Source organism: Dermacentor andersoni, chromosome 9 (assembly GCF_023375885.2).
Source record: "Dermacentor andersoni chromosome 9, qqDerAnde1_hic_scaffold, whole genome shotgun sequence".
Lineage (NCBI taxonomy): Eukaryota > Metazoa > Arthropoda > Arachnida > Ixodida > Ixodidae > Dermacentor > Dermacentor andersoni.
The window spans coordinates 57,912,940-58,057,118 of record NC_092822.1 but is presented as its reverse complement, the minus strand read 5'-3'; the positions used below and the strand labels follow the sequence as shown (position 1 = coordinate 58,057,118).

Here is a 144,179-nt window from a genome sequence, read left to right as displayed (position 1 = left end):
ATGTGTGGAAGCAAAAGTGTTTCCTCCTGCTATCTCTTTTTTTTAGTCGCTTCACTCGTTGCGTCTACGGGCGGCTCTTTCATTCCTATCACTTCAGCTACAATTCTGTTCGTCTGTCCCTGGCGCTCTCTGCACGTATGCACGCCTTTGCCGTCTCTTGTGCGCTGCAATATCTTGTTTCTCTATCGATTAGTGTTGCAGTAGTGGAAGGAAAAGAGAAGAAAAAGCACAAGGCGTACTGAGCTGCTTTATGGTGAGCCAACCCGGGGAGGGACAGCACGCCCACATTTTCTTTTGCCTGATTCTGGAGGAATGAAAGGTAAGCACGCCTTTTATGCAGCCTGGTAGTCGTTAACGTTATTGAAAAGACTATGGATCGAATGAAAGGGTCTTCCGTACGCGGCAAATTTGTTTCTCCTGTGTAAAGACATTGTAGCTAATATGTGCTGACGGAAATGGCGCATCGTTATATCTCGGCGATTGCTGGCCGTTTCCTTGCGGAATATAAAGCACATAATTTATCTTTTCTGTACACGTTTGAATGCATACTGCACGGATGAAGTCTTTAGGTTAGAGAACACTGTGCTTGCCTCTTGCTCTGCGTTACATAGAGAGCCACCTGTAGCTTCACGAGGTGCGGAAACTGATGGAAGGAGCGTTGCGCAGGCGCTAAAAGAACCGGAAGCACTGTTTCCGTCGCGTTGGCTGCTATGGCACCGGGCACCTTTTACGTTACGAAGCCAAGATGTCTGTGTGTCGCCAAAAACAGCCTGCTTCTCTGCGCCTCTTTATCGGATATTCTTCTGCGATGTGCGATGTTAACTGAGCACCCATGCCGATTTTGCTCAAAGTGAGCAAGTCATTTAGCGTTTAGCGAGCAAGTCGCGGGCGAGTAAGGAGCAAGTCGTGCTGCGGCGCAGTTCGTGCAAAAGTGCTCACGTCGGCGCTCAGTCTTGCGTGTCAAAAACAATGATCTGATTATGAGGCGCGACGTAGTGAGGGACTCCGGACTAATCTTGACCATGTGGGGACCTTTAATGTGCCGCCAATGCACGGGACACATATGTTCTTGCATTTCGAGGGTTGCAATGTTGGCTGGTTGGTAAAGCATCTTCAAGGAGTGTACGGTAGCGCGAATGAAAGACGGGACAAAAGAAGACACACAGCGACACAGGATGTCGAAGTTTCAATTATGACGATGGAATGATCAGAATGAGATCCCGATGGGGGTATTACAACAAATACATGGCGATGATGCAGAGATAACGAATAGCGTGACAACGGAATGGGGACAAAGGAATGATGAGTGCATAGTGACAATGGCGTAACAATGACTGTATTATAAGATCTGCATACTGAAGATGGCATGACGATGATGGCATGATGAGAATCGGATGACGAAGCGTCGGTGACGATGATGGCACGACCGCAATAGCATTAAATCGAGAGCCGACAGCGGAGGGATGATAGCGAGTGTCTGACAATGGCAACATGAGAAGAGTGGCATAATCACGATTGAATCACGACAGCATGATTTACAATGAAACAACGAAGATTGACGTCGATGTAGCGACAAAGGCAGTATGAAGGTGGCTGCGTGAAAATTGGATGGCGTTATTGAAGTGATGACAATGACAAAACCACAGCGTGACGAATACTGCATTAGCACAACTGCGTGACGGCCAATTACCCGACGACGGCGGCAGAACGAGAGTCAGATGCCAAAGCTGGAATAACGACGATTTATAGACAATGGTGGCATCACGATCCCAACACATACCTAGTGGCTTAAGGTATTAGGAAACTTGGACTGCGGGGTCGGAGTCCAAGGAATGACAATAACAGCATGTCAACAGTCAGATCACGAATCTGGAATTGCGATCATTGAACGACCACGACGCCATTACTATAGCGGTGTGACAACGAATGCATGAAGACTGTATGACGATGATGGCGTGACCAGTGTCGGATGACAAAGCGGAAATGACGGCGTTGCAACGGCTATTACGTCATCAAGAGGACGAGGCCATACCCTGGGGCCGTGGCTATTAAACAACTTCGTCCTGTGGGTCGGGCTAGAAGGCGTCACAATGACGGCATGACGAGAGAAAGATATCACGAAGATGTAATGACGACAATGTAACGACTACGAAGGCATCTTGACCAGCAGCACATACCTTGTGGCTCGTGCATGCAAATAACCTGTGCCACTATGTCAGCGTAGACGATGGATGGATGGATGGATGGAGAGTTCTTGATGGGTCCACGAAAAGTACAAAGCAGGAATCGGTTGAAATAACTTCAAAATTGGTGAAGCCCTATGATATACACTCACACAGTGTTTTCCTAGGTCAAGCCGGACATTTCAGGTCCTTCGTCAAAGACTATGCCATTAAGACGAGATGTCTCACACGTTTGACGCAGAAAGGTATACCTTATCAGTGGCACGAGTGTGAGACTGCGTACGGTGAACTTGTGAGAATGATATCGTCGGACCCTATCTTACGGATACCAGACTTCTCCTTGTCGTTAGTGCTGAATAAGATGCGTCATATTATATGATCGGTGCCGTTCTTTATCACAAATCATCTGAGTCTAACCACCAAAAGAATTATGTAGTCGGGTACTACAGCTATACACTGAAGAAACTACTCTACAACGGAAAAAGAAGCACTGGCTGTCTTGAAAGCTGTGAAGCATTTTCGAACTTACCTAGAAGGCGCGAAATTCACCCTTTCCACGGATCACCAAGCAGTGACTCACCTTCCTGGCATGACACAACCAAGAGGACGCCTCGCTAGATAGGTAAATTATCTCCAACAGTTTGATTTCGTCATTTCCCATCGCCCCGGTCTTCTCCTCACTGACGCTGATGCACTGTCCAGGTTGCTGGTACCGAACACATTTGACTACCCTCAAGAAATTAATCACATAAAGCTTTGGGAGGGCACCGAAGAAGGGAAGTTTATCAATGGCAAATATCATGGTTCAGCTACAATGGTTCCCAAAATACTGCATCTCTACCATGACACCCCAGAATCCGGCGGGCAAGATGGCTTCTACCGCACGTACAATAAGCTGCTCAAAAGATTTACGTGGCCAGGTGTGAAGGATAATACCAGAACCTACATCCGAACGTGCCGTCTGCGCCAGACAAATAAAGTCAAGTTCAGGCACCCCACAGCTATAATGATAACCACAGAGCACTCAAGTACATGATTTGAAGTCGTTCATTTGGATTTAGCGGAGCTCAGAAAGAAAGGGGAAGGCGTCAAAAAAACATAAGCTTTCTCGCTGGCTATTGATGAAGGTACAAGGATAGTTATGGCCAGGGCCGGAAAAGAAGACGCCAACAGTGTCATTGCTCTTCTTAAGGCTGGGTGTTTTCGAGAGAAAAGATCTTAGTGTGGGATAATGAACCTGCTTTTCGGAGCGAATGCTTGCAACGTGAGCGGGAGATAAAGGAATGACAATCATGTTTTGTTCACCATATCCCCCAGCTGCTAATGGCCTCGCCGAACGTGCTATACGAGACACGAAACAGTACATAAAAATGTACCCGCACTTTTCAGGTGGTTCGAAGTGCTTCCTCGAAGCCGCTGTGAGGCATCACATCCGTTCTTGCACGAGTCGTCGCGAATGTAGCCCTCTTTTTGCTGCCTCAGGGACTGTGTCCATATTTCCGGCGTATCGCGACCTGGGTCTTCTTAATAACCTAAAGCTTTCTGAGAGCAATAAAAGTGCGAAACAACAAAAGGAACATAAAGTTTGAATGAAAAGAAATTTTGACAGAAGACGCAGCAGCGACATACCGGACATACAACCCGGCGACCGCGTTCTAGTACGGAGAGGCAGTGGAATTTCCAATGACAAGTTTTATGGACCCTTTCAAGTAATCAAGCATGTCTCGCAGCGCGATATCCTGAAGACCATCTGGTACTTGGGAGATTCTGGGCAAACGGAGTACGCCTCCATCAACAATGTCTTCAAATATTACACCGGGAAGTGTGAACAATGAAGTCCAGAGGAGTGAAGCTGTCTGCTCCAGCAGAGTCATAGAAGACGAGGAAGGGGGAGGAAAGTAGGAAGAAGAAATTTCTAGGGCGGAAGAGATTAAAATAGGGACGACACACGTGTCTTTCACATACGTGTCTAAGTGAATCACTTTAGGAACGTTGCATTTACTACGCTAAATACTCCTCGATTAAATAGCATTTTGTAAAGCTTTTTTTATGGCTGTACTTCTCGTCGTAAGATATAAAGTTAATCATGTTCTTCTAATTTTCTCTGACGAAGAATAATATTTGGAATTAGTGGGGTTAAAGGAGGGCTACAGTTGGCCAGAAGCGTAGGTTACCCGCATTATTCCATTTTTTCTGATTATTCACCCTATACTAGCATTTCAGCACTAAAAGCTCGCGCTCAGCTTGATGACTTATCTCATCGGTGCAGAATTGCCCGCCTCTCGCTGCTGCACAAACTTTATCATCATCCGCACCTTCAGCGTATCTTCGAACCAGCAACAGCCTTCTTTCCACGCACAGACCATATATTCAAGATAAAGCGCATCAGTTGTCGCTCAGCTAACTATGCTAAGTCCTTCGTTCCCCGAACAATTGTTGCATGGAGTAACCTACCATCACACATTGCTACTCAAACCGATTTCGCAACCTTTCAGGAACTTTTACGCAATAGTTACGTGTAAATAGCCATCATGTACTGTTTCTTCATACGTTGTTCAGTGTATATATTGTTTTGATCATTTGTCTTACCCTTCTGCGTGCACATTGTACAAGTGTATTCACGTCTCATCAATTTGTTAAGGTGACAACTGACGCAGTTTCGAGCAACACCTCGTTTTACTTCTTTTACATTGTGCTTATTTAATTCCCTTAATTTGTTTTCTCAGACAGTTTTGTATTTTCTATCTGAGTTTCACTTGACTAATGTATTTTTTATATTGTTTTACTTGTATATTTTGCTAGACATTGTACTTTTGTATAACTTTCGTGTTATTTTGTAAACATTTTGTATAACGTTTGTGTAATTTAGTGGTTTTTTTCCATAACGCGCAAAGCGCGCATTTTTTCATGTATCGGTTCCCCCTATGCAATACCCCTTCGGGGGCCCTGTAGGCTTATTATGAAATAAATAAATAAAAAAAAGTATCCCCAGGAATGCATGACACACAACCTCTCCATCGAATTCTGGAGTTTGTCGTGCCAAAATCACAATCTGGTTACGAGGCACGCCGTAATGGAGGACGGAGGATTACCTTTTACTATTTGGGCTTCTCTAACAAGCACATAAACCTAAGTACACAGGTGATTTTTTTTGCATTTCATCCCTATTGAAAAGTGGCTGCCACGCCCGGGCTAGAACCCGGCACCTCTAGCTTAATTACGTATGCCATTGCCAGTGGGCTTCCATGGAGGGTCGCTCATCCTCCAACGTCTGATATATACTCAAGTATTGAAGCGAAGATTTCTTTGCCTGTTTCTTCAACTTTTCCTTGCCGCTGCCTCTTGCTTGCTTAGCTTGCTTTGCTTGCTTTGCCTGCTTTGCCTGCTTTGCCTGCTTTGCCTGCTTTGCTTGCTTTGCCTGCTTTGCTTGCTTGCTTTGCTCGCTTGCTCGCTTGCTGGCTCGCTGGCTGGTTTGCTTGCTTGCTTGCTTGCTTGCCTGCTTCTGCGTATGCTGCTGCTGTTGCTGCTAGGTTTCGGTGCTCGTCAGAATTGAACCGTAGCCTGCCACTAAGGCGTGCCTCATAATATTATCGTGGTTTTGGCACGTACACTCCCATAATTCAAGCGAAGTTTAACGCTTCTGCCCCGATGCGATGTGCCGTGTGAGGCAATGACAATACTAAACTTCTCGGAGCTTACGAAGAATGGCGCACAACAACGACTCTACCAAACACGTCTCGCTGTGTGTTCTGTGCACTACGAAGACAAACAGCAGTGGTGCGCACGAGGTAACAATTACCTTCAAATCACCACTCCCATATTGCACTAAACGTTGAGGAAATGATATATTCGCTGTCAACATCACTGCTAATTATCGCCAATTAAAGCAAAGAGCACAGAAAATTTCGCTTACCACGGTTCCCAGAGTGCCTGGGAGGCGCTTATTTTTTTTCTTTGTTATGCTATTACAGGCGGTGCGAAAGCTCTCTTCGCATTCATTTGCTGCAAGTCACACGAATACTCATTCCATGCAGTAACCTGCTATCCCATGCAGCACCATTACTTACCGCTACCTGATGTCCTTACTGGAATTGCCAGAGCATCAGCTCCCAACATTTTAGTGGAAAATTTGCACTAGGACAAATGTTTCGTAGCACGCGAGCGATTTACTGCTTTTCGAGAAAAAAAAAAGCCTAAAGGAGGCGAGCCCTCACAGGCGAGTGCCGAGCAACAGCCAGCGTTTTCGTAACACAAGTATCTTCGGGCACTGAAGCGGTATTAGCGTAAAACAGAAATACCTGCCCATCTGCAGCATACAAAACAGAAGAGATAGTATATGCAAATTAGGCGCTATTTAGTGCTTTTGCGTAGCTTGCAAGCAGCTCAGGAAACAAAGTGAACGAGCCATTGTCCCGATTTCCACAGTGGGGAGAAAAAAAATTAGCGAGTTACGGAAGAATGCTAGAGCCAGCGTATTAGCATTGCGGTGAAATAAAGGCCCCGGTGATGCAGGAGGTGCACTTGGCGCTACTCAGAAATGAAAAAGACAGAAACGGGAATGAGACCAGGTGGCGCGCAGCGCTGAAGCAAAAACAATCCGTGAAAGGTCCAGGTTTATTGCGCATTCACGTGGGGCTTCGTATTGTTTTTCCAGAATGCCACTACCCGGTCCCAGACGGAAAACAGTTATAGATAATGGTATAAAGTGACATATACCGAGTGTCCCAGATAACTTGGACCAAGATAAAAAAAGAAGAAACGAAACCCAAGAGCTCTAGAGAAATCGTATCGACTGCATAGTAGCCGTAGTCGTATGTACTTACAGCCAGTATTTTAATAATCACGAAGTATTAATTAATTGCTGTCAATTAGCGAACTTTCTAAATTATCCCTTGAATTGTAAACATCAATTACAAAGATGTAGGGCACCTCAAATAACCCCCGAATGAGCATTTGTTTCATGCTCAGGTTCGCCACGTTGGTTTTTCCGAGTAAAAACAGAAACCCACGAAACATCCAAAATACGAAAGAGATATACGCTCATGCGCCGCTACTCAAGCGCTCCCAAGCGAATAGCCACGGATACAAGGCTTTACTAGCTGCGGCAGCTCGATACAGGGCTGATAAGCGTAGCGGAGCCGTAAAGGAGGAGGGAGGGGGGATCTCGAAGTCTGGAAACCGTGACGGCACACTTGGAACTGTTTTTCTGCGCACTCATATTGTTCTGTAGATAGGCACGCCCGGAACGTACGTTTTTTCTTTGTTCCCTTTAGCAATAGAAACAAACCTTGCGCAGGCTATGTCCATCTAATGCGTTTGGCGGATCTGTACGGCCAGCATATGCTGTTGTCGAATACGTAAATCATTTTTGCTGGACTAGTTATTGCGTAGATAATAATGGGAGATCTCAATGGTACCGCGCCAGTGACCTGCTCTTCAAGAAGACAGCCGTACTGTTCTCGAATGATCACAAGGCTAAAATGATCCTGGCTGTGGGCGCAGCGCACGACGACAAGGGGAAGACAGCCAAACTATTGCGAATGTGGCATTGTGGCGGACGCCCTAGTCGTACGAAGTACGACTAGGGCGTCCGCACGTACGAAGTCCCTTGCGAGACGGGTAGCTTCACAAGAAATCTACACAGGACTGTGATGGTAAGGTATGTTTGGAAAGGTATGTTTTGGCATTCTTTGTTGCTAACCTTCACGCATGCGCGCGACGCGAGTGCGGAGGCCGGAACCTCAAGGTCATCACTGTGGAGGATTTAAAAAAAAAAGAACGTCATATGCACCCGTACCATGTACACCTTCATCAAAAACTTGAAGACCTAGATTTCGAAAACAGACTTGTCTTTACCAATTGTATTTTCACGAAATTTTAAGAATAATCGGACTTTCTCACTCACGTGCTTTTTTCTACAGAAACGCGCAAGTTATTCTTCACAACGTGCACTACTGGAGTGATAGGAATCTCCACCGGCTGGCAGAAACACGACACCAATACCAGTGGTCGCTTAATGTGTGGTGCGGTATTTTTGATGGCAACCTCATTGAATCCATCTTTTTTTACTACACCCTAACGGCGCAACGCTAGCCCAACGACATCCTCGAGGGCTCCGTGAACGACGTCTGTTGCAGCGTTCCACTTGCGCACCTTCGGATAACCGGATTTCAACACGATCGTGCTCCTGCGCATAGTAGTAGTCAGTCTGGAGCGTGGCTTGACAAGCTTTTTTTCTAGACACTGGATTGGCCGGCATGGACCTGTACCCTGGCCTGCAAGGTCACCAGACATGGCACCGCTGGACTTCTTCTTGTGGGGCTACGTGAAAGATTGCGTGTATAGCAGCGAAACTACCACACCAGGTGCCACGCAAAAATAAGCAGTCTGCCGCGAGATTGCACCGTCGTTGGTCAAAGCTGCAACAGCACAAGTGTTGGAAAGAAGCAAGTACTGTATTGCTTCAGACGGTGAACTGTTTGAGCACGTGCTAGATGTGGCGGTGGTAAATAACCTCTAAAAACTGGTGTAAAACTTGATGTCACCCTGTCCCTACGTAAAGAAAGCTTGCGACAAAGATAAAAATAGGCAACATACTGCTTTGTTTTGTCTCTTTCCAGAGTTCAAGAGACATAAAGGGCAAATGGCTAAACCAGTTGCACCTTTGGATGTTTCTTTGTGGGCGGCTGAGACGACGTACGTGCTTTTGGTTTATTTTTTATTGAAATAAGCTCCTGAGTAGCTCTAGTCTGTTCTTCCGAGAGCTGCCTTTCTTTTTCTTTTTTCGTGCTCTTTGGGGCACTGTGTTTTTGTTTTTTTAACATTGGTTGAATTCCCTTTTTAGCTTTGTTTCGTGATACGAGAAGGTTAACGCTATCCCGAGTGCCTCACGATCGATCACAACATTCCTGCTTCAGCAGAAGCTGACGCCTTATCGCACCGCGCTAGTTAGCTCACGAAACCTCTCGAGCCATCCTACATGACGAACCTTCGTACGATACTGCGACAGACGAATGCATCCGTATATCCTTCAAAGGTCGCTTGGAGGCGCTGGAATAGTGGCGTGCGAGCGCGCATCCATTTCTTATTTCACGTATTCCGCGAGCTATTCGTTTTTTCCTGCAAAAACCAACCAGGCCCACTTCAGCACGATATAAATGCTTGATTGGGAGGTTATTTAAGGTGCCCTACAAGTTTGTAATTGACATGTATGCGATTGAGGCAATAATAAGAATGTTCACTAATTAAAAGCAAAAACTAGTTACTACTTCGTGATGAGAAAAATGCTGCCTGTAAGCACACACGACTGCCGCTACTATGCAGTCGATGCGATTTCTCTAAAGCTCTGTCTTTTTTTTTCTCCTTATTTTTCGTGGCTCTGTCGTCGGATTGCAGGCAGGCACATTAAGCGAACTCGTGCCACCTAAACTAGGAGCAAACGCGATAACGGCGGTCGTAGAATTAAATGGCGGCTCATTGTATCTCGATGCTCAGAAAATGCATGATCAAGTCTTCCAGATGCGTTCTTGGCAGTGAGGCAAATTCTGGAATGCGCATGTCACTGGCGCGCCCACAATGTAACGGGACTGGCCCGTCTTTCCGATAGCAGTACTACCACGCCGGGGCATCATGCGTGATCCGTGTTCGTATTTTCGAGCATACTGCTTCTTTTTTTTCATATTTTTCGCCGTTGCCCATTGACTAGGACATGACTCGCACATTTTCACGCCGCCGTTACAGCTGTGATGGCCCAGTGGGCGCGGCGCGTGATAAGTAAATCATAAGGAGCTTTTAGAAGCACGCCTACTCCCTGCTTTATAGAGGCCCACTCTTTGAAATATTACGAGTCGTAGCTTTCTAAATGCAGGCCCAAACTTCCCGCTACCTAAAATAGCGGTGCGCAGAGGAGTCACCTAGGTCACGACCCATACGAGCCACAGTATCGGCGATCGCTTCTACCGCGCTGGTAGCCACATTGCTAGAATGAGCATTCAGAGCCATTCACGAAAAAAAATTGCATGTGGGAGCCATGCACATATTTTTACAGCACAGTTAAAGAGACTAAGATCACATATTCTAATACTGACCATTCTTTTACGCACAAGTGCGATAACAAAACAGCGTTTAACGCATTTAATGTTTTTTTTTTTTTGGGGGGGGGGGGGGGGTGAGATGCTGCTGCCAAATGCGTGACGATATGACGTAGAACTTCTTGTTTTCAGTATTTCCTGTGATATTGGCATACAAAAAATTTATTTGTTTTCAAATAAAAGAAGAAAGGCACCATGTATAATAGTGAAGGCTTATACAGGTGGTCCATGCGCGTCGCATTATATCTGAAACCCGAAAACTTAATTAATGGCGGGCCATCAATGGCAATTGCCAGCGTATAACAGAATAGATAGATATGCGACCTGTGTTCTAGACGCATTGCTAATCACTAGGTGGCCTGGGAAATTTGGTGGCGAATAGCAGTCTCACACTCGCTGATCATCTCCCTGACGCGATGACCGACCACGGAAGGGCTAAAGATGAAGCAAGCCCATTTATGGATTCCTCGTCTGACTTAATTTTATTACTATTTCTCAGAATTGTATTTCATTCTATTTACTTAATTATTAATATATTATTTTATGAATTATGTTTTATTCTGCGCCAACCTTTACTTTTTGGTTTTTGTATCCCCTTTGTGTAATTGTAAGAAAGACGAAAACGTTTTTCGTATTTTGACAGTGACAAGCCTGATGGATGGATGGATGGATGCAAAACTTTAATAAAGGTCCTGAGGTACGCGACTCAGCGCGCTGCGGGCCGCTCCCACGTTGGGACAGTCAGGCCATGCCCGACCGCCGCATCGTGGGCCCTCTGGCCCACGATGCCCACGAAGCCTGAGCGAAATAAATTTTTTGCGCGTTGCAGAAACTTGCGCATGTACTTGCGACACATTTCTCGTCTAACCTGCGTGTTTTTTGACGGACAAAACCAGCGTTGCTAGAAAGCCTACATGATCTGGTCAGTGCCGATACAATATATGGCAAATGCGTATTCTAGGACCAAGGGATTTCTCTGTAGAACGCTGGTTTTCCGCCTCTGTACTTTGTCAAGTTTTTCTTTGGTGTTTGTGGAAGGCGCTGCTCTTGCGACTGCCGAAATGGACGTGGAATCACCGCGGCTATCGCCCATACCTTCCACGTGGACTACAGCCGCTCTAAGCACTCCGGCCGAACCGCGAGGACACGCTGATATATTCTACGGCCAGTGACGAGAGCTTGGATGAAGGGGACTTTGTACCCGTGACTGCTTATCTACTTTGGTTCAGCAAGCAAGGATATCAGGATTACGCGATAGCCACTGGTCCACACTATCTTGTTTGTACCGGTGAATGCTGCTGATAGCCTCAACCGGCTTAATCGTCAAGCCACGTCTCTCTCTCTCTCTTGTGGCCCTCCGCCCGGGACAAATCGCCGATGTCAGGATCAATGGTCGCAAGATTATTCTCGCTATAGACGTTGTGCAACGTAGTGTGCTGGATGTACCGAACAAGGTGAATGTGTTGGGGGACATCAATGTACACTCCTACATACCAGACGGCAAGCACTTTACGGCTGGTGTCGTTTGCGATGTCGACACTTCCATCGGCGAAAATGTCCTTCCGATCCTCATCAAGCCAGCGACGGAAGGTATTCTCACATTGAAAGCCCGTCGTCTTGTCAATTCACGATGTGTAAAGCTTATCTTCAAAGAAGACATCCCTCCATGACAGGTCAAAGTTGGTCACATTCGACATGTGGTCCATCCGCTTGCGCTAAGACCACCTCAGTGCCGGAACTTCCGCAAGATGGGACACGCCAGAGCTGTTTGTACAAATTCCGCCGTGTGCTCGCCGATGGTCAGAGTCGCACAGTACATACTCCGGCCATGCAGAAAATTGCTAGTGCGCCAATTGCCCTGCTCTCATGATGCGTCTGCAAAGGATTGCCCAAACATGGAGAAAGAGATGCAAATGTTGAAGCAAATGGTCAACGATGGTTCCACCCATAGGGAGCCTGCTGCCAAGGTGCCACCTTGGCGCTCTCGTCGCCGGAGACTTTCAAAGAAACATGCTGCCAAAGCTAGAGATGCGTCTCTCCCACGGACTGTCCATCACCACCATAAGTGCCCAGCAATGCCAGTAAAAAGCACCCTGAGAAGGACACAAGAATAATTGGCCCACCTGACGGGTGGCGCGCGCTTCCGTCGATAAACCCGCCAGCAGAGCCGCAGCATCGTTCGTCCAAGGTCATTTCGGAATGAGTCCGGGTCAACAACCAAAATAATGAAGTTATAGCCATAATAAAAACCCTCATGAATGCCCTTCGAGTGCTCTTAGCTAACGTTAGGACTCCGGCTTCTCATGCTGCGCTTAAATATCTGATACTGTAAACCCGGTGATGTCAAGTCTGGAGAGGCACCATGGCTCCTCCTCCGCAATCTTTCCGTAAATAAGTCAAGGAAGCTTCAATTTTCTAATGAAATGCGCAAGGCTTTAAACCCCGAATTTCGGATTTTCGTCTGTTTTAATCAGTTTCCCATTATCATCATTTGGCGAACCACGCCTTCACGATTCGATACGATCATCTGGCTACGAAGCTTTCATGTCTGCTACCTGCAACGACCACAGTAGAGTCATCGTTATATCAAATACGAGCGTACCTATATTGAACATCCAGTAACACTTCATGATGACAACGAATACATGTGCTTTACAGTAAAACGCAATTGCCTCATTTTCACTATACTAGTTGAAATTTCACCTTCAAGCCGATTTGATGCTATAAAATTAAGCGCTCTAATATTAGCAATGACTGTGCCTTGGATTATTACTGGCCAGTTCAACGCTCATCACCCACTATGGGGAAGACAGAATATGGATCGTCGGAATAGACTGGTTTCCTCCTTTGCCTCACATATGAACTGTGTTGTGTAAACCACGGCAGTCCCACATTTTTACGTGGATGGAACTGTAGTAGCTGCATCGACATAACGTGTCTGTCGCGCAACCTAAGTCACAAGGTTCAGTGTTTTGCGTACAATGAAACCTTTAGAAAGGACCATATGCCTACCTATAAGTATCAAAGGCCTAGGCAAGTCACGCATCGCTGTTCACGCCTTGACTGGTCAAAGTACAAGTCACTCACAGGGAAGGGGTATGAAACAAATGAAGAAGGTTCTTTTGAAAACCGAGAAGGCATAGTCAAAGCTGCTACTCAAAACGCTGCCTGTAATTTCACACCTTCATCTCAGGTTTTCGAATATGAAGCAGAATTGGAGCGACTCCGAGCAATCCGTCGTCGTGGTGAACGACGGTATCGGCGCACAAAATCCATCAACAACATAAGGGAGGCGAGACGTCTGCATAAGAAAATTCAGCGTCGAATGAATCCACTCCAGTCTCTAAGATGGAACTCTTTATGCGAATCGCTTGATCCACACAAGCCTCTGTCACAACTATGCGGTCGCGGCAGCCGCATTTCAATGGGGGTGAGAGGAAAACAGCCGTGTATTTAGAATTAGATGAACGTTAAAGAACCCTAGGTGGTCCAAGTTTCCTGAGTGCCCTACTGCGGCGTGCCTAATAATCAGAAATTGGTTTGAGCCCGTAAAACCTCATAATATATCTTTTAATCACAAATATGGAAAATTGTCCGCGACCTAAGAACGTTGCAACAGCAGCATCGTCCCTTCAAGTGCCTTGCTCTCCATCAAGGTAGTCATGAACTTCAAGTAGCAGAAGACTTCTTCGCGAGGGCTGCCGGTAAGAGTTCCGCGTTCACCGCGAGTAATCTAGCAAACACGGTGATGTCGAGAGATTCCCGGATGGACAATCTGTTCTCTAGCTCTCTCCCTGTCATCTTTGTTTTCGCCTTTGCCATTTCCCCGGTGTAGGGTAGCCAACCGGACGTTATTCTGGTTAACCTCGCTGCCTTCTGCTTTTCTGTTTCCTCCTCCTCTAGAGGAGCTTCAAGCAGCTTTCGCAGCACGCAAGCGTTCCTCATCACTTGGACCTGATGGTGTCATTTACATGGCTCTGTGTAACCTCAGTCAAACAGCTCGGCTGGTCCTTCTAACCATCTACAACGACTCGTGGTGCAGCGGATTGTTTCCTTCCTCGTGAAAGTCCAGCCGCCTCATTCCTCTGCTCAAATCAGGTAAATCTCTTCTGGACCTGACCTCCTATTGTCGCATCCCACTTGCCAGCTGTTTTGGAAAGGTGATGGAGAGGACCGTTCTGAATCACCTGGCGTGGTACCTCGAACATAACGAGATATACCCTGAGGTTATGACCGGCTTTCGACGTGAACTGTGCTCGATAGATAACGCGATTGACCTTGTATCGTCTGTACAGCAACAAAAACGCCTAAAGGTATTATCTGCAGCGATCTTCTTGGACGTGAATGGCGCATACGACAATGTATCGCATGAAGCTATTATGGATGCTTTGGGGAATTAGATTGCGGTGCGTGTCTTTCAATATATTTAGAGTTATTTGAAAGGCATAACCTTCTTTGTAAAAACGAAGAAGATGGTCCAATAACCCACCATTGTACTTGTCGCGGAGTGCCTCAAAGTGTAGTCCTGAGCCGCACTCTCTTTAACCTTGCGCTCATCGACCTTGTTAATGTACTTCCGCGGTCCGTGCATCTCTCAATATATGTACGCGACATCTGCATCTGGAAATCAGGGGTGACGGTTCCACATGAACGTGCCAGGCTTGACATTAGCGGCTACACTGACGTCATACTACCTGCAAGGACTTGAACTAGAGCTTTCATCTGAGATGTGCTCGCTGGTTGCCTTAACGCCCAAGGCGATGGGCCCATACGTCATTAAAATAAACGGACAGGCTATTAGTTATGAAAAGACCCACAGCTTTCTGGGAGTAATAATAGATCGAGACCTGCCCTGGAGCCCCCATGTTGCATACATAAAAAAGAAACTCACCATGATCACCCACGTGCTAAGATTTCTTGCAGGATTTCTTGCTTCAGCTTTATACTGTATTTTTCCTTGGGTTCATGCACCACAACTTACCTGTGTTGGACAGAACCAGAAGAACAAAACGCACACGTCCTCCAGTCGATTGAAGCTCAAGCACTGAGAATATGCCTTGGCCTTTCGAAATGTGCGTCTTCAGCAGCAACTGATCACCCAATCAAACATATATTCTCGTCAATGCCTTAAGAATGCACCTCAGGCATTTCGCCCGGATTCCATGACACCACATTGCCTCACTTCCTGCTTTTAGTTCACACTCTGCGTTAAGCGATATTATTGCTTCGCATCGTTCAGTGCTTCCCTCGAACTTCACGCCTGCAGCTAGACCATCATTATAGTTGGGGCACCTACATCCCCTCGAAGCCCTCCTCAACAATCATGGAATGCAAAAGAAAACACACTGGTCATTTTTAGCCCTACTGCAAGTCACAGTACTGCTCCTGCATGAAAAACACTGCGAACGTCTTCACATCTACAAGGGGGGTTCAGTTTCTTCTGCAAGCTCAGCAAAAGCAGTGGTTATTCCCGCGAAGTCCGTCATTGTGAAATTCAAGACATCGCATTTTACATCGATGGCCGCATAACTCGCCGCCCTCCGTTCTGGCCTAGAATTCGTGATTGAAGAACCGTCATAGGCATGGTCAATCTTCTCCGACTCCAAGGCCGCTTTCCAGTGCATTATGTCGCCATGGCCTCGTGGACCGAATGACAAATTAGTCGCTAAGATGTCTTTATCGCCACGCAATAGAGAAAACACGTCATAGTCTATCAGTGCATACCAGGTCATTGCGGTATCTACTGAAACGACCATGCATATGAGACCGCCTGATCTGTTCGTGATGGCCTCCACTGTGTAGTTAGACCGGTATCCACATACAGGGCTTCGTTCACTCGCACGTGAACTGACACAGTGGAACTCGGTGGAATTTACCAACGTTCGTCTCTACAACTTGGATTGGAACCTATGGTTACGTGTTCCGTCAGGACTATCTAGAGCTGAGGAGACACTTCTGTGCCGCCTGTGGCTTGGCGTGGCCTTCTCGAATGCTTACTCATTTGGGATAGGAATGGCCAACAGCCCTACATGCGATACCTATGGGTGCGAGGAATCATCGCTCACCTTCTCTGTGATTGTCCCCGCTTCAGTCCGCCAAGGAAAGAATTTTCAAGAGTTTTGCATAGTCTCGACAAACGCCCTTTGTCGGAGTAAAGGGTCCTGGGACATTGGGCGAGATCATGCTCAGTACAGAAGGCTTCGAAAGCGTTGTTACGCTTCTTGCGGAGAACTGGTCTTAGAGACAGACTTTAAGGAGTGCCGCATTATCCCTTCCTTGTCCTCCTTTATTTTTCAATCTTTCTTCCCTTCTTTTGTAATATCATTTCTTTATCTTTTATTCCTCTTACACCCTTTCCCCAGCACAGGGTAGCCTGTCGGTATGAGAACTGGCTAACCTTCTTGTCTTTCGGTCTGTTCATGCTTCCTTCCTTCTTGCATATTTAAACTATACTGGACACTTTCTTTAGGCTTCACGAAAAAAGAAGATAGTTTGTGAAGATCCCATATGCGCTTTTAGGTTATATTTAAGTGAATCTTTCATTGTAGTTTGTTGAAGACGTTGTTCCTACTTAGCGATCATGTTCCAGAAGAGACTATACCACCCAGTTGGACATATATTCACTGAGAATCACCTGGCTCAACATAAGCTCGCTGCTTTCGGTCATGCCTATGCCACGCACGACCGCGACGGAATGAGCACAACGGCATGAAAATCGCTCTATGACGACGATGGAACGAGAGCAATAAATGTGCGATGATGGCACGGCGACAATGGCATGACGACACTAGAACCAGTACGGCAAAATGAAGACGATAGAACCACCACGACGACATGGAGACGACGCAAAGATCCCAATTGCTTGACGTTGGAAGATTGACGACGGCGATGTGACGACAACGGCATGAGGACCATGGGATGACTCACGCTTCGACGCGGCGGACGACAGCGCGATATCGATCCTAGAATGTCGCTGATGGTATGGCGACTATGACACGATGACAACGGTGTGACAACGAGAATTATGGAGCTGGAATGAAGACCGCGGCATGACACAATGCGAGGACGATGCTAAATAATTACAATTGTATGACGACCACGGTATCACGACAATGGCATAATGATGCTGGAATGTTAAGGACTGTATGACAACTATGTGACGGCGATTGCATGATAGCAGTGATCTTCACTACGGCAAAATCACTATAATGAAACAATGACAATAGCGTCGTGACGATTCTATGAAGACTGCAATTCTGAAAATGCTATGATGGCGACGAAGTTACGAATATGACGCCACGTCTACAATTGTATGACGACGCTAAAGTAACTGCAAAGATGTGATGATAACGCGCTGACGACAGCGTGATGGCCGACGTTGGAATGCGTTCACTGGTGACGACGGTGGCATGAGGCCAACGATGATGTGATGAAGAAAATCATGGAGCCAAAATGACGGCGACGCATGACGACAATAGGATGACGATGTGGAAATTATTACAATGGTATTACAACGACTTCACGGCGACAATGGTGTGAGAATGCTTGAATGGTGACGACTGTATGACGAATACCACGCGTGGACGACGGCAAGACATTGACAATTGGATGACGAAGTTGGAACGGCGACGATAGAATAGCGACGGCGTTGTGACGACAAAAGGATGATGACAATGAGTTGACTACAGCGAAATCTCGACGCCCAAGTGACGATGAAAGAATGACTACGACGGCTTGACCACATCATGACGACAATGGAGTGAAGACAATAGGATTGATGACTATGGATAGATTACGACGGAATGGCGACAACGGCGTGTCGACAACGGCATGTTGGTGTTGAAACTCACCTTTAACTTTACGTGCATCACCTGCTACCGCGGGCCCCCTCGATTTGCGCGATATGTGGTGTTTGCTCTATTTCCTGCACCAGCCTTAGACTAGCCGGAAGCCAACAAGGATGACAATGGGGCGACGAGGACGCCCGGCTGGCGTTACTTTCCTTGTGACTCACGTATTCGGCAAGATGTATCCGGTTCGACATCAACCGGTAACCAACAGCAGCAGCTATCGCGGCAGCGGCAGCAACGGGAAAGTTGAGAAAAGAGGCAAAGAAATGTGGGCTTTAAAACAGCTTTCCAAGCAAAACGCATACGCGCTATTGAGCTATGCATTTGAGACGCTGTTCCATTTTTGTTCTTTTGTACCTGTAACCTCTTTAGAGTTGCGACGCTACCCTCAAACACATTATTTTGGCGAATATATCAGAAATAAAGTAATAGTATACAACTAAAACGAGCACTCATATGACAACGACCGAATGCGCACTGCACCTTCAAATTCTGTGGCGTGCCTAGAATACCGGACCAGCGCTGTTCTTTATGTTGAATAGAATTTCTCCAAGACTGTGCTGCCTGCATACAGAAGCAAGTATTTCCGACTTGGCGAACGTGTTTGAACCAAACCGGTCTGCACGCCCGTTACTTAAAAAAAAAAAAAAACATTGTCACAAGAAAGTTGCCTGCTCGCACAGTCTGAATACATAAAACTCAGGATGTGTTTTCTCATGTTTATAATGTTTTCTTGTTTATTTTAGAGAAAAGCTAGCTTTGCCTTTTCTTACATTTCCGCTGCCGCTGTGATGTGAAAAAAAAAACTTCAGTAATGCCCATCACTAGGAAGATTAAGATAGTGAAGTTCAGGTATGGGTTTCGAGTGGAAGACATACCACCTGTGTTTTATATAAGGGACATCGTAGTTCAATAGGCAACAAGCTGCACTTTGCTCTGCGTGTATGAAGCATAGTTAACATGCCCCCACGATTCCTTGGTGTGGTTTAAAGGTTAACAAAAATATTTTAGTAGATACCAATGTATTCCCGCTTTCGAGTAGTATTGGACTAGCTCGCGCTTGGCTAGCGTTTGCATCCATTCTTTGCAACTGCTGGTCGCCTTCTCACACAGCAGTTTGTTTGAAAGGTTGCAGCGTAAATCTGTGCCCATTGTCTAGGACAGTTACATGGCCGACACGGGTTTTATAGTCAGGAACCGATACTGACACGCGTGGGTCTTTTGACTTTGAGTGAAAGACGGCTTCTTCGTGACAAGATATTTTACACCAAGTAGTGCGAAGTTGCTTTGGCTGCACCACTCTCCTCACACGCTTGTGCTTTCGCATAGCATGTGGGAAAAATGCTAAGTGCTGGCGTACATTTTATCCTGATGTCTGTTTGCCGTGCCCAATGTGTCACGACTGCAGAAAACACATATATTTTTCTGAAGAGTGATCTTTTTCCCTTACTTTGCACAAAAAGTGTCTATGTATTCTTGTGTAGTCTGCTTATTCGTAGTCAGCTTTGTCATCGCTTTTTTATTTGTCTGCTGTACTATTACTGACTTTGCAAATCTTTTTTTTTCCTTTATTATCCGTCCACTGTGCAAGAAAGGCGATGCATATGAAGCAGTGAGCTGTCACCAAGGCAGGAATTAAGTCTGCTGGCGGTCACTGTAGAAATAAATAACTCAAATCAAATCAAACTTAGTTGGGGCAGAGAACATTGCGACAAAAGCAGCCCATGAAATCACAAATATAACAAATAAAAAAACACATTTTCAAAAAGTACAATCTGCAACGAAAGCTAAGAAAACTATACCACGTGCCATTTTTATCCTGTATTATATACTTCAGTGTCCACAGAGTTGATTAAATTCAAACCTTATTCTTGAGTTTTATTGCATGAGATTATTGTTGTGGCCTATGTGGTGCACGAACAATAAATATTATTTCACGCTGCATAAAATAAAAAAAAATATTACAGTTATACGTATAGCTTCCCTTTGCATACCTTTCGCTAGCCCGCTTCACGATAGCTGATATCCACGTAGATTCCAACATCCGTCTTGAATGCGCACAATTTTTTTTCCTCTATGCACATCTTCCTCACGAGCCATTCGTTTCTTTCGCCATCACTATATGTATATGTGTCAGCCAGGAACAACTTCTGCCTTTCTATGAAGGGATCGCTTATCTCTTTGTACGCAAATGACACACACACACACACACAGCGAGAAATGGCGCTAAAAATTGTTGAACAGTTGTCGAACTAGAGATATCGGCGGAGCCAAAGTTCGGGCAAGGAGCATCAGGTCGACACAGATAGGCGTCCTTGTAAACCCGTTGGTTTTAGAGAATTCTGTATTTGCCGCTGTCCATGCCTCTCTCTGTCTCTATTCGTTGGGCCCTATTTATTTTGTCTTAGTATAGCTCTATACTCGAAACAATAATCAGCGTATCGTGCACAATGGTTATTCAGAATCAACGCTTGTAACAGAAACTTGCGATATTTTCAAGTTGAACAACCCTATTCTCTTTAATCTCATTCAACATCCATGATCATCACCTCATTCGTTCGTCTTCTGCTTCTTCTATGTTTTTTTTTTTTTGCTCTTTCATAAATTCTGTATGTGGCTTTCGATGGGCTATAAAAACTTTAGGCTATACTAACTCCTATGCTACTTTTACTTTAGTATAACTTAGAGAGTCTCAATCTGGTATCCGTAAATGCAGCTGCACATATTCTCCGTATCTATATTAGCATAGACGCAAAAGTTCCTTCTAATTACGGTTATTTATTCATAAACTTCATTGTTTATTAAACTTAATGACTCACGCCTAATAGCAGTTCCCCGTCTCTCACAGTAACAGCCCGTGGCACTGGGTCGACTGACCTGTTATCAAATACGAATTATAATCGGGGAAAAAAAAGAAACTGAAATCAGGAAAGTGCGCGACTTTGTCGCGAGCACATCTGCGTTAAGCAGTAATTTTTTTTTACTATGCGTTAGAGCTTTTTTTATATATAATGTATGGTTTCAAATTTTACTGCTCTCATTCCAAGAACGAAAATGTTTTTGACTATTAGCGTACTGAACTTGAGCTATGCTTAAAATTATTTTTTTATTCATAACAGACAATGAACTTCCTGTAGTTGATCACCTACCTTCCTTTAAAAGAATATGTTTAAGAGCAAGGCATTTCACTGAATCACTATGACTGCCGCGTGTTTCATTGAGCAGACGAATTTGTTTCATAACGAGCTTTGGAAGGAAAAGAGGGTGATGAATATTTTATAGAAAAAAGTCAGAGAATCACGGGATACTGTTTCTCACTAATTGCGAGTAAACGTAAAGCAAATAAAGGCAAGAATGCTTAATTACTTGCTAGCTTAGTGCGTTCCCAAAGCGACATCACTAATTAAGTAGCAGTTGTTCACTCAAGCGCAAGAACTGCTCTTCTTGAATGTCGTGTTTAGTAACCCGACAACAAAGGTGGTGCATTTTTAATGTATGTTTTGTTTTCGATATCAGTTCTTATTTAGAAAAAAAGAATACTCTGAGCGGTTATTAATGACTACATCCTTATGAATGTTGCTTTATTCTCAGTCCTGTAGCTTTATATTTCTACTTACTTTCTCAAAACTAAACGTCTAGGCAAAAATATTTTTCAACGTGCTTACTTTCTAGAAACTGGCGAATAATTTATTTTTTTCTTCGACAGTGCGTGGTGCGAAGAAACTAAAATTAACCAATAAATTACACCTTGATGACTACAGTCATGCGCGTCAATCAATCAATCAATCAATCAATCAATCAATCAATCAATCAATCAATCAATCAATCAATCAATCAATCAATCAATCAATCAATCAATCAATCAATCAATCAATCAATCAAAAGGAAACTTATATGGTTAGGAAAAGTTAATGAAGAGATATTGAGACTGAGCGTAAATGACTGGTGTACTAAATCATATACGTGTACCTTAGTGCTGCAGGTTTTCTACAACGTGGGCGTTTCGTTCCTTTTGGTATGTAAAATAGGCACATAAAATAAAGGTATCTTAGTGCTTATCCAAAAAAGCTAGACGTCCACAGGAACATTGAGGCTTCAATTGAATGATACTCTTAAGTAAACTCCTCCGAATAAACCCCTTTATTTTTCGCTGATCAAAAGGAGTTTCGCCGCAGAAACACGGTACGGCGCCGTCTCATTTATATATTTTGGGTAAGTAAACACAGAGCGCTGCTGTTTTAAACTGACACTGACAACACTTAATATGCCTGCTTATTTGGCGAAATTTCCTCACTTCTAAATATAAAATTGTATTTGCAAGCACTGAAATAATGATAAGTCACCATTTTGTTTTGTAAATAGCCAGAGGCAAGTAAGACGAACTTTGAATTACTTCGCTACGGAGCGTTAAGCTCTACAGTATTCGTCACACAGAGCGACGCAATCGCACGAAGTTTGTGCTGAAGGTTGAAGTCAGTTCGCGGGGGTGTTTTACAGATTCGTCCGTCCGTCCGTCCATCCGTCCGTCCGTCTGTCGCCTGTGCGCCGAAAACTCCTCCGGCACAAATGCTGACGCCTGTTAGCCGTCGCGGCCTTTTTGAATGGTTGCGGGCGGCTCGGCCCATTATTGCGATAGCAGTTATATGGCCAGTCCAGGCGCATTTCTGCCGTCGCCGTCGCCTCAACCTTCTGTATAATGGCCTAGGGCGATCACATCGTCGCAGGCCGCCGTATGCTGTGTGTGCGAGTGAAAGCGTACGAGGGTACGCCGACGATGATGGCTCAATATTGGGTGCGCGCTAGGGAGGAAAGCCGAGAGGAAGCGCGCTGTCTTCTGTCGCGCGCAAGGCACCGGGGGGCGGGGATGCAGGGTGCAGGGGGGGGGGGAGCGTTCAACTCCGGCGGCAGCTCAAGCCCTATCTCGAAAGCATTGTGCGATGGGGCGCGGACAGTTGATAGTTTCGTGTGCGCTGTGTTGTCGCCGCTTAGTTTGCGTTGAAACGAGGGGTAGCACGGAGGTCTATTCGCTCGCTGCTGTTGCCGGGCTTCCTCAATCCATCGCAGTGACAGCGTGTTTCCGCTGTCATCGAGAGAGATGTGTTCATGTGTGCTTGTGCGCGTGCGACAGCATGCTTGTCAGTATTGTTAGTGAGCGAATGTTTTAGGTTTACACCGCCAATAAGTTACAGTCCTTACTTCGTATAAGTGTCTACTAATTTTCTATCCCAATCTATGCTTCGCTTTCGGCTGAAACTACAACTTTTTGAAACGTTCGGGCTTTCGCGTGCGTTTGGCGGCGTGACAGAAAGTGTTTCATCGCAGGGTCCAGTCGTAACCGAGTGCTCCGTCGACGCAGGGAGGTCTCGATGGGCAGGAGACTGGTTCCGCTGTCGTGAGGCGCAGCACGCGTGGTCGCAGCCGGGTGTGGTTGTCCCGCACTTTTTTGCGTTTGGTAGACGCTGAGGGAGCTTCTTCCTGTAGGCGTTTCATTGTGCGTCGAGAACACTCCTGGGTGGCTTGTGAGGTCGAACTGCAGTCTCTGGTTCACGGCAGAAGTCAGTTGTAACCACACCGAAAACGCAACCAATCAATCCGTAAGCCCTAGGCGTATTCTCACTAAGCTCCACCAGGCTGATTTCTTCATTTATATGTCACGCTAAATTAGCATAATAACGCAGCAGCAACACCAAAATCACACTTATAGATTAGTGACACTGAAAAGCACTTTTATACTGAGGAGATCAAAAGTCCTACTTCAAGAACCTGTCCCTGGAAGAAAACCAACACGAAGTTGATGTCATTGAGGCTCAATCCTGCATTAGAGGATCCGACTTGAGCCATCGTCGTTGTCTTTGAGAGTTCCCTTTTTGAATTCACGTCGTAATAACTTTTCCACGAGGCAAGGCTCCAACGCCTCAGAGGACATTGTCAGGGGTCGTTGTCAGCAGCTGTTTCAGAACGTTGAGGGCAGTGAACCCTCTAAATAATAGAACTCGAAGCTACAGGGTTGCTTGACAATTCATGAACAGCTGATACAACGCACGAGGACCCTTTCTGTGGCGTTGTTCGCTTGTTCGCGACGACATGGGTCGATTTAAGACTCGCATACGGAACGGTGTGCTCCTCCTCCCCATCTCCTACCTGGCTTACCACAACGGGCCTGCCTCGCTCACAAACGTATCAATTACCTGCATACTCGATGTAATCGTCTTATGTAAGTACTGCCTCACTATCGTTTGATTTCTCTTGGGCACGACAAATCCATTCACTTTTCTCGTCACAGTAAATGACTTTTCCTTGGGCCATCTGGCATATCGCAGCTTTTAATGCCAAGCCTGTTAATCGTACGTGATTTAGCACTGGATTGTCTCTCTCAAAGAGGCACATTCCTGCTGTACATTCGTAGAGCTTAGCCTTGGTCCTTGCCTCAACTGGTCGTTCATGTTCTTCTTGCAATCTTTCCTCTATGAGAAGCGCGCCCTTCCTTTTGGCCAAATCGTCCACACGCCATGGAAAGGCCATTGGAGTGGCTCGTTCTAACTGTGTTGACACTTCCGCTTGGTCCTCTGGCTTGCCTGCTCGTTCACATGCGCCCAATGTCCTGAAAGGTTCCGCTGCATCGTGGAAACACTTTGTTAGTCTAACTCATAGCTGCTCGGCACACGAACTAGGCCACGAGCGCACTATATCATGGCGATATGTTTGAGGCACGGCCAGCTGATCTAACTCCACTTCTTAGCGGTCTCCATGTACTCGCTTCAGTGACTTACCAGTGCTTAAAGTCAGGGAGGGGGGACCGGATCTCCCCTCGGCTGGCGAACTATTTGCACTGCGGCACCCATTTGACAAGAGCTGCAGCTGGAGATGATTTTATTGCCTTCAGTGCCTTGTGCGGTGAAATTGTAACTCCAATTTTTCGTATAATGATTTTATCGGGATTAATTGGTTGTTGTGGCACGAGAAAAAGCGGGAAAGCAGGCATTTTCGTACTGCTGCATGCATTTTCCCCAGGCACATTGTTCCACTAAGATTCTTGGCGGCGCACCATACTGTTTTATGAGCCACTGACCCTGAAGGTACCTGCTCATAAATTATTGAAAGTGTACCTTGTTTTTTTAGGTTGACAATTTATTTTTATTCTTTTAGTTTAGACCACGAGTGCTGTCTTATACGAAAGTCGCATGCATTTTGTCGACGTTTGTAGGTAAGGAGGTGTGAAACCATATAATACATGGTTGTGGTGCCTGCGGTTGTCATTGCAAATGAAGCAAGGTAAATATGGTTCCTTATACATACATACGGGTATTTGGGGGTACCCTAAAAGAAATGAACGGTGTTAGGCGGCTGAGCACGAGGTGGCGGGATCGAATCCCGGCCACGGCGGCCGCATTTCGATGGGGTCGAAATGCGAAAACACCCGTGTACTTAGATTTAGGTGCACGTTAAAGAACTCCAGGTGGTCAAAATTTCCGGAGTCCTACACTACGGCGTGCCTCATAATCAGAAAGTGGTTTTGGCGCGTAAAACCCCATATTTTAAATTTAAAAGAAATGAACTATTTTGAACTTATTTTTTTTTTACATTTCCCGCACGAACCTTCAATCCCCTTCAAAAAACTCTCCACTTGAATGAATACACTTGTCTAGTCTTCCAGTTTTCAGAACATTTTGAGAACAAAATTTCTTTTATGATGCTTGACCGCATCTCTGTCGTTTTCTTCTTGACCTCAGCAATATTTGCAAAACGCTTGCCTTTCATGTCTCTTATATTTCTAGAGAAAAAAAGTCGCACGGGGCAAGGTCGGATGAGTATAGGTAGTGAGGAACAGCTGTCGTACTATTTTTGGCCAAGAATTGTCGTCTACACAAGGCTGTGTGACCAGGGGAATTGTCATGATGGAAAACCAGTCACCCGACTGCCACACATCAGCGGTGATCCCGGGTTCGAGTGCCGGACCAGGACAACCTTTTCTTCAACTGCGAGGCTTTTCTTTCGAGAAACCCGTATGGTTTTTATTGTAGCAATTGTCACGATTGCGTGGATGTCTCATTTTCCTTTTATTAATTACTTCGCTCTACCTTGCGGGTTTCCACAAAACTATTACGTCAAATTCAGCTTAGGCAGCTGCTTTAAATTCATGGCTTAGTTCAGTGCTCCCTTCTCTCCTGCATATACTTCTGTCTTCACGTGCAGATAAACTAGGCGACAATGACATATTTTACACGCTTTGTTCACTGCACTGACAATATTCTGGTAAAACTCAATACAAAATTGCCGCGCACTCAGCAAATCTCGCAGCCAAGAATTGGCTGCAAGGTTGGCGCAGACGAACACGAAGCACTGTTGCTTCTCACGCAGACAAGTGGTGATGTCGGATCTCACCGCCGACACAAGTTCTTAAAAATGAACACCGAGTTAACGTCAATCCCTTTCGCTCTTCTGTGCCTGTGGCGGTTGGCATATCCGTTGAACTTACTTCCAAGTTCTATGTACCACGTGGCGACCGCAAGCAGGAAGAGCGTTGGCTTCCTCCTTGTAATGGGCGAGAGCGTTCCGAAGAGGCCATGAAATACGTCCTCGCTAATGGACTCAGTCTTTCACACAAGCTTAGAGCTACTGTGTTCTCCGCCACGAAGCTTGTAGAGCTGACCGATCCGCAACGATGTAGTTAAATGTTCTTGTTTTTTGTTACGTTGATTCTCTCGCCTGTTCACCTGGGGCCCTCTCTGCCGGTCAAGCTCCAGACCACCATGCCCCCGCTACTTCGACGGTCCTCAGTGGCGGTCCATAACAACTGCGGCCGCAGTGCGATAGGCACTGACGCGCGCGCACACACACAAAGAAACTGCCGGCATCTACTATGTCGAGGGTAGACTGTGCGAATGCACAAACCAAGCTGAACAGTCTCGCTTGCTGAAAGCAGAAAACACTGGGCGTACACGCCGACATCGGGGTGTCGCGCACACCATGGGGAAAAAGGCGAGAATGCGTGCACAAAGGCAAACGTCTTTTAGCAGTTGCGGCCTCCAAGGCGTTTTTGAATGGTTGCGGGTGGCGCAGTGTACTTACAATACCGGCCTTGAGCCATCGCTTTGGCGGCCTCACACAAATTGTTCCATCACAAGGTCCAGTAGTAAGACCTGTCACAATATTGAAAACTTCACCATTTCCTTACCTCTGTCTTACCTTACCTCTTACGTTACCTCTGGCATTTATTGTGCCACGTTACCTCTTAGGTCCCCCTTCTGCGCTCTCACCTTTATCTCTAGTTTTCACTTCTCTCACACAAAAGGCCTTCACTCGTCGTCACTTATTGCACCTTATGAGGAAGCTGTCACTGTTAGCCTTTATTTGTCTGGTATAGAACCTAGCGGAGCAACACACCAATATCACCAGAAACGGCTTCTTAAGCTTCTGTTCTCCAGAAACAGTATCTTTTGGTTGGAAGGATGTTTCATAACCAGCGTCACGGCCGTGTGCAGCGCTGCTTGAAAGGCCCGGGTCTGATCTCACATATGTTCGAACAAATACCCAAGAAGGTTGACAGGGGCTCCTCCGCAGCGGTAGCCTAATGGCTAAACGCCGCATGTGTATTGCGGAGAATGAGAGCTGCTCTACCACCCGCGACAAGTTGTCTTTTCGTGCACTTTAATTACTTTTTAAAGCGAAGCTGTCTTTTCGAGCCCTCCCGAATTTTCCTGACCATGGCTGCTGGGTGTTCCTGCCGTCTTGCCCACTACAACTAACAGGTTATTTCAAGCATTTCCGAATAAAAAGAACTGCTGGCAGCACCATCTTACGCAAGTGTCTACGGCTTAGATTTAGCTTCGTTTACAAGAGTTTTAACACAGACCGGAATAAGTTTTCTACGTGCGGATGCAGCTAGAAAATCCGGCGTTTTCAGAGCGCCAGACCACGGCTGGCGAAGCCGGGGCCGTAAAGCCGGCGAAGCCAGCATCACCGAAGCTGTGGCCCCGGTATAGTTTAGCTCGTTGAACGCGCACCGCGGCAGCGTGGCAGACGTCTACTACCACAGCGCATGCGCACAAGTGCGCGGTGAGCGAGCTCTTTTTCGTTTGGCGAAGTCGCTAAATCGCCACGCTCGCTTGAGTGTACCCGAAATGTAAGGCAGCATGCTGCTGGCCAGCTACGCAGGCTTGCGATAAACTCTGGTCCAGCGGCTCTGGTATAAGAGGACATGCTCTGTTCCCGCGTGAAAGGACTCCAAAGGGCGCCTTTCACGCTCACTGCGCGCGCTGGACATTAGGCTGTAGAGCGCCCAATTTTGCTTGCGCGGCGTAACTGCGCCGCGCGTTGCACTCCTCAGTGTTACGCCACACTACATCCGCCCCGGTAAACGTACATCGTCGCCGAGTGCAGCGACTACAAAATGGAGTTGAATACGTGACGGGTGAAGCAGGTTGCCGACACTTCCTCTGAGCGTAGTGGCTGGTCTGCATTTCTATTATGTTCTGTTATTAGACTGTCTGCTGTCGCTTCTGTCGTATTGACGCTTTTTGGCGAAACAGTTTGCTGTAGACAAACGAGATGGCGCTTTCGGAGGTGCGCCGCACGTAGCCTCAGCGAAAGCACACGATTACGAAACCATTACCTCTTGTGCCCGGCGATCAGCTGTCGGTAATGCAAATGTGTTTTCGCTAACGCACTGTGCTCTATTGATGCTGCAAAATACGAAGCAGTGGCACGAAGACGAGTGCAGCCGTTGGCTGCAAAAGTTGTGACTGGCATGTCAAGGAATAGATTGAATCTCTGCGTCCAAGTTTATGGACCCCTGGCTGCTAAATAAATACTGTCTGTGTTGCCTGCTCTTCGACATGCACGGTTTCCCTCGACGATAACAAATAGATAACTCATCCACCAGCTTTGTAGCGCTAATCTCCAAGGAAACAACTTCAACCTCGGAACGTCTGCACGAGTGAGTACCGTTCTTTATACGTTGACAAAGGTATCAGAACCGCTTCCTGGCATATATTAAGTTTCAAGCGCGTTATCTACACGCATCCCCCGCAATTCCTACGCAAACTTAATCACGCCCTGTGCCTACCGTATCAAAGATAAGTAAATGGGCGTGCACTTGAGTCAACGCTCCAAAGTCTGAGTAATGGCGGCTACGCTGAGAACACATGAATTTTCGGAGCTGAACGTGATAGTCCACAGAGTAAGCGAGTGATTAGCAATGATGCGTTTTTCGCTACAAGCTATTACAAAGTACAGAATGTCTACGTCCCAAGCCCAGCAAGAACAAATCTGCGGTACTCCAGTTCTGTGTAGAAAACTAGACTACAGCTGTTCAAATAGTCTTCAACGTCAGACTTGCTCTGCTGAATGTGGTCTTTCCGGCGTTTCGCTTGAACGACACACATAAACAAGAAGAAAAGACAATTTATTCACAGAGTTTATAACTGAGCATCTATGACCTGAGCGGTCGTGGAGTTATCGCCTTGAGATGAAATGGTCATGTTGGAGAGATTCTGAAAAGAAGCCAGCTTTTGCACGTGCTGATATTCTAGGATGTGCTCGTGCTTTGTGCGTTTTATTTCTAAGTACTACCGACAGTGGCTAGCTCATTTATACTTCGACGAGTAATGAGCATATATATTTCCTTTACTGTAACGCGGAAGAAACATTATCCAAAGTGGTAGCTGCAACGTTAAATAATTTCTCAGCCTCTGTGAGACAGCGAACAATAAAGGCGCAATGTACGCATATACACGCAACACCCACCCTTTCTTAAGCGTTTCTGTATATGAAGTTTGCCACACGAAAAGAGACACTGTATCGCGGCCAGAACTCATAATTTGTTTGATAGCGATGATTGCGATTGTGGGCTGCTATACGTCTTGCCGGCAGTGCAATCATTTTTCGAAAGGCATATATTTCCTTGACAATTCAGAATTTTTTCGAATTGGTTACTGTGCCGAGCGCAAATTTATGCTACAATTCTGGGCTTTATACTTCAGCATAAGTTTCTATGTCATTGAAGATTTACCTACAGAAAACAGTTACAAAGACTTTGGGCTTCAAACAGAGAGAATTTGCAGGCGTGGTACATAATGTGGTGGTTCTGGAAACATAAACTAATATTAGGTACCAATTTTGCCTGACGCCTGGGGATAACTTATACTGTGAACTTCTGTGAGTGAAACAAGTTTGCACGTATACAATTTATTTCAATACCTCTTTTTCTTGTTTCTCTAACGGAGACATCTATGGCATAAAGACGTTTCTTCAGGCAATGGGCGTACGAGATTACGCTTCATCCGGTAATTTTTTTTAGGGACACCAAGAGTGAGCGATATTCGAGGTAACGAGGCGCACGCATCTGCTGCTCTGGTTGTGTGAGTTAGTAAATAATAGTGCCTGGCTTCACGTGCCGCAAAGCAGTATTTATTGCAATAGACCTAGAATACTCAAAATTAATTAGTCTTTTGTCGCCGAATTCGTCTATTAGAAAGGCTTGAACGAGGACATGCTAATCTGCAACACAAATTTCACTTATAATGCTACAAGTATTAACTAGGGAACAGGTCTTGGGATGGAATAGAGTAATTTTTACTTAGGAATTACCTTATTCCGACCAGAAATTTCCCATAGCGTAATTGTGCCCTTTGTGCTTTCTGTAGTGTAAAATATGCCGCTTATGTATGTTTTTTTCATCCGGTTTGCCCTAGAATAGGTGTACAGAAATATCCTCTTATTGCTCCTTTATCGATGGCGGGCAAGGGTTCATTGTATTAGCAACAACGCGCTTGGCGAGTAGCCGTCTAAATAATCATGAAAATATTAGTTCGTAACGCGTCAAAGCGTGCAATAGAAGGGTCGCGTTCTCGTTTAAGCGCTCGAGCTGAGCTTAGTGAAGTCACACAGTAGCTGAAACGAGACAACTTGACTGCTGCGATAGTAGGAGAACGACAAGAGAAACTAGTTTTCTATTAGTACCTGACGGAGTTTAACGTCCTCCCGTAAGTTAAATGTCAGTTTTAAGAGGGAAATGTGAAGTGCTCATCTCCTCGCCAGAAAAGAAGACACATTTTTGCACACATGCCACGTTGTCCATTGTCCTCGTATACACCAACTGTGATTAACCACTCGGCGTTGAGCGCATCACAACCCGTTGCTATGTACATTAACGTACGAGCACAACACTTTCGTTTCAAGAGGCCTTGTCCCTTGAGGCAGTCACGCACTTTCCTTCAGTCGAACTTTTTGCGCTAACCGGGCTCAACGCGCGATCGTCCGCGCTCAATTTGCTATTCGTAATCGTTGTCGTTCTGCCGTGGCCGAACTTCGCTGGTGCTAGACGCTATCGGCCCGCGTACGCACAGCACTTCACTCGGCACACTTCAAATAAATCTAAGCTACGCACACACGGAATAAGGGCTTCTTAATGTCCTCCTTTGACGATATGCCGACAGTGCGTGAAGAATGTTGCTTACAGGTTAAGAGAGACCGTCTGATGCTCAAGGACATCTTTGTTGCTCTCTCTTCTTTTTCTGAGGCAACAGCCGACGTTGGGCGCTTTGCATTTGCTGCCGCAGCAATTGCTCTGCGCCCGCGCGCACAAAGTACACAGACTGCACCACTGGGCTTTGATGAGAGGGATGTAGAGCAATGTTCTTCACAGATCACAGATGAAAGGATGCCGCCCGTCATTTTCACACCGGTCCTTCCCGGGGAAAGTCTGTGAACTCACTTGAGTCGACCGCGAAAATATGCTTGTCCTTGTTGAAGTCGGCTACGCCCTTGAGACTTGTAGCTTATGTGCTATGACTGGTTTGGTGTTAAGCAGGATCTATGCCTTGATGGTGTCGATCCACGATCGATCTCGTTGGCACCTTTATGGAGGTTGCTTGTTTGGAAAGTGCCGCCGATACGCCGAGTGGTGTCGGAGATGCCACCGGAATCTGGCGGCGTCCTAGGACTCTGACTAAACGCACCACAAGGCAACGCAACCGCTCGGCATTATGTCCCGCAGGCAGAAGGAAGTGAATGTCCTCGATGTCCTTGATGTCCTTTGCTGCGTCGCGCGCAAGCTGCGCTTCTCGCTGAAGGTGATCTTGTATGAGGGGCAGTTCTTCCACACGGGGCAGTACCTCAGGGGTAGTCGAGGTAGACGGACCAGTAGACGGTGTTAAGAACGACAAATGACAGGGGGAAGATTACCCTTGAGATCTTGTCCACAAGCAAGGCTCGGTCTCGTCGGCGAGGCAGCCCCGTAGAAGAGGGCGCCGTCTCGATCTTCTGAGTGGGCGCGCCGTTTGACAGCCGCCTTGATTCCTGAAAAAAAGAAAGAAAAGGAAACAGCAGAGAGAAAAACGGGTTAACAAACAGATGAAGGTAGACATACTTCGTGAAATATACGAACTCTCAAATGATTTCGAACTAAACCGACATGTATATGTGTGCGTGTGTGCGCATTTGCCCAATGGTGGGACAGAAATAGCAGTGCAATGAATCCGGTTTTGCAAGGGAGGACAGGGTGTTACTCTGTCACAAACTTTTACCTCTGTGGAAGTAAAACCATCTCGGACGTACATTTTCTTTCGTATACGTGCTCTTCTTTTACTTAATCATTCTGGACATAATGTACAGCTACTATTTCTTTTTGTGAACACACATAACAAACGATACATGTTGAAGCTTACGATTCGGGAGTTGCGCCAGCCCCTAGCGCAAGGCGATGCCTAGACCTCTCTTTTTTTTTCTTATCTTATTCTAAACGAATATTCAAATATAACTACACACATATTTCCACACTTCACACCTGGAATGCGCACCATGAAAGATAATTCATTACTTAGATTATAATATTACTATTATTAAGGTCATCCCTGCCATCATCATTTATTCATATGAAGTACTATAAACCAATGAGCATTTTAGAACATGGGAACATTTTATAGAGTATTTTTCACCAGCCACAGATGAAATAATTGAGCGAAAACCTCGGAAATGAGCGACGACCGTTCTTTGCTATGCGCAAAAGGCCACCTTGGAGCAAATTACAAAAAAAAGGCTCGTGAAATTACGCGGACACGTCCGGCGTTGAGTACCGGTGAACCTCGTGAAAGTGATCGTAGCTCCGACAGCGACGGTACGCTGGCTAGATAGCGACAGCGCCTATTTGGCTAGAACGCCTACTACCACGAGGGCGCGCCAAGCCACGGAGAGCTTGGCAGAAGCGCTGCGCCTCAAGATCTGATTCTCTACGTTGAGAGGCATCACTCACCGTGACCTTAGCAGCCAGGTTGACGGGCCTGGCCTTTCGGTAGACGAGGCTCTCGTCCGTCTCGCCCATGAGGATGTTGACGAGCGCGTACTCCATGAGCGACGCGAACACGAACACGGTGCAGGAGGACATGAAGATGTCGATGGCCTTGATGTAGGACACCGGGGGCAGTGACTTCTGCGACTGCGCGTGCTGCGTGGACAGGGTGAGCAGGCTGGTCACGCAGAGCGTCACCCTGGCCGGCACAGCCTCGGGCTTGATCCAGAAGGATATCCAGGACATGATGACGATCAGGCAGGTCGGGATGTACGTGTGGAACATGTAGTAACCGAGGCGTCGCTTGAGCGTGAAGGTCACTTGGATGCAGGTGAAGTTACCTGCGCGACAGCAAAGCGGAAGGCAATTTTGAAACGAGTCAACCGTTTCCGTCCAACATGAAGTTTACTCTCATCTCCCCAAGGCACAGGACCCTTGAGCGTGGAGGATGGCGAAGGCACATGTTGTGTAAAACCTCGGTATTGCAATTTCTGGCCACCATAAATCCACCCTAAACAAACATGTCAGCTTACGTATTTCGCGACAAATTCTTGTCCGCTGCAAACTTGCACCTTATATGCACAACCGTCACTATTGCTTATTAAACGTCAAACAATATTTTGTGCGTCTCAGTAAAGCGGGGCTTCAACTATGGTGGTGTAAAGCGCAACGAAAGATGCGACGGAAAAATAAAAAAAAAGTCTATAAAAATCCAGTATGATTTCTCTTTTAATATGTGTTTCTTTTTGTCTGCTGTGCTATTTAGAGCCACGAACAGTATCTGCCTTGCTCAGTTGAGTATAATGCCTATCCGCCGTGATGGTTTAGCGGCTATGGTGTTGTGCTGCTACGCACGAGGTCGCGCGGTCGAATCCCGGCCGCGGCGGCCCCATTTAGATGGGGGCGATATGCAAAAACGCCCGTGTCCCATGCATTCATCATCATCATCAGCCTAGTTACGCCCACTGCAGGGCAAAGGCCTCTCCCACACTTCTCCAACTACCCCGGTCATGTACTAATTGTGGCCATGTTGTCCCTGCAAACGTCTTAATGTCATCCGCCCACCTAACTTTCTGCCGCCCCCTGCTACGCCTCCCTTCCCTTGGAATCCAGTCCGTAACCCTTAATGACCATCGGTTATCTTCCCTCCTCATTACATGTCCGGCCCATGCCCATTTCTTTTTCTTGATTTCAACTAAGATGTCATTTACCCGCGTTTGTTCCCTCACCCAATCTGCTCTTTTCTTATCCCTTAACGTTACACCTATCATTCTTCTTTCCATGGCTCGTTGCGTCGTCCTCAATTTCAGCAGAACCCTTTTCGTAAGCCTCCAGGTTTCTGCCCCGTAGGTGAGTACTGGTAAGACACAGCTGTTATACACTTTCCTTTTGAGGGATAGTGGCAACCTGCTGTTCATGACTTGAGAATGCCTGCCAAACGCCCGCCAGCCCATTCTTATTCTTCTGGTTATTTCAGTCTCATGATCCGGATCCGTGGTCACTACCTGCCCTAAGTAGATGTATTCCCTTACCACTTCCAGTGCCTCGCTACCTATCGTAAACTGCTGTTCTCTTCCGAGACTGTTAAACATTACTTTAGTTTTCTGTAGATTAATTTTCAGACCCACCCTTCTGCTTTGCCTCTCCAGGTCAGTGAGCATGCATTGCAATTGGTCTCCTGAGTTACTAAGCAAGGCAATATCATCAGCGAATCGCAAGTTGCTAAGGTATTCTCCATCAACTTTTATCCCCAATTCTTCCCACTCCAGGTCTCTGAATAGCTCCTGTAAACACGCTGTGAATAGCATTGGAGATATCGTATCTCCCTGTCTGACGCCTTTCTTTATTGGGATTTTGTTGCTTTCATTGTGGAGGATTACGGTGGCTGTGGAACCGCTATAGATAGCTTCCAGTATCTTTACATATGGCTCATTTACACCCTGATTCCGTAGTGCCTCCATGACTGCTGAGGTTTCGACTGAATCAAATGCTTTTTCGTAATCAATGAAGGCTATATATAAGGGTTGGTTATATTCCGCACATTTCTCTATCACCTGATTGATAGTGTGAATATGGTCTATTGTTGAGTAGCCTTTACGGAATCCTGCCTGGTCCTTTGATTGACCGAAGTCTAAGGTATTCCTGATTCTATTTGCGATTACCTTAGTAAATACTTTGTAGGCAACGGACAGTAAGCTGATCGGTCTATAATTTTTCAAGTCTTTGGCGTCCCCTTTCTTATGGATTAGGATTATGTTAGCGTTCTTCCAAGATTCCGGTACGTTCGAGGTCATGAGGCATTGTGTATATAGGGCGGCCAACCTTTCTAGGACAGTGTTCCCACCATCCTTCAACAAATCTGCTGTTACCTGATCCTACCCAGCTGCCTTCCCCCTTTGCATAGCTCCCAAGGCGTTCTTTACCTCTTCCGGTGTTACTTGTGGGATTTCAAGTTCCTCTAGACTATTCTCTCTCACCTTATCGTCGTGGGTGTTACTGGTACTGTATAAATCTCTATAAAACTCTTCAGCCACTTGAACTATCTCATCCATATTAGTAACGATATTGCCGGCTTTGTCTCTTAACGCACACATCTGATTCTTGCCTATTCCTAGTTTCTTCTGTACTGCTTTTAGGCTTCCTCCGTTCCTGAGAGCCTGTTCAATTCTATCCATATTATAGTTCCTTATGTCCGCTGTCTTACGCTTGTTGATTAACTTAGAAAGTTTTGCCAGCTCTATTCTAGCTGTAGGGTTAGAGGCTTTCATACATTGGCGTTTCTTGATCAGATCTTTCGTCTCCTGCGATAGCTTACTGGTTTCCTGTTTAACGGCGTTACCACCGACTTCTATTGCGCACTCCTTAATGATGCCCATAAGATTGTCGTTCATTGCTTCAACACTATGGTCCTCTTCCTGGGTTAAAGCCGAATACCTGTTCTGTAGCTTGATCCGGAATTCCTCTAGTTTCCCTCTTACCGCTAACTCATTGATTGGTTTCTTATGTACCAGTTTCCTCCGTTCCCTCCTCAAGTCAAGGCTAATTCGAGTTCTTACCATCCTATGGTCTCTGCAGCGCACCTTGCCGAGCACGTCTACATCTTGTATGATGCCAGGGTTCGCGCAGAGTATAAAGTCGATTTCATTTCTAGTCTCACCATTCGGGCTCCTCCATGTCCACTTTCGGCTAACCCGCTTGCGGAAAAAGGTATTCATTATCCGCATATTATTCTGTTCTGCAAACTCTACTAATAACTCTCCTCTGCTATTCCTAGAGCCTATGCCATATTCCCCCACTGACTTGTCTCCGGCCTGCTTCTTGCCTACCCTGGCATTGAAATCGCCCATCAGTATACTGTATTTTGTTTTGACTTTACCCATCGCCGATTCCACGTCTTCATAGAAGCTTTCGACTTCCTGGTCATCATGACTAGATGTAGGGGCGTAGACCTGTATAACCTTCATTTTGTACCTCTTATTAAGTTTCACAACAAGACATGCCACCCTCTCGTTAATGCTATAGAATTCCTGTATGTTACCAGCTATATTCTTATTAATCAGGAATCCGACTCCTAGTTCTCGTCGCTCTGCTAAGCCCCGGTAGCACAAGACGTGCCCGCTTTTTAGTACTGTATATGCTTCTTTTGGCCTCCTAACTTCACTGAGCCCTATTATATCCCATTTACTGCCCTCTAATTCCTCCAATAGCACTGCTAGACTCGCCTCACTAGATAACGTTCTAGCGTTAAACGTTGCCAGGTTCATATTCCAATGGCGGCCTGTCCGGAGCGTCCAATGGCCTGTCCAATGGCGGCCTGCCTGGCGGCCTGTCCAATGTCCCATGCATTGGGGGCAGGTTAAAGTTATTAGGGAGTCCCACACTACGGCGTACCTCATAAACAAATCGGGGTTTTGGCACGTAAAACTGTAGAACTCAATTAAATTTAGTATCCTGCCGTGGGAGACCTGAGTCCGGGTCGCGTTAAACCTTGCCGGACGTACAATAAAGTTGTATCCATCCATCCTGCCTAAATTTTAGCTTTTGTTTATTTTACTCTAGAAAGACAACCATTGCCATTGCTTGTGAAACGAGAGAAAAATATTTTGCGCCATACTATTGGGCAGGTTTTCAATACCACTAAAGTGACGGAAGAAAAAAAATATAGCACGTAATTTTTTTCTCGACCCGTTCTTTGTATATCGCGCAATTACGCCATCACTAACAGTATTCGACTTCTGCAGCTTAGAATCCTACTTCAATGAGACGTTTTCTTTTTTTCAATAACACTTTCTTTCTCTTTCTCATATAGGAACTGTTTCATTTGATATCCTTTATTGTGCTTGTGTCACGTCCTTGTGACTTATAATTTGGTAAGAATTATAAGTGTTGCAGCACTTACATATAACGCATGATTAAAATTCACAACGTGCGATATCAAAGGCAAACGCGAGCCACGCAACACAAGCGCTGATTATCAACTGAAAATTTACTTCAGAAAATCGTTTAATATGCACATTTTCCTACGCATGTTCGTGCAAGGCAACGAAGCGGACAGAACAACTGAGAGTGGTTAGATTAGTTACCACAGAATGAATATAAGAGCAGGAAATATGTTAGGAACCATATATTAAAATGTGTACTCCCAGAAGGTTGCTGACTTCTCCCATGGCTAAAACGTCTACACTTCAAATGCAAGATTATAGTGTTGAGATCAGACAAAAAATGTTTCCTTCTTTGGTGACTTGTGCAGCAAGTACGCATGGTGATAGCGGCTGCTTCGGGCACATAAACTGCATAAAAATAACAATAATTTCTGTTGTTGTCAGACTAAATAGGTATACATTTCAGTGAGCAAGAGGTGGTCAGAATTATTAGGCAGTCTTCAACCATGGCTTCTCTCATAGCAGATATTGTCTGAAATAGCGGTCGTCCACAACAAATATATATATTTTTTTTACCGCTTTGGGGGCGTGTTAGTATCGGACGCGAGCGCAGACGTATGCGTGCAGAGAGTTTCGCTCTGCGCTCAGAATAGTGCGGCACGCGACAAACCTCCTCAACAAAACTCATATTTGATTATATATGTATTGTCTGTGCATATCTGTGACTCTCTGTGCTATTTCTATTATTATGTGATCTCAGTGTATTATATCATAATCACCCCACACATCCATATCTCACCCAGCATCAAGCGTGCCTGTCAATCCGTCACGCTAACAACTCCGGCCTATCATTAAAAATTGTATTTCCCTGTTTTCTTTTTTTGCCTTGGAACTTAAAGTACCTGTGGAATAAACGGTTGTGCAGTCGCTGAGTGCCGTCTCCACGAGGTTGTGTTGAGGCAGCTCGATGGCTTCATCTACCACCAGGGGCACGTTGTCGTCCCAGATGAACACGAGGTCATCCGTTGTGTACGACACTGCGTCCGTTCAAGCAGCAATATTAGACGTTTTTTTTAGGGCTGTTCGAAAGCATATATGCTTGCCTCCACGCAAAAGCATTGGATTCTACAAAGAGGAAAGAGAGAAGCAGAAGGCAGGGAGGTTAACCAGAATAACGTCTACATAACCCTACCCAGAACCCAGAATAACCCTAGATCGGGGGGAAGGGGAAACAAAGATGACAGGGAGTGAGAGGAGGGATGGAAAGAAGAAAATTAACTGTGAGTTCGCTGACGTGTGTGGTCTAATAGAAATAGCGTTAATAGTATAATAAAAAATCGGACCCCTCGGTTAACCCCCTTTCTTCTCGTTTATTACATAACGAGGGTCTCGAATCCGGCAACATTGATGCCTTCAAGTAGCATGTGTGGGTTCATTGACCGGTTGTCTACACCCAAAAAAGATCACGTTCTCGTGATGCCTGCGGCAGAAAGGATGTTCCACGTCCGCCGCCAAGGTCTGCGAGTGGTGGCGCTGGCTAACACTCCCAGGGTTCTACAAGGAAACATAAAAATACCCAAGAAAGTGGACGGGGAAACGGCGCCGCGGTAGCTCAATTGGTAGGGCATCGCACGCGAAATGCGAAGGTTGCGGGATCGTTCCCCACCTGCGGAAAGTTGTGCTTTTCATCCACTTTCATTTCCATTAATTTACCGCTTATTTATTTAATTTATTAAACACAAGTAATTTCCGCTATGTTGTCCTTGGCGTCAGTGTTTGTTGGCTTCTTATGATATGACTAATAGAATTCGGGCCCCTCGGTTAACCCCCTTTCTTCACGTTTATTAATATTCAGAGACGTTCACACGAGCCCGTCGTCCTCAGGTGCATTATACAGGGAACCAATAATTTACAGCTGAATGAACAGGTTGGGCCGTGTAACGACACGCTCGAGGTTTCGGTGGTAACCCATGGCTACAGAATAAAAAAGTTGACAGTAACTTCAGCGTACGGTAAAGAGGATGAAGCGGAACGCCTGCGTGCTCACGAGACATTCACTAAAATTGTTGCCATTCTCATTCGAATGCGTTGTTACTTCCTATTAATTGTTTTCTCTTTACTTGTTTGTTTTTCTACTTTACTCGTTCTTGTTTTCGAGTGGCCTACACATCGCCATTGGTTCTGCGTGGTTAATGGGACGTTAGAACGGTCTATGAAGACTGTTAAGGCACATACGTAGGTTCACTGAAGGGAGTTTTTTTTTTATTTTAACACTTTCATCGACGAGGGCCGCTGCATGGCGTTGTATATATGGTGCCTTCTACTTTCTTGTAGCGCAGGGACATGGGAAGGCGAATTAGACAAACACGCAGCGCCAACTTTTCGACAGCAGATTTATTTCCAGTTCTCGCAGGCGTACTTATGCTCCTCAAAACGTCATAAGACAGTCTTACATTGCTCGGCAAAGAACAGAACTGAAAAAAAAAAAAAAACATGCTGACGCTTTTGTGGCCACACTGATTATTAAGAAGGGTGTCAGTTCAACGTGAACACAGATAATCGAGGTATCAAGAAATACTGGCGGATGCGCTTGAATTTTGATGCCATACTACCGGACTGTGAACTTCTGGACCAATGAGCCAGCTAACGCTTTCGCCTAAAAAAACATGTTAGAGAAGTTCTCAGAATTGTCTACTAATGCATAAGCATTCTTTGCCTTGTATGATAGTTTGCTTTAGCTTACTTATGTTTCTAGCTTATGCATGTCTACCCATCGCTTTTTCCGGAGCCAAAGAGTATACTTACACATTAGCAGACAATTTTCTGAATTTCTGTAGCATCTCCTTCTTGCTTGTCGTGCCTATCCTGCTTAGACCATATCACAGCGTTCCAAGCGCCATTCCATTCCATGCAATCACAGGGATTATAATCTTGTTTTGCTGCGTTCTGTACATTTGTTTTATTGTTTTATTATGAAGCTGATGCAACCCGACACTCCCACAACATGTGTGACAGCGTCGCTCTAGTGTCCTGACATAATTTGCAAAGAGCAGTCGGGTATTGCGCGGGGAAAATGTGCTGCAATCGCACCGGACTGGGGAATGTTTGTGTTTGCAATTGTCGCCAGATGACTACCTGGCGACGTTTCAGCATGGGGTGAGGTGGGGGCAGCAACCGCCTGCCTAGCTGGTAGTGCTTGGTGATGTCATTGTACCTGACCAGGCGTTCTCGCGTGTTTTGAGCCAGCAGTTCCGAACTCGAAGAGGCGGTCTCCGATTCTGCGCGGCGGGTCAGTTCTCGCGCAGAGCGGTGTGCTACCTCGTTCAAGTTAATGAGGCCCTCATCGGTGGGGGTGGCGACGTGCGCTGGAAACCATATGATGGCGGTGTTATCGAAGTGCTGTCGACCAGCTTTCCTTAGAATCTGGAGAGCTTCGGAGGAAATGCGCCCCCGCGCGTAGTTGCGAACTGCGGATTGCGAGTCGCTAAGAACTACCTCGCAGAGGGGGTCGGTAAGCGCAAGCGCAATCGCTACCTCTTCTGCTGTTTCGGGGTATTCCGTTGCGACACTACACGCGTGCGTAAGCCGGGAGCTAACGTCTACGACTACCGCCGTGAATCGGTGTTCTCGTGTGTATTCTGCGGCGTCTACAAAGCGCGTAGTCCTCTTTCCACCGAAGGAGCGCAGCAGTGCCTTGGCACGGGCCTGGCGTCGGCCCCGATTAAATTCGGGGTGCATGTTTCGAGGTATAGGGACGACAATCAGCGTGTCGCTGAGATCAGGTGGAATGACCTGTTTCTGACCGTGTTGGACGTGGTAGTTGAAGCCGAGTTTCTGCAGGATGTACCGGCCCGTGGCTGTCAGAGACATGCGTTCAAGTTGAGAGGTTCTTTGCGCATCCACGATTTCCTCAAGCGTGTTGTATACCCCCAGCTGTAGCAGACGAGCAGTGCTTGTGGACTCCGGTAGGCCAAGGGCGATCTTGTAAGTCTTACGTATAAGGGTGTTGATTTTCTCCCTATCAGTGACATTCCAGTTGTGGAAGGCAGCCACATAAGTGATGTGACTGATTGCGAAAGAGTGTATGAGGCGCATGACACTGTCCTCCTTCATGCCCGTGTTCTTGTTTGTAATGCGTTTGATCAGGCGGGTAGCCGCTGTAACCTTGCCTTCGATTTTGCGAATAGCTTCTATGTTTGACCCGTTGGCTGTTATATGCATGCCTAGGATGCGTATCTTCGGGACTCGGGGAATGCTACAATGGCAGTAGCTCCGGAGGCTCTTGCGTCGAAGTGGGCCGCCGCTCTGCGCAGCTCCAACCTCAAGACACAAGAGTGGGCTGTCCAGCAAGCCCGAGAGGCGGCGACGAGGCAAGGCCTCGAAGTCCCCTCATGGGAGACCTGAGCCCGGGTCGTCAAATTTGCCGGATTCAGAATAAAGTTGTTTCCATCCCATTATTATGAAGCAGGTAACCTGCATTTCTTCCCTGGAGGCTAGGATTGTGCTTCATTTCATATTAATTTTGTATCATATTATTGCTCTTTATGGCATCAAATGACTATGTGAAGGCGACGTGACCAGTTTTTTATCGATTCTAAAGACAGCAATAATATACAGTTGCACTAGTATAATGATTAAATGTCCAGCTTCAACGAGTCACGCGCTTATTTCCCATTTACAAGCCGTTACGGGACCGACATGGTGTCTCCGTGGTACTCGCCAATGAATGCTTACGTCGGGTTAAAAAAAAACTAGCGTTCACCTATCACGCCACAATTGTTGACGAAACTAATGACTTCAGCATGCGAACAAGGTTACCGAAAGAAGAAAAAAATATAGTTCAAAGATTGAAATGACTTTGAGGCTTGATTTCTAGAACCTAAAAGCTCAAACGCGGCCGGGGAATGCTCTAGTTTTGTTCCTTGGGTTATATGCAAGTCTGAATCGTAGATAGTGCGGAAATATGAAATAAGGAAACTTAATTCCTTCGACTTCTTGCGCTGGCATAGAGTGCTTATGATTTCACAAATTGCTAAATGAACGAATATTTGTGTCCTAAGTGAGGTGATGCCCGTATGTTCATTAAAATTACATATAAAACAAAAAGCTTTCTTATTTTCGTCATGTCTGGCGGAGTTCAGGTCATAGGGAAGAGTCTAATTTTTCTCCTGCTTCCTTTATAGCGCCTATTTTGTCTCCCCTAGAACCCTTTAAGTGCGGAAAGACACCACTATTATGTTGCCATTGAAAAAGCTGACTGGAAACGACATATATTACTGAAGCTTTATTAAATAGTTAATACGGATTACTGTACAAACACTTTGCCTGAGCAGGTAGGATGCGGGTAGCTGTTGCCGTGAAGAGCGCACTGATATTTCTCACACGACGCACCTTTTTGTGTTCTAGCGTAAGCTGTCAAGTTTCACGAAAGCAGTGGCACGCTGACGACATAGCTGGTCTCGCATCTTGTTTAAACGTAGTGGGAACCCATTCTTACCACGCGAAGCGCTTGCTGCCTGCTGAATACACAACAGTTGTTTGCCAAACCATAGGTAATGCACGAGACCCTCCGAACCACGGCTAAGCTCCCCTGAGCAAAGTACGCTAAAAAGTAAGTTGAGACATGAAAATGTTTTTGATGCTGGCGATTGGCACAGCCTAAATATTGTAAGACCGCGGTGACGGCGTAGCAACGACACGCTCAAGAATCGTTGCTTCTACCCAATTTAATCACAGCGTATATGCCTTACTTTTTCCAGCGATCAGCTGCATGATAGAAGTGCTGTAGAAAAGCCAGAGTGCGGGAAGTTAATCTGCATAAAAACTAGAGGGTTTCTTCGCACACAGCGGAACGCTAAGGTCCCGAGCGTAGCACCAATACGAATTGCGTTATATAGACGAAAGAAACGTCCGTATTCGCCAAATTATAGCGCGTATTCGGTAGTTACCCTGTTCTACGCGAACAGATGTAATGTTTTTAAAATGTAAGGGAGGGAAACACTTGGCCTGGAAATACGCACATACATGAACATAAACGCGCACGCACGCGTATGCAATAAACCACACGCAGAGGGGAATGAAACAAAGTGTAAAGAGCGCGTTAGAGTCCACTCACAGCTTTCGATCTTCATCGTGCAGACTTGCGTGTCGTGTGGGTACGTTTCGAACTTCATCGCACAGGATAGGAGGAGAGTGAGCCTGCACGAAAAAGAACCCCTTACTGAACGTACTATTCAACCTTCTACGTACTAAGCAATCTGCATGCGAACGTGCGTTCTTTTTACTTTGTTGCTGACACCGTTGAAGGACACGACCGTTTAAACGTCGCTGAGCCAAATGAACGTACGTTACGCATGAGCGTTGCGGCCTCGCAAAGAAAAAAAAACAAACATGGCCAGTAGTCTGAATCCTACAACCGACGGCACAGTGTGAAGATAGTCGCGCCCGATGCGTTCCAGATTCGCTTGTACTACGTGAAATGAGCATGCGTTATTTGTCCCCAGTTTGGACGGGCTACACTGTCACTGCCAGTAGGCGTCGACAAGAAGTTAGAGAGCGCGAACACGTGACAGCAGTGTAATAACAAGCATCGTGCACTTGATTTATTTGAAAGTCTGCACGGTGAAGCTATTCGACGCACGCTGAGGGCTAATTGCACTCACTTCACCATGTAGAGTATGCTGCCGTCCGAGTAGAGCCATATGTAGTGATTTGGAATGGTCATCTCTTGGAAGGTGACGCGCTTCGCGTTCTTGAAGAACGAGTCGGGTCGCCACATCTGGTGCAGCCAGTTGACGGGCAGGAGGCGGTACTTGGACGTCATGTTGCGTGGCAACCTCAGCCTGTGGTCGTACCAGGACTGTGACATGAAGATGTCCGCCACGTAGGTCTGCGTGAGAAGCCGCAGGAAACGCAGGATGGTGAGGTAAGACAAGCGAGCACGAATATTGTATTTTACGTTGGCGTTGCTAGTGACAGGTACCCGTGTGGTGACAGAAGCCACGTATTAAGCGGGCCAGACCGAACCGAGGTAGATGTTGGAAACATTAAGAATGCATTAGCCTTTTCATCAAGATATTGAAAGCACGAAGCTTACATTGGTGCTGAAATCGACTCTACACACTGCTAAAATTGAATGAGGCACCGAGTTAAAACTGATCTACGCCTCTTAGCGAATTAAACCGACTGTATGTTGCTAAATTCTCAGTCGACATACCTGTCCTTCATTATTTCAAGTAAATAACGTTTATTAGGATTAGTGGAACGATATTTCGGCTAAATATTAATTGGGGGAAGTGATATTTACGATACCTTCCGCGTTTATAATTTGATACTTCGTGCACTTAAACGCCCTTTTATCGACGGCAGACGCAGGCGCATTAGGTTCATAAGAGTTAGATAGAACAGAATGCTGGCACTGTGGGCGTGTGATTTTGATTCAAAGACTACATTCCGAGTTAACATCCGTAATATCTGGGCACTTAGCGCACGGGTGAACTTAGTTCGTTATGTTTTCTTCAGTGAACCAAAAATTTACATTGCTGAATATTAGGGTAAGGTAAACGACAAACAATAGAAAGAGACAACTCACCATGGAACCTTCGTCGATGGAATCTAGGCTGAGGACGGTAACGTGGAATTTGACAGATGTTGCCCTTCCTGGAAAGATAAAAATATTTATGCCCGTAATGAGAACATCTACGTAGGCTACGATTCGAATGACCACAGGTGCATTACTACCATACGCATTCCCAGGAAAACAATTCTGCAAGATAATCGTGTAGATAAAGCGTTAAGGGGCGTTTGTGCACGTTACTTCAAAGATTCGACTGTCCTTGCTGTTTATTTCGTCAGTTTGTTCCCTGGTGGGTTTCAGTTATTATGGCGTTTTGGTGTGGAAGGCGAAGGCCGAGCCTAGATGACTGGTGGCTTCGTGCCCACTATGTTCTCGTACTGTTGGTTGTCACGTAATCTCACGTTTTCGAGACGCGATGGAGGTTGAGACAACAGGAAGCGGTCGCTTTGCGCTGCTCGCGCTCGTATGACATCGAGTGTGCGCGGTCATTGAGTCAGATTCGTTCACATTCGCCAGTGCACACGTGACACTATTAGTGTTAAGTTAATTAGTAAATGAATATATACTACAATTTCTGAAATTGATTAAGGTATGTACCTTGCTTCTTGTAGTTGTTTAATTTGTTTGCAGGCTATATTCTTCTAGACAGTTTATAACGTTATTTCTTGTGGGTGATTTACCCGTGATCGGTTTACACCAAAGCAGTAATATGTGCTGTATGAATACACGCAGAGCTTCATTTCGTGTACAGCGAGTGTTACATAGTAGTCCCGTGCGGACATTGTGACGCAGTTGCTTCCTCGGTCGCTATATTAGAATGCGTGGGCGCCTGAACGGTAAATGAAGCGAATGAAAAGCATTTTGAAACTCTCGAAGATATCCAGAATATGGAAACAAATTCCCAAGCCATTGTCTTCTGACATGAGTGCAGCTCGAGGATATTTCTAGGAGAAGTAGGTTTTCATGCTCGTTCAAATATAGATTATTGTAGGCGTTAGTGATTGTCTGGGCGTTAATATGCAAGATGTCCCAGGCAAATTTACCAAAGAGCTAATAATATGCCGAAGCACTCAAGGAGGACACGACCAAATGAATACTGTTACCTAGTGTGTGGACCAAGTCCCACGTTTCTTTCTGTTTCACTCAATTGACAGTTACTCAAGAATAATAACCAACTTCGACAGTTAACATAAATTTAGCGCAGTACTTCCAATGAGAAAGTATAAAACACATAATTCAGCTGCTTTAAGGTTTCTTCAGGTTGCGTAATCGTCTTTTCGGCCTCCTAAAGGAAGCCCGCTAAATAAAAAAAAAAAGCACGTGACATGCGCCCTTGTGCGCAGCGACTTAAATGCTCGCAAACGTTCCGCGTATCAACGAACAGCGCATTTATTCAACTGCTTAAAGCTTACAGGGCAGCGGCACAGGCGTTGGCCGTTCGATTTAGGCCAGTGACGTGCTTCCTTTCGCCGCCGTAGGAGCCGCAGTTCTCGACAGCGGTCAGCATAGACACCTGCTTCCCTCCTCTGTCACTTTTCAAGCGGCCGCACACGAGCCTAAAATGCGCTCCGCAAAAATTTGCTGCTGGTTTTGAAAACATTTCAGACTGCATGCATCTGCCGTCTTTTTCAACGCGTGCGGTGTTGTTAGTACAGTCAACGTTCGTATTCCTATTGCGAAAGCATTGTGTGTCCCGCGGGGCACAAAGGCCGGCGTTGCAGGCAACGAGTGGTACTAAGAGTCATCATCATCAGTGACGTCATCACCGTTTTGTATGGAATCAGTAGTAACACGGAATTAAAGTTGGAACAAGTTAGAGTAAGGGGCCTTAAGGTGAAGAAAAGTGAACGAAGGCAAACTAAAGTGAATTAAGGCTGGTACAAATTAGGGCAAGGTGGATTAAGGTGCATTGAAGTAGTTAAGGTGGACTACGGGTGCTACAAATCAGAGGAAGGCGGATTAAGGTTAGTAGAGATAAGAACAAGTTGCATTTAGGCGGATTAAAGCAGAGTTTGGAAGGACACGTGACAATGTGTGACGTTACGTATCATGGACGTAAACAATTAATTTGAAAATTCATAATGCTTTCTCATTCAAATCACGTAAGGATACTTAAGTGACCGTAAATTTTTACGAGCGGGTATTGCATGCACTGCAAATGAGTCCGTGAGAGAGAGTCAATTTTTATTGATGCCAGCAATCCGGAAGGCGGATGCAGCATCCCTCCGCCTAGCTGAAGGCCAACATCTCTTAGGTCTCAGCGGCTGCTTCGGCTAGCTCGACGGCCCAGATCTGGTCTCAGTGGTCTGAGCTGAGCAGTAGTGTCTCCCACTGCTGCCGGTTTCGAATTTTGCGGCCCTCGAAAGGGGCCGGCTTCGAGCATGGATGGGTAGGGCGGATCTGCTGCATACTCTATGGGAATGAGTTTGTGAACTAGCTTTCTTCTCAGCCGAGAGAATTCGCCTCTTCCTGGACAATTCCGCTTGTTTTTTCTAGACATTAGCTTACCATGTTCTTTTGGGGGAGCAAGGTTGTCGTAATCCTGTGGGTTTTCCGGCAGTATAGAGGAGATATCCAGGTTTTCGTCGCCCCTCATGTTGTCCCAGTTTGTGTCGCTGAAATGGAACATCAACAACAATTAAAACATTTTCGCTTCCTCGAAGCGCTGGAATACTCGGGGAAGTCACACGTAAACAACAGACCCAATGAACTAGGTACAACGATACTGTGAGATTGCTGTGGACTTCCGGAATTTCTCACCGCGCCCCACGACTGATACTGCGCAGACATACTGAGCACCGGCGGTGGTTTCACAGACATCCGCACTTCTGCCTAGAGCGCTTTCAAAGACTAGTATACTGGCGGCGAGGACTTACGGAGTCGCCATCTGTCGTGACCACCTCTCTTGCGTCGTAGGAGGGATAACGCCGCGCGCTCCTCATAGATTTGGCTGTCTGCGCTCAAGAAAAACACCACGCGCAAGCCTTTCTCCACATTTATGTAAGTACTCTCGAAATGATAGAAGTTGTTTGCTGTCAAAATAATAAACTTGGGCAAAAATAAAGAACAGAATGGCCTACAGACGCCATCTGCTTACCGAATGCGTACAGTGAACGCCCACTTCGCGTGCTCGCAGCGATTTTGTCCCTGGAAAGTTTTCGCGTGAAAGCTTGGCGATCGCTGTGGGCGTACTGTGTGCGGTATGTCATTATAGTAGGCTGTCTGTATAACCAAATGGAGCATAATATTGAAGCCTCAATGCAGCGATAGCACGCGTTGGCAGCGAACTACTGCGCGTCTGCATGCATGTCCGAGCCCAATGTTTGCTTTTCTCTACGAGCGCGTTTTTGCACAGTGCCGTGAACTTTAGGCCGCCTCATATGAGATTTTGAGAGCGCACAAGCAACCATTGTTGCGTGGACGCTACCAGAGCTGTTAAAAAATAATTTCTTTATTGCTAGGGACTTCGACGCTTACGGGGATTTGTGATATGCCGTCGCGAAGATTCAATCCTTCTTTCTTATTCTAAATTTTTGAACGTTTCAATATCATTATGTCTGAAGTTGTGTTGCACTGTATGTCTATCGCTCTTCTCAGTGAGCAATTTCCCGCTACTTATTCTTAATCAAGTGCATTCATTGTTTGGTACGTGCTAACACAAGCATGAGCATATGCCATGCCTTTTTTTTAACGCGCTTCTTACCGTTCCCTTTCTATTCCAGTAAACTTGTCAGCATCTAGCATGAACAAGATTATAGAGAAAGAGAGGCATCTCGCGGCTTCGGTCCTTGAGAGAGGAATGGGGATGTAGCGGTCTTCTTGGTTTGATGTCCGAGCTGCCTTATCGGCGTCATCATTTCCTATGATACCGCAAGGACCTGGTATTCACTGGAAAGAGATATCATGGCCTTTTTCTCTTAAGTCATGGACAAGTTCCACGATTTCGCACGTGAGCTGATCGTGAGCTGCATGTCGGAGAAATGACTGCGCACATTGCAAGGCCGGCCTTGAATCGCAGAAGACTGCCCACTTTCTAGGACTTTCAGCATTTATCACTTGAAGCGCGTCGCGGAGAACCGCGAGCTCTGCAGCTGTAGACGTAGTGACATGGGTAGTCTTGAACCGCTGGGTTATTCTCGTTTTTGGTATAACGACAGCGCCACCGGAACTGGTTGATGTAGTTGATCCATCAGCGTAGACGTGTGTGCAGTCGCTGTATTTCTCATACAAGAGAAGTAAAGTTAGTTGCTTGAGCGCTGATGATGGCAAGTCCGACTTTTTCTGAAGTCCTGGGAGTGTAAAGTTTACTTGAGTACGGCGCATACACTATGGAGGAATGGAAGGCCTTGCCGCAGGTGTAGAACCTGACCTGAGAGCGGCACGGTGTGCGAAGATAGTCGCACTGAATGTCGTGTGGGGCCTATCTACTAGGAGATAGGCCCCATGACATTAGCCGGGGAGCTGGCACGGGCCAGCGTCTCAGTGCGCGCTTTCTGCTACTCGCTGAACAGTTGTGAACATCGCAGCCCTGACGCCGTAGCAGAAATCTTCCTCGCGAAAGTGCCTGCTGCATACTCGAGTTGTAGCCAATGGCTGCTTGTCAGTTCCAAGTTCCGCGATTCAAGCTTCAAGCAGCTTCGTGTCCCGCGGGTACATGTGAAGGCTGACGCCGGGCTCCGTCGAGTTCGTCCGGCACTGCGGTACCGAGCAATGGCCTACCATGTTGGACGCCCTCAAAGGCAGCCACTACCTATTATAGTGCTTTCATGTGTTATCAAGCAGACACCCGCAAGGGGAAAACTTCCCCACTTAATCACAAGCACAGCGCAGGTGGGACTTTAAACTTTCGTTTTCAACTTGCTTTGGCGCTTTCGAAGCAGCCGACGCGGCTGCTGCTGTGTCCCCGTGATCCCACATACCACGTCACGCCGATGGCGGCGCCAGCTGTTCTTGTGTTGGAGCCCGCCCCCAATGCTTGCGAGCCGCTGCAGTCACCTGAACACGTAGATCCCCAGTTTTCGGCGCTCTTTCATAAACGCCGTAGCTGCTTTGACATTGCTCTTTGTTTGCTTGATAGCGCGGTGCTCTAGCGCTGAACACAAGTGTCAACGACGGTACAACGCAGCTTCTGCAAAGGAGCTGGAGCATTCTAACCCTTGAGCGTCGTTCCACCGTTTGTGAGCTTTTTCTGTCGGCAGATCTCAAGCTATTCAGAAGTTGAGGTAGCACCACCTCAGTAAGGTAGATTGTGCGCTAATCAGTGGTCATCATTGAAATACGCTGCATCTGGTTTATGTAACTGTCGAAATACATGGTTCACATATGGGCGAAAAGAATCACGAGTACGGTCGAGCTCCACTTTCAGTACGAGACATTAAGAAGCCAACAGACCGTCAAGGCAAGGCAAACATTTCTTGGCTCCAATGTAGGCCAGCTTCACGTGGTTGCCTACATTCATCGCACAGCAAGAGTCTCAACACTGGCTATCGCGATGCCTCGGGATAGCATGCGACGAGTTTATGGCTAGTAGCTAGTTGCGTGCTTATAATGTCACGTACTAGTGCACGTGATGCCTGCGGTTGTGATGATGTCACACATCCACCGTCAATGAGGGGAATGGCGTTGGCAACTCCATCGCGACAATGTTTCATACACGCCCACTACAAAAGAAACAATAAAGATTGCACGGAGGAACACCACTTTCGTTTCAATTTTTCGTTTTGGGGAATGTGAAGTTTATCAGTAATTAAGCCTCCTAGATTCTACATTTAAACGTCAAAGAATGTCCCCTTCTTTCGGCCTTATCTATTGGCGTCATGTAAGTGTTTTAAATTTGTGTTCAGGCTGATTCGCTCGATAATTGAAGCCGACCAACAGACATTTGTCTCCATTATAGAAATCACTCGTGGGCTTGCTTGCTGTAGGCCGAACGCCGAGCATGCGTCGCAGAAGCAAAAGTTCGGGGAAAGTCGTGGCAGGCTGTGGTCTCCCACTCTCCGAAAAAGTTCGGGCGAGAAACACGAGATACTAAAAAAAAAGAAAGCGACTATACATCCAAATCCATTTTAGTACTGTATCCTCATACTTTTCCTACATCACCGTTTGACACGCGGGACGATCTTTCAAAGGAAAAGGACCTCTTAACGAGGGTATGCGCAAGTCTCGAAGCTTATACAGGTAGTAAATGTTCGGAGCTTAGAGACATTTTGTTTCGACAAAGTTTGCTCATTAGGCTCAATGAAATATGTAGTGCAAAATATACATGAGGCAATTCGTGTCCAGTTCGTGTCTGTGCCTTCGTTTATCTCTGTATATTAATTGCTGCGCATATTTTTTTACACTCAATGTAAGCTCTGCAAGCTTTCTTCGTTAAGCCGCTTTGCCAAAGCTGATGGGTTCATTCTCATTCCCAACAAAGTCGCGGGGCGCAATATTCTGCCGTCGTTTAGTATCACCCTTGGGACAGGCATTTTTGCGAGATTATCGGACGACGTCTTTAAACCGACGTCGTCGAAGCTGATCTTAGATTTCGAGACAGACGCAGTGCTGTCACAGATTTAATGCAAGTGCTCCTGATGTGACATAGTCATGTCAAACTGGCAGAACATGCCAGTTCGAGAAAGAAGTATCATGCATGTCTATTCACTTCATGAACAGACATGATCACGACATTTCTGGTACCATGTTATGCAAATGCGGGCGCTTTCAACCTTAAGCGTGTTAAATTGGTGTTAACACGAGTTAAAAAGTTGAGTTATTTTAGCATACACTAAAGAGGATGAACGCGAATGCCTGCGTGCTCGCGAGACTTTCATTAAATTGCTTTGTCATTCTCATTCGAATGCGTTGTCATTTTCTATTGCTTGTTTTCTCTTGTCTTTCTTTTTACTTGTTCTCTTATTCGGTCGCCTAGACATCGCAACTGGTTCTGAGTGCTTAATGGCACGGTATAACTGTCGGGGCAAGTCTATGAAGACCGTTAAGACACATGAGTAAATTCATTGAATGATCATTTCTTTTATTTTAACACTGTCATCGACGAAAGTGGCTTCGTGGGCTTGTATATGTGGTGCCTTCTACTTTCTTGTAGCGCAGGGACAGGGGACGGCGAATTAGACAAGCGCACAGCACTAACTTTCACAGGTTTAGTTCCAGTTCTCGCAGGCGTAGTTATACTCCTCAATACGTCGTAAGACACGTGTACATTGCTCAAAAAATATGAACGATACCGGGAAGCCACACGTAGACACCTTTATGGCCCCACTGAATATTTAGAATGGTGTCCATTGACCGCGAACAGCATAATCGAACTCTTTTATGGATAAAGAAATTGATGGCCTACTGGCACATGGGCTTGAATTTTGGTGCCATAACGTCAGGCGATCGTCAGAGTTTTCGACCCATGAGCAATCTAAGGCTTTCTTCTTAATAACAAAAAAAGCACTACAGTCCATGAACGCGGCGGACATAATTAAACAAAAAGCGTTCGCAAGCGTATTGTCCTCGCGAGGAATCGTCCACTAATTTGGGCACTACTCAAAACTAAAAAGCTGCAGACAGTAGTTGACATCCACATCACTGCGCACGCAGTCAACCATTATTACCTCCGCGCAGTTCATTTTGCACCTCTTCACCTATTTATGGAGCGTGCGAACACTCATTGAACCCTGCCAACACATGCCTGCTTTACAACCACAACCGCAATAAGAAAATAAAATTCTCCCTAGAGTGGAATATGCAGCGATCGCATAGCACGCTCAATCGTGAGTCTTTATAGCTTGCCGGCGATTATATGCGAACGATCCGGTCCTGTTATCAGTAACGGCTAACCAGCTGCGATCGCCTGGGAGCTCTTACGGCTAGTTGACGGTCAGTCGCGGATTTAGAGGGCTGGATATTAGTCCCAATCGTTCGCTTTGTTTTTTGTTTTGTATTTTCATTTTTGATGACACTTACCTCATCGGAACTCGTCGTGACGCGTTCCGCTACACAGGACAATGTTCATAGTTCCAGTCCCATGCATGACAGCCAAACCTTCGAAGGACTGCATGGATGCCCAGCAATGAGCCACTGCCAGTCTAATAGAAGCAGTATTACGAAACGTGAAGCGCAAATGAAGAACTGGGACGACAGGACGGACACTGGCAAGCGTTGCCGACGTCCGGGCCGTCTTCCCCGTTTCGATGCGAAAGCATCGTATGGCCCGTTGAGCGAAAAAGCCGGCGTCTGTAGCCGGGAAATGGCACTTAAATTCCAATTGGCTGTGATGCCATGTCACGTGCGCGCCTCGACGAATCAAAGTGGGCGAAAGGGAACACCTGCTGCCCCACTGATGTGCCAGGTGTTGCGTGAATAGAGAAGGCATTGCCGCGAAGCCAGGTCACCCTCGCTCTCCCAAGTCTGTGTTATCCGTGTGTTCCTTGTCCGCGCAAGGTCTGGTAGGAGCTGGCGTGAGGAATCGCGGCAGCAGCAGCGAGCGAAGGGACCTGCGCGCTGTCTGTCGCTTCAACGCAATCTGAGCAGCGAGAAGACAGCGCACGGCAAAGCTACGAGCCAACGGCCCACCGAGACTGTGTCGCCAAAGCAGATCGCTTTGAAAATAAAACCCGCGCGACCGCGCACGGCTGAAGTACAGCGTCCCGCTAACTCCCCTCCCCTTGTGCCATCCGCGAGACGGAATACGGCTCCCTTCCTCCCCTTGCGCGCGCGAGATTGAGCCCGCAATCATCGGGTCACCGTCGCACGCTTTCCCTCGCGCACGCAGCGTACGGTGCGCGACGACAATGTTATCACGAGACGAACCCGGTACGCATGCATCGCAAAGGAAACCTCTAGCAACTGCCAGAGGAGGTCAACCCAGCGCGCCTCCACCTACCTTCCTCCTCCGCGACCCTTCGCCTCGTTTTTCCATTCTCAATTCGCTCAGCGTTTCCTATACATTACTCTAGGTGGGGTTACATTGCCGCGCGCTTCTTCGTACTTTCCCTGGTGCGCGATTCTCTTCCCCTGCAGGTGCCTTCCTCGTTCGCTTGCTTCGCGGCTTCGCACAGACGCCGTCAATTTCACGAGCTGGCCAGATACGTTTGCGCATAAAGAAACACAAGCGTGAAGCAGGTGCAAACGCAGAAGAGCCCCTTTCATCGCGCTATCTCGGTCTGCTCGGTGTGCATGCGTGCCATCTCGTTGTTTTTCAAAAGGGTCAGAGCGCGTGCCCAAGCCTTTCGCCCCCGGGAGCAACAGGCCGTGCTTCTCTGCGCTGGCTGCCCGCACCCGATAAGCGGTAACAACGAAAAAATACATATATTTATATATAGAAACTGCCACTTAGCGAGAGGGCGCCCGCAGGTTGAACTATAAGGCGAGTTGGTATAGTCGTGTGTTCTCGTCCTCCCTTTCGCACTTTGCTCTGCGGCGTTCACCGCTCATTCATACAGCAGTCCGCGGCCCGGGGTTCAGCGGAGAACAAAGAAAGCCTCGAAGGCACGGACGCTCTAGGCCCGCACGTTTCGCGTGATAAAGTGGCGAAGCTACTTGCCCGACCAAAAAACGCGATGTGCAAACGCGATAGGCAATAAGAAAAGACAATGTGCCCAAAACGAAACGATTTCGGTTGGATTTCTTTCTGTTTTTTCGCCCGCGATTGGCGTGCGAGGCCAGGAGCGTGTTGTGAGCCGAGAAGATTTGTAGCGCGTACCGCACGATATGTGGACACTAGACACGCTTCGCTCAAGGAAAGGGCTTTGAATTTGGTATCTCTGTAACGAACCTGCGCTCTGCTGGGGTTAGGGAAACTTAATTACTCCTTTACTGATTAATTGTCCTAAAAGCTAATGAGAACAGGCTTCGATCACATGGTGATTCGTTAAACTGTTTCTGGTGCAGTATTTGAAGGTGTTTAAAAATAAAACAAAGCAAACGCGTTCCTCAATTAAGACTTGCGGTAAATTGTGACGCTGTGAAGTGGAAGAGCTGTGGGGCTTTCCGATGTAGGGCGTAAGGAAAGCGGCCGTGGTGTAGGGCTCGTTTTTCTTGCGCAGGAACTCGAGCGACGCACTTTTCAGTAGGTCGCAGATCGTCCACAAATGAGCCTGGGAATGAATGTTACTTCTAATGAGACTCACGTACAGGGATAAAATCTTACGCGTGCCGTTCGGTGAGCTCTGAATGCGTGAAAGTACTTTTTCTATTGTGATTAAGGTTAAACCGTAAACCTGCGCTCCGCGAAAAAAACACGAACAAGAAACAGTTATTGCAACAACAAAGAGAGCCATATCTTTCAGCTGTAGGAACAAAGCGCAAACGTTTAATAACCTCGTTTGTTATGCTACAACATAGCATGCTTTCGTAAATAAACTCATATGACTGTAAGATTGTGGTATTCTTTTTAATCGTCCTTTTTTTTTAATCTAACACAGAACCTGTGATACCTACACATGGGCGGCGACTGTAATGGCTTCAAAGCTCCTGGAATGCTCTGTGAAAACTTGCGCCTTGAAAAAATGATTCACTCCATCCGTGCATTAAGGCACCTAAATGTACCTGTTCGCTATACCTTGGTCGTTACACAGCACTAATGCCATATGTCCAGCGAATAACTGCTAGTTTTACAAGTTCTTGACTAAAATTTTGGCCTAATGCTGCATGGAATTTAGGACTAAGTGTGCAAATACGCACAATATTAGAAGGGTGTACGCTTACGAAGTTGCTTAGACTTATGAAGGTTCTGACGGCGCAAAGTTAAAATCAACGGAAGAAATAAGAGGAGACAAGAAGAGCGCCAAACCTTGCGCCATACGTCCTTCATAAGCTGTGCACCACCTACCTGAACTTAATACTCTGATAGACAAAGGCTTAGTTATTTCAATTTCCACAAGATTTGGTGTTGTTGAAGTTCGAGCGACATTTTGAAATGATATTTTTAAAGATACTGCCAACTGAATTACACTGGCACATTGCGGGGAAGTTTGACATAATGCCGAAGGAGCAATGTTCGAAATTCCTGGTGATAAATGGGCTCTCTTTCATATTACGAATTACACTGAAACATCGTTTACACTGTTCACCTCTCTTCTTGCTTAATTGTCAAGCTTGTAGCGTTTCATGTGATATTGTAATATCGTCTAATTTCGTTACTTCGACGTCGGCATCATCACAACTGCAATGCGACTCTATTTCCTCTGTTTACTTCTATTTTAAAAGAGAGAAAAATGCTCTGACAAAGAGCGAATGCTATAATGAAGGAATGTTCTTAAGATTCAGAGACAGTATAGTAGAACGTCAGAGATACGTACGCCGAGACGTAGCTTGCTGCTGATGCTGCTGTTGCTGCGGCGATGAACAGTGCGACTGTCACGTTCCAAGGGAAGCGACCAGGGCGGCTCATGTCTCCCGACAGGGGGCCGCATGTGGCTTGGCCCGCGCTCTGGAACTTGGCCTCATCCTGGGAGAGATAAATAAATAAATAAATAAATAAATAAATAAATAAATAAATAAATAAATAAATAAATCACTCATACGTTTGATAAATAAATAATTCATAGATTCCAGGAGGGCGAGTACATGTGTGTGTGCGTACGCGCGTGGTACTGCAGGAAATGCGAATGGACGTCACGACAAACGCTTGCATTGCAAATTTTCTTGCATGCTTTGTGGTTTTGTTGACACCCAGGGTAATGCGGCTTCCAGAAAATCCGAAAGCCATTTGGGGAGCATTGTGTGGAAACACTGTTTTCGCTCCGTTTTTGATGGGTGTGTTTCCGAATTTCTAGAATTTGGAGTATTAGTGTGTATTTGTCGCTTCAATGCGGCAGAAAGTGCCCGAGCATTTGTTCGAGCGTATAAGCTTCATGAATTCGAAAGAAGTGCCGGAGGGAATACAAGCTGTCGTTTTAAAAAGAGCCATACTGAGGGCAAGAAAATTTTAATGCCATAAATTCAAAATATTGATGTTTTGCATAACGTTTCAAAAACAAACATCCATCCGATTTGCACAAATTAGGTGTACTGAGGCCGTTCGGCTCGACGTAGGTCACAGGATCAACATAGTCATGCACCAATCCGGAAGCAAAGACTATTGGCCCCACAAGAATGCATGTAGCACTCGCAGCTGTAGAACCCTTAAGTACTATTGTCCTGTCTGGTATTGATGTCCCAGCATAAAAATAAATCGGCCTTACCTGTAGCAAAATTCAATAATTACAAAAAAGTTAGGTTGAAACAAACAGTGTTTCAAGTCCGATATTTGCTACATCTTGTGAACGAAAGAAAAATAAAGCTACACAATGCATCATTTATACAGAATTGATGACATAAAGGAATAGAGGAATATATCACAACAACAATTTTCTCAAGACGGCCTAATTGAATATGTCAGATTATAACATAGCGAAGCCTTAATAAGGAACTACAAGACAAGAATATATAATTCTGCAATCCAGGTGAAAAGGAGACCTGATTCTTCGTTATTAAAGACCGGGTCAGAATAAATGGCCTGCAAGCTATAAATTTCTCCAAGCACTCGCTTCAGTTGCACGGAACAAGACATAATGGAAATACTGGATGTTTAAATCCCGTCTAGCGTGTAAATTGGAATGCGGTGACATGGCGCAGTCTAACGAGGGTTTGAAAGGTGATGCTGTTTTTGTGCTTTGATCTACCAGACAAATATTAGACGTATGAATATCTCTTAACATTCAAAAAAAATGTTATCAGCGTTTATCATTAACTGGTTTTTACAGTTGGGATAGAAGTAGTTCATCGTGCGATGCTTCCAATGTGCCACTTTTCATCCCTATGTACCACCTAGGGATGGAATCCGTCAAAATTTATGAGTGCTCACAAAACTATGAAGCGGTTTGCGCCACTAAATAAGCATCATGTATTTTCTACCTGCATAGGAGTGGTGTGAAGCAAGCAGTGTTTCAGCTGTGAAATGAAACACGAATAAGAAAGTAAGAGGAAGGTATTGGATGTTGCTCAGCACTAAAACGAAATGAAGCAATCAAACAATGGACTCAGTCTAGAAAACACATTGTAAAAACGAGGTGCTGGAGCCTAAGTTACAGTGACTTTAGGAAACATTCAGGATTTGTTCTGGGCCTCCGTTCAGTGTGTGCGAATGTTCCAAGCTGTAGAGAGTTTCACGCGTGGCTCATTCGAACTGTCAGCAATTCTCACTATAGTGTGTCGCTTCATGCAAGGCGAGAAGGCTAGCCTTTGTGCACGTTGTCGAAACGAGGAGTGGGAAACGAAAGAAAAGTGGCTTGTCTCGGAAGCGTCCTGGCTTCTTTCTAAAACATCGCCAATTCTTCCAATCATACCCACTTCAAACGGAATAAGCATTACTCCTCTTTCCTTCAACCTTTCAGAAATTTTGACTGCATACCCTTCCTTTTCAGTTTCGCCCCATCATGCGACACCAGAATTCGGCTTCGTGCAAGCAACAAGTCAAAGAAGAGGCGACTCTAAATGTAAGTCTTGTAAATAAACAAGCAGCGTGGTGGAAGCGGGAAAATGCCACGCCAATGACAAACAGCTACCTCTACAGCTGCGAATATTCCTGCGCACGCATTTGCGCGAGAAAGTGCGCTAACAGAATTTGCGGGTACCGGCTGCTGGAAGCCGGCCGGGGAGTGGACACTCTCTGAGTCAGGATGAATGCGTGAGATATATTGCGTTTCCTCGCGAATCCCGTGACACTGAAGCACTCCGGGCTCTGCTTCCCGTGTCGGCGGATCCACCTGGCTGTCACTTCATGCTCTGGTGGTGGGTATGCTTGTTGTTCCCTCGCGCAGTTTTAAGCTTTGATGTACTAGACTGTCAAGCCTTGTTATCTCACGCGAGCGTTGCGTTTAGGTTCTTGCCATGTTATGGCCCTAGCTTTCTCTTCAATGGCGTTTATGCCGCAGGTAATCTTGCCACAGTACCTTCATGCTTAAAACTATCCGCGCGAAATTTAGCCAAAGGGTTAAAAAAGTGGACTGCCCTGCACGAGTATATATATATATATATATATATAGTTGTGGCGGAGAAAAACGCACACTCGCTGCGTTGGTATAGTACAAATGAATAAACACGTCTGGCCCAACAGCTGAAGCGTTTGACAGTAAAATGTGTGTGACAGTATGATTCAGTGCTTTGCAAAAATATTAAGAAATGAAACTGCCCCAAATTTTTCGTTGAACACCGGCTCGTCAAAACCTGCACATTGTAGTACTAGCGCCCCAGATACATGCCGATATCGGATAAGTTGGAACTTATAACATTTCTTTTTTTGTATCTGGACTTGTTCATGTACAGGTATTGTGAATTCAATGGTGACGAGAAAGGAAGCCCTAACAAACACAACAATGATATGGCAAAACGTGCTTACTGCGTTGACTGTAGGCAAGGCGCAATTCAGGACACACCTCTGCTATTATGCTTTCTGGAAAAAAATATTAATCTTGTGTTTCAAGTTGACCCCCTATCAACCAGCAATTTCACAAGGTCCTTTGCACAAGCAGGGTTAGGCTGTATCGCCACTCAACTTGTATTTAGAACGGGTTTATTCCAGACGTTGACAAATGCCCACAACGGGCGAATGCAATGAAGCCGAAAGTTTTCACATCTGTTCCTTATATTAAGCGCATTATTTAAACACAAGTTGGCTGTACAGAACAAAACAGTATTTCTCTTGATGTGAACGATGCCAGACGGCAGGTTTTGTGGCGCCGCAAATACACTGCAGACGTAGCGCGGATGATAAAGTGTGTACCGATAAATACTCACTTGACTTGCGCGCCGTTGGGCTTCTTTATTCGTTACATTTTTCACAAGCATGACTTTTTCTAGTCAATTTTATCCATAGAGAAATGAACTCTGAATGCCGAGAAATCGTTTTCCGCTTGCTCAGCCTTCTTGATTTGTAGGGAACGTGACTTCCGAGTGAAAACATTTAGCAGAACATGCGTGTGTCTTTTTAACCGCGGTAGCTGATAGAGAAGGTATACGGTTTAACGCCACCTTAACCTGAGCTACAACTGCAACGGGAAAAAAAAATGGCGGTGGGGTTGGTTGCCGTAGTGGATAATAAAAAAGGCGGAGGCCACGGAACGCCGGGGAGACAAATAGCAGACCTGCGACGGTCGTTGAGACGAGAAGTTGAGAGTGCATCTGGTTGGCTTTCCCTGTTTACCTGCTTCACGAAAGATCAATAATCAATCAGGCAGCCCAGACGGTCCCATGAGATGGCGCGTGATCTTTCTGTTTCGGAGTGAGTTTCCATGCACGCCTCTATGCAGCACATGCCGCAACGGACACCGTATTCTTTGTTTTTTTGTTTTTCGGAAGTCTCCGGACGTGCTGTTTTGGCGTTTGTTGAGTTTCTTGCAACGGGACGATCACTGCAAGATAAGCGCATTCTTCGCTCCTTTTTTGCTTAGTTTATGTTTAGTCTGTCATTCGGAAGTCAACTTTTGGAATCGTTGTTTTCTGTTGAAGTTGCCAGCCATTGCGAAACTTGGTGTAGGTACCTTGATCGGTGGATGTCATACCAACACTGTGATTTGAAGTGTTCGTCTGTGAAACGAAGTCAAACAAAAAGACAGTTTATTTCAGTCTCGATCGAAGAAAGCTTTCAGCTTCCTCACAGCGAAATTTCGCAACATCACAACGGAGAATTCTATGATGTTATGGTTCAGGAGAGAAGGAAGAAAAAAACCAAACAACGAAACTTAGCGACTCCTCGGGTGATTAACCAATTTCTGTAATAGCGGAAGACTCTTACAACGGAGATTCGCCGTTATCTGAAGAACGCCGTATCGATATAAAAGCACTCAATGTCGATCCTCATCCTACATTACAGTAGTGCGTGTTGTGGCCACAGAAACGCAGCTGCAGACGCTGCCACAATCGCTCTAGGCGGAGCGGGAAATTCTCCACAGTTTAGCCTGCGTGAGTGTTGGGCCACGAGGCAGCTGATCAATCTACAAAACTTTGGACACTAACAGAAGACACTGACATTACGCCACATTTAGTTCGTTTTATGTCATTCCAAAATGCTCAGCTGACCTGCACAGTCTTTGGCAAAGACGTATGTGTGACCGACATGTAGAGACAGTATAGATCTACAAGGTCATCTTTCCGTGGTAATACCACCCTATAAAGGCGCAAGAGCAGCTAAAAGAGTGAATGTGTTGGATGCATGTTTTTGTTTATCTGACTGCTCAATGACCGTTACTGTAGTGCTTTGCTTATTTCTCCGCAGGATTTTCGAATTTGAAAAAGAACAAGAAAAGTGACGCGGTAAGGCAGTGGCTAGCGCGTCCACCTCTTAGTCGCATATTGCCGCACGAGCATGAGTTCAAATTGTAAAGGTTAAAGTACTAGAGCGTAAATGCTTAGTGTACAATGCAGGTAACATGTCGTTAATAATTGTTTGAGTACGAATAACGCAAATGCACTTGGTGGTCTTAACTTGCGGTCGAAAGACTTTGAGACTTCGATTCAAGATACATTGGGGATTTCGACAAGAAATTAGACAAAATACAAGCAAGAAACAAAGAAAGAAAGAAAGAAGGAACGAAGGAAAGAAAGAAGTTTAAAGGGCACATCCACTCAAAAGAAATTATCACGCTTACACCGGTTCGGAGATATTCACTCCCAAAAATTTGCGACAATAAACATGTGCGTTTCAGTTATCTTTGTGCTTTAGTTTGTATAAAATTGTCTTTTGTTAAGAAACTAAGTTGAACAATCGTGCACTCTTACAGCAACTTTCGCGGCGCATCTCTCGAAACTGGTGTCATCCCCCAATTTGTTCCAGGTGGATAAGCCTATAGTGAACTGACCGGCTGCAATTCATAAATTACGTGAGGTGGCGTAGAGTAATCAGTTAAATACTTAAGAGTAATATTTCGCTAAATGATGTAGTTTTATATATTGTGAAAATAATGTTAAAATTTAAAAATGCGCTATCTGAAGAAGGCAACCTCTTTAAAATGTTTGTGTAACTGAAAAAAAAAAAAAAAAACACCTGACATACGCGTCTTTATAATACAGCACAAAAGCGTGCTCGAACTTTTAAGGAAGTTTTTCTCTCTCTCTCTCTCTGCTTCGGGTATGGCTGCCTAATGAAGGATTGAGTAGCGCAGTACTGCATCTGAGGACTAGGGCATTGACTTCTGCTTATGCACAAATAAAGAAGTGTAGCTTCCATGCACACACCAAAAAGTAATTACCTTAAGCATGACCTCATGGCTAGCCTGTCTGGTGTCAGAGTACACCCTGCAGAGCAAACCTAATAATAGGTACGTGAATCTCGAGAAACATTTCGTTAACCGCAACTGAATGCGAAATAGTAGCCTATTCGGTAACCTTCGCGCCCCTCTGGTTTCACCCGATTCACCGCGTAATACAACTGCAAACGGCGCTAATTGAGAAGCCATGGTCGGATTCGTCGTTCCGTTCGTTGCGCAATTTGTTCTCACGAAAGATATGCTCCTCTCATCTTCGGGTCACCGTGAGGAATAAAAAAAAAAGAAAGGCAACGTGATAAAGCAAAATAACACCAAAGGTCATTATCCTTAACCTGCTTTCGTAATGGGAGGATTGAAATATGGCGTTATTATAATGCGGCTCAGGAACGGGCGCCAGCTGGGTGAATTTTTTGCAAGCTTTTTACTTCAGAATTGCCTCTTTATTTTTCCTACTAAAAACGCGTTTAATTTCTTTTTCTGTTTCTCGCATGAATCATTTCTCCAGGAGCCCATTTTCTGGCATATTTAGACTTCCTTTTTTAATATGCTGTTCGTTATTTTCAGGACGAGATTACTTAACATGCTAATTGGTCGCTCCTGCGCTTAGACAAATGACTCACGAGCGTTCAAGGTTGTTGTTATTTTCACGTGTAGCTGAGTGAAGGGCGCGAGTAACTTTGCGAAACTGCCCATTAAGCCGAAGTCGCTGCGCTTGTATGCGTCGCCCACGTGCGAAATGAATCTTCCCGAAGCTTCCCCCGGTTTAGCTCACGCTTGTAGACCGAGACAAGCAGCGTGCGGCGGCAGCCGCTCGCCTTCCCGATGATCCGCAATTTAACAATGACGAGATCAAGTAGCACAAATGGGCGACATTGGCGGGGCCGCTGTGTTCATCTTTAGCGAGGTGGTTCGTGAAGCATGGGTCCAGGCTATACGCTATGCAACTAATGTCCTGGTTGAGAAGCGGTCTTAAAGATATCGTAACGCCCGAGACCGGCTTTCGAAATTTGCCAGTCAGAAAAGCGAAAGAAAGCCGAGGTTTCTTAAACTTATATTTGGTTTCTTTTCGAGAACGCTTAACTGCCTTTTCAAGGAATAGTCGTGATGTTAAATTCCAGGAATGAGTGCATTTTATGAAATGTGGCTTAAAACAAAAAGCTTAAAACGTGGTCAATAGTGAACCATTTAAACGTAAATGTTAATAAGACGGAATCTGTAATATTTAGGCCTAAATCGAGGCAGATAAATTCTCATGTAAGCTTAATTTATGGTGGTGCACCAATACAAATCACAAATAATATTAAAATTCTGGGTGTTACATTTTCTCAGAGCATGCTATGGGATGGTCACATTGATGGTGTTCTAAGTTAGCTCGAGCAGTCGGCATTATTTCCCATTTCAGATCATATCTCCGGTATCATGTAAAGATCCTGCTTTATAATTCCCTGTTTTGCTCTCATCTTATATACTGTTTCATGTTATGGGGCACAACCACACATAAAAATTTGCAAAAAGATATTTATATTTAAAGGAAAGCTTATCAGAATACTTTTTAATCTACCATACAACAGTCACTCGCAAGGTCTTTTCTCCAAAGCATACAGACTATCAGCATTCAATCTTTACAATTATAAGCTAGCACTTGCATTCCAGTGCGAACTGAAATTTCATCTTGCATCTCTGCATGACTTGTCATTACTGGAAGAGAGCACTGTGTGTTACCCTACCCGTCATAAAGAAGAGTGGATTGTACCAGCTTCTAGAACCAACTACGCAAGGGAAATATTATCCTTCACACTTGCAACTGTATTAAACAACTATAACAAATCCGGGTCTGACACACTTAAAATATCTAAACATGAATTAAGACAGCTTCACTGCACACATTCTTAAAAACTCCAGCTGTATTCCTATAATGTGTATATTTAATCCTGTGTTTATTGTACTGCTCTATACCCTCTTTATTTATTGTATTGATTGTTGTTCTATTTTCTTTGTTTCTTTTTTTATTTATGCAATGATCCCGTTATTTTTGGCTCTGCTAAATTGCGAAGACATTATAAATATACTTTTGTGTGTCTTTCCCTGCTCTGCTGTTGTTGCCCTGTTAGAGGGGGGCTGTGGGCCTTTGTCAAGTTGCCGTTTACGAGCAGCTTTTACCCACAACCTCCTCCATCATGCCGATGGAAATAAAGATTATTATTATTATTATTATTATTATTATTATTATTATTATTATTATAAGATGACCCCTGCTGAGTTGGAATTCTCATTGTTTGGACCTCTCGAGAAGGCTTAGAGTTCTTGTTCTTTTTCTCTTTCCTCGGTGAGCCTACTTTGAGCAAATAATTTGTTCTAACGGCATATCATGTGTTTGTTAACGTTAGCCAAGCATTTCAATTAATAAAAAGAAAGGTTGTCAAACATACAGTGCAATCTACCGTGTTCAGTCGTCAGAGGCCTGACGACCGATCACCGCAGGTTGTAAAATGATACCGTGCATCGTGCTTTATGGATTTCCTTTTTTTTTCGCAGAATACCTTGGCTAACGTTAGCTGGGACACCGTGTATATTATGGTACGAAGCCACCGCATGACTGTCCACGTAAGCGCATGGGTGAGGTATAGTAGCTTGTCGACACGTACTTCCACAAATTGCTGGCTTGAATCACTTTATGTGCGGCCTACGTGTTCATTTCGTTTTCTGTGTGTGTGTGTGACATCATTTGGGAAAACGTTATTTTATTTATCATTGTCCTACCAACAACCACACACGCTTGCTCCTGAAATATCGAAAATCTGGAGCGCCAGAAAATTCGACACCGCGACTGTCTCTGTCTGTTTATCTAAAAGGGCGCAGTACCTCCAGATTTGTCTATGGACCACTTTCACGGCGATGCTGTGGGCGCCACCATGTCTCACCACGTGGTGACGCGTCCGTTGTTTGAGTCAGCTGCCTCCGTTGCCTCCTTGTTAACAATGGAACTGTATAAGTCTCGTGCCTCTCAGCAAACCTCTGTTTCAGCGGATATTGTAGAGAGTGGGTGGGTGAACGACAAAAAACTTTCGCCACAGCTTCAGAGAACATGTGCTGTCCGAGCTCATTACACTTTGTCCAAGCATTGCGAGTAGTGTATAGAGCGCTTTTCACAAAAGCGGTGCTAGAAACGTGTTCTAAGCTCTGCAAGCTTTCAGCTTATGAATTAAAGCAGGATCAGTATGTTTTGCTCTTAGTTCTTTATTAGTCAAACAGAAACGTAAGGGAACCTTTAATAGGAAATATAATTCATAACATAATAACCGCTCAAACACAAGGACACGAAATTAAGCTCTGTTGGATACCAAGCCATCACGGAATTAGAGGCAACGAGAGAGCTGACGCGTGCGCCGCTCAAGCCTGCTATAAGGAGGTCAGTACTGTAAATATACCCTATACAGATTGCATGAAGTTAGTGAAAAACAAGCTGAAAGAAAAATGGCAGTGTACATGGAATAGCGAAGAAAATAACAAACTACATTTAGTAAAACCTATTCTAGGAGAATGGCGATCATGCAGGCATCAGGAACGTTTTATAGAAGTAATTTTATGCCGCCTGCGCATCGGACACACACACCTAACACATAACTTTCTACTGACAAAACAAGAGAAACCCTTATGTGAGAAATGTGGAGATGAACTCACTGTAAATCACATTTTATTCTCGTGCACAAAACTCGAACGGCTAAGGAAAAGATATCTTACTGTATTTTACAATGAATGCATTCCCTTTCATCCCAGTCTGCTTTTAGGAGATAACCCACTTGTAGGAACTTCATCTCTTTTTAGTTTTTTGAAAGACGCAGCGATCCCAAACGAAATATAATATATCACAGAACTACTAATTCTAAAAATTATTACCTAGTTTTTTCACGCATCTTATGATGCACCTCACCCATTTTCTCAGTCCTGAGAAGAAGGCTGAGGTCTTCATTTGGTCTGTTGGGCTCCTCAGAGTCCTTGTCCGGACAAGGACTTTCGCTGAGGATACCCAATTTTAGAAATAAATTATACCATGTATTTGGCGCATGATAGCCTCAGTTGCTTATGCGCCATAAAACCCAATACAATACAATACAATTTATTAGTCAAACACTCTGGAACAGTGGCTTGTCATCTTTCTGTCTCAGTAAGGTTCCTTGGTGCAGTCACTGCATGATTGTTCTTTTTTTTCTGTGTTTTCGCTCTTGGGTATGCTCGCTTGCGATAGATTTTTTTCTTGCAGCACACAGGTGCTTGGAGTGCAGATGTTCTGTATTTTCTTGTGACTTGAGCAAATACGTATTAGCGCCATTCATATGCTTACACTTTGGACCGTCACAAAACGTTCAGTTTAGATTATTCGTGTGCTGTTGGTGTAAACATACCGACAATGCTTCGGTCGGTATGTTTATTCAGGTGTGCGTCGTTTCACTTATTCTTGATAAGCGGGCGATAGGGCGGGTGTAAGTTGGCGTGTCAGTTGGGATAGATACGTGTGCCTAACGTCTGAGAATATATGTCACGAAGTGGCGCTACCCCCTATCTGTGTAACGAGTAGCACTCACTATTGCCGACGTTCCGAGGTTACAGTCCTTTCTTTCTAGGTTAGCGATGCAACTCTGGTGGATAAGGGAATTTTTGTGTCCTTGGGGAAAGCCGTGCATCGCGAAGGGCTGGAAACACGGGGAGTCACTGTGTATAGCAGTGGCACATGAACTTGATCACGCAGATTCATTCCCTTCCTTAATATGCCAGTCACTATATTTTTTGGAGCCCAACCACAGCACGCATCTTCCCTCCACCCCTCCACATTTTGCAGCATGAAAGGAGCACAGTGTGTTGGCAAACGCCATGTTGCATTTCCGACAGGTGATCGGGCAGAATCAGGGCAGAAGTGGTAAAGGCTTGGTATTCTAGCACTTTCGCTGAGGCATCGTGTGGCGCGTCGCCCAAAGCGCCATCTCGTTCGCCTAGAGCAAACTAGTTCGCGAAAAGGGTCCATAGTCTGTGTGCAGCGGTTAGATTGCGGAACGAAAAAGAGATGGAGCCACCAGCTCCGACGCCATGTGACGCCTATATGACGCCATATGACAACAATATATTTGATGTGTACCGGGCGTTCTACGAGAACCAACATTAAAATTTATATCGTGGTGTACACAAAAGAGAAAAGTGTTGAGGGTAATTGAAGAGTATGCGGAACGATTCATTTGCCACGTACTGAGCACCGCTGTCCGTCTAGGTCCAGCCACGTTGTAACAAAGTTGTTGCAGTCTGTTAACTATGGCCCAGTCAGCAAAGAAATAGCTGCAAATGCAACAACAAATTTGTTCACTTTGAACGATCTCGGCCACAGGCGTACAATAACTCACGCATTGCGACGTGCGCGCGGTTCTAATATCACTGGACTTCCCGTCATCATGTATATGCTACTTCCGCCCGGTACTTCAGGATGAGCGCCGAAGTCGCGTAGCAGTGCGAGTCAATGGATGGATTAAACGCCCCTAACCAGAATTATATTCATTCCTTGAAATGTACACGCTTGCTAAGTTCCATTGCCCTAGCTTGTTTTCTATAATACACACTGTAATCACCCCACAATTATCTCATAGATTCCCTGCGTACAAGTACCGGACTCCTAATTACAATAAAGGTGCGATATTTCTGTGCGAGAATAAATATGCGGACCAGATTGCTATTTAGTTCTTTTCACAAGGAGTTTCATTATCAATATTATGATCATGATGACCACCAGTATGATCATCAGCCAACCCCCACTGCAGTATCAAGGCCTCTACCACTGATTTTTCCTCATACGTGCCTTACGCTAACACACATTGAAATCTTATAACAGTGCCTAATCCTCTGATGTCCCAGAATTTATTTACCTTCTGTCAGCACCCGTTCACCTATTAGAATAGACTGCCGCCCATTTGGGATACACATTGCATGACCCGCTCAATTCCACTCCCTTCTTTATTCTGAAATACGTTGACAGCTACCATGGCATATAGTCCCTAATCCAAAGAGCCACTTTTGCACAACACTAAGCCTATTGTTTCATGTTCAATCGCTCTCCCCCCATTTATTATTCACTGTTGTGTATTTGTCGTCATCCTATTTTTTCACGGACCCGTTGGTGCGGAATACACTGATTTCTATACGACTTACCTTTTTAAGATATCGGTTAAATGCTGCGACGCAGCTGTCTGCAGCTGCTGTGTGCTTTTCTAGGCTGTTTGCAAAGACTGCAAGTAAATATAGGAATTCAATCAGGAACTTTTTTTTGTCCTGTTAAGAGAACCTTTTTCTCAGAGCACACCTTGAGCAATGTCTTTACTCCTCAAGGTATATTTGTCGTGTGCGTTTAATCAAAGCGCCTCTGTTCCATCGCTGCTAACGACACACGTAAAGTTTGCAAATGCGCTATAACACCTTTTTCTTTACCCTTCAGCGTGAATAAGCTTTTGTTGTTTGGGTCAGCACATGAAGTTCTTAAAATTTCACCTGAGCCAGCGTAAGAGTTGCTAAAAAAAAGGAAGCTTTGTACGATGTGTTCAAGAACTTCATAATGACAGTTTTCAGACTAAAAACGGAGCAAGGAAACGCATTGAAGCGCAGGAATTAACAAAATGCGGGTTCTATCGGCGTGCACGTAAAAGACACAGCGATCTGCTGTATATATGTTTGTGAACGAGGAAGATCAAATGTCAAGGCCCTGAATAGCATAGAAAACGAAAGTGCGCACAGTAAATGGAAACCGAACAAGAGAGAGTCAGGTCGAATGGAAATAAAGAGATCGAAGGAAAATAAAGCATCAGCGCAATACACTGAAAGCCCGAGACAGTCGTTCATTCTTGTTCGGCCCGCTGCTGTTCTTGTAAATCCTGATTGTTTCGAACAAATGCCTCCAGTGTCTGAGTGCCTGGCCTATGCGCGGAATTTCAACAAGAGACTCGGCTGAGCTGTTCGTCTTGATTAGGAGCCCGAGCCTTCTGCAAATACTGGTCGAAGCCCCCGCATGCTTTGGGTAGACGAGTTGATGGGGGAGCTCGAATGATTTAAACGCAATGACGATTTCTCAGATTTCGATCAATGTAGCTCGCTAGAGCTGTGTCGTGGGGGCATCAAACACAGTTGGGAACGATCGCTGCACGTGTCGGTATGGCAGGAAACTCTAAAACCCACAGCGTGGCCACGAAGACCCGCATAATAGCGCTCTTCTCACACTATTTGAATTCCCAAGAATGCATGGGCACAATTATATCGAAACTGTTATGCAGCCATATAATTAACGTTTGTTTTTAATTTGATGCCAATTCTGGGATCAGACCTTCGTGAAATGTCGACCCCTATCTGCAGTTTTCGGCATCTCCTGGAGCTGGAGCTTACATACATTCTCTGATCCCTCGCCTTAGATGGGAATTGACGTATACCAGGTAGCTATTTGTATCGTAGGTGTCCTTAAGCTATGCCTTGTTGGCACGTGAGGACATTCTTGAGAGAACGATAGTTGCGGTCGCCAAAGCCGTACTAAGTTTGGGCAGCGAAGATGTGCTTTGAGGTAAGAAGCGAAATAACATTTATTGTCCCATTTTCAGTGCTTAGAAAGGTTGCTCGGGCCATGATGTACAACGTCGTTGCAGCGATTTGCTCTTTACTGAAAGGTATATTGTATGCGAATATTAACACTTAGCGCGGTCATTGTTTTTGTATGCGTTGATTCATTTTTTATTTTACGATGACTTCACTGAAACGTAGAAACATCAGAGCGTGCTGTTTCGGTGCTAGCATTTTTTGTATTGACTATTGAGGCGCGTTTGCTAAATGTGCTTATTCCCGGAACCATATATCGCACTGAAACACACACGCATACAAACAATAGCTGACTTTACACAACCATAATAGTTCGTCAGGTAATGTTCTGCATAACCACAAACGACGCTGGATAACCACTCGCCTGTAAGATACCATCCATTCCCAACGTGAGCGAGATATGCATTGTGTCTGTTCTTTTATTCGGGCATTTCTTAACGCCTGTATTCTTGTCAACAGAGTAAGATATTATCAGAATCAGAATCCACTTTATTTCCAACACACTAGTTGGGGGCCCCCAGGCAAAAAGCTGTCGCAGACAGCTTGACGGGACCTGGGGGCCTACAGAGAGCAGCAGGCAGTGGATTTCACAAATTCGAACAATTGCAAATACATACAGACATTATGAAGAAGAAATGAACTTGTTTCATACAGATGCAGCATACAAGGTGGACACTATCACAGAATGCATAAACAGTGCAGGAAATGTAGCAGCCAGGGGAAAAGTGAAAAAATTCATTGCTTCATCAGGTGGGGATACCCGTACTCGTAAGAGTAGTACGAACCACTCTTACGAGTACCTTCACACTTATACGTAATGAATTGACAGAAAAAGTCGTGTGTGATCGGCAATAAAGCGCGCTCTAAAATTATGGCGACATCGTATGAACTTGCGAAAGCGGAAAGAAAGAAAACGCGTTCTATTTTGCGCTAACTATTGCTGGGATACAGTCAGCGGTTACCACAATGGAAGAGAAAGCCTTATCGTTCGTTCGGCTACTTCATTTATAAAGGCAGTACATTCCTGCTGAGAACAGCCGCCGGGACATTGTAGCGTATTTTGTATTCAGGCGCTGTATTGCAGAACTAGACCAGTCAGCACGGAAACAGAAAATTTCGTAGCGCATTTATTATTTTACGACATCTTATATGTGAATAAAAGCGATGTTTTTCTTGAGTATAAAGTTAGAGCTCCAAAATAACTGCACGCTTCACGTGACTTTTGCCTGCGTTACAGCAGTGTAGAGTTTATTGTCATAACATTGGCCTTGGCTCTGGGTACTGCGACTGCGTTGATGCTTATCTGTATGGGCACCTTTGGAATAAATAAAGCAAATTAAGTCAAAATCATAGAGAACGTATTGAATGCATTAATTAAATGCTCGAGAGAGGCACATTGTACTAAAGTTAGTATGCTGAACGAAGCAAGTATGTTGAGGGCCTACAATGAGGTCCACTTATGAAGGGCAATACCTAGCTTGCAGTGAAACAAATAACTGAAACGTATCGTTGTACATTTGTTGTATAAAAGGTGCTGACAAGATCCATCGCACCTATATTTGTACGCAAAATGTTATTGTGTGGGCCTTCATTTCATATATGAGCGATAATCCGAAGCAGAAAAATACGCGCAGCTTCCGTGTGCCAGTCGACCATACTATATGTAGGCGCAATCGAATCGCTTGCTTAATGTTTCCGCATTGTTGCCTGAGCAGTTGTTTTTCATGCTCTTCTTGCTTTCTCCCTCACAGACACACACCTATACGTTCTGCAAGTTGGTCGCTTGAAAAGATGTCAGGTTGCCCTCCACAGTTGGAATTCTGGCGGTGCTTCCAAAGAGTTTGCGTAAATACTGACATGTTCCTAACCGGCCTAGCCTATACTGCGAAGTAGAGATCGCTTGAAGTTCCATATTCTGATTACTCATTCACTCAATGCAGCGCATCTGTTGCATTGTGCGCGCTTTTAAGCTTTCATGAAGGGAGTAAAACTGTCTGAGTATGCGAGAGCCTCTTCAAAGCGAGTAGCAGCATTAGTAGTCATGAAAAGGACAGATGCACCGTTGGAAATGTATTGCACCGATGTCTGCTTAGCAAATATCGTGTAGCTCATGTTTAATTAAACAAGCGCTATTCAGCTACCTTTATGTGGTTCTGTCGGCTCTAATTTGGGTTTTTTAATAGGTGCTTCGTTTGGGGATTGCTGTAATTACAGTGTTAGCTGGTTTGGCACGTCTGGTATTTGAGTCTTTGAACATTATCATCTGTAAGGTATGGATACTGGAGATTTAAAAATGCCACGCGTTTCTCATTTCAACTGTTGTTGAATGACATGAACTTCTATAGCCGGAGCTTGCAGCGCATTCATGATGCGTCCACTTAGAAGTAGGGATTAATTAAAATTTATCCAATGTGCACTTGCTGACATGCTCCGTACATTCCTGTCCGCGCTGTTGGATCAGAGGCTTTCAATCATGGAGGTCTTGTCAAAAGTGTTAATTGTTGTGACACTTATGTTCGATGACTTCTATATCACTCATGCAACTCCAAGATCTTGTATTTCCTCATTCAAAGCTACGTGCTTAAGAGCGAAAGATTACTTACCTTCCTTTTTTTGTATGTGTTCGATTTTAGCGCAACTTTGTCTTCATAATTCCTACAAGGACGTATTCTAATGCGAACTGTACAGACGATGCGAGGAATTCAAAACCGTTTGTGGCTATTCTTTGGGCAGGACAGGAACACCTGCTGCTGGTGAGAATTTGATCACAACAATGCGTTATGGGAGTTGTTGCTTCACTCTGCACAGGACTGTTACTTTAGTGAAGTCCAACCTTATGGTAATAAAAAAGAAATACGTTCCTTCTTGCACAATCTCTCGCACATTGCCTATATAAGCTCCAGGTGTGTACAGCTCATTAAATGGGTAATCTAACATTTACTAATAGTAAATGCAAAATTCAGTAATGTGGCTAGGCAACAAAAGATCGCGATGGAGCAAGGAGCCTCTAAAAGTATCAATACGTGATTAATTGTGCTAGATAGTCACCGTGCGCACGCATTGTGAAACAAAGTGTGGAGGCAAATATAAATCTGGCGTATAGCAAGTTTTGAAGGCGTAATGAGATCGTGAAACCTCACTAATATTCTTGAAGAGTTTATAATGAATACACCTTGTTCATCCCAGCTTATAGGGTTGAAACGCGAAGGTTAACGAGGCGAAAACAGCGCAAGGCTATTCTGATGCCGCGAGACAAAGCAAACGTGTACCGTTATTCATATTTTCCTCGAACCATAGCAGAATGGAACGAGTTTCCATGTGACGTAGTTGGATTATCATCAGCCGATGCTTTCACATTTGCCGTGCAACCCTACCTGTGGTATTTACCGGGAATACTTTTTGTGTTTTTTTTATTGTGCATATAGCTTGCATCGTATGCGTATACCCTGTTGTTTGCCCCCTAGGCTGTTACTCTGTTACTTTCTCTGCTGTTTTTGCAGTATGCTTGTATTCGCGGAAAAGTTCCTAATCCTGTACTCATGTATCCGTTTCTAAATAACTATCGCTTGTTTAAGTTCTCCTTAGGTTTCCATTATTGGCGGTTGCAGTTCACTTTGGGAGTCTTTTTATCTTCATTGTGGATAGCTCTTTTGCATTTGGGCTATCAAACAAATACATGTTATGGCACTTTTTATTGGGTGTTCTTGTGCCCGGTATTGTCCCAGAAAAACTACCATTTCGTGAGAGTACGAGATTAGTGGAGTACTAATAATTTAGTACCTTTTCTTGTTCTGACCTCCAGTTGGCGTTCAGTCACATCTGCTTTCACAGTATTTTTGTGCACTACTATTAGTGTTATCAATTTTGTCGACTTGAATGATTGCAATGTATAATTTATTGTTCTTTATCAAATTTATGTACCCACTCCTTCTATTGCTTCCAAAAGGCAGCTGGGAGCACCGGGCGAACAAATGCATAACCAAAAATGTTTTAAAATCTTGCAAAAGTTCCGGCAACGCGCAATCAGACGGAAAATGACGAGTGCAACTTTAAGACATAAGAAGGCTGCAGTATTAGAGGTCTGGCACAGATAGATACCGAATTTAAGATTAAAAAAGTCTATTTATGGAAGTCACGTCACGTGTAGAAGAGATGACTAGTGGACTACCAGATTGTCAGGTTGAATTTCTAGACGAGAAAAACACATTCAAAGGTGGCAGAAGTTCAGATGGAGCGATGTGAGTAAAATATACTTGAGCAAAACATTTAAAGAGAGAAATAAATTTTAGAACAGAGATTTGCAATAGAGGTTTGGAGAATTTATGTTTAAGATATTAGACTATTTGCACAGATAAGGTATAGTCTGCTGTCAGAATAGAGTGGCTTGGCGAAGGCTTGGCGAGGCCTCCATAGGCATTTGTGTCATGCGTATGCCGGTGATGATGATGGCGAAGCTCGGGGCTTTAGGAATAGTTTCAGCTTACAACCCCATCTTTCCTCCTATCAGTAAAAAAGAAACCGCCAATACCAGATAAACAATTGAGTCAGTTTAGGATATGCCACAGAGAGTAAAAGCAGAAGCCTGCGTGGTCAAGAGACATCCATTAAATTACCTGACATTCTCCTTTTAATGCGTTGTTACTTTTCATTAAGTTTTTCGTTATTTTTCCCACTAAAGGTCGTGGGTTCGGGTGCCTTAATTAAAGCTACCTTAATCAACTTCGCCCTAATTAACCCCAAAGTCGTGGGTTCCACTCCCACAGAAGGTCGAGGGCTCGACTCAGACCAAAGGTCATGGGTTTGAGTGCCTTAATTTGCCCTATATTATTTAACTGTGCTTTTTTGGCATAATTAGCGGCATCAATTTGACAGCGATCTAGAAGAAGCGATGTGGAGGATGACGACGAACGCGTGAGCAGTGGGACGAGCGCTCGATTAACTGTGCGTTTTTGACACGATTAACGAATCGATGTGGCATCGATGTGGCATCGATGTGGCATCGATGTGGCATCGATGTGGCATCGATGTGGCATCGATGTGGCATCGATGTTGTATCGATGTTGCATCGATGTATCGATGTGGTATCGATGTGGCAGCAATGTGGCAGCGATGTTGAAGACGACGAACGTGCGAGCAGTAGCAGGAGCGCTCCCATTTTCTGTACCTCACTACGCGACCTTTAACAGATCTAAGGCTTTCGGCTTAATAGCTGCTTTGCATGGCTGTGGTTTCGGGCTGATGGCCTTTTCTGAGGAGCTCCGCGAGCGAGAGAGGGAGTGAAAAAAATCGCACTTGTGGTGGGATACCGAAAGGAAATGTAATGATGGTAGTTTGTGTAATGGCAGTAATGTAGTTATGTAGTAGTTTCGGAAACACACCGCAGCACACTCGCTTACCCAGGTGATTCTGCAGGCTGTAGTAAAAATGACAAAAGAAAAGGTGAAAGAGGCTGCGACAATGGTGCGAGCAAACGGTCGTTTCGGCCCCGGAGGATGGTGCGCCATCCACAACACTCTAGGCCGAGAACAAAAGAAAGGGAAGCGAAAACCGCGAATGTTTATACGACTTGCTCGCATAGCCACCTAATTACAAAGCGTGCCGTTGCATATGCAGCCTGCTCGTAGAGAACAAACGCGCTGACTGACGGCGCGGAAATGCGCGCCCTGCGGCTGAACGCTTGCTTTCACTGCACAACAGTTCTGGCGGGGTGGGAGTACCTGTTCTTTGGCTGAACATTAGTTTGCCGACACGACCTCTCTGATTTTTGTGCAAACGTCGACAACGCCGCAGGCAGGTATATGACGAGCAGTTTGCGACTACGAGAGTACGGGCCGCTCTTGAAACAGCTGTGTGTCGCCGAAAGAATCGGGGTACAGGCTGGATGGCTGTAAATCTGGGTAGGTAAACAACGTAGTTGCCACGCGAGGCAGAACAACAGGGCTTCCCATTAGGAACAAAAAGATTAAGCGTGGAGTTACTACCCTTGTGCCATGAGTGACAATGAGATGCAACCGTGATTACCAGGACGAGGGTTGCCGTTTCTCGAGACCGCGTCCTAACACATCTGGTAGAGTTGTTTTAATTTAATCATTAGAAGAGTGTGAGAGACGTTGTTTTCAAGGGTAATCTCTTCGACCACGCATTATGATGCACTCGAAACAGATGGCTCAGTGTTACATAATTTCATTTTAATGTGCTGGAGACTCCGATGGATGAAATCTCGACAATGGTATGAAGCCTCGTGTGTTTTCTAGTGAGTCCTCACAATCATCGACTAGTTGGTATCTAATTTTTGTGCAATCACTTAGTTGCGCCATAACACTCGGCATGTTAATGTGCGATGAGGGCTCAATAACAACGCAGATTTTTCATTTTAACCAAGGCTGAATGCCAGTAGACTCCCGTTGTCGACTTCGGAGGCCAGAGTTGATCGCGTACGCAGTAGCCTACGCCACAACTGAAAGGGTAATATTGGATGCTGCGTACTGGCCTAATTACAATGGACCCAGCAGCCAGAGATGCATTCGAAATAAATACCGATAGTCTGAAAAGCAGGGATGAATACATCGACGCGAACGGCGCAAACAACAAGGGACACTAGAAGCAACCGAAATAAGCGCTAACTTGGCCCCTTAACTTTATTTTGGAAGAACAGTGTTTAAATAACACATTAATTCGCGCATTCGTGGCTTGAGCAATGAAAGAAAGCCGGACAAAGCAAGAATAAAAAAAATGGGGCACGGCATACAAGGCAAGAATCACGTTATCTGCAGTGAAGAACCTAGACTTCTTTTTCATGGAAGGCACCTCGAGCCTGATTAAGGCAGCCTTGCTCATTTTTTTAAGCGTCAAATGCTTCCAGGACAAGGCATGCTCTCCTAGCTTTGTGACGATACAGAGCTATTGTTTCATTGCGATCGCAGCTGTATCGACACTCCAGGAGAATTTTCGTCGCTGTCGTCATCCTCATCGCCGTGATGTACCAGAAAAAGTCGAAGTGCGATAAATTACTTACCTCTACTAACCTGTTATCAGGAACTGCTCTGAACGGTAATAATGAAGTAAAATACATGGGGGTAACATTCACTTGTAACTTATCTAGAAAAGCGTACCGACAGCTTCAATTTGTCCAACAAAAATCGCCAGCTGCAACCACGCATGTAACGCTAAATGCCTATAAGAACCCGATAAGACTCATTCTTGAGTACAGCGCCATAGTTCGGTGTTGTCTAATAATTTGCTATTGCAAGCGATGCTTCGGCTTTCGGGAGAAACTGCGACTTTTTTTTTTGTGAATAAAGGAATGGAAACCACTGTGTGCAGTTGCATCTCCACAAAACGATTATGCGCGTTTTCGGATAGCGATCTCCTCTCTTCATTCAATCTCTAATCTAAATTCAGCATTGCGTTTGGCCAACGCAATGTTTTGCGCACGTGGTTGGAACCTGATGCACCACTCCCTCTATGCATGGCTTAAAGGCCCTAATTGTGTCTAATTGCACAGCCATATCTACTGTTTCTTTCAGGATTTTCCATCCCTCGGTCCATGCCACACTCAGAGTAGTTTCTTGTACATGAAAAAAAGTCGGAAAGATATACAACACTTTCCATATAGCCGCAAAAAGGGATCAACTGAAGAGAAGGCCGCTAGCGCAGAAAAATAATCGATATAAGCAAGAAAACAAACGCAGCTTCAGAAAAGTCTTGGGATTCAGGACGAAAAGCAGCGAGGGTTACATAAACAACATAAGTACACAAATAAAAAAGCGTGTTCTGTTTTTCCGGTGGCATTAACATATCGACGGCAACAAAGTCTTTATAACGCTACGTTTTTTCTTGTTGTTTAGCTTGTTGCCACTTCAAAGTAATCTCTTAAAGCTTTAGAGTTTTGCCCAGGCTGAGTAAGTAAATTGCAGTTCGTTCGAGGGACCCATGGGGAAATGGGCTCTGAATTTTTTTGTTACTTGGGCCTTGAAGGAAACGCATCGCATGCTTTCAAGCCTTGCTTGTATACGTTGCTACATTAAACAGAATGTATTTATTATCGATTCTCTAAATAAGCTCGTTCACAGTGTGCATACTTATGCAGGGTGTCCCAACTTTCACGCACCACGTTTAAAGATGTGCAAATGCCGCGCAGCTGGACAGAGCCAAGGTAATGCTGTTTGCCGTCGCTTGGAGATACTCAGACAGTTTTTTTTTCGCATTCTGCCTTATCACCTAATTAGTCGTAATTGTTTATTCAACTTCTCAAATATTATGATTAGACTAAAAGTGTCAATGGTAAAATTGTAGAGCATCATGAAAAACTCTCGATACAGCTTTCAGTTGCTCAATACGTGCTACATGAACGAGTTTTTCCGAGCTTGACGGCAGCCTGTGTATACACGCAAAACTGCCGCGCGACTGGCCGCTCGAGGCACTTTGCGTGTATTAGCGGGCTAGGCGTGATAGGCGTTATGGTCGTCGTGATAGGCCTGGCCACTACGGCATGACGGGAGCCCGATGACAAGGCTGGGGTGAAGATGATGGAATGACTACGGCGCTGTTAGAACAGTCATTTGAGAACGAATGCAGGACGAGTGTGTGATGAGGTCGGCCTGGCGACTACGGCATGGCGAGAGTGGGATGACAAAGATGGAATGATATAGATAGAAGGACCCCAACGGCATCAGATCACGAGCGCATAACTACAGTGGCTGAAGGTATTAGACAACTCGGTTGACTGGGTTGTCCTAAAAGGTGTGCGGACTACAGCATGAAGAGAGTCTGACTACGAAACTAGAACGCCGACGATATTGATACGTGCATTTTTAAAGCGAAGCTTTCTTTGCCTCTTCCTTCAACTTTCCCACTGCTGCTGCTGCTGCTGCTGGGGCTGCTGCTACCACGCAGACCGCGTCGAGGGAGGGGGGTCACAGTGTGTGCATACATGGCAGGAGCGAGTCAGAGAGAAAAGGCGACGCTAAAACTCGTTTTCACTCCACCGCCTCGAATGTGCACAATGCCCTCTGGAGCTCCCTGGCCGTCGCCACATTAGCCCCTTGACAGCTGTAATTATCCGTTACTCCCCTCAGACACATTGCAGAAACCACAGCACTTCCCTTTCTACTAAGGTGCCAGTCCACAGGGGACGTAGATAAAACTGCAGGGAGGGGTTAGTAGAAGAGGCCGTTCCCATACAAGGGAATGATGTGAGAAGGCAAGCAGACCCTACACTATACGACGGCGATTGCGGAGAAACTGGATAACCTTAAGTTCAAGGTACGGTATAGTAAGTTGCTGCTATTTCTGAAAAATAAACACCATGCAAATATGTCAAGTGGACAAACTACGCTGGGCTTGCAGAAGCAGAACCACATTATTTAAAGCGCACTGCAGGGTCCAGGTGATACTTCAGAAGCACTCGACCGTCAAATAAACACTTCTGTGGCCGCCGCGTTAGCTTTGCGGCAATGGCTTTCCTAGAGGTCGTGGATTTGATCTCAGTCGCGGCAGCCGCATTTAGACGGGGGCGAAATAGAAAACGCACGTGCGCTTATACTTGGGGACACGTTAAAGAACATCACGGTGTCAAAATGAATCCGTAGTCCGCCACTACGGCGCGGCTCATAATCTGATTGTGGATTTGGCAAGTACAGCCCCATAATCCAATTCAAGTTTAATACTTCTGCCGCTATGCGATGTGCCATGGGAAGCAATGACTATGCCCAACCCTCTCATAGGCTATTAAATATGACGGACAACATCGCCTTACGCAAACACCTCTCCCTGTGTGTTCCGTGTACTACGCAGACAAACAGCAGTGGTGCCCGCAAGATAACGTTTAACATAAACTAGTCACTCTCGTGTTGGATTAAACGTTGAAGAAATTAAGCTTTAGCCGTTAACATCACCGCTAATTATGGTCAACCAAAGCCTCCAGCACGGAATGCGTTGCTTACATCGATTCCCTCAGTGAGTAGGATCTGCATAATTTTTTTATCTTTCTCTGGGGACCTATTTTCACCAGCTAACAAATGATGAATGTTATCGCTCGGCGCATGATGAGCATGCATGTATAGGAAACCTCCCGAATGTTAGTCATAGTGCTATGCGGTGTTTCTGTCACCAAAGCTTCTGTAATCTGATTGTACGGGTGACGCAAATTGTGTAGTACTTTCCAGAAGGCACGCGATCCCCATCTATTACGCTGGAACGTTTGACGAGCCAGGTATATAAGCGCACGCGCTTGACCCACACAATCAGATTTTCGACGGTTGACGAATTTGCTAGCCGCTGTACTTGTGATTGAGTGTTACTTGTTTTGCGAGGAAAATGTTCGCCCAATAAAGAGTTGACTTTGTAACTAATAATTTTAACACTGCATCATTATTCACCGTCACTCCAACGTAACCAACCCATTATCACGACGGCATCACGAACACGAGTTCATACCTAGTGGGTGAAGCTCGTACGCAACTTGGGCCACTGGATTGCCGTTAGATAGATAGATAGATAGATAGATAGATATAGATAGATATAGATAGATATAGATAGATATAGATATAGATATAGATATAGATAGATAGATATAGATAGATATATATAGATAGATATATATAGATATATATAGATATATATATATAGATATATATAGATATACATAGATATATATAGATAGATATAGATAAATAGATAGATAGATAGATTCAAAACAGCTGAAGTGGGCAAAGAATGCTAACATTATTAAAGCTGGTGTAACCTAATTGTATTGTGACGTCTGGACAGCTGCGTGTAAGGGCGCCCTTGCGCGTTCTGATTTTTTCAATGTGATATTTATGTACCTCGTATTTCTTACAAGCGCGACTTCGTGCCCACTGTGACGCGCTTACGCCCACTCGGCACACTTCGATGTTTCTGTTAGAGACTCCAGTGTGGTGAAGACTACCTATACTGTAATAAAGACGTACCAGATCGATGATAGGATGGAAATTCTCTCTTCCAGCACGGCAGACCCACGCTTCAACCATTTGGTATTATAATCTTGCATGCATGCTGCTCGCAAGGGTAAAAACTAAATGATGGCTAAATATTTTGGGTCACGAGTTGCAGTGCTCAGATCGAGGCAGCTGGATCAATCGGGGCCGTGACGGCCGCCTTCCGATGGGGGCAAAGTGCGAGAGGGCCCATGTATAATGCATTGGGTGCACAATAAAGAACCGCGGTTAGTGAGTGAGTGAAGTAACTTTATTAGGAATGCCTGCAGAACGATTAGCTTTCTCCTGTGAGGGAGGCGTCACCGTCGGCTGCCCCTCTTTCGGGCTGGCAGTCAACATTATTCTGCAGTCTCACGGCGTGCCTCATAATAACAGCGTGGTTTTGGCACTCAATGCCCCGGAATTTCATATCCTCTTTAATAAGTGCGAAGGCCAACCTAATGCGAATGATCGTGGGCTGAGCAACATAAATGGTTACTGAAATACTTTTCGTCAAGTCTGAAGGAGAGGTAGTACATACAGTATTACAGTGCTTTTCAAGGAACACATTCTCAAATTTTTTTTTAGAAAAAGGAGTTTATAATAACAGCGTTATACTGAGCATAATGTTTAGATTCTCCATTTTCTCTCGACCCGTTGAATCCTCTGTGGGGCTGCGATGGTATCGGTGCCCTGTCAGCGTCACTTATTTCATTTTATTCATTGAGTATTGCGCTTATGGGAAGCTCTCGAGGTTGGCGTCTGCCGAAAGGAGTCGTGACAAAATTAGCGAAACCGCGTTAACAACATCGGCTTTCCCGTTTCCTACAACGTCTGGAAAGGTGGGCATGACTTCACTGAAGGGCTCATTGGCTGGTGCCTGTAACGCGATCACCGACGTAAGATACGGAGAAAGAAATCTTTCCGCTCGTGTATGCCGATCGCAGACACTGATACACCAAATACAGCGAAGCTGTAACCGTGCTGTGGCACCCTTCGGAAGTATAAGGAGTCTATTTTATAGCTCCTCTTAGTGATGAATCCTCACTTACCTTCTTGACATACGGCCGCTTTGGGGTTTCCACACAGGCCGAGCTGCTGGCTGATCTTTACCACTGCCCAGTCGTACAACCTCCCTACCTTACAATCGTGGAACCGGCAAAAGCCGACGTGAGAAACAAAAATTACGTGTTGCTGTCAAAAAAAAAAAAAAAAAGAGGCGCAAGGAAAGTGATGTCTATCCTGGTAGCAAGCGCGCAAGCTAACTTGTAATTTATGGCCATTATTATTTACGTTTCATAGTAAAAATTTCGGACTCCGGTTTAGGTCGCGTTGCAGAAGTGTACCGAGCATTCCAGCGCCCACCACCGCACGAATATGGCTGCGAATCGTTTAACAGCTTCGCTGTAAGAAAGCGGTGACCTCGAATGCAGCAGGAGTGAGAGAGGCATGAACATTATTATCAATGTAGCTGATTATCCGAGGTGTCACCGGCAACACATTAGGTGTTGCTTTGAGGTAGAGAGTAAGCTATACATTGGGGCTAATTTGTAGGCCCCCTAGTGCATGCGGTGGAGCAATACTTGACTTCTATGTTAAATTATGGGGTTTTACGTGCCAAGGCCACGATCTGATTATGAGGCACGCAGTAGTGGGGGACTCCGGAAATTTGGACCACCTAGGGTCCTTTAACGTGCACCTAAATCTGAGTGCACGGGTGTTTTCGCATTTCTCCCCCACCGAAATGCGGCCGCCGTGGCTGGGATTCGATCCCGTGACCTCGTGCTTAGCAGCCCCAACGCCCTAGCTACTAAGCAACCGCGGCGGGTTTGGCTTGCATGTTCATGGCAGCACTTACTACAGATAGGGAGCGTTCTCTTACCATGTCCACAAAGCGTTTCAGTGTCCCTTTAAATCTATTGCCTTGATTCTCAACATTAATCGCTAAGAACTATCGTAGACGGTATTTCAAATGGCTGCCAATCGAGAGGCAGTAAATGTGAGAGCAATCACTGCTATAAAAGAAACATTCTAAAAAAAAACACAACTAGAACTATTTTGAAACGCCTGATGCCCTGGTAAGAGCAGGCTTGAATGAAGAACTATCGGCTCTCAAAAAAACACACACACATATATATATATATATATATATATATATATATATATATATATATATATCCACAACAACGATCGACGCACCTGAAAGTGCACCTAAACGCAAAAGAGTAGAAGGAATCACTTTACGACCACATTTACGAGGAAGTAGTGCTAACATCCGTGACGTGCGGTTTGCCCTTATGGCGCAAAACTTTTTTTTTGTTTTTGTATTTTTTCTTTAGTGGTCAAGCTCCTGCTATCTAACTTTCACGCTGATTTTATCCACTTGGTTGGGGCCAAGCCAGAGTCATCCGACTTGACCTCCTGGAATGTACGGCTTAGGTCGTAAACCTAGAATGAGCACCCGCCCCAAGGTGCGCTTTATGCCTCTCCGCTTCTTTGTTCGATGTCGTTTAGACTTGCACTCACGCAACGGCAGGCGTAGCTATGCCAGGACGTGAGGTGGAAGTTACATCCTAATTGGAAAACTTGGGAACTACATCCGAGTTTTAAATAAGAAACGAGGAGGTACGCTTAGTACCGACAAGAATGCGCGCGCAGCTTCAGGGAGGCACAAATATCTTTGATGCCTTATGCGCCTTCTGAATAGTGCATCGCTTTGTTGAATTTTGTAGTCCCCCTCGGGCGAGGAGGGGGCCCTGCTGCCAAGCACCATGAGGGCAACCAGACAAGGGAACAAATGAAAACAAACCGTCAGGATACAAGAGGACTATAAAAATATCCAAATATCTGGCCCACCTCGTCCCCTCATGAAGAGCAATTAATTTCACTGCTGGAAGCCGTACGAAATAGAGCCGCTCGATTCGCTTTATGTAACCATGACCGCCATTAAAGTGTAGCAAAAATTAAGCTACACAATACGCTACAGACGTTAAGTAGTCGTCGTTCTGCTGGTCTTTCATGTTCAATACAGAAATATCTTCCTAGCATAACGTCATCCCCACAGCCACTTGACAAACCATTACGCACGTCCAGGCGCCTTCATAATCACCTCAGCATCGAACGGATGTTTGGTAAGGCTAAAGCTTTCTCTACTTCGACATTGCCGCAAGCCATCGCACTTTGGAACGATTTTCCAGATACCAGTGTTTCAATCACTAACCATGAACTTTCCAGCCAGCATTTGCATGCACATATTACGAGATAAGAATGTATAAGGATACCTTCCTTTTTTTCTGCATTCTGTTACTTTTCTTTGCCCTTGTTTCTGTTCATTATGTATTTTATTGTGTAATCGTCAATCACTCAGTGCTCCGACCGCAAGGTGTGATGTACCTGTAAATAAATAAATAAATAAATATAGATAAGAACGTGATAAAAAATAAAGAAAGATATATAGCTTGTGTTAGCCAGGCTTTCTTGTTTTTTGCTCATCTTTAACCAAGTGCTGCAGCATTCTTCCCAAGGCAATTCTTCCTTTTATCAGTCTACATCATGAGTAAGTCAAACCCGTCATGTTTCCTAGAAGTAACCACACAAAAAATGCGCCCGTTCTGATGGCATAAGTTCAAACAAAACAGGAAGAAGTCGTTAGCTACTAATGTAAAAGTGAATTATTGAAGAAATAGCAGCAGGCAACGAACACAAGGAAATGAGTAAGCACCGGTAACATGGGCGATGCCAGGCTGTTATAAGCGTCGTGAATTGCAACCTGGTGGCAGGGTCTTCAATATGTAATGCGATGATTAGGGAGGCCCGATGGTCAAAGCTTACCTACCTGAAATTAGCACCACGGGAGTTACTATGTACCACGCTCTAATTAGTTACTGCGACGTCACGAAATGTGCGGATGAAAGAGAGAAAGAAATAAAAGAAAACGCCGGAAGGTTAATTACACGGGTATACCTTGTTTGCTGCCTTGCACTGTTGTGGGCGAGAAGCAGGTTTGAGGATAAAAAGGTATGAAGCCGGACTGCAACAATAGAAAGTTTAGTAGATACATGCGCTAGATAAACCAATAAGAAGAATAGATACACAGTAGTGTCTATGAGGTCGTTGCGCCAAGTGAGTGTTGATGTAGTGTCCTGATAGAGGCCAAACCAGACCTCAAACAAACCAATTTTGGGACCCGCACGCACTTGATAGAACGTCTTGACTTCTTTTCACTGGTATAGAAAACATTCACGCAGAACTACCTTTCCGAACCATGAAGACAACTTGATTCACTGCGTCCTGTCAACAGTAGTAACTCGATATAGAGAAATGTTACGCCTGCCTTCATACTATATGTCTAAACCACTTGCATTGTCGGAGCAGATATGACCCTATGAAACTGTACAGGAAAGTCGTACTTTCACTGTCATGGAAAAAAGGAAGCGCCGCGAAGAAATTAAAAATTCGAGTGTTTACGTGGGAGAGCAATGGTTGTTTTTCACCTCTACAGCAGCCTCTACTATACGCTGCCTACACCAGCGAAAGTGGAGCGCTCTGCAGTCACCTAGCGCCCCCTGGAGACAACGACGCGAAAACGCCACGCATAGCTACAGCCGTGAAAAGCGCCGCTCCAATGTGCACAGGCCGCGTTCACTTTGCATTACATGCCGGCTCACACTACGTTCTCACTGCGAACATCGCTTACCCTGAATTATGCGTATGCTCGAAAGCGCGAGTTACCGCCACATTTACCTTAGAAAGAAGCGATAATAAATCTGTTTTTATGACACATTTACATGCTCTCCCACTGAAGTAAGCAAATCTCGTAAAAAGAAACAAAAAGCACACAGTTAACGCTAATTACGGCGCGCGAGGGATAGGTCTTCTCCACAGTATGGCCAGTGTGGGATAACCGAATGAGATCTTAAGAGAAAAACGTTGCTTGTTTGATCAACCAACTCCTTTGCAATACAAACATTATTTGGACTATGGTCGGCAAATGTACCAGAGTAAATGGAAAGCCTGTTACAATATTGCAGCGGACCAGTATTTACGATGACGAATAGGCTAGCGGTGTGAAGACGACGACGACGATTGGCGGCTAGCGTAGGCTGTTGACTTTTGGCTACGTGAAGCGTATTCATTTTGCAGATGTACTTCTATATAGCTTCTCGTCCGCGTGTTCCCACGCAACATACTTGGCGGAGGTGCTGGGTAATAAGATGTGGGAGGGGACGTAATCGAAGTATCCGGGTCAGTGTCAGGGCGGTGGGCCAAGCGCACGGATTGAAGACCCATGTTGACGAACTCTTGGCAGACAACTACCTGAATGAGGGAAACCGTGACTGCAGGTGTGGTAATTAAGTTAAGCTAATTAAGGTAAGGCAGCCGAACAGGCGGCCTCAGTCTCTCGCGGGACGATCTTGTTAACATCAGCAGCGGTGTTGGGACGAGGAGGGTCGGCACAGGAAGACGTTGTCGGGGTGTTTGGTAGACGGGCTAACTGTTGGTCGATGCGTCGGCTTTATGTCAGTTCCAGGGGGTGGCACTCTTCGATAACTGCGTCTGCCGTCGCCACGTTGATGAAGATGAGCAAGTTGGTGGCTTCATAGAGTCAAGGCGTCTTGAATGTACGTGCCGAAGGCCTCTGTTAGCGTCTGAAAACGACTGGATAACGCCTTCTTCGCTGCAAATTGGTGACCGTAAGGGTTGCTGAACTAGCTTTGTAGCGTTTGTTTAAGTGTATCCCAACTGGTGAGCTCATCTTCATGTGGCGGAAACCAAACTCGAAATCTGGCACCGAGGTAAGCGACTGTGCTCGGAGAATTACAGTAGGGTGCCACCTGTTATCGGTGCTGACGCGTTCGTACAGGACGATCCAGTCCTCAGCGTCTTCCACGTATTTTCCAGAAAATACGCCAGGATCATGGGGAGCCGAGGAGCAATGTGGGTTGTTGGAGTGGCAGCAGGATTCGGAACCGGTCGGAGCTGGTCGGAGCCTCGTAACAATATTTCTTTAAAGCGAAGCTTTCTTTAACTGCCTCGTCTCTCCACTTTACGGGCGCTGCTGTGGTCTTGCTCGCGCGCACCGCTGGGTTTCTTGCAACACCACCAGATGTCGCTCGCCTTCGCGTATCCCGACCGGCGCCGCAGCGGCAGGGTTTCAGAGTTAGTGCGTATGACACGTACTGTGCTTGCTTTCCTATGGGACACAAGATATTGAGGATGATTAAGCTTCGCCTTTAAAAGTGGAATGTGATAGCATAGAAAGATCCCTGGCTGCGGCTCACGCAGCTTATGCAGCTTATGCAACTGCAGCTTATGTAACCATAATGCTTACCGGGAAGCGTACGCGGCGAACGCTATGCACGAAGGCGAGCTTTCTGGTCGAAACGCGGCCCCTTGCATGGACCGCGATGCGGCGGTGGCGAGCGCCATCTGGAAATCTTTCAAGGAAGCGGACGCGCCACTCTGTGGACTCAGAGATATATACGCGCCGGCGTGCGCAAATGACGGACGCCGTCTCCGGTCTATGAATTATAGAAACGCTGGAAAAGGGCTTTCTTTGTGTTTTCGTGCAGCACAATTATGTTTTCTCGTATATTCAAATTACAATCCAAGATCTATCATGTCTGTATGTTGTGTGCAATTCGTAGTTTACAATTTTTCCCACGTACTTTAGAAATTCAATTGTGTGAATTTCTTGCGTCCCATAAATGGCCTGGGTATGAGTGATTAGAAAATATTTCTGCCAAACCGGGGTCTGACGCCGACACCGTCGCCGGATTTTCTGTGAAATGGGCGCCTTAACGTTATCGTGTTGAAAGGGCTTGTGCTTGAGTGTCCACGTAACGTAATTATGTTTTCTCGTACATTCAAATTGCTATCCGACGCTAACATGCCTGTAGGTTGTGTGTATGTCGTACTTCACAGTATTTTGACATGTTTTACTTTAAGAAATTCAGTTAGTTCAGAAACTTCTTTGCGCTCCATGGAGGGCCTGCGTGGTTCGGTGTTCACATTTCGGAAATAATATTCACTAAGTGATGTTCGGCGCTGGACGCGGGACGCCGGACTTTCCGCGCCGCGGGGCCCTTAACGCAATCGCGTTAATGCAGGGGCGGGGCTGTGTAGGTCGCGTGCTCGGCTGTGGTAGTGTAAAGACTACAATATTCCGTAGCATGAAGAGAGCGCTTGGAGCTAACGTCTCGACAGCGTGCTGGCCACGTATGCAGAACGAGCATGTAAACACGCGCCATCAAAGTGGCTCCAAAGCATGCGCTCAGCATCGGCGACGCCCAGGCCGAGAAGAAGAAGCGTCGTGCGGAGCACGAGAGTCTTCACTACGCTGCAAAGCGTGGTACAGACAGCGGATGTGTGTATACAATGTGTACATACAATTATAAAATTAAATGAGTTACCTAATGTCACATTATGCAGTAAAAGCTTAACACTTCTGCAACGATGGCGATGGGCCGTATCAGATAATCATAATGCTCAAACTTCGCAGAGATTACAAACAATGTCGCACAACAATGCCTAAAGCAAACATGTCGCCCTGTGGTCTCTACGCAGACAAACAGCAGTGATGTACGCACAAGCTAACGTTTAACATCAACTAACCACTCTCGTATTGGCCTAAGCACGGAATAAATTGCACATTTGCCGCGAACATCACCGCTAATTATGGTCAATCAAAGCAAACTGCATACACAACTTTTCTTACATCGACCCCCACAGTGCGTGGGATGCGCATACATTTTTTTCACAATTATTTTAGTTTTTACACATATAGATAAGCCTTTATGAAAAGTAGTTCGGTTCAGTCATTTATGAAGTGACGTGCCTGCGCTCTGTGCTGTGGGCGGAACTTGTACGGGGGTACATGTGTGATTCTATCACCAATTTAATACATGAAGGTGTGCATGTACATGTACTGTAATACATGTAGTGATGTACAATCATCACAAAGTGCATTGATTATTTGGTTAACGACATGGGCAAACGTCAGTGATCTCTGTTTCCGTGTTAGGTTTATTTATTTCAATTCACCTTTACTCATATCTTACCTAAACATTATCAATTTTTCCTTTTTATTTTCATTCCATATCCTAAGTAAGCGGAGCAGCTGAGGAGCTCTATCTCAATCTCTCCATGTGGACACCTGTATAATCGAATTGAACGGAACAGAAGAGAAACAAAGGCAAAAAAAAAATATCGGTGGGCAGGCGCAGCCTAATGCAATCAAAATACGCCTCGCCCGCTTTCTTCTTGACCTTCCGCGACGCCGGATATCGTCGAACGATGGAAACGAGATTTCCCGGTTGAATGGAGCCCTTTACATTACATGTGAGAGATGTGATAGCCATACGTAGCGATTGCCCTAGGTGGCTGCGTCTGCGGAAATTCGATTGTTACGGTCAGCCGCGAGATTCCCTTGACTTATTTTATCCGGGGTTCTGGGGATAGCTTTCTTTATTTCGTTGTATCGACTTCGCGCATTTAGAAAACATTGTGAAATTGCGTCAAGAAGAGAGGAAATCAGTACTTCATTGCAAGTGGGCGAGCAACATCAGTCTACTATCGTAGGACTCTCCTCGTGTGCTGGAGTACCTTAATATCTGTTCGGTTTGTGGCAAGAGAAGTTGAAGTGCTGTCGATGAAGTAGATAAATAGAAGCAAAGTTAGGGAACCTTGCCCTTAAAGCGGGGTGAGCATCAACTGCACGGTATCTGGTGGACACGATTGCCATGAGCAGTCTGTACGATTGCCATGGGACAGTGGGACTTCCGATTAGGAGTGCTTCTCAGCATTGACATTTTTTCCCATTTCCTCCCGCCATTCCTTTGAGTTCTTGTTCAGAAATCTTGTGGACTCGTTTCTACTATAGCAAAAGGTGCACATTCAGGGCTCTTCTCCGGAAGTTTTTTACTTTCAAGACGTGGGGTTAACGAACTATGTTCTGAAAGTATACTGAAACACGCAGTCTCCTCTCAGCAAATACAAGTTTCGCATCAGCAGTTATTGCAGAGGTAGGCCTTTGAAGGTAGCACACAAAGGTCACCGATAGAGCTACAAGACTAGTACAGCTATATGTGGCATCTCTTCCCCCTACCCTCTCTTCTTTCTACCTTGTAAAGTAAACGCTGGGCGTGTTTTGATTTGGTGACCCTTGCACTGGCGTATACCATACATAAACTGTGCAGCCTTCAATTACGCGCTTCAAGTTATGAGGGTACATGTTCATGCAATTAGAAAACGTTTAAATGTTGTTTGCCTTCATCTCAACGTTTGTACGCAATGTGTCCCTCAAGGAGTATTACAAGTGAGCCGCCGTAGCCCATGCTCCTAGTTTTTTGTTCTGTTTTTTTTTCTTGATCATGTACATTATGGTCTCACACAGTGGCAGCGTCTCATTGCCAAATTTACATTCTCTGTGACAAGCGTTTGACCAATTTCAACGAAAATTAGTGACTTTCAATGTCATTTGCACATACTCGACAAAAAAATTGTATTCTAGAACGCACACCGCTCAACCAAAGCTAACTACCACAACATCGGTTGAGTTTAACTCAAACAAATTTCTTGTATGTGCCAATACGACAGAACCACGTAAATTTCTATATTTCACTACATAGCATTGTCTGTAGGTACAACTGCAACGTTGTTCGTAACGTTGTTCGACAAGCCAACACGTGTTCTGTAGTAAACTTGGTTACATCTTCATCGTCGCGGTCGCTGCAGAAAGATGTCCTGTCATTGATAATTTCTACCAACTATACTTTTCCGCGTCAGTCGACTTTGTTTTCTGCATGAAAATTTGCTAAACTCGCACCAACCCCAAATTACTTTCAGCCCTCGACTGCATTGTTGTTCCCTATACACACCCACTCTGGTAATTTGGATAGGCCACCAGTCACCTCGCTTTACGCAGCTCATAACCAATCCTGCTCTATCTAGAGGTTACCTGTTCCCAGCAATATGAACAAAAACAACAGCTACACCTTTCTGCTCTGTATTCAGTGGCGCCGGCTTTCTGTCTCCTCAACCTGCGCCTATCATTTCATGTCCCATCGCTCCTTGCGTGGTCCTCCTGTCAAGTCTCTTTGTTTTGCGCTGCTGAGCTCCAGGTCCCGTGTTTAATCCGTAATGCAGTGACTTGGGCTTGTGGGTATCACATCGTGAGCCTTATAGCGCGTGAAAAGACATTTGATAAGACAAAAAGACAGAAAAGACAGATAGATAGGCTAGGGGATAACTGTGTTTCAAAGCCATCAATTGCCCTTTCCCGCAAAGAGTTAGCTTACCTGCTTAATGGTGTGTAAGGTATTTTTCGCAAACAGCGCATGTAGGATGATGTATGCGAAAAAGTTATATATATGTGTGGGTCCTTTGCTCGAAATAAAGATTGTTGCAAGGTAGCGCCTGTGTGGGTCACTTCTTCCTTTCGGCCTTCTCTTTTCACGCGCTATAAGCCTCACCGTGTTTGATCCCGTCCACGGGGGCGGCATACTGACGGGAAGGGAACGCAAGAACGGTCATGTACCGTGCAGTGGGTGACGTTAAAGAACACCAAGTGGTCAAAAATTATCCGAAGTGCGCTGCACGGCGTGTCTAATAACCAGATCGTGGTTCGGGCATGTAAATACTCCAGAATAAATTTTTTTTTCATACTTCCTTGTTGTCCACTCGATTAGAACGGAACGGTTTGTTGTGGCTTTTTAGTATGCCCAAAGTATTTCAGGCTGCTTTATGCTCCAAGTCGAAGGTGCTAACGATAAATGTCAAAAAGGCGAGTTATTTCGTGTCGCCTTTTTGAGCTGCTACGGCGTATACGATGTCCCTAAAAATGCGATTATCAGTTGCACACAACTAGTTTGGCGATGCTTCGTAAGTACCGCGGTGTCGCAAGCTGTCAAGTGCATGGCGACGCACTCACTAGACCGCATAAATTTTGGCACAGACTGCTCGGACGTACACCAGAGTTTCTGTGCGTGTGGCTTCGCGCAGTCGGATGTCAGGTTACTTGTCCGCCCCCTCCCCCCCCTTACTTTTTTATCATCATAGACCTATATTGCACGCTAGTGTACAAACGCCGCGGACACATACTACACAGCACCCGCCACCAACTGGTCGTATGTCTCTTCTTCTGCACTCGAGGCTCGCAATGTGCCTGAATCGAGGAGGTCTCGGGCTGCCCGCTGCACCAGCTGGCGTCGTTATTGCTTCGCGCAAGGCTGAACAGGAAGGAGAAGAAGAAATCGAGAGAGCGTTTAGTTCTGGCGACTTGCCCAAAGTATAGACAGTGAAAGTAGACTAGGAGAAAGAGAGATCGCAGTGGCGGAAATCCGCGTTCAACTGACCGTGACAGCGGCACTAGCAGGTGTTAGCGGCAGATTTGCGTCCTGCTTCACTTCATCTGTAGCCGCAACGCGCTCGGCTTTCTCTTGTTCTCTAATCACGCTGGCTGCCGTTTGTACGTCGCACGCTGTCGAGATGTCAAATGAGCGCGAGTCGACTCTACCCAGGCGGTCGAAGCGTATGCGCGGCGGAGGCGTTGCGCAACAATTTGGAATTTGTTTTGCGCTGTATACGACGGCGACAAACTGTGGTATAAGATGCGTCGTAAACAGAAAGGAGCACTTGATCGCACGAGTCGTGAATGCGATATAATTTATTTTCTGTGGCCTGCGGTGTCCTCGTCATTGGGGATAGAATGTTGGCGCTCCAGTCAGGTTATTTACCTCCCAAATTTCTAGTGGATGATCTGATGACGGTTTCAGTTGTTTACCTAATTACGATTCTGCCGTGATTTGCAATGGAAGGGGCGTTAAAGAGAACCAATAAAACATTTCTGAAATAGCAATGAAGAAATTGAACCCAGTATAGTATATTGGTTAGCAAGTTGTTCTGCTAGCAAGTGATATATACGTATGTATAGTCTCCTTCGTAAGATTCGGTGCGTCTTAAGCACACCGATGTCTGAGAATGCAATCAAAACTCTGAGCTACAGGGGGAGATGCCTGCTGCCGCAAAACCTACCATGAATCGTAATCTAAGAAACTGTCTCTCGGGGAGCGGTTACTTTGCTTATTCGAAAAAAAAATAGCCATTTGTTCTAAATTTAGGGCGTAATTTGCAATGCGAACCAACGAAGTGCTGAGAGGAAACAGCGAGCGGATGTCCTTCTATAGCTAACCTTTCCTTGATTCTTTTCCCGCAATTCGGTGCTTCGATCTGCAAATCACATTTATTCCATGATTGCGCGATGCTTTTCGGCGCCGGATACGCGGAAATCGTTTCCTGCGTTGGTTGCTAAGGGATTTCAAAGGGAAATGGGACGTAGGCGAATATGTGCTTACGAAGACCATTGCGCGCGTTCTTTGACTGTTGTTAATGCCGGCCATATTTAGTGACGACCAAATCCATAGAAATCACAAGGACGACTGAATTAGCTATGGATATTGGTGATCATGCAATTAGCCACTGCTAAGGAACGTACATTTGTGTTTATTTGTCTTGCTTTCGCCATTCTGAGCCGTGATGGCAAGGAAAAAAAAAAAACTTCTGTTATGGCGTTATGGTTGAACTGGACACCCGCGTGCTCAATGTGTCTCTATTACAGTCCATCGCGCTGAGTACTTCCACACACGACAAATTTGGCGAAGCCGCTACCATATATAGCGGGATATTAAACATGACACATTTCGTCACCAGTGGCGAATGAATGGCTTTTACTTCTTGCAGAATTTGCAGCCAGTCACTTACTTCTCCTGGTGCTTTCAGCTGCTTGAGTTTCTTTTCGTTAGGAAAGGTGACATAAATAACTGTACAGTAAATTTATACGTTTTTTTTTTTCTATAATCATAGGTAAATCATCATTCTACTGCCTTGGCTTTTTTTTGGTGGTGTGTCCAGCGCCTTCCTAATTAGTTATGCTACTTTGACACGTGTATCCGAGTACAAATATCTCGGAATTTTCATAACATCTGACCTTAGTTGGACACCACACATTAAAACAGTAGTAGGGAAAGCCAACCAGAGATTAGGTTATATTCGACGTGTCCTTAAGCTCGCTTCTTCAGCCACGAAACTGACTGCTACAAAGTGCTCGTGCACCCAATATTAGAATATGCATGTGCACTGTGGGATCCGTATTTGAAAGATTCACTGTCAAAACTGGAGCAAGTTCAAAGACGTGCATTGCGGTTTATACATTCCCGATAACACCGGCAAGACACCGTAACACCACTTTACGCGAGGACAAACCTGCCCCTACTTAATGTCAGGAGGAAGTAAAAACGACTTTGCTTTTTCTATTTAATCATTAATGAGCTGCTACTTGTTGATAAGTCTCGCTACATAAATGAATCTAAGACCCGCATAGTGCGAAATAAACATAGTAGACACGTTGAGGAAAATCGATTTCACAAACATGGCTACAAATACTCATTCTTCCTTTCCACAGCACGTGACAGGAATTGTCTCCCTGCAAACATTGTAAATGCAGGGACCCGTGAGCAGTTTTCCGAACTTTTGTCTCAATATTTTCAACAATAAGGCATATATTGCTGTATCGCTGTATTCTATTGTTTCGTTCATTGCTTGCTGTATGTTGATATATTGTTACCACTCCTGTCTTGGTCCTGATGTGGGCCGACAGTACCTGTAAATAAAAATATCTGTGGTGCATCATCTTACGTTAATGACGAGGTTAATAACAAAGGCATTCGCCAGCGCTAGTAACGTTAGTAAGCAAAATGAAAACATGTTTTCTAAAATGTGTAATGTGTTAGAAATCGCTCGGTGACTTAAGACAACCTTCGATTATCCTGACCACTTTTCGACGCGACGCACTATGCTTTGTTCACGCTGAAATGTGCTTCAACGTTAGCCCGTAAAAAATAAAGCACCTTGTTTTGTGGCCTGTTTCGTATGCTAACTTCTCTTTTGAACGCATCATAGGCATATATACTTATATTGTATACTGTCCGCAAACGCGCTTATCGGTAGTCCATAAGCGAGAAATTAGACTCACTGACTGCAAATATTTCGCATTTTCAGCCCCTTCTGTAAGCTTGCTGTTCTCTTTCCAATGTTATTCGTTTTGTTCGCGTGTGTGGAGGCGGGAACAATAACTTTTTTTGCTGGTAATTATCAAAAGAACGATATCATCGCATCACTTCATCTGAAATTACGGCTTTTTGCTCCACCATTAGAAGCCATTCACTTTGGAATGAGTGTGCTATTACTTGCGAGCGTAAGCTCGCGCTGTCAAACCCATGGCCAAACCGGCAGAGCACAGAGCTCGGGAACGACATGTTCCTGGTTTCTTCCATGACTGGGCGAGTTACGCTAACTTTGTTTGCTGTTAATGTGCTGTTAATATAACTTCTGTGTCCTAGAGAGAGAGAGAGGGGAGAGAGAGAGAGGGTGGGGAAGAGACGAAGGAAAGGCAGGGAGGTTAACCAGACTGCGTCCAGTTTGCTACCCTACACGTGGGGAGGGGAATGGGAAGTGAAAGAGACAGAGAGAAAAGTTACGTGCAGGATGTCTACAGTCGGGCACTCAAGTCTGTTGCCTTCAGGAAGTGAAAAAGCGCTTGAACTGCTTTCTAGGTCAATGAACTGTGAGGCCACTGGTGTCACAAATCAACGAAACTGTGTCCTAGCTATCACCATGACCTCCGAGGTTGCGCCCACTGGCAGGTTGTGCACAACACCCGTCAACACCATAAAGAAAGTGTAATGCGGCGCGTGAGCCCGACTTCCAAGAGGTGGCGCTGTCAGCCGAGGGCCCTGGCGTCTGTGGAGGCAGCCGTAGAAGGCAAAGCGATCTCAACATGCGCATTGCCTCTCTTTCCACGTGTTGTAGAAGGCTTTCTCGGGCAATTTTCCATTTCTTCCCCGAACATTTGTCTGTCTCTGCAGTTTAGTCATTGTTGTTTTTTATTTTTCCTCAAACTTTTTTTATGTACTTATCCAATAATATTGTAGTATCTATTGTCCGTGCATATGTTTAGTGAGTTTATTTTTCCAAACAAATATATGTATGGTAACGCACCATCCATTACCTGCGAACGGGTAGCTAATCGTGGGTGGAAGATTTATTTTTCTTGTTGTCTGACTAGTTTTGCTTTCTGGCTCTGTCCTTTTTTTTGCACTTCGTATTGCATTGTTTCACCAATTGATACGGCAACATTTGCATTTGTACGTCTACATTATGGTGCAAAAATGTTCGTGTAATATTTACGAGTATCTCCCCGTACGTACTTTTTCCTGTTTTAGTATGATGTTGCGTACTTTTGCGTTGTGTGACTAATGTTTCTGTTACATACTTTTTTGCCTTATTGAATCACGCTTGATTTGCGTTGATTTAACCGTATTCCCACCTTACCCAATGCCTTTGTGATGACATGTAAGGTATTCATAGATGAATATATATAAAAATAATATCCTGTAAGCAGACATGTGGAAAGGCGACTAGTACTTTTGTGTTCTATGTTATTAAGTGTTAATCATGACGTTTTAATTGTACGAAGATCTCCTTGGACGGCAACTACATATATGAATAATTCAGTAAGTAACGACATTTTTTTTTTTATTTCAAGCTTGGTGCACAATTTCTCTCTTCATTCATCCTTGAGAATGTGACGGCACGTAATGGCTCACAAACGCAGGCTGTATGAACACACGAATTTTCTTTTTTCTGCACAAAATGAAACTTTGCTAAAGCCTGCTGCGCCTGAGCTTAGACAAATATTCGTGCATTTGCACAATTTAGTGACACTTTAAATTAAATATTGACTATCGGACTTGCTTCCTAAATCCTGTTAGTTGAGTTGGTGCGTTTGCTCAAAAAGCCAACACAACATACGTAGACAAGCATGAAATGTTTCTTTTTGTACTCTCATACAATAACTAAAAGTAGTCCTCGCGTTTCTGAGGTTGGCTACACGAACAGGACAGAATATTTTACCTTATTCGGAATATTTAACGTGATTTCAGGTAGCGTACGTGATGGCGCCCGGAGATCAACGGCGCGAACGGCGCAGAGAAAAACACAGCCGCGACTTTTGGAGAATCCACAGGAACACTACGTCAGCGAAGTGACACGCCTGATTGCAGCCGCACTGTAAAGTAATTTACACACTTAACTGAACAACAGTGTCAATCCGCCCATGCGTCACAACCTAACACCCAAAACGGGTGTAATGTTGTGTGTTATAGATCGATTTGCACTCTTATTCACTTTTAAAGTTGTGATCTATTTCACAGTGCAGGGCGCTGTTACTGCTGCCCAGGTACTTCGGTTGCTGCGTCTGGCGATGAAGTCGCACCACGCATGGTTAGAGCACCGGCGAAGTGGCTCTAGCGCACTGCTAATTATTGCAATCGCCATCAATGAGTCGAGCTTCAGGAGGAACTTCCGTTTCATTGCTGATGCAGGAGCTACTTCGCGTTAACATGTCCTTCATTTGGTTTAGTTCAAGATCTTTTAGTTTGGCTGACATAACTACGCAATGTTATAAGTTGGCTCCATTCAAGGCTATTGATGGTATGTCCCTCGCTTTTTGACGGGTCGTTTTACCAGGAACAAAACGACGCCTCCACGTACCGAGGTCAGTATAAAAATCTTCGACAAAACAGGCAACAGAACAGCCACGTTACATGTTTGCTTTTGAAAAATTCATGTCCTTCGTCCCATAAATAATCTTTTCGTTTTACCGAACATCTTCCTGGCGCTGGTTGTCCCTTGCGCCATAAACCTCAAGATATTATAGTCATCGTTAGGTCACAAAATTGTAAGTGTACAGCCACTTTAACAGAAGCGAAAGAGTTGTGCATGTTTGTTGGCAAGACATTATCATGTGGATGCTTGCTTTTTGCTATCACATTGAAGATTCTACAAGTGTTTCCGTTAACAGCTAAAGTAGTAGCACTCTTATCCGAGACCATGATAGGCCATAAATCTTTCTTCGGTGCTGTTTCAGTAGCAAGATAGTTGGGGCGGTGTGCCAGTGCTTACACCGACCACTACTTGCGCCACTCGTAAATAATCGACAACTCTAAAGGCGCTCGTGAAATCACGCACGTTTCAAATATATTGAACCTCCGCATTTTCGGTTTGACGCACTGTATCACTGTTAAGGAAAGCGTGTTTATCACCGACTAACGTCAAATCCTCCACTAATGCTCATGGCCAAGTGCAACGGCCCTTTTCCCCGACTCGGCTTCGCGCTAAATCCCAGGAGAATGAGACGCTAGCGATACTTCAGACCGGTCCATTTTCGTCTTTCCATACATCATTCGCTTCTGTATTCTCAGTGCCAGCATGCGAATAACAAGACACGATTGCGCTACCCACCCAGCTTTAACAGAGACATTATGCCGAGCTACTTACAGCTTCCTGGAAAATCGAGCGAACGCGCCCGTCTCCGCCAGCCTCTCGGGACAATCTTGACGTAGTGAGAAGCCATAAAATGTGGCGTAACCTCTCTACGCATTTTTTTTTCATCCTTGCAAAGATTTTGATACTTAAGGGGTCTTAAGGGCAGCTGAGTTTCAGTAGCTATGCAGAACTCTGACACATGTCTTTGAAACGAAAAGAAAAAGTGTATTAAAACTGAGTAAGACAAATTCTCTGCTAGGTCAACAGCACTTTAAGCGAAATTGCAGTGACTGCTTCGTCCTTGTACTTGATCTTTTTGGTTACCGACCTGTCGCTGGCGTCCGCATTTCCAGCAGAGAAACTCTATCTCAACGGAGTTCTTCGAAATACGCTGACTGTCCTTGCAAATTTCAAATCTGAGTTCTAAAGTCTCCGTGACGTAATACATGTTTTGTGATGCTAGATGACGAGAGAAACGTCTGCATCACGAAGGCGTGTCCCGCTTCTAAAATAAGCTATTATTTAGAGATGTAGTACCGGGCACGAAAACTTGCATAGATTTCTCAACGAAGAAAATTGGACTAGTTGGTCTTGGTGTATTTGCTGTGACATAGTTACTAGCGCGAACGGCGAAAATTTGGGATCACTAGCGCTCTCTCCTGCCGCAAGATCTTTCCATTAGCCTTGTTGGCGCCAGTAACTACGTCACAACAAATGCAAGGATTTCTCTATTCCGCTACCCCCTTCCTTCCTGCCGTCAAAAACAAAAGAAAAGGACTAAAAAACATTTCACTTTTGAAACACTGATCGAGACATCGCTTCTGACTAAATCGTGAAGACAAGGACTCCTTTATGCAACTCATTAATGTCGTTTAAATTCTGTTGGCACCTTGATACAATGCGTAAGGATTTTTCATTCGGTGACATTTTCTGGAACGATTGTTTGAGGTCTAATTATTCACCCCACGGAGTAATTGGGCGCACGCGAAAAGCCATCCACGCTCTCAATGTTGCGCTTAGTGTTCCAGTGCGTGAAGCGGCAGACTGTGGCCATCTACTCAGCATGCTCAAATCGTGCGTCTAATGGTAGGTGATTTTTCACTGTGGCGAATGGCAGTACAATACTCGCACTTGAAGGTTGCCATTCCTGTCTTCTCTCACACACACACACACACACACACACACACACACACACACACACACTCACTCACTCACTCACTCACTCACTCACTCACTCACTCACTCACTCACTCACTCACTCACGCACACGCACGCACTCACTCACTCACTCACTCACTCACTCACTCACTCACTCACTCACTCACTCACTCACTCACTCACTCACTCACTCACTCACTCACTCACTCACTCACTCACTCACTCACTCACTCACTCACTCACTCACTCACTCACTCACTCACTCACTCACGCACACGCACACACACACACACGCTTCCATTGCTTGCGAGGATGGACTTTATTTAGTCCTGCGCAAAACAAGCGTCTACTCGCAAGCCTATCCGTCTCGTAATATTAACACATAGATGCACGCGCTACATCCTGCTATTATTGCTTTCCTTAAATAAAACTGCCCTGTTGCAGCTGTCGGAGCACCTGGATCGCAACCGACAATCATGTGTTTGAACGTCTATCAGAGTCGAGGATTCTTTTCAGTTCACTGGCATATTGCGATGACCAAGCAGTCCCAGTTCTTAATCTGTGCAATGGCTATATCTATAAAGAAAGTCCATATTTATAAAGGATGCCTGTTATTCAGACCGAAATGGGGAAGTCTGACACAGAGCTTTACGTTACACTGTCTACAGTGTCCTATGTATTGCCTCGGCAATAAAAACCACATAAATTGCAAAAGAAGTGTATAGAAATTTGAGTGACGAATTGGATTGTATATATTATGTCTGCGGCACCAAGGTTACCCTTCAAGGTAACCCAGGACAATATACAACAATGAGTTTCCCCACTGGATTTTAAGCCACCAACACCCTCAAGATAACCTGCACAAAAATCAGAGGCACGTGCTTTCACGTGCACGACACTTGAAAGTAAGGTATCCAATACTTAGGTAAGCGGCAAGCCCAGGAGTACAATTACGCTATGTGTGAAAAAAAATTCGGCAGGACCCATCTGGCGATGAATGTTGACGTCGCTGCGATGAGCATCGAAGAAAGGCAGAGACTTACCGTGTTGCCAACATGGAAACGCGCCATGTGTCCGGCGCCTATGCTGCCTCACTCCTCTCTCGCGCTTCTTCGTTGGACTGCTGCGCCATCTAGCGGCATCGCCACAAAGTCCGCGCGTGGAGTGTGTGAATATATATTCCGACGGGTAGTCCGAACACATTCGACGTGGGTTCGGTACCGCACAACACCAGATACATTTTAAATGTTTTTTTTTAATGATTGGACAACGACATGTAGCCAGCTGAACGTACGCAGTGACCTAAGTTGGCGTCAGAAAGGCCAATAGAAGAGCGACACAAGCATAGTTTCACATACCGAATGACCAGTGTCTGTCTGAGAGATAATTTTTGAAGTGCTACACATACCGAGGCAGAAGTTAGAGGGAAAATGGCTCATGGTAGAGTGGTGCATATTTTTTGGCACACACCAAGTGACCTAAATTGGCATCGAATACGTTCATTGAAGATTGCGCATAACCAATGTCACGTACAGAGAGACCCAAGTTGGTTCGACGGTCAATTTCGAACCCGTTTCCTTCAGAACAGCAGCGCCCAATGCTTTACCAATCAGACTATATAGGGTGTCCCAGTTAACTTTAGCCAGAGTTTAAAAATAAGCCCGCGAATGCACGCAACATTGCCGTGCGACTGATCACTCGAGATACTTTGCACGTATTCGCGGGCTTTTTTGACGCTAGGAAAAACACTTTTATGCAGCACGTATTGAGCAACAGAAAGCTCTATGGGGAGTTTTTAATGTTGCTCTACTATTTTCTCTTTGAGATTTTTCATCTAACTAGAGTATTTGAGAAGATGAATAATTTGGACTAATAACGTAATTAGGTAGAATGAAAAAAAAATTAACTGGGTATCTCCAAGCGATGGAAAACTGCATTACCTTGATTCTGCCCAGCTACATGGCATTCGCATATATTTAACCTCTGGCTGAAGTACGCTGGGTCACCCTGTATAATACTGAGTCACCCAAGGTGCGGGCAGGCTGGTTGGATAGCTACCCCGAAAAGCCGGTAGTTCCCTATGAATGCGTGAAATGCCTTAAGAATGCTAAGCGTATTAAATGTTGGAAATACGAGTGCAGGTGAAAAACCTAATAAGCATAGCACCTGGGCTGACCCTCTTCGGGCGCCTAATAATTCTCTCTGCTGAAAGTTTAGTTTCGGCACCTTTCTTGCATCTTCATAATCGTGAAAAGCATACGACTTCAGGAGAGGTTAAGAATTCTTGAATTTCTCAGTACGTTTTGTCAAGGTTTCTGTATGTGGATTGTCATAGGACAACTTTCTGAAGGCATGAAAATGTCAAAAGTATAAGCACCATACTCTCAAAGCAGCAATCCAGCCATCTGAAAATAATTTTGACGTGAAAAACAATTAAAAGAAAGTAACCCACCAAATGAGGACGTACTGACTGCAAGTGCAAACGCCAAACCGTCAATATTTCAACTGGCTTTAATTAAACACTTTGCACGTAACATTTTAAGCTACGGCTATCACTAATAGGTCAGTGATAAGCGACATGTTCTGAACTTCAATATTTTTAACTGTTGTCTTGGTATAAAAATTTGATTTTGCTAGTTTTGTGAGCTATCCTTCCTGCATTTATGCAACCTGACTTCGTGTTCAAGTGTGCTTGATGTGATTTGTGTTGGGAGCTGATCTTAGCAAATTGCTGTTTTTAACAGTGTGTCTTACTTTTTCGTTCTTGTTACCTCATTTCCTTTCAGTGCCGGGTTGGTATTTAACTTTAGCATGTATCCATTCTGTGAGAACAGGATTAGCCAAGTCCGCCTAAAGGTGCCAACGTGTCCCAAATCGCACCTAATTAAAAAATCTGTTTCAATGCGGACCGGAAGTTTTTGATGAAAAAAATAGTGATATAATAAAAAAATAACAATGACATCAATGCACAACGGCGATTTAGACTGACGGTAATTTGAGTACCGTTCACTCGTAAAACTAGAGTCCTCGCCGCCTAATGGTCCGTGAAAACTACAAATTAAAAAAAAAAAAGAATTTGTCCGCGTTTACTTTCTTTGAAGACCTACTGTGTCTTAAACCCAGTGTACGTATTTATGGGTGTCTAAGATAACTCACATAAGCTTATCCTCAAGACGCGAAAGCTAGTTTAGCTGCTCCATTAGGTAGGCCCACCTTATGTCACTTAATGCTGTCGCTACAAAAAAAAAAAAAAAACTGCAATCTATCGAGCCTGCACTGCTCTGCATGTTATAAAGAAACAAAAATATCGCCTCACTACTGTTTTTCTGTTACTATAGCTACATACAGCTTACGGCTGAAAAAACATTTCTTGAAGATAAAGAAAACAAGGTGCCGCAGGCTTAAAATGGTCGGCAATTTCGCGTGGGGAGTGGGGGAGGTGACCGATCAATTGTGCGAAGTCAATTGTGCGAAGTCAACTTTGCTCGTGCGTTTAAGTTAGTCAAAGTTTTGGAACGTACTGACCTGCCGCGCTTTGCGACGTCCGAGATTGATGCAAATAACTTATAATCAATATTTTGTGCAAGGTCTAACAGACGAAAGGGGCAAAAATCACCGCTCCTTTTGTACAGTACTTGATGACGACAATGGAAAAAGCGCTCCGTGAGAGTGGCCTAAGAAATAGCCATATGTCACCCGGCAAGGAAACGTTGGAATGAGAGTTTGACCAAATTGAAAAATTAACTTGGGGCTATATATAGAAGAAAGAAAGTAAGAAAAAATGTCAGTAATCATCATCGCAACGACACACTGTTTGCTGTGGCATATGGTATAGCAGAGTTGACGAGAATATCACATGTGGCACCGTCCCTGACCCACCAGTGCTATAGACATTTTACACTTCGTACCCATGGGCGCCACCATATACAGTTGTTCACTCGACAGGACCCACAATTTAGCCGGTCTTTGCTCACTTGTGTACAATCGCCACGACGGCCACAGGCACGGCTCAGTCATCCGTTATACTTGCAACCACGGTGAGCAGCGAATGGTAGGCGGCGCAAGTTTTTGACCAAAACTGAACAGACAGGACAGATATAACTTTAATTTAGTCCTTCTGTCGGCGTGGCAGTATTACTTGTGTATTATCAAAGCGACGAATTTAACAGCCTGCTCCTTACTTTTGCCCTTTATGAATTATGGTGTTTAACAGAAATTGATTTGTAGGGCCATTACCTAGAAAAAAAAAAGAAGTTCCCAGCATTTTCATTGTCGTTTGTCATTGAAGATTGGCACGTACTGAGCCGCACATGCCCAGTGACGCAAGCTGGCGTGACAGAGATGAACTTAAGTGCAGCACGTAACCATGCTGTAACACAAGTTGTAGTGAGAGAAGATAATGGAAGAGTGACACATACCCTGTGCAGCATACTAAGTGACCCAAGTTGGGGCCAAAAAGGTTAATTGCAGACGGCACACGCCCAATGTAGCATGCCGAGTTACTCAGATTGGTCCAGAGGTCGCTTCGAACCCACTTCCTCCAGAACGGCTACTCAACGCTTTGGCAATTACAGCATGGAATATATAATACAAATTGATCCAAGTTTGTACGAAAAAGGTTAGAGACCTCGTTCGATAGCTACATATTCCTCTAAAAATGCTCGAAGCACCGTAAAGGTGCTATAGCAAAAAAAAAAGTTCTCATCAATTTTATTCGAACTTGCATGTCTTCTTATTGCATTGATTCATCTATTCTGGATTTCAGTAAATATTACCAAGAATGCTTAACCAATATTCTACACGTCACGCAAGAGTCATCTTTGTGTTTTCTGGGCGTACCTCTAAGCATTCTCAGACTATCCCACTCGTTACCTTACTCAAATCGAACCCTAATCCGGGTTACAATGCAAACAACTGTCCTGGGCTTCTAATATGGCAGATGTCAGGTCCCACCGTGTTGTGATATAGGGCCCCGTACGGTGTTTGAGCCAACGAAAAAGTGCCTAACCGCTGTTTCATCTTGTCACAACTGTCAATATGTTGACTTCAGCAACGTGGCGGAACCTGACAGTATCATGAATAGCATCTCTGGACTCTTCCACTATGGGCCCATTGTTTCGCTGTTTTTGCTTAGGAGACTCTACTTGCTACGTTGCTTCTGTTCGCGCGAAACACTTTTTCTGCATGAACGCGACATGGCAGGCTTAGCGGGATTTGTAGCGAGGAGAGCTGCCAACTAATGAACTGTTCAAATTCCTGTTGCACGCCCGCAATTACCTTCCTTTCCTTCTATCCTCCCCCTTTTTATTTATCTACTTGTCGCCGCCTTTTCGTGGCCTTTGGGTTCCGTTTGCGCGATACTATTCAAGGTATTCATGTCAGCCACTCGCAAGGCAGCTAAGCTTCCGCTAAAATGCATCAGACCCTTGCACTTCCCTTTCAACCCGTCTCTGTCTATATCTCTTCACCACGAGAAGCCTCGCATGTGTTTATGCCTGTCACTTTCGAAATAGTTACTATATATACTATAGAGTAAAAATTGAGGCCAGATGAGTAACAACCGCTAAGGCGCTACCATGTTAGTAACTTCCATTGCAGACAGCGCAATTATCTCAGGAATGGGTAAAAAAAAAAAGGTTGGTTTGATGTTACCCTAAACATAATGAAAATATCATGCAAACACGATCATTTGCTGGTAGCAAGTAAGTAGGGGACAGTGTGCAGTGCTGCCAACCTCTGACGCCATCTTTCCCCTAACTCGGATAAAGGTGTTGCCTAGGTTTTCTAGAGTTTATCGGACGCAGCTGGTGACGTTGTCAGTATGCTTCTTGTAGATGTTTTTTTGATCACGCAAATAGATTTCTAATTTCTAATTTAAATGTGTTTCCAAACCCGTTTTTACAAACCCAAATAATGATGTCGCTGCACTCAAACAAGAATGTCACTGTGCAAGTTGTGCTTTCCGAGCTTCCTCGTGCTAACAATACAGCCTCTTGCTAGAAACTATATTCACAAAACAAGACGTCAGTCGGCACGCTTATACTTCGATCGACATGTAAAACGCCTTTGAACAAAAGCCAAACAGCAAGATTGACACGTAGCATTATTCTAATTGTGAAGAGGCCGGCACTGGAGGACCCTTACTGAAGGTAGCTGTGTCAAAATGGTGTGCCACTCCGCGTATCGATACCAAATGTATGAAATGAATCTTTCTTTTATGCCGTGACCTAACGACTCAGCATAATCACGCTAACCCACTCACAAATCAGTTGCAGCAAAGCATGCATATGCGCGTGAATTTCGTTGTAGTTTTGTTTCCTACATGCCAAAACTCACCCAAACACGTCGCCACTGGGACTCCACAATGCGACTCTGAAAAGTTGCTCTGCCTATGGCTGGTTCTGGGTAAATTCGCGTGCATATTCGACTACGCAGCGCTCCAACCGCATTGTCGTGCTCAGCGCTGGGCAGTCTCGACCACCCACTTATGGTGAGATTCTCATATCCTGATTTGTTTCGTAGTTCAAGCATACGTTTATTTGGCCGGTTCCAGATGCTCGCGCATATTTATTTCAAACGGCGTACAAAGCTACAGCGTAGCTGTGCTCCATTACTCAGGCCAGGGCATCCACAATTTGCCATTTACATCGCAAGAGCCGTTCACTGCGCCGTAGTGCGAACACAAGTCATTCTTCGTATGCCAACTCGAGCGGAAATTTGCGCTGACTGAAACCTAAACATGCCGTGATGCCTGCAGTTACACGTATTGATCTCCGCGGAACTGAAGGACGGGATCATTACGTATTTGGATCTTTCTTTCCAGAACAATATTTCGCTATATTTAGTTGTTTTTTTTCTAAATGGGGCCTGAAATCTCCATATACAGGTAGACTTCCATAGGGTTGGCAACATTGACAGTTTGTAAAGATTGTTGTGTATGTTTTTTTAGAAAGGAGCGATGGCTATCTTTAAAATTTGTCGTGCGTAAAATGGTGGGATTGCAAGCAACAAAACTCGATAGCGCCACCATACCAATAAAGGCGCGCGATGGCGTTAGTTGCATGTCTCGTCTTAATCGCACCTCTTCTTCTGCGCATGCTGTTGACTGGCACTGAGAAGTTAAGACTTCTCGCACATGCTGGACCTGACAATCACAGCTTTGCTGGATGCAGTGAGCCTTTATTGTTCGACGTCGATGTACAATCACGTTGTGTGCGGTCATTATTCTTTTTTTTTACTTCCAGCGCACGGGATTGCTATCATTACAAACCGTAGCTCTCGCTTTCATTAAGCGTAGAGCATGTAATCTTCGAACGGGATACAATATCTCCCACATGCATTACAATTTCTGTGAGTTGTCATGGGCGCTCCTTGCTTCAGGACGTTCTCGACGAATAATACGTGAAAAAAAAAGGACAGCTCATTTAAAGCACATTTTACTCGCAGGTATTTCGGCATACTGTGCACTATGTTTTCTCTAATCATCGACCGCTACGAACAGTTCCCCGGGATTCAAAGGTGAAAAGCAGGCCGCATGGCTGGTTTTTCCACCGCCGGCAGACGCTAGGGACAGCGATCTGGTGCGTTGTGGTACACAAAGGAAGCGAGGAACTTTCTGGGGAACTGCAGCTGCATTTGGCCCCAGCGATCGCCCAACGCTCAGTAGAGAAGCAAGAAGTGCAGGCCGCCAACGGGATAATTGTGGCGTTTGTCATGGAGCACTGTACATAAGTATGCGTATAGAAAAACTACATTTGCTGACAAGTTAATAATAGTGTCAAGGTGTTTAGTGACAGGGTGCGCGAGGAGTGAGAGGTCGAACTCGGTGCGGTAGTCAAAAACGCTGCGAGCAGTCAGAACTGGCCCCGCGCGTAAAGCGCGGGTGATGCGCCTGACTAAGCTGCGCTTCTTCTTCATTACAATAGGAACAAAAAAACTTTCATTTCGTAGCCTTTTACGTGACGTTAGCGCATGTAATCTTTGTGACCCTGCAACTTTTAAATGAATGTTTTGTATTTGCGTTTCACATTTCGCACCCGACACAGCCTTGTATGATTGCATCACATACACGCCCGTAGCTTCGGCAGCACTCATGGAAGGTATAACGAAGACATGGCACTTGTCGCCCACATGGTGCGGGCTGCGCAGATTTTTTTTCATCTCTCAACCGTAATGTTTGTCGTAGCGAATTGGAACTGAACGAATTAGACAAGCGGTGAACGATTGCTAGGCGCGCAACGAAGAGAACGCGAAAGTTTGATTTATAAACACTCCGTGGAAGAAAGAATAAGGGGGCAATCTCTCATCGATTCTGCCACGAGGCAGACGCAATCTGGGCAGTGGGACCTCTCCGCGTAGTGTATAATCAGACAAAACTGCTGAATGATAGGCTGCAAAAATGACGACCTGCGAACCATGATGAAAAGACAGGTTCGTAAGGTTTATTTTATTGTTCATAATTTTATAGCTCTAGCTTCCAGGCAAAATACCCTCCGCGCCTAGTTTTTTTTATTTCCTGTTTGTTCGGTGATCGCCGAAACGAATAGAAAAGAGATGAGCTGGCGATGGTGCTGCTTTTTCGGTGAGAAGCACGCACGTGTTGTATATAGTGTAATAACACCATTCTTCCACATCGCAGCAAAGGCAAGCCCGAAAGACAGCTCATAACCTGATGTATGTCTTCCTGTTTGCAACAACGTCTTGAGTATCGTTTCTGAACGCTGAAATAAACAAAGAATATGAAACAAGAAGCTTCTTGAAGCAACCGAGGTGGAAAGTATTCAAAAAAAGACGGGAAGATGAACCAAAGTTTGCAATTGGCCTGGAGTAAGAACGTATTATGTGCATCACTGAGACCATAAATTGCGTCGAATGCGTCAAAACCGAGGCGACTGAAGAGCCGGGTTTGGGGACGGGGCGAATGATAACTTTCCTAGAGTATGCGAAAGTAGAGAAGCGCAATGTAGGCTCCCGAGAGAAATCTTTCGTGGTTTTCGTGGCGTATAGCAGAGGCGCGTTCCTTCATGCATACGCATGCATTTCAGACGCACACGGACGTGGCTTTGTAATTTTGCTTCCAACGTTGAACCAAAAGCTATTTTGCTACAAAACGTCTTCAGAAATGGCACATTAGTTTCTCTCCTAAATATATGAACGGCAAAAGATGTCTCTATGATGGAATAATATATTTGAGCTTCAGTGGTGAAATAAACGCGATTGTCAGTTAAAGCCCGATGTTCAATGTCATTGAAGCAAAGGGTTCACTGCAACTCGAACAATCCTACAGACGTATTAGCGCAAGCTCTAGGGCCAGTTGGTGCATGACGAACTTGAAAAAGGGGGTACCAGCGAAACACAAAGGACGCGCACACAAGAAAAAGGCGTTAGGCACGGACGGACGCCAGCGTCCGTTCGTGTCTAACGCCTTTCCCTTTGTGTGCGTCCTTTGTGTTTCGCTGGTACCCCCTACAGATGTTATTCGCTAAGAGCTGAAAATACTTCGATTGTGATAGCAACTATATGGACACTCGAGGCGCATATCTTCCGTCGCCGTGGTGTTCTGTATGAGGGAAAGCTTGAGAGGGTGGGCCGGCGAACGCCGTTCAGTCTCGCGTGCCTTCTTCTTTGGCGCGCGAGGCAGGGAGGGTGAGGCGAGGGAGGAGGGGCGTTCCTCTCCGCCGGCTGCTGCGGTGCGCGTTGAAGCGACAGATGCACGGAGGTCAATTGGCTCGCGGCTGCTGCGGCGATTCCCGAACTCCAGCGTTTTCACAGACAGTTCCCGCTGTCATCGAGCGATGTGCGTTCATATTTACCTGTGCGCGCGTGACTGAGAGTGCTGCAATACGATAGCGCATGAACACAGTCACGTGGTTTTATTTCAGGTTTCGCGGGCTTTCTTTAAACGCCGAAAAAGATCACCACGCAGCATGTACGTTGCCACAAAATAATTGGATCTGTCGTTTCTGAACCCCCTCTACAAGGCATTGAAAATCACTTGGCACTAAAGTGAATAATGAAATGTTTGCATAACGCATCTTAGTTAATTACCTATTTAAGCGGAATATAAACATACTCTAAGGAGCAGCACATGACGGCAAACCATATGCCATTGGATTCGTTCAGCTGTTGCTAACCGCTTTTTTAAATCCTTGGCGCAAGTTACGTTAAGCACGCAGGTATCGCAAACTAAGCGGAACGCATTTGCAACGATGTTCCGCTTACTTAATTGAACTTATGTGCAGCGAAATGAACAGTGTAGTACAATCTGCATTCGTCAACCATGGTCGAACAAAATATGTCTCTGGAGCCAAGCAGGAGCACTTGTCTTTGACAGAGCAACAACACCCTAAAAAAAGTTTGCACACTTTGGGCTGCACTTTGTCCCCAAACAATAATCGTCATCTGTCTTTACTGCAGTTCCTTTCTTTAACGCTGCGAGCCCGGTACTTCCCAGTAACGAACGGCATGCACGTTATCAGCATGACATAGCATTGCCGACAGGAAAGTAGCGGGCGCGGCGTTTTCAAGAAAGGAAACGCCAGCAAGGCAGATGACGATACGGTTGTGTGGCAGATATACACCCCAAAGGGTGCAAACTTCTTGTATAGTGTAGTCACGAACAGCTTCCGCATTATCAGCTTGACGCAGCATTCTCGACAGGAAGGTAGCTAGCGCCGAGTTTTTAACAGAGGAAATGCAAGCACGACTGATAACGATTATTGTTGTGTAGCAGATATTCACCCCAACGGGTGTAAATTTTCTTAGAGTGTAAGGCTCAAAGCTTGCCAAATTTTTTTAGAGTGAACTGGCCGAACGTGGACTAGAGGCACTTCTTTCGCTCTAGCACGGTTGATCAATCGGTGGCGTCCAAACCATGGCAAACGGGACTTGTTGTGGACTCCAACAAATGTTTCCGGTGCCCGCAGTTCACAAAGGCATTTCCTTGGGGATTATAATTAGCTACTCTGTGAAAGCTGTTGCTGGAGATGAGATTTGGACATAACCTGTTCGAGTTTTCATCTGCCGGATAACTTCTATCTTGTTTGGATGCTGCGGGTATTGGAGAAGAGCAGGGTGCACTGAACTTGGACTGTCTGGATTCAACTACAGCACTTCCGCCTGAGAACGAGAAAATAAGTCGGCCTGTGATTGGTTCAAGACGGAGGAAAACACTTGAAAACACTTGAAACTTTGTTTTGTGCACCGCACTGGGTTCTGTGTTTCAGCTCGATGCGAAGCTGTGCGAAGGGACGCAATAGCCAGAATCAAAAGCTCAAACATTTCGCAATATTTGTGTGACCATTGAAATCCGGACTGCGTGATTTGAATATTGGAAACACAGACGCCAAAATTGCTTGTACTGTTTGGTTAGGAGCAGGTGTGGTGGTTTGAAGGTAGAGAAAATGGGTACGAACATCAGGCAAGATAAACCAAAACTAAGAACAAGATACAGAGCAACGTACTCGATGGTTCCTTTCATCAGTCGGCAGCTGTGTGCGCACACTCTCAACCACAGTTCTTTTCTTTTTCCTGTATTTCTATGCAGAATTTTAGGTTGTGCCCTAAACTTCACTTGCCTTTTTTTAATAACTCTAAAGTAGTTTTAATCTAATGGTTAACGCAGAATTGTGGGGTAAAACAGAAACGCTTGCCCATACCTCTGCTAGAAACCATTTCGTTCAAACGTTGTTTCTTCGCTAACTAATACAAAAGTTCTAGCGCTAACTGTATCTCGGCTAATGCCTGTTTTGTCTAATATTTCTTCGCAAGCTATATAAGCCCAAACGCAACCCTTGAAGCTAGATTTCCTTGTTGTCCCACGCGCGCACTACAACAGTTGTTTTATGATTCGTTTCTTTTTTTGTTTTGTAGTAATTACGCTTCTACTAACAAGGTACTTGTCTGAAGCTCAACTTTGCTTAGATTAGAAGTTCTACTCAACTTTCAAGCCTAATTGTGAAACTCCATTAGCGCCAAACACGTGCGCTTCTGTGTTCTTCTTTTGTCTTGTTTCTAACGCGCTACGTCTTTCGCCTCTATCATGATATAGCAAGAAGCCCAACGTGCAACTTTGCTCAACTTTGCACAGCGAAAGAAAAGACATCTCGACTCAGCCTTTTTCCAGGCCTTTATATTTTAAGCTTCATGGACAGACGCAAGGAGCCTAAGCGAGAGACAGACGAGAAAAAAAGCAGCAGATTCAAGGAGTTGGACTCTACTTACAGCTATGCTTTGTGTGAGTGCATAAAGAGCCAAATACGAGTTTGTGTTCATTGAATGTCCGCACAAAGTGACACGGAAGGCTTTACTCAGCCATTGTGGAGAGGATAATGCAATGTCCTGCAAAAGAAGCAAACACATGCGATAGATAGCAGGGCATCCTGGCGTTTTTCTGTTTCTTTTTTTTTACTTTCACCCGCACGGTCGTCACCGCCGCTGCCGCGGAAGCTTGAAGGCGAGTGCTATCGGGTGGTTGTGCAAGGAACCCTGCGGCGGGAACGTCGCCCGAGTCCTCCGCTGTGATTGGTTGTGGCCTAGTCGGCAAGAAAACAAATATGCAGCGCCCACGGTCACAAAGATCTGGAGACTTTCTAAAAAAAATAACAAAGCTTCACTTTTGCATAATGGTTAGCTCTTTTTCAGAGAAATTGCTCATACCGGAAAAGGGATACGTTCATTCTAAAAAAGGAGAGGCAGCTTCATTGCAGAATGACTGATACAAGTTCAAAAATGTGCGCAGTAATTTATTCATTCGTTTCGCTCGAAGGGCGTAGCCATAACAATGATAGCACTTGAGGCCTGGGGCTGCTGCGCAGTGCGAAGAGCATGCCGGAGTCAACCAAGCGTCATAGGCACATCCAACGCGACAGTGGGTGCATATGTGGCGAAACTACGTCGACGGAGCTCTGGCGCCATCGCGCGCGAGTGGCCCGTACGCGTGTTCAAAGGTGAGCAGGCGTCTCAAAATGGTGTGAGCCGCCGTTTCGCCGCGGAGTGACGACGGTCGTTAGGCAACACCTATTCAAGAGCGCCAGGAACGCTTCGGGAACGACGTTTCCGCAAACTGTGCTGAACGCGAGGACACTACTGCGGAACTAGGATCTTTACTTCCGTTACGGGTGTCCAGACTGCCAACCCTGTTTTGAACGGGATTACTCGGTTACAAAACAAAGGATAAATGAACATTCTCATCGCAGAAAATGTTTTATTGAGCGAATCTTTCTAATCTTTCTAAGCCCGCCTTCTTGACCATTAGGTAGGCACAAAACGACAGGGCAGCGCATCTCGCCCATTTGCATGTTTAAAATTGTGCGACGCGCGCACATTGCACTCATTTTCAGTATAACCCGATTTATTTTCCTTTCTTTTACGTTTAGGAGAGCGCTCTTATATCTATATGAATAATAAGTTTGTAGTTAGATTTGTTTCGTTAAAGTCTCTGCTGCTGCATTTGTGCTTACTTTTAGTCCCACCCTGCTTGTTGCGCCTTTTCTCGCACAGCGTGCCATTCTCTGCGCACACTGATTTCGCCTCAGTAGCGTTTTAAAAAGGAGAGACTTCTGCCGACTCGGCCATCTTCCGCCTCGACTGGCAGAAGCCTTCTCCACCTGCCTTGCTTCCTTCTTTTTTCACTCTGCATACTGTTACAAAGGAACGGTGGGGCAGAGACGAGACATCGGCGAGCCTTTGGCGGTTTTGGTGAGAGCGAAGTCGGCGGGCGACAACTCTGACGACATCTGACTCTCGAGTCCCCTCAATGCCACGGCCCTGCTTTTTCTCGACGCGATCTTCTCCGCGCGTCCAGACGTCCCGCTAATGGTTGTCCTCGCGGTGGTCTTTGGGGAGACAGCGTTCCCGCTCTGCGACGTTGCTGCTGCTGCCGATGGCGTCCGGACAAACGACGTCAGTCGGAATGCCATTCTGATGGCCCTGTCTCAAAAGCCGTCGAGGTTCTTTTTTCTGCATACTTTCACATTTTTCAGTGAACTCGGCTTTGTTTTGGCTCTTTATTTCTTGTTGCTGTCTTTCCTTTTTTACTTTCTTCCTGGCACTGACATGAACGTACGCTTTGCGTGCGCTTTCTGTAGTTTACGTGTGGCAGCCCCATGTTGAACCTTGAGATGCGGCTCTGCTGTTGTCGAGGACACGCCGAGAAACATGGAGCTGGTCAGAGCCTTGAAGGTCGTGGTGATATATTTTTTGTACCTACGTTTGTGCCTTTCGATGCCAAAGGAGAGCTGTCAAGAGCAGCCTTTTCCGCAGCATTACGGACAGCTGGCCAATTGGCTTGTTCCGGAGTTGGTTGATGATCCTTTCTTGTAGTGAAATGGTGCAACCCACTCTGGGAGGATCAAGACCATTATCGGGCGTCGCGAAGGCTAAGGAAGATAAGACATTTTTGAGGCAAACGACTTGAAATAAAAATTATTCACAGCAAATTGCAAAATAAAAGAAAAAGCTGTGTGAGTTCAACGCACGTCTTGGAACCTGTGCTAAGGAAAGGGTTCCCGAAGCGGCGAATAAAAGCTATCAATTTGGCCATTTCGTTCCTGCGTATTTGAGGTGAAATATGCTGGTGCACCATGCGCCCTGGAGCATCAGTGGAAAGCAATGTGACACACACACCGATCATTCCAGAGTTATATGGCACTGTTTCAATAGAAGTGCGCGTGTAACGGTGACCTAACGGCTAGAGCACCGAGCTGCTGTGCTGGAAAGCGAGGAAAGCGGGTGCGCAAGCCATTTATTTTTAAAGTGCGATCTATGCGGCAAAACAGCAGGCGCATCGAGCAGCCAGGGTAAGGAAGTCCGTGAATGTTGCCATAAAAGCGTCGCTTAAGTTTACTTCACACAGACGTTAATTCAATGAGGACGAAATAGTGAGGCAGCATAGTCTGACTTTTCCTTCTTATGCAACTCCTTCTTTCATGCACTGGACGATTACTGCGAAATTAATTTACTTTGTGTTTCTCGATGTACTCGTACATACGCAACTGTTTTGTTCCGTGCGTACTTGAGGCTTTTAATCCCTCCCAGCAGGCTACTTTAATGTCCTTCAAGTTTTTCCCTTTCTGTTTCGCCGTTTTAGATGTTTTCCCCCACTGTTTGTGCACCTGACAATTTTTAGGCCCAGAAGGTGCATCTTGGAATATGCGGATACTGTAGCCTCTGACAGATGCAGTGATGGGAGATGCAGAAATCTTCTTGATGCCTGTCAAAATGTTGCGCAGGATGATGACTGAAAAGTAACGCATCCTTGGAATATCCTGGTCACACATGAAGTCGCAGGATGTTTGCGTAGAGGTGAAGGAATATCGCCTCTTGCGTGTATGAAACCATAGGCAGAATTTGCTTCTCCCTGACAACTGCGTCACCTCTTTCTGTATATTGCCGGTTAAGTGCTGCCCGATATATTTAACTCGTAGTTTAACATCTGTGGCCGTTACTCGTGCGATGCCTATTGCGAACTAAATCCGCTTGGGACATGTAGAAATGATGCTGAAATCCTCCGAACTGCATATCAGAAACAGTGGTCAATATCTTAGTAAAGACGTTTTGAATATTGGGTAAGCTTGCAATAGCTTGACTGGAAGGCTGTTATTAGAGAGCTTTCGCGCGTCTGGATTTTCGGCCAGAGTGTGTCGAGTGCTGATAGCTTCGTGTGCGCTGTGTTCTCATCGCGTAGTTCGCGTCGAAGCGAGACGCAGCACGAAGGTCTATTTGCTCGCTGCTGCAGCCGTGTTGCCTCACTCCAATGCTATGGCAGCGTGTGTGCGCGATCATTGAGTGAAATATGTTCATATTTGGTTGGCGTGCGTGACACCATGCTTGTTCGTTTAGTTAGTAAGCTAATGTTTAGAAGTTTATACCGCCGATAAAACTACTATCCTTAGTTCATATAGCTGTCTACTAATTTTCTATCGCAATCGATATAAAATTCTATCCCGAAAGGCTCACATTTGCCTTTCGGGCGAAATTGTGACTTTTAATCATTGTAATAAAGGTTGGATTGGTAAAACGTTTATTTGTTCTAATATACGGAATTTACTAGGAGGCTTTAATGATTCCTCTCACTCTTAACTTAACCGATACAATGGGCATCGCCATCTAAAAAAAATACTGTTTTCTTCAATGCGCACAATGGCGTTCTCGTTCTCCACAGTAGTGCGTGCTGGGGCCTCCGAATTGCAAGCGTAGACATCAACACTCCCAAAGCCTGCGTGATGGACAGTTCGATTGAGTGAAAGAAATCAAAGTAAATATGTGCATTTACAGAATGTAACTGCGGGCATCACATTCTTCGAATATACACTGCAGTTTCCGCGCAGGCACAATACCATTCCGCAGCTTATTTTTCTTGCGAAGTCATGCTCAGAATTGCCAAGTTCCCAATTTGCCTCGACGATCACAGCTGTACAAGGAACGGTCGCTGAAAGCGTCGAGTGGCGCTTGAATTTTCATTCCTGCCGTGTAGTGAACAAGGTTGGAATACGCATGCCCCTTTTGGCACTGCCACTTGCGACTGCACGTCCTGTTCTCACAGCCAACAAGATATTCCTTCAGCTTTCCCGCACAAATGCTATAAACAAACACTTCTTCAGTGACAAGTTAGCGTTTCTCGTCCTGCGCTTTTTCTTTTGTTGTTGTTGTCCCGAGCACCTGACGCATCTGCATAAGCCTCTCCTTTATGAAAATTGGTTATGCATAACTCTTTGCTCACGTATTCTGCAAAGCCTCTTAGCGTGGCGACACTGCTATTTCCTTCACCTCCGAATTCGCGCGCTCCCCCCCCCCCCCCTCCCCCGTTCGTGCCTCAGCTTCACGCTTTGCCGCGCCCAGCATATCTGATGAACGCCGTGTGCGGGAGCTGGAACGTTCGGGGGGGCATCGTAGAGTACGAGGGCCGCCCTCGCAGGCCTCTATCTCCCGCGCGACAAAGTAGCGCTGCGCTGCAAGAACGCGCATTATAGTTTCAAAGTTGTACGTGGCGCCACTCCGTGACTTAAGCCACCGTGCGGGGCTTCTTGATTTACGATGCGGTGCCCGGTAGCCGCGCAAGCAACCGCGGAGCCCAAGCTGCACCTGTTTGTGGAGAAGTGACGAAATCGGTGCTGCGCCGCTAATGCGGCGAGTCGCTGATAGCGGCGGTGTAGGAGGGATAAGCGGCCCATACCTTTCGCCACCGTATGGTTCGCCTACTCTTTCAACGCTCTGGTGAAATGGCCATAACGTGCACGTTTCTCAAGGTGGTTGCACTGTCCGTGCGCGGGAGTTCTAGCGCTGCTGCACAACTGTGGGCCACATCGCGCGAAAGCTTGTAACAAAAGAAGGTCTTGGGCCCGTATTTTTCTAGTCATATAATAAAATTTTTTTTCATGCTTGCTTTCTTATCATGCGTGGTTCCAAGTGGCCCACCTCAGCGATAAAAACGAAGCGGCGGCGTCAGCGTGAATAATACATGTCGAGAAGAATAAAACATCAAAAGGGCCGTTACAAAATATGTGCCTCGAGGATGACTTTGTTGCTTTCTATTTCGCGCGCGTTTGTTCAGATCGGCGACTTCATGTCAGTGTTAGTGTTTTTGTTGGAAGCAATGGTAGGGAAATGTTATCCTAAAGCTCAGCGAAAAGAATGAAAGAGGGTAACCCCATATTTTCAAACCATCCATTACTCAAAGCTCTTCCTCCAATTGATGATGATGTATATTGGCATCCCCTTCGAAACGGGACGGGGACGAATAGACCCCTAGCCTGCTTGATTTAATCAGGTTTTACTGCGTATATTGCTATCTGGAGTTAAAACTGATGTCATCCTAAGAATTCGTTCCAAGTGGACCCGCCTTGCGAACTCCACGGCTAGAATTTGTAAATTGCAACATAGACCATAAAGTAATTATTTAAAAAGTTGATTAGTGAATTATTGTTATTAGTCGATTATGCATTTCACTTTTTTGCGCTAGTAGTGTCCGCCGCTTCGAGTAGACCACCTCATGAACTAGAATTGTGCTTTCTGCCAGTGGCAACCTTTAAAAAATGTTGAAAGTGCCCGCTGAAACACCCGCTATACTTAAAAGCTGCGAGTTTACTTCATTTGCACGACAAAGGACTTCTGGAATGGAAACTCCACTAGAAGCCTTGTGCACATGATTTATCTCGACATGCAGGAACAGGCGCTCGGCGCTGTTTTCAGTAACTCCACTCGGAGCGGAGCAACCGTCCCGTTTTGGGACTGTGCAAGCTCTGGCAATCAGCAACTGATCCTAAAGAAGGTACGATTTTACCTTAAGAATTTCTGGTCAAAGAAATATGTGACAAAGTGATAGCTTACGTATGTTAACAGAAACATTGCGCTGTTTATATGCGATTCATTTATGAATTAGGCTTTGGTTTTTCGCGTCTATAAATTCGGACATAGAAATCATGCGACTCTACAACAAAGAGGAATGATCATTTAAATGAAGATGGTATTCAGCACTCGTCATCCCCAGCGCCCGCACACTGGCGCCTTCTGCAGAAACTGTAGTAGAGCTATGATGCAAATTAGGTTAGCATCATCATCATCATCATCATCAGCCTGGTTATGCCCACCGCAGGGCAAAGGCCTCTCCCACACTTTTCCAACTACCCCGGTCATGTACTAATTGTGGCCATGTTGTCCCTGCAAACTTCTTAATCTCATCCGGCCACCTAACTTTCTTCCGCCCTCTGCTACGCTTTCCTTCCTTTGGAATCCATTCCGTAACTCTTAATGACCATCGGTTATCTCCCCTCCTCATTACGTGTCCTGCCCATGCCCATTTCTTTTTCTTGATTTCAACTAAGATATCATTAACTCGCGTTTGTTCCCTCACCCAATCTGCTCTTTTCTTATCCCTTAACGTTACACCTATCATTTTTCTGTCCACAGCTCATTGCGTCGTCCTCCAGTTAAGTAGAACCCTTTTCGTAAGCCTCCAGGTTTCTGCCCCGTACGTGAGTACTGGTAAAGAAACCTGGAGGCTAACGAAAAGGGTTCTACTTAAATTTTACCAGTTATCATTTACCAGTTCTTGCTTACTTAAAGTTAGCAAGAACTGGTAAATGGTTTTTCATGATAGTGTCTTAGAGTCTGTGCGTTGCGCGAAGCACTTGTGTGTTCGCTTATATTTTGTGATAAATGTTTTGCTCTTTTCATGTACACTTATGCAAGACACTTTTCTTCTGCAATGCATTGAAAATTCGGTAAATGGTTTGTCTATGAGTGTTCGCTTTGTAACTTTGCTTCCAAAACTTTGGGTGTTTGTGCTGCATGCCTTTTGAGTGGGCTTTGAAAATCAATAAGTTTCCTTCATTGAGTGTGCCGGTTTCTACCTGTCCATGTAAGTTGTTTCTAACTCAGCCCTTCTACACGGCCGGTACGCGTTTTCCAATGCTGCCACCTGCGTAGCAGCTAGCCTCTCAGCTGTCTCATTGTTTTAGGTTTTTTTTTTCTTTGCACTGCTGCTGCCTTGCAACGAGACAGTGGACCACTTCATTTGATCAAAAACCAGGGGGGACACTCTGTTAGTGTCCACCTTGTGGACACGTATATTTCCACTGCTGCTAAAGTGCTGATTGGCTGAGGGCGTCTGTCTCCTTCTCACGCATACCCCAGCCCAGCCAATCAGCAGTTCAGCAGCAGACGAAATGGGCATCTAGGGGGATATTAACAGAATATCCTCCCGCCCCCTGGTTGTATTTGACATAAAGCGTCTCCATAATAGTCGACGCAATATCTTTCGGGGAAGTTTGGAGTGGTCTTTGCTTCATTTCGAGACTATCACACGCCCAGGGTTGTTGCCCAGCACTCAATGATGCTCAAAAAAGCGCACTATCAACTGCGTCCATTTTCTGGAAGGTCACAACGTTTGGGAATCCTGTTTATATGATCTCCTTTATGAAAATTGAAAAAAAGGCAGCTGTGGTATAAGAATACGCCTGAACGCTGAGAAACATAGAAGACAGAAAAACAAACTTTTTGAAGCCTAGAAAAATGGCTAAACTAAGAAAAATGCTTAAAATTTCGTAAGCTGTCAGAGCACTGGATTAAGCTGGTAATAACGGGCTGAGGAGCTTGCCCCTTCTTGCAACGCTTGCCAATAACCAGGCACAAACTCTCGTCACAACATGTGTGCTAGCCGGAATAAAGCCTGTCATCTGAATACCATTGCAATGTGGTCGTAGTATCGCTTGACTTAATAAAACTTCAGATACCCCTTTTTCTTTAGACACCTGTGGATTAGTGGATTACATGATCAGGTTAAATGGCCCCCTCCCCCCCCCCCCCCCATCTCAAGCATTTCATAAATACTAAGATTGAGGTCATAGCAATCAGTGTACGCGGACGTCCCTTTGTGCGATGAAACAAACTTTGACAGTACAGGGTCCGCTGTGATCATAGGTTAGAATGATCCTTTAGCTCACCTGTTTGATGCGTACCAAAGTTTTCCTTTTTTTTAAGCTGTTGATGCTACCAGGACGACTCTGTTTCTTAAGTTAGCAGCTTCGACTATTCGCTTAGACGGGCGTTGGGGCGAAATTCACTAATTCTATCAACTGCGACTATAAGATGAGCTGAGCAGTTGCATGGGGGACTGGCTGGGCTTTATTTAAAAAAAAAATACAATCGCCAAATTATGATGAAATGTTCGATAAATCTGTCACCTCATAGTTTTAGAAACACTGGAATCCTACGGTATTCTTGAATACAAGCTTCAATTCATTCACAGCTATATTAAACCGCGGAGGCAACAAAGGTACAGCAAGGCTCGGTTTACCGCACGCACTTAAGTTGACAAAGGTGTTAATGTATGCGGACGACACCACCTTACCTTAATCAGGCGACTTACTCTCATCATTGCAAGACATTATATCTGGCGAACAGCTAAAGGTAGGTAAATGATTTCGAGAAAATAGATAGCTCTAAATACTGATGAGACTAAATGTATCATCTTTCACTCCAACCTGGATTACAGATTATAGTGACTTCAATTTGACTCTAGCGAACCGATCTCGGGGCCATGCTGATATATTTCAATATTTAGGGGTTCCTTTAGACTGTCATTTGCAGTGGAGAGAACAAATTAACGTTGTCTGTAGGAAACTAGCCTTCAGCCCTTACACCTTGGCCCATGCCTGGCAATATTCTCCTCGTGGTTTGCTTTGTTGCATGTATCTTTCTTTATTTCATACCCACCTCGGCTATCGTTGCGAAATATGAGGCCTAACAAATAAAATTTACTTAGCGCGTATACTGCAGTTGTAAATGCGCACCCTAAGAACAACATTATCTCAGTTTCATTACCCCAGTCGCACACTGTTTATTGAGATTCGTATCCTTTCTTATACGGCGTTGAGGAGATATAAGATCACTTGTTTAGTTCACAAAATACTCAACACGAACTTCCCCTTCCCAGCACCATATTTAACTTCCTACGGGCAGGCAACTAAATTTAATTTAAGCCTTCCTTACTGCAGCGATGTGTACGGTGAACGAGCATATTACAGTTCTTCGGCGCTATAACTTGGAACATTGTGCACGTAGACATAAAAGTAACGAAAAACTTTGACCAGGCATATAAACGCTTCTTTTTGTCTAGTCAAACGTAATAACCCTCCCTTATCAAACTAATACTTGTTCGTGTAAAAAATGTTCTTACTCATTTATCAAATATGTGTGTCGGTGACCTATATATGTTTTTTTCTGTATTGAACCAGGCAATGACCACATAGGCTGTTGGTCCAACCATTTTGATTTGCTTAAGTAAGGCTCATTTTCTAATGATTGATTTATTGATTGAGTGATAACATACCGAAGAAATCTTCAATTCTATTTCGTTGAAAGGTGCGACAACTAGTCACGATTGCGCATTGTGTGGATCTGACACATTTTTTTGTTCATTATCAATTTAAGCCCTTGAGGTACCTAAATATTCTTGACATCATATAGTACATTTAAAGTACAACATCCTTTAGACCAGAATCACTTGTTATTGTTTTTTTTTACTTTAAGAATAGAGGGGTTCCATTCCGAATCTCGAGGAGATGCACTTCGAAACGTCTCCGGGTTGGCAATCTTTCGCAAAAATATTCTGAAGGAAAATGGAAAATGTTTCTAGTGACAGCAAGGTCATCGAGTTGTATTCCACCCTTGGTGGCGATTCCTTGCATGATGAATTGACGAATCGAAGACTATCATGCGTTGCAATACGATTGTGACTGTTTCTCAAAGCCCTGCGCTCTGCAAGCTACGTATGCTGTCGAGGATGGTTTAACTGGAAATACTAGTGAAGATCAAATTTGGAATGAGTGCGCTTGGCTTTGGGAATGTCTTCTATTATTAACGCGCTTCGCCACCGTGGCACTAGTACTAAGCCGGGGCATGAAACGTTCACAATAACACAAATTATTGCTGTTGTTCGCTTTGATACATATTGAAAAAAATAATTAGCCAAGCAGAGCCCATCAACGCAGATGAACCTTAATGCCTGCAGATAATTGATGTTTGTAAGTGAAATTAATGCTTAAATTGATGCTACAGTCAAGTCAAGATTTATTTACAAGCAGAAAGTACAGTGTTGAAGGCCACCCTAGCAAGAAAGCTGTAAGCATACAGCTTGACGAGGCTGGGCAATAACAGTAGTGCAGGCATTCGCAATACAAACAATAAGCTTTTCGTAATGGTAGCTTCGTTAATGCAACACGTAGTATACGTGCACTTTCTTGGGCATAAATACATCTACATGCATGTATACGCATTGCGAGCACATTGAAATAGGTGTAAATAACATAACCGTGAAGGAAATATACACTGCTGCGCTGGTAAAATGAACACTAGTAAGATCAGTAATAAAAGCAACATTAAAAAATGTGAACGTGCAACATACAAGAAATGAATATATGTGTGATGGGTACACTTCGAACAGGTATGGACAGAAACGAAATTTACAAATTTGTAGTTTATGGCTTAAGGTTTGCACGAAGTAATATGTTCGATTTCTTCCATCCATGAGGACAGAAATTGCACCTCCTGTGCTTCATCTGGCTGTTAACGTAGAAGTTTGTACGTACATTATTTCACCTAATTTTTCATCCACATGTGCATAAAATTGTGTTATTTTTGTAGCAGTCTTATTTGTAATTTCCATCGACATATTATAAAACCTATCAAACTCGAGTCCCTAAGCTCTTTGTCGCAAACTGAAATACCTCCTGTTCGTGCTTCGCGAATCATTCTTTTTTCTTTGTGAAAGTGCATAAACTATTTGGGACTTTCCTGAGATTATGACAATATTTCGCACTATATATCGTAAAAAAAGAAACCCTGCAGAAACAGATAGTTTTTGCCGCGTTGATTGTATTCTGTAAATAATCTGACCCTGTCACCGGCTTGAAAAAAGAAATGTTTGGCTAGAAACAACCTTTTCTAACAGCACCTGTGCCTCCTTGCTACTACAGTTCCCTGAATAGGGGCGTCGATTATTAACGTGGTTAACGATTAAGCCGAGTTCTCTTTTTCTTACTTCGAAAAGGATGTGAAACTCTACGTCAACGCGTCATTTCTCTTCATTTTCCCCCACATATTGTTTTCGCATTCCCTCTACTTATACTGCGTGTATTAGAAGTTTTACAGGATTCCTAAAAGATTGCCTTTAGCGAATTGCGACCTTTCGCCATTTGTACCAAATTCCTTCAATAAAAAAGCCACGAAAGAATTACCAATTAGCAATAAGGAGATTAAGCCATATCGCTCAATACATTTTCTCAATTATTAGTGGCAACCAACGTATTGCGATTTCGCAGATAAACCGATTAAGTGCTCGAAGTATGGACTTTCAGAATGAGTTCTGAGACTGTTGTACCGCTTTTAAACTTGATCGTAAGCTTAGCTGCACCGAATTGTATGGATGTACTGCTCACTTTCCTGCAACGATTGGCTTGATTACACTTAAGAAGCTAACTACGTTGCCTGGCGACGCAGTCTAATATCGCATTTCGAGCAAAGATCACCCGGGTGTGGTCTACAGAATAGAAAGGTATACTGCCCGTGTTTACAAATTATATGAAGCGAAACGCAATAGTCATTTTGATATCGGACATGGCCCGATTTCGCCCGCTATGGAAGGAGTGCACCTGCAAAGCCCAACGGCACTAGTGGTCAAGCGTTGTCAAATCTGACGAGGTAAAATATTTTTTCGACTAAAAAGGCACACGGAATACTGCTACGCTGAAAAAGCCAATTCTCCTCAAAAGAAAAAAAAGACACTTGTTTTTTTTTTTGTCTAGTTGACCTTGTGTCGTCATCATTTTCTGTGGGTCCTTCTAGTGCCCATTCTGTTCATGACAAGTGGTCTTTATTGTAGGAAGTGTCTGAAAACCTCCGGTACATTCGGTTGTTTTAACCGTGTTGTCACTGGGGTGCTCTTAATTAACAGGGATAGGCGGGCTAGTTGGTGGTCGATATTGGAATGCATCATGCAACCGCGAAAACAACAAAGGACAAAGAAGGAAACACCGCGCTGTCCTGTGTGTTTCCTTCTTTGTCCTTTGTTGTTTTCGCGGTTACATGATGCATTCCAGTGATCCTAATTGTACTTAAATTATTTATCTTTTTTTTGGCTGTGTTAGATGCCCTCTGTATTCGCTCACAGCAACCTAATGCTGCATTAATGTGGACAAATATACGCCATCATTTCCAATTCCAAGAAGTCATTCTGGCAGTTAATTGCAATTGTTTTTATATTTGTTATTACACTTAGCAAATATTAAAGTTTGCATTTGACAACTAAAACAAAGACAAATTATCATTTCTTTCCGCAACCTAGGCTATATCAGCGGAGATGAACATTTAGTTCAACACTACCTGCCTACAGCCCGCACGTCACAAAACAAGCCAAGAAAAAAAAATTTGGAATTGTGGCATTGACACGAGCAACAACTTTAAAAGCAGCAAGTGTCCTCCTGGTCATGTAATCCATGCATAAATAACTAACGTGATTTGTTGTGAATAGTTCTATAAAAATAAACATGCAAATTGTTTCAGATATTTGTTTGTGATCTTGCTGTTCGTGGTTGCGAATTTAGAGGCCAAAGCTGATTTTTTCTCCGAGTTTAGTCGGTAACTCGACTCAACTGAATATGCCGAAATAGCACCGCTTTTGTTTTTGCGTCATTCTCCCCATATTCCGTATCTCTCATCCAAAATAATATTCATTTGAGCCACATACATTCGCCACAACGAATAACATACATTTGAGAAATATATGCGCGGAGGTACTATATTCTAGCAAATACATGAGGCATCACAGCTGCTGATGATAAGAGCCTCTGGCGATGTGTAATTGCAACACACCAATCATAGAGTACCGAATGCTAAGCGCCTGTCTATAGACTCTTAATGAAGGGTACGGAAAGAATAACATTAAGATTAGAGATGCCTTCCTTTAAGTGAACAATGTACAGGAGTTTTAATATCGTCCTGATTCCTTTATATTTTTTCCCTGTAAATTTGGACCATGTACGCCGCTGCAAGCTGTCAATTTATTCTCCTTACAAAAAACTATTTTGCTTGTCGCACCCGAAACCTGCGAAGAAGAAAAATAAATTCGTCGCTCACCCTTTTAAAGACGCTTGCAAGATGGACCTTCCCTTCGCACCGAGTTCGAGTTGTGCCTTCCGGTTTTTATCCGCATAGACGACGTCGTCAGTGAATCCAGGGGTCTTCAATATCCCAGTCCAATCCTCAACCAAAGCTTAGAGTTGTACCCGTCACGTGGCACTCGACAACCCTAGCAGCATCCAAGTACGCACTTGAAGTTCCAGAGACCGTAACGTTTTTCACGTAATTGACGAATAAATTCAAACCCAGTGCTGCGGTGCTACTGGGTGGCTTAACACCTTTCCTTAGTCAAGCAGTTCCAAGGAGGATTTACTTCCGTAGTCGTTATCGAATGCCGGTTGAGTATCCACAGAGTATGTACGACAGATCGGGAGGAACTTTCGTTCCTATTCGGGACACACGGTGAACGAAAGGGGAAGTTTGGGGAATTAGGTTGAGTCCAGGGTGTGGAAACACGACGCGCGCAACTTCATTGCTTGCAGAATCACGGCGAGCAGACCGCCTCGGCAGAGGCCCGATGACGACAGTTCGTCTATTCTTGGCAGGTCACATAGCGAGCGGAGACGTTTTTCGGACGTCTGACGAAGGGACGGCAACAGGTACCACTGTTCACACTACGCAACATTTAGATGGCTACGAAAGAGAAGAAAAGAACATTACACTGCCCACTTTCAAACTAGACGGAAACAAAGAACAGCGGCGAAAGCACACTTAAGCATACCGAAAAAAGGCAGCGCGGTTCAATGAGGGGGCACTCGACAATGCCCGGTGGCTTCACGAATGGAGCCAATCCAAAGGATAGCTGCGCGCGGAGTAAGTCGACGCCGCTCCACACTGTTGCGCCACCGGGACGAATCTGAGCGGTCCGTCGCTCGGTGCCGCCGACTGGGTCGCGCCCCGGAGTGGCGCTCCACTCAGCGATGGAAAGGAGAAAAGGGAGAGTGAGGGAGAGCGGGGGGGAAGGTGTTCCGCAAAAGGGAAAGGAATGCCGGTTGGGAATGCCGGTAGGGAAGCGGCTCGCTTCAGTCGTATCGGCGAGCCTGGGAGGTAAAGCGCGCGTTTAAGTGCGAATGCAGGGTGCGGTTGTGAGCGGCGGTAATTTCCCCCCCTCTTCGTGCGAGGCTCACGGTCGCGTTTAGGTGTCCCGAATAAAGAATGGCGTCAGACGTGTCTTGTGATGTGTAGAAAGGAGACGCGGGAGGGTTGTTGGTAATTCGTGTTTTGAAAAATGACAGCGCCAGTGTCGTGTTCAAATGCAAAGAGGCGAGCGTGTGAAATGAAATGAAATGCAAGCAGGAGAGCGTGTGGCCGAAGCACAACTGAAAGCACAGTGCGCGGCGTCGGACAGCCATCGTTATAGGTACACATGCACGCGCATGTGATTTGGACGTAGAGTGCTAGGCTGCTTATCCTACTCCAATTACGTCACCTGTATTTTGTTGTGGGAAATTTGTATTCTCACCCCGCCAAGCGCCATTCCTACCAGTGATTACAATTAAGGTAACTAGCGCTGTTGTTTCTCCGGCAGTGTAATACATTTTCGTGCTATTCAAATTACGACTAGGCACTGGCAGCTTTAATGGTGGAAAACAAAGCAAAGCAACGCGCGTTAGGAAACTGGACCTGCCAAGCTGTATTGTACTACAGATGCGGCGATGGTGCTAGCTACTCTAACAGGTTACTGCCAGGTAGGAATGGCAGTGCCGTAGCGGGATGAGAAAATAACTTTCGGACAAAGTATGGGTCACGTTTATTGCACTTGTGCGAGCTGCACTACATTCTGCGCGACAACGGCAATAAGAAGTTCGATCCTAATTCCGAACCACGCATACCCAACCACTTTTCTTCACCAAAGTTGCTCACACGTTGTCTCTCATTCTTTACAAAGTTATTCCTCGGCGTTTCGAGAACGGCAGGCCACAAACAAATGTAATACGTAAATAAAACACCGACAGCGCATATCTTTAAGGTTATCTCTTCTCAGGCTGAAATACTAAAAGTGCAAAACAATAACAGGAGAGTTACCCGCGCAAGAGGCCGCGTTTCGACCAGAAAACTTGCCTTTGGCCATAGCATTCGCTGCCGGCGTTTATCGTAAATATACGTTCCTCCGTGCGTGTATATATATATATATATATATATATATATATATATATATATATTATTTTGGAACGCCGCCTTCGTAGGACATCACAGCAGAGCCCGACGCAGGAATTTCTACGACTCTCAAGAACAACGAAACTTCACAAGCGGCTTTGTCTTTCATATATATATGTACGCACTTTGTTCCGCACTTTCAGTATTTCAGTCTGAGAAGAGATAACCTTAAAGATATGCGCTGTAGGTGTTTTATTTATGTATTACTTTTGTTTGTGGCCTGCCGTTTTCGACACTCCGAGGAATAACTTTGTAAAGAATGAGAGACAACGTGTATATATATATATCCGTGTATATTTGACAAAGACTACGCGTATTGCATAAAGATCTAAAATTCGAAAGTGGATTTACGCATCCTACATTGTAAATCGTCATCTCACGGAGGCAAATCATAACCTAAGGTAAAAGTTACAAAAAAAAAAAGCAAAGCAAGTGCACGAAATAGCAGCTTCGTCCGTAGGCGCAACACTGAAAGTGATGGTAAGGTTAAGCGTCGCGTTCGGGTTTCTAAAACCGGTGTTCAACAATACGTGGAGGCGTCATGGTGCAACCCGGCACTCGATACAACTGCTGCAGGAACAGCACCCTTGAAGAGCAGGAAGGGGCGCGTGACGGCACAAGCGCGATCACGAACGCTGTCGATGGCGTTCCGTCGTCGCACCTAGACAAAGCCACTTTGACCTTGAACGTACACAAAAATTTGGAGCAGGCGCAAGCTTCGCCTTTCAGAGTCGAGCGCCATAGCATTCAAAGGTCCCGGACGTATTCTCAAGTTTTCCGGCAACTTCAGCTTATGGAACCGTAATGTTTACCTGGAAGCGCTGGCGGTGAACGAAATGCACGAAAGCGAGCTTGCTGGTAGAAACGCGGCCTCTTGCGTGGGCTGTTGTGCCATGCTACAAGCACCACGTGGCTACCACGAGGCAACGGGAGCTGCCACTTCTCCGCGACGAATCAAGAATTCAACACGGGAGGCGACTTCAAGAAGCGCCCAGCCATCTCCACGACGAATCAAGAATTCGATGCGGGCGACGTCATCACCCTGCCCCGCCTGGTTTCTGCCGACGACAACTCGTCTAAACTGGTTCCTGCCCACGAGGGGTCGCCGAAGGGATTTAAGGGAGAACCGGAGCATTGTGAGGAGAGAGAGGTGATTCCAGCCGCCCACTCGGTCTGATGCGCTCTTACTGCTACCTGTACGCTATAATCCACTATCTGTAAATATTGTATAAAGTTTTTCGTCCCTTCTTCGCATGCGGAAAGAGTCTGTCTTTCCTCCTCCGCCCCAAAGTCACAACAGTGGATGGCAAGCTTGGGGATTCGAAGCCAGATAACGCCCGCTACACCGCTCAACGACAGCCACGAGGACCACCGGCGTCAGCTACTTTGGAGGGGATAAGTGCCCGACGTTTGCCTTTCGCATCGCCAGACCTTTGTCGCACACGTAAATGCTAAGGACCATTGCTCAAGTATTCTGAAAAGGTTGTAGTGGTTTTGTCTTAGTTCGCTTCAGGCCTTGCATAGATTTTCGGTTTCGGAAGCATAGATAATTTAGAGGCAAAAGTCGAGCCGTCAGATCGCGATGGAGAAGCTCAGGATACAGGACCTTTTTGATGTTTGTCAGGAGATGGGCATTTCGTTTGCTGCGGCAAGGCGAAAGAAGGCCATTTTGGACGTTATGAGGGCACAAGACGTAGCTGAGGAGGAAGTCGAAGAGATTTGAGGAGAAATTCTTGAGAGGAGAAGCGATAAAAAACTGCGCGACGAGGCAGGAGAAAAGGAAAGGCGCGAAGAGGCAGAGGAGAAAAACAGGCGCGAGGAGGCAGAGCAGAAAGGAAAGGCGCGAAGAGCGAGATTATGCTCTTCAAATTAGAGAACTGGAAACACAGCAAATTCGAATCAGCTCGACGTGTTCAAGTCCCCTTTCCGGTGGAGACGATACGCCTAAACAGAGAATACAGGATCTGATGCTATCGTACAGGATAGGCGGTGATATAGCACATTTTCTCATGAATGTCGAACGTACGTGTGCAAAGATAGGGTTGGATGAAAGCCTTTGGTCTGAAAAACTTATTTCAGTTGACCCAGGGGAGGCCGCGAAAGTCCTCGCACGCTTATCTAAAGAAGAGTACGAGAACTACGGAAAGGTAAAAGCCGGGCTTCTTCGCAAATACCGCCTCTCTGCCCAATCACTTCGACAGCGGTTTAGACAGGAAAAAAGGGGCAGTGATTCGCACACTGAGTTCGCGTACGAGTTAAAGTCTAACTTAAATGAGTAGCTCAAAAGTGCAGAAGTGTATGCCAAATATGACAAGATGCTTGGATGCATAGCACTGCAGCAGTTTTACCTTGTTCTTCCAGAAAAAGTTAGACTTTGGCGGCAGGACAGGCTCCCGGAGGTAGAGCTAGAGAAGGCAGCGCAGCTCGCGGAGGAATATCACACGCGCCGAAACTTCCAAGAAAAACCGATCCAGGAAGATAAGCTAGAAAAAAATTACTATTCTGTAAGGCGGCTTTTCCCTCGCAACCCAGTTTTACCGAATAAGAAATCATCCGCGAGCGACGAGTTCAGCAAGGGAGTATCGAGTGAGGCTCAGGTGGCGAGGGAAGGGCTAGCAGAGATAGCCCAGTCGGCTGGGGCCGCTAAAGCTAAGGCAGACATAGAGCGCCCGTTCGACGCCCGGAGACCAATTGCCTGCTTCCGTTGCAACAAGGCAAGCCATATTTCCTTAAAGTGCAAGGAGCAAACCGCGTTCGGCAGCACTAGCCATTCAGACGAAAGTCTGAGGCTGCTCGAGCCATATATCCAGGAGGTCGTGGTAAACGGGAAAATGTGCCGGGCACTTCGCGATTCCGCCGCCACCATGGATGTTACTCATCCGCCCTGTGTTTTTCCCGGAGACTATACATGGGAACGCGCCTGGATCAGACAAGTCGCAGAAGAGCAGAGCGCGTGCTTGCCATTTACCAGGGTAATCCTCGAGGGCGCGTTTGGAAGGTTTCAAATGGAGGCAGCCGTGAGTCCAAGTTTACCCGAACGCTTTTCATATGTTTTTTTCAAACAAATCGCATCAGCTTTTAAATAAGGAGGGTCGGTCGTTCTCTGCCTGTGTCGCCTGCATGACATTAATGCGATCGCGGTCACGCGCCCTCTCAAAGAAACGTGAAAGCTCATCTTCAAACGAGTAAATTACTGACATTGTAACGCCTTCACAGCCGCAGTCTAGGCCGGGAGATACGGCTGATTAAAAGCAGAGGACTCAGACTTGGGACGGATCAATTACCGGATCAGTGAAAGAGAGTGATGAGCCTTTCGAGACTAAGGAAAACGGGGCGTTTAGGGCTGAAGTGGAAGGTTCACTGTTTAGTCCCGCGTGTTTTTTCTGGGAGCAGCTTAGTAGGATTGAACGAGAGGAGCTTATCGCGGCACAGCAAAGTGACCTTTCGTTAACTGCGCTGCAGGCTAATGTGAATGAAGGAGTGGCCCGAAAGGGCATATCGTTCTACACTAGGTCAAGTATCAAGTATCGGAAATATCAGAATTCCAAGGATCGGACATACAACCAATTACTCGTGCCAGAAAAGTACCGACCACAGCTTTTAGAACTAGCGCATGGGAATGCTTGGGCGGGTCACTTCGGTATTAAGAAGACAAAGGCTAAGCTAGCGCAAGATTACTATTGGCCAGGATGCTGGAAAGAGGTTGAAACGCTTGTTCGGTCACGCGACACATATCAGCAAGTTGGTAAATCCAATGACAAGTGACAGAATCTCACTCGGAGCGAGACACAGCAAAATATGAACTTTCTTCGATCGCCTCAGTAGTGTCTTGCCTTCCTGAATGACTGTTAGGAATTGCTTTGCAATCAATCTTTTAGCTGTTTATTCTCTTTGGATGTGGCGTCTTTGAAAGCACTATTTGCGGAGGTCTGTATCCCGCGCTCTTTATCGGGTGCGTGTTTCGTGTTTAGTACGATAAACGTAATGGTGATGTTGAGAACACAGATGTGGTTAGAGCGTTTGTTTTCGTGGAGTTTGGTCTGGCGTTGCAAAGAGCATTGGGAGGGTGTTCACTTTCACCGAAGTGATTGGCGTTGATTTTCGGTCATTCCGTGAGCTTTCTCAGATAGAAGCAAAGGAAAGACCAGCGGATGAAAGGGTGGCAAAGCCATTTCCTTGGCCCCATCAAGGACGTCACTCAATCAGCACATGGCAAACGTCGAGCCGCGTGAAACAGCTCGACTTCTGGCTGTATTATCTGGCGGTGGGGGTGCTGTTGTGCCATACTACAAGCACCACGTGGCTACCACGAAGCAACGGGAGCTCCCACTTCTCCGTGACATATAAAGAATTCGACACGGGCGGCGACTTCAAGAAGCGCCCAGCCATCTTCGCGACGAATCAAGAATCCGACGCGGGCGACGTCATCACCCTGCGCCGCCTGGTTTCTTCGGTGACGAAGGGTCGCCGAAGGGATTTAAGGGAGAACCGGCCTATTGTGAGAAAAGTCGCTTCCAGCCACCCAGTCGGTGTGATGCGCTCTTACTACCTGTACCTGTACCTGTACCTGTACCTACCTGTACGCCATCATACACTATCTGAAAATATTGCATGAAGTTTTTCGCTTCTTCTTCGTCTACGGAAAGCGTCTGTCTTTCGTCCTCCACCCCGAAGTCACAACAGGGCCTCGATGCGTGGAGGCGATCGCAATCTGGAGGTGTTGCAAGGAACCGGGCGTGCCGCTGTATGAATGGTATGAATTCGGCTTTCAAGATAGGGGCCCGCGCGGCCCCGCCTTACGCAGCCGCCGTAGTACGGTTGGTCACGTTCACTAATGGTTCGATGCGCAAGGATCAGACACTAAAGAATGATCACTGCTTCTATTGATCGGAATGTCATCAGCGAACCTGGTGCCGTCATCTGCAGTAGTTTGCCTGCCTCATTAATTTGCCATGCGCCGCCGTTCGCTGCAGTGTGTATCACCGCAATGCTGTCGAATACACTGGTGGCATCATGGTTCATAGCATCGATAATGACACCGGGCTCCGTGGCGATGAGCAAGTGGCACAATACTGACGCGTACTTAGACAACTCCCAGAGAAGTTTCTGCGTGAATTTTAATATCGGGCGTCTAGAGGAAAGGCTGGGCGACAGAAAGTGGCAACCGCAAAGGCACCGCCATGTTGCTATGACCAATTATTGTAACGTTGCCTGAAATTATGCGTTTGCAGCTGCCTGAGCTGTGGTTCAGGCAGCTGATTCGCCATCATACTGAACCAGGCTCGGGATCACGTTGATTGCAAGTTTCGTCTGAATCAGCTATCATCGTTTGCGCCTGCGCCCTTGCAATGAGTTGCAACATGGCAGTGCCCTCCTGGTTGCCGGCAGAAAGTTAGGTGGACGGATGGGATTAAGAAGTTTTCTGGGACAAAATGGCCCCAATTAGCACATGACCGGGGTAATTGTATATGTATTGGAGAGGTCTTTGCCTTACTGTGAGCGTAGCCAGACTGATGATGATGATGATGATGATGATGCAGCCGAAGGCGCGGCGCACTCTGGATACCTTCTTACCCCACCCCCTATCCACCGTCTACGCATGCGCCATCCAAGTGCGACGCTGCAATGCGCTGACGGCGTTCCTCGTTAGCCGAGCGCTGGCAGACTCGCAGTGCCCGCCAGGATGCCGTTCTTTTTTTTTCTGCGAAACAGCAGTTTCTCTCGGGCTATGAAGAGCCAACATGTGCACTCCAAGTAACGTCAATTCTGGACTAGGAGTTCAAGCGGAGCGCTAAACTTTGCTGTTGTGGTCAATGCGACGCTGCTGCTTCAAGTTTATTTCCTTTCAGGAGACTACAGCATATACTGAACTAACGACAAGGGAAGCGATAACTGAGAAAGGTTCACCAAATGAAAATAGCCAGGAAATATCGACGTTTCTTTCTTTTCGCATCGAACGCAGTTGTTTTGAGCCAGGGCGTTTAGTTTGTGTCACAAGTTTCCGGGGACGAAATTCATTTCTTTGTACGGTGTTTAGAGCTATCTGTTTTCAATCAGGAGCACGCCCGCCAGTTGTGCACAACATCACTGAACCTTGACGGGCTTTCTGATGGCGTTCTGCTGAAACGAGCTGCTAAGTTGGCGTAACTTTCTTGTTTACCCCCATCCATTCCGCTATGCCGAGCTTCTGAGATTGAAACGTGGCTTGGACGGAGTGCGTATACGCCTTCTACCTTTCGTCTGACTCGAGAAACTCATTGAAAACCTGCAGCGGCATCTGTACGTGCTCAGCAGGGTGGCTCTCACAAAACGTAGCCTATCCACGTATACAACTTTTCAATTTCGTCTGGCACAACTCACCTTGCAATCCACACTGAGTGCAGGCTATTTAGTTCTTGTTTGCTTTGGGATATGTGGGTTGACGCTGGATGGGTAGAAGGCGTGTTAAGATGTTAAAAGTTTCTCAGAAATAAATACCATATAGTTCTGGGCGCAACACTGCCGTTCTGTGATTTTTGTTTATTTATACAGTGATATGTGTTTCCACTTTTTAGGAAGTCATGAGAAAGTAAACTGGAAAGCTTCTGGACTGCTACTAAATGTACCAAATAATGATGATAGAGCCAATGATGATTGATCAAGGGGAGTGCGAAAGAGAGTTTGATAATATGGCTATTAAATTAATGACGAATGGTAAAGGTCATGATCGCAGCGTAAATTTTTTTCGTAGCTATATTCTAGCAAATATGTGTTTGCTGCGCACCACTCTTGCCTCTACAAGTACTACTGATCGTTGTAGTGTTTTAACATTCGTTAAATGGCGTCTTTATGTTGTTTTTTTCTTTTGGAAGTGCTCACAATATCAAACATAATGTCAGGGAGCGAAAGTGGAATGGTGTTTTCGAAGAGTTGTGGAATTTATTGTTGTTATAGCTTTCAACAATGGTAACCTGCTCCAGTAAGAGTACTATCCCCGTAATTCAAATCCATGCGAATTAGCCTAAATGTGCGCCTTCACCATGCCATCAGGCGCGCAATAGAACAAAAATCAATTCTGGATTATTAATCACATACGGAAGGCCATCAGCTAATTAAAAGTCCATACCGACAAAGAAAATATAGGGAGCTCACCATACCGACATGGCTACGGCGCAAAAGTTGCTGCATGGCCACCTGTTAAGATTGCATTAAAAACGAGCGACCCAGTAACGGTATGTTCACCAGCGTCATATGAAATGCTCATGAAACAAAAAACATAAGCGAGCTTCTTTGATTCCATTGGCAGTGAGCTCATTTGCTGTATGCCACAGCAGTGGGTTGTTACTACAGACACCATTCTTATTCCAAACAGCCTCAACATTGAGATGCGCACATTGCTTCATGTTCACCTCCAATAATTGTTTCCCGTCGCTTGATGGTTTGTCATTTTATGCAAAAAAGGACAGTATATTATTAAATAGGATAGAATAGGATGCGCTACCATTTGCCACTGCTTTTAAAAACCTACTGACGCGCGCGTAACTGCGCCATCCAGTGTGTATATTTGGATGGCAGTGTCCACTTTGACTTGTCTAGGCCATCCACGTTGCACGAATTGCGGAGTATACAACTCGGCGAGCAACATCTTCCACTTGTCTTGTTCCGTTCTCATCCACCACAAAGCGATGGGGAATAAAAAAAAAGAAGGTAGCTTATTCCATTCCAGGAACTTCGTTTGTCACCAGAACGCGTAACCAGATTAACCAAAGACGTGTTCTTCCAACCCAAAATGTCGTTTCATGCTTCCTGCGGTCATCAAGATTTTCATTCGTCGCACAAGGTTGATACGATTGTTGATTTAATAAACGCCTTTTCTCTTCCCGGTCACGTATTGAAAGCCTTCTACCTCCCCCACCAGTGTGCTGCGACATGTGGAATACGAAGAAGCTTTCATTTACACTATGCCGGTTCATTGCCAGTGATGCAGTGCGCTCTCGAAATGTGATTAGAAACTTGAATCGTGTTAATTCAATTGTAAGAAGCCGCTGCTCGGCTACATCTCGTTTCAAACTTGACATAAGGTACAGCAGCGAATAAGTGTGAATACGAAGGAATCTGTCAGGCGAGTACAAGGTACACAGGGAGCCTGTTTTTGTCGTTTTGCTATTTGTGCTCATCATTTTATGTTCCCGTTGGAAACTTTCAACGTTGAAACACGAACTCCCTAAAATGAAGCCGCTTGCGTCCTTGTGGTTTCTTATTAAATTTTCGGAAACGCTAACCTGTCTAACGAAGAATGACTTTTAACAGTGCTCGCAAATCGTCAGCAATAGCCTAACGTACTAGTAGTTGACTGCGTAGCGGTAGTGAAGTGGACTTGTTGAACGTAAACATAACTTACGCTTGTTGAGAGTAACTTCCACGAGCTTAATACTTTCACGTACAGCTTTTTTCCCCGCGCAAAAGAAGCATAGTATTCCTTATCTGGTTGCCTTCCTTCATTCCCGATAAGCGAATTCGAAAGTGCTCTCTATGAAAACCAGTATGTGTAACTACTTAAATTAGGTTTTGGTTATACTTAATGTGTATGCATTTCGCTGTTTCGCTGCTTTGAATAATCGATGAAAACGATTTTCCAGTTCCTTTGACTGTTGTACAAGTTGTTGTACAACGGTCTTGTACATGGTTTATTTCACTTTATTTTTTGTTCTCCACTGTTTTAGTCACTCCTGCAATAGACCTCCCATGGGGCTGCAGTATGTACAAATAAATAAATAATAAGCTGAGCATATCCCACCTCTGCTTCGCCTGTAGTTGACTTGTCAATTCCTCGCGGCGGCATTCATGATAGGTGAAATGCTGACGTCGCTGCTAATTCCGTGTGTTTAGCTTTGCAAGGTTTATAAGAACGCGCTCGGGTAACTGCAAGGGTTGATCAATTTGTAGCTGATGATAATGATGTCCCTGAAGCTATTGGCAGTGAGATGGGCCAAGAATCAGCAAAATTTTAGATGTGTGTTAGGGTGTTAATTTAATAACTTTAATTTCGAGGATTGAGCTAACATCTCCCGCTCGTCCTCCTTATCCTTTTTCTACCTGCCACAATCCTCACGATACCTTCACTTGACATTCCTAGCGTAGTTTCGCTAGATCACTTGCGTGTTTTGGCTCCACGCCCATCATATCATTGAAATGCCTACGTCACTGAGGCTACACAGACTGCGAAAATTCCGCACACCTCATCAAACGATGACTCTCGACGGCAATACGTTCAGCTTTGAATTAATATAGTGACAGAACTTATTGCCTCCACCGACAAGTGTTATGTATGAGGCTGGTACTGCAGCGAGATTTCTCTTTCGCGCTTCCCTAAGAACACTCGGCGCCATCACGCGCCGGCGCCGCGAAGCTTGCGCGTTACCTCTAAAATGCATGGCACGTCGGTGCTTGCCAACGCTGAGAAACGCGTCATGCGGCCACCGGGCTTCCTTCTCTCGCTTCTTTCTGGACACCCACTGCCATTTCCCGCACACCCCAAGTTGGCGAGAAATTCATTGAAGAGTGGCACATACCGAGCCTGTGAATTGCACAGCTCGCTAAAGCGTTGGCTTGAAGTAGTTTCATTGAAAAGCAGCACATATCTAGGGAACTTGTGGCGCAGTCTCCTAAAGCATCGGATTGCTGTCCTCGGGGAAACGTTCTGACGTGAGTTGTATTCTTCCGAGCATCCGATCAATTTAAAGCATCTTTTTTGTCATTGTATAGCTAGAGCGGCACATTTCCGGTAGCACATACCTAGTTACTCTAGTTTGGCTTCAAAGGCATTAGTGAAGAGCTGTGCACACATACCGGCATATACCCAGTGGCCCCAAGAACAGCCGCAGTTCCGCGCGACAGGCGAAGCATCGGTTGCGATTGCAAATAGGTGGATTAGTTTTATCGGCCGTGTAAACTTGTAAAGATAGGCACACTAACTAAATTAACAAGCATGGTGCCACGCCCGCAAAGCAAACATGAACACATCTCACACTATAACGGCGGAAACTCGCTGTCAAAATGCTGGAGTGAGGAAGCACGGCAGCAGCAGCGAGCGTCCTTCGTGCTACGTCTGGCATCAACGCGAACGAAGCCGCGGAAGGGCAGCGCCTGGCGGACTTTGTCCCCAGCGCAGGTGGCTACCAGGATACAGCAGCCCGGCAGGGCACGCTCGGCCGCCCGGGCCACGCGGAGTAGAACGTGCCCTCCCCCTCCCTACTCTCCCCTAGGAGCCGCTTCCTCCATGTTTCCCTACCTTGCGTGTGCGAGACTAAACAGTGATCGCCGGCTCACATTCCCACGTTTGCACTCGCACATACAGCATACGGCGCGCGGCGACGATTTTATCGGCCTTGGACATTATACGGAACCTCACGGCGACGGCAGAAGTGCGCCTGGAGCGTACATATAGTTACTATTACAATCCCAAGTATCACAAGTATCATTGAATACCTCCACGTATCCGGCCAGCCATCTAAGTGAGCCACGTCGGCGTGAAAGAGGTTCGTTGTAGAGCTGCACATATGTACACATTACGGCATACTCGGTGACGTTGGTTGGTCCGATGGCTGGTTTCGAGCCCTGTTCCCTACGCATAGCCGCCCGATGCGGTACCATTTCTACTATAAATGACCCAGTGCCCGATGTAGGGGCGAAAATGTCTAGATACAAGCATAGATAGACACATAAATACATACTGAGATAGGTAGTCCCAGTGAAATGCGTAAAGTAACTTAAGAGTGCTATCGCTTTAAAAACGTAATCAAACTCAACTCCAGTAGACAAGTACGTAATCCGAAGCATACGCCGCAGCTTCTAAGGTACATATCCAATGGCTCTAGTTGCTCATACACAGCGGCACTTAAGTATTGGCCACAGGGGCACATACCCCGTGCTCCCAACGGAAAACGTTTTTGACACTGCACTCTCTGTTCAGGATAACACTGAGATGCGCACCAAAATCTGGCTTGACTCGGATAAGAAGGCTTCGCGTTGAATTCCACATTTCACGCGCTAACACAGCCCCCAGTTTGAAGTTGGAGTTGACGTTTATGTCAGGCAACTAGGAAAAAACACGCACATGTACCTAGGGAGCTGGCAAAAAAGCGGAAAATGCCTCGGCGTGCGCCTGCCCCGCAAGAACCTAACTTTACCACAAAATTGGCACACTGCACATTGCAACAATTTCATAAAAGTTTATTAGTTCGCGCTAACGTTCGGCGCCTTAAGTACGTTCAACACAAGTAGACTGTACGGTAAATAACTGATTGCGAGTTGCTTGAAGGCTTTTCGTTTACACACGTAACCGCCAACGTTAGGAAAACATGATGGAACAGGGTGCTGCATGGCGCGTGGTGTCGAACCTGTCCAAGCCAGGACAATCAATGAGCACAACTCCTGGCGTATCCTTGTCGACTTCTCTCGTCAAGCCAGCAGATCTCATCCGGCAGTCGCCGGAAGATCTAAAAAGTTGCCAGCGCAAGCCGCTATTTCCTTGGAAGTCGGGTGAGCTTTGAGCAAGCCAAAGTTTGGAGTACAGTTTCTTTTAAGTGAATGAGAATAAAAGTACAGCCATCAGGGACCTTCACGCTAAAGCGAGATCCACGGGTACTGCCATGTGTGACAAAAAGTTCTTAACTGATATCTTGTAACCCACCTTTAACTTGCCCAATAGCGTACAGTAACAGCCGACGTAAGAAACGAATAGCGCACCGAAAGTGCGTAGTGAAAAGAAATATGGCTTCTTTCACTGACGCAAGTCACTTGAAGATCTGAAAAAGGCAGCCATAATTTTAAGTGTATATATGAACACAATCCAGGACAAAAAATGGGGAACGCGAAATTACGAGGATAGCAACAACATGACATGACGTATGGCATTGCCATCGTCATATGGCGCACCATTTTATAGCATTCAATATGAACTACCAATTATGTCAAGCCAGGAGACGTCGTTAAATTCGAATCGTTCCTAAAAACCTTGATGCAGTCTATGCACGAGAAAACGCGGAAAAGGGGCTTAACAGTCCCTAAGTGGTAGTTGCACATTTAAGAGTAATTTTGAATGTCGTAGCCCTAGCTTAAGGTTTCCATTCTTCAGTCAGTGTGGATCCTTTCGATGTCTTTATTACCCCACGGTACCTGACTTATTCGGATTACCATGCTTACATTAGGAACTTCTATAATCGGCTTGCACTAATGAATCCTATTCAACTACAATCGGATTTTTTTTTTTCAGAAAGTCGTAGAATAATTATAGCTGGGTCCTCCAAAAAGCTCTTTTTCCTCTTTTTTTTTTTTTTGCCGGCAACGCTGGAGCTCTCCTGAGAGGTCTTGCTAGCTTGTATAATTGGTTGACACATTGGGCTTATAAGACTTTACCTGCTAGTAAGAGCAATCTTCGCCCCCTCCCACGCACCCCCTTGTACATGAAAAGTAAATGATTTTCTATAGTTTTATGTGTGTCTTCTTCTCTCAAGAGTGCGAAATTGGTGTGAAGGGAATACTATTGTTATATGTCAAGTTGTAAGTATGGGGATATCCTTACATTGCTGTTGCTGACTTTGTGCAGGGTTACTGACTGAAAAATAAAACTAAGAATTCATCAGGAAGATCGCACGCACAATACAATAAAGTTCTATTAGAAAAGTTCTGTCAGCTTAAACCGGTCTCCAATAATAAAGCGTCCTTATTACGAAGTTTCACATATTTGTAACTATATAACATGATGTCCAAGTACATAGCGCTGACGGTATGTAGGCTAACTTGCGAATCTAATCTGCAAATCTATCTTGCTCTGTTAGGCTCTTACTATCAACGAAGAGATATAGGCACGAAAAGTTTAGCCCCGAGGAACCAGAAATAAGGTTATTTCTTTGCCCACGTTTCGTAACACAGAATGAAAGTAATGGCATAAAAGTATTAATATCAACCAGGTTTTCTCAGAAACGTGTGGGAACTATAATTAAAATAAGGCATTTCAGGCAAAGCAAGAAATCGCGCTAGCCAAAGTACTAGCGGTTATCAATTATTAGAAATCGATTAAACTGCAGTAACTGCGCGTACATCACCATTACACCTCACCATTTTTCTTTATGTAACTAATTAGTTCAGTGCTCATCGAATTATGAAATAGAAAGATAGAACCGGTCATTGTTTAAGTGGAGCCAACCTACTAAGGAACTAACTAAAAGCGATTTCGAATTCTGCTTTCAACCATACTTGTTCTACATGTAAATTTCTAACAAAGCCATCCTTTAGAACTGGGACGCAAAGTGCCTTTTTTTCTTGTGGAGTTGACGCTCATCGATCAAATGAAGCCTCTAATAATAGAGACACGTACATTTGGTGTGAAATAATTCTCAATGACTCAACCCGGTTTTATGTCTGTTATTAGCTACCTCGGCTAATAACATAACAATAATAAGGCTGTGTCGCCTCACAGTAAGCGTCTTCATCTCAACGATGCTGTGAAACAAAGCAATGGCATGCTGTGAACGAATGCAAATATAATTTTGCTAATTGATTTGCTTTAAGGGAAGCCGAAAACATTTTAATTAGTTCAGCATCTGTTATTCACTTTCTTACGCATTCCCTTGACGTGATTCGTTTCAGTTAGGCCACTTTTTTCCGCTAATTCGGCAATTCCGAACGTTGTTTTGGTGGCACATGCTCAAACGTTTATATGGTAAAGTAAGGGCGTTCCGGAGGTACAATAATGACAAAAATAAACAAATGAAATATAGAAAAACATATTCGAACCACATAGAGAATTGAACAATGCGCATGCAGTACGTGTCACGGAAAATGAAAGTGTGTAAAAGCAATGCCACTGAAACATCTACAACGAACGTAGGAAAATGCAAATGAAGTTACCGGGCGAAGAACAAGTTAAAAAAATGGCTACCTAAGGGAAAAGATAATCAAATACTGAGTGCCTATCCTACCGCATACTGCCGTGCTCATACATGCACCATCGAATCTGAAATTGGATTTGCGGCGGGGACCAGCTAATATTGATCGCTGGATGGGCGCCTGGAAGCCACGCACGTCAGATTTCGAAGCCACGTCGCCAACCGACGTGACTGGATGCGTGAACCTTTTAACATTTGGCTCACGTTTTTGTTCTTACAGAAATTTTCTTCGCCCATAGGTTGGTTGACACTGGGCGGTGCATAACCTTGTGAAGATTTGCCGCAGCAGAACATGTGCTATGCGAACCTCATCTGCGTCGATTCTTTGAAGAACGCGGAATTGAAGGAACAGCAATGTTCACCTCACTCTTATCATCAGCTTATTTGATGTGCTCTGCTGAACGAAGGCTTTCGTCCGCGGTTTTATATTTAGTCCTATTTCTCGCGAGCTCACTCCATCGTATTGCTGCAAGCTTCCACTTCTCATTACACCTCCGAATTCTGTTCCATTCTTGGCGTCAGATCTCTTCTATTGGCGGCAGTTTGTTACTCCCATAGACCAACGGTTATCTAATCTGATTAGTGACATGACCTGCCCTACGGTACATCTTACTATTGATTTCGCTGAGCATATCAGCTACTACCATTGTCGCTCTTTTTCAAAGCGAGTATTCTTCGCCCAGAAGAGAGAAGCAGCTGTTAAAAGTGGTGTCACGTCCGGTGTCACGCAGTGGGGCAGGGGTCAGAGCGCGCTCAGGGGGAGGGGGAAGAAGAGGGGTATAGGAGCAGGTGGTTTGCCGGCGCGCGCACTTTCGCCACATGGATTCCACTCGGCGCGAACGGCAGCGCCGACGTCACACAAATCCCGACCTTCGAGAGCGAGCAGCGCAAGCAAAGTGCCGGCGGAGGGAAGCCGCTACCGCCGAGGATCGAGAACGTGAAGCGAGAGCCAAGCGCCAGTGGGGTAAAGCCAACTCCCACTTTGAGGAAAAGGCAACTCAAGCCAAGTGCCAGCAGAGGCAAGCTAACCTCCAACTTCGAGAGAAGGAGGCCGAGCAGGGACGTCGATGGGTTGCCGATGGGCGGTTCAAGAGAGAATTCCTCGACCTCAAGTGCGGCCACAGCTGCAAGGTGTGTGACAGACTGTGGTTTGACCACATCTTCACGCTCGCATCTAGCAAAACGATGACGACTAGACAAATATATTCAAGAAAAACGCCCTAAATACGAGTACAAACTTGAAAAACCACCAGCAGCCTCGGTGCTTGAGATATTTCACTTCGTGGAGCTAGCTTACGTTTTCTTTTCATGGCTTATTGAGCCCTTATATCCTCCAAGTTACGTCGTAATACCCCACCTGTGTAAGAATGAACTGATTACAAACTTTTATTTTCAATTCTGTCGTTAAGCTGCCGGTCATGACTAGTAAGAACTGCCTTCTACATGCACTCTGAAACATACTTACTAATCCAGAAATTTCTTTCGGGTGATTCAGATACGCTGTATTTGCCTCGCAGAGATAAACACACTCTTGCGCATCCTCAGTATGCTGATAACCATGCGCATTTTCTTGTCCAGCTGCCGAAGGATACGTTAATTTATTGCATATTGTTCATCAAACACATTGTCTCAGCTTGCGGGTACGAATTCATAATCAATTGGTTCAAGACATTACCGATGTACGTAAATACCACAATTCTATATGTTAATAGCAGCTGAGATAGTCATCGTTGAAATTTCACCCTAATATTTCACTACATGGTATTTTGAATACCTCTTGCAATCGGGCAGGGGATATCATCGGTAAATTTTCGTCTCTTGCCCGAAAGATATCCTATTAATGAGTTCTTCTATATAGGTGCGATGAGTGTCGGAATTCAGAAAAAATATTTTATACATAATAAGTAAAGCGTCTGTCCTCCTTAAGAAAGCAACGCCCCTACTACTGTTCATAGATGTTAGGAATGCAATTCCTTCCGATATTATATAAAGATTATATATGGAGTTTATTTTCCGCAGATTTATCAGTTACCTGACCAAAAATGTAACGGCGGAACTTATCTGACGATGACTGTCGATGGAAATGCGATTCCCTTTCGAACAATGTAGCGACACACCGTATTTTGGAAGTCACATTTCTTCAACATCTGTATGGTCATCCTTAAACTTCTGTTGTTTCAGCCATATGCGACATACGTCGGTATGCTTCCGCTTTGATATGGCACTCGCTTGTCAAGGTCCTCCATGGGCAAATAGGCATGACCACGACTGCGTGACATCGACTCAGTGGTGACGGTGGATTGACGAAGAAGGAACGACTTCAATTGAACGACAAAGGAGGTATGACTACGACAGCGTAATGACAATGAGGCGACAATTCCTAAATGATGACGATGCCATAACGACGACAGCATGGCAACGTTGACATGAGGACACGGGGATGAGGGCGATGTCCTGGCGATGACGGTAGGGTGTCGACCGGACGACGACAATGCGATGGCTTTGGCAGCATAACACCAGTGGTATAACCGCGATTGAATGACAACAATACAAATACGATGAAATGAAAATGAAGACGGTATAACGAGGACGGTACGACGACAATGCGATTACGTTGCTGCATCGATGACGATGGGAAAACAACAGCGTTAAGAAGACGGCGCGGCGACGATGGCGCTACAATGACAAAGAGAGCCGAGAATGGTGACGATGGAACGGCCGTGACGGCAGCATGACGGTGGTG

General features: G+C 45.3%; 1 protein-coding gene across 1 annotated transcript; it reads right to left on the bottom strand.

The window, feature by feature from the left end:
* Window positions 1-29,508: 29,508 nt before the first annotated feature.
* On the bottom strand, window positions 29,509-126,224 carry LOC126528066 (glycine receptor subunit alpha-3-like). Its single transcript, XM_050175922.2, has 9 exons — window positions 125,349-126,224; window positions 56,659-56,807; window positions 47,876-47,982; window positions 45,383-45,450; window positions 44,454-44,680; window positions 43,907-43,989; window positions 38,694-38,828; window positions 33,374-33,750; window positions 29,509-32,421 (listed from the first exon to the last, which is right to left on the bottom strand). Exons 2-9 carry the CDS (start codon window positions 56,748-56,750, stop codon window positions 32,239-32,241), a joined length of 1,272 nt encoding a protein of 423 aa, XP_050031879.1. The 5' UTR covers window positions 56,751-56,807; window positions 125,349-126,224; the 3' UTR covers window positions 29,509-32,238.
* Between the last annotated feature and the right edge of the window lie 17,955 nt (window positions 126,225-144,179).

Excerpts from the sequence above, each read along its gene's own strand:
- LOC126528066 (XM_050175922.2), bottom strand. The coding sequence starts at position 56,750 with ATGAGCCGCCCTGGTCGCTTCCCTTGGAACGTGACAGTCGCACTGTTC. Across the intron at positions 45,451-47,875 it reads TGCTCCCCCAAAAGAACATG|GAAGGGCAACATCTGTCAAA; the intron begins GTAAGCTAATGT and ends TTATCTTTCCAG. Across the intron at positions 44,681-45,382 it reads CCATCGACGAAGGTTCCATG|ACCTACGTGGCGGACATCTT; the intron begins GTGAGTTGTCTC and ends CTTCTCACGCAG.